The 144,179-nt window shown below is 40.7% G+C and overlaps 2 protein-coding genes across 4 annotated transcripts; one reads left to right on the plus strand and one right to left on the minus strand.

Moving 5' to 3' along the window:
- Nucleotides 1–41,764: 41,764 nt before the first annotated feature.
- On the plus strand, nucleotides 41,765–117,327 carry pbx1b (pre-B-cell leukemia homeobox 1b). Of its 3 annotated transcripts, XM_072390184.1 has the most exons (10): nucleotides 41,765–41,841; nucleotides 41,918–42,158; nucleotides 42,910–42,983; nucleotides 101,533–101,777; nucleotides 103,674–103,864; nucleotides 105,939–106,074; nucleotides 107,527–107,686; nucleotides 110,312–110,424; nucleotides 112,577–112,666; nucleotides 114,539–117,327. In XM_072390184.1, the coding sequence occupies exons 2-10, from the start codon at nucleotides 41,971–41,973 to the stop codon at nucleotides 114,629–114,631; spliced, it is 1,290 nt and encodes a 429-aa protein (XP_072246285.1). In that variant the 5' UTR covers nucleotides 41,765–41,841; nucleotides 41,918–41,970; the 3' UTR covers nucleotides 114,632–117,327. The 3 variants fall into 3 exon arrangements, with proteins under 3 accessions (XP_072246285.1, XP_072246286.1, XP_072246287.1); XM_072390185.1 differs by lacking the exon at nucleotides 41,765–41,841 and having other exon boundaries at nucleotides 41,879–42,158; nucleotides 107,527–107,575; XM_072390186.1 differs by lacking the exons at nucleotides 41,765–41,841; nucleotides 110,312–110,424 and having other exon boundaries at nucleotides 41,879–42,158; nucleotides 114,539–114,630.
- A 6,897-nt stretch (nucleotides 117,328–124,224) lies between these two features.
- med8 (mediator complex subunit 8) lies at nucleotides 124,225–127,867 on the minus strand. Its single transcript, XM_072390187.1, has 7 exons — nucleotides 127,808–127,867; nucleotides 127,438–127,559; nucleotides 127,057–127,201; nucleotides 126,844–126,984; nucleotides 126,673–126,760; nucleotides 126,370–126,594; nucleotides 124,225–124,564 (listed from the first exon to the last, which is right to left on the minus strand). The coding sequence occupies exons 1-7, from the start codon at nucleotides 127,811–127,813 to the stop codon at nucleotides 124,494–124,496; spliced, it is 798 nt and encodes a 265-aa protein (XP_072246288.1). The 5' UTR covers nucleotides 127,814–127,867; the 3' UTR covers nucleotides 124,225–124,493.
- Between the last annotated feature and the right edge of the window lie 16,312 nt (nucleotides 127,868–144,179).

The following is a 144,179-nucleotide window of genomic DNA, read 5'->3' on the forward strand; positions in this document are numbered from 1 at the left end:
TTCCACCTGATCCCCATGGCTCCTTATGTGCTCAAATAGTCTGCGTCTCCCTTGTCTTGTGCCAGTGTGTTGTACTCTGTCCTGAGCCCCACTCTAGCGTCCTTGAGCCACAGAAAGCCACAGAATCCTTGAGCCTGCAGTGCAGCAATCCTCCTGCAGAGCATATCGTTTGTTTTGATCATTTATTTTTATACCTCTAGCTTAAAATCACGGTAAGTTTCATGGTCTGTTTTGTTCCTGTTTTGGGAGTGATTTTGATTTGTAATCTTTTCATAGACCCCCTCCATTAGAGGAGCGTTGCGTTCAGTTTTGATTAATGTTTCATAGTGCCTCCACTAGTGGAGTAATTTTGTGTTTTGTTTTAGAGATCTTGTGATGCCTCCATTAAAGGAGAGCTTATAGTTCATTGTTAAAGTTTCATAGTGCCTCTGTTTTCGAGAGAGCTTCTTTTGTTTAAGCCCACCTCATTAAGAGAGTGAAATTTTATTTTATCTTTTCATAGCCTGTTCTGTTTTCCTCCTAGAGTGGAGCGAGTTTTTGTTTTGGATAACTTTCAGAGCTGTACCCTCCTCATCCATAGTTATTGAGGAGAGTGCTCAGGAATTTCACAGCCTCTTTATCTGCTCCGTGTGGAGATCCTCAACCTGTTGTTTATTTATAAAACACTTTTGCCTTGAAACCGACCCTGCACCTGTGTCCGAGGCCTTGACAGTATGCAATCATTGTAAATATTTATCTTTTTTGAGCTGCTTGACTAATTTGAATTTCCCCCACTGGGGGATGAATAAAGTATTTGTCTATTCTATTTGAGAATAACATTAGAGCATTTGTTGAAGGTAGTGGTGCACCAACACCAAAGAGTACAATGTGTACATCTACAATGTGTACAATCAGTAAGTCTCTAATAAGTCAATAATAGACTACCTGACATGAACGGGTTAAAATGTTCCAGATGAACATGTCTGTCATAGAAGCAGTCCTGGTCACTGGTAAGTACTCACAGAATAACACCCAGCTGCTTCTTTTCCAACCTCTAAAACCCTTTTAATGATACCCAAAACCATTAATTCCTGCATTTTTAGTCAAATGTGAAAATGTTTGAGTTTCATTCAGTCTCGTAATAGATTGAATGAAAGTCAATAGTTTAGTATATAGCTCAGGCTCTGACCAACTCCAGCGACTGCGACCTGCACAATTGTTTTTTGGGATGTTTCTGGCAATGCCTATAAATACACAGTCTCAGTGTAATTCATGTGTCACAACCACAGCTGTTACTCCAGGGCGCTTAGTGTTTGTTTTCTTTTCCTGGTTTTCCATCTATCAGCAGGAGGGGATGCCATGCACCCCTGACACACCAGTTTTCTATTGTCTCTTATCTTCCATGTATAAATACTCTATTGTCTTGGCCAGATAGTCCACATGCTGGTTATACTGTGTTTATACTGGTGTTTTAGGTTAAACCATTGTCTTGTGATTTTGGATTACGTCTTGAATTTCGCTTTACGTTTTGGATTTATTTTTACGTGTTAATTTGGATTACCTGTATCCTGTGCCTGAGCTCACCTGTGAATTTGTTGCCTACATGCTTCTGTCCACTTCACAGGTGATGTTTGTGTGTGCAAGTCCTCAATAAAGTGAACTTTTTTTGGAATATAAACTACTTCACCCGTTTCTGTCTCCACTCCGGGGTCCACACTTCAACAAATCGTGACACCACAGTTGATATGATTCAAAAAGTGAAGCCATGAAAGTTTCCCAGCTGTAATTTGAGAGCAGTAAGTTACAGTACGCAACTGCCACAATTAAGTAAAATCATAATAAATGAGCTGTATTTTTAAATGTCTGTGACATGGTGCGTACACTAAAACTACAGCGAAAGGTGCATTGTTGGTGATATAGAATTAAACTTTGTCATTGCACATGTCACAAGTACAAAGCAACGAAATGCAGTTTGCATCCATCCAGAAGTGCTTTAGCAAAAAATATAAATATTACAAATGTACAGTGAAGTTGTGAATATGCTTTAACTGTAAGTAAAAGTATATACAAGCTATGAATGTACAGACCATAAACAGGGTATAAATATTTCACCACTCTGCAGCGCCTTCCGGGTCGAGGCAGAGCAGTTCCCGTACCAGACTGTGATGCAGTTGGTCAGTATGAGGCAAATACAGTGGTGGCCGTGGGTTTGGCACCTGGGCCTTCAGTGGGGACTTACCCGACTTAATCCACCTCTTAATACCACCACTATGACGTCACAATTACAGAAATCAACAGTATTGATTCAATACTGTACAAAAAAAAAGTTGGTAAGTAAGTCCTTTTCTATAGCCATGGCGGCCAAGGCTGCGAGTTGACTTCCAGTGTTCAATCGTTGCCCCAAATGTTCTCAAAAGCACTGCAGCCCGTGTCCCATGGCAAGCCATTTTAACATTTAAAAGCCAGACTGGGTATGTGTTGCAGATATCTGTAATTCAATTTTGCCTAGTCAAAAATAACATTTAAGATATCCGCAACTACATTCTTGCTTTTGCCACACATGTGTATGGGGTTTGTCATTACAGATATCTACAATTCAGTTGCGGCTATTCGCTATGTGAATTACAGATATCTGTAACTGAATCACAACTACTAGTAATTCCAGTTTAGGATATCTACAATTTGATTCCGACTAGTCATAATTGGATTGGAAAACTAATTCAGGTGAACTTCCAGAAGCAGTTCAAGTCAATTAGGCACAGTAGGATGCAACTTTTCCACGAACATGGCATGTCTTTTTGACAACGATCCTGAGGATGAAGGTGCAGCATCACTGCGCAGAGAATTAAATATTCATTGGGAGATGATTATCAGATGTTTTAGAATTTCCAGATGTGATAACTGTGAAAATACTGTGTGGAAATATACATGTCCACTAGGGGGCAGTGAATCAGAGTTATGATGCTAAAGACTCATAGATGTAGAAGAAGAATAAGCTGGTTATAAGGAGACCTTACACTGCAGTGTTCCTGAGTAACAAATGAATACAAAGTTACAGCAAGAAGTCTCCTTAATTTACCACAGACAATTATCTTTTTGAGCAGCGCCATTGAATCTGTTGGGATAAAAGAAAAGACAAATATTTGTATGAATAGGCTTAAAGATATCCATTGGCCTTTTACATTTTATTAAGGCATCTGTGTCTGTGGGGAAAAAAAAAACCAAAACACATCAGCGGATGAGCTCCCCAAAGCCACTGGCCTTCCAGTATTCTGGCATAGGTCCAGTGGCGGTGCTGGGCCTCCATACGTTTTTCCTTTCTGTTGGCTGAGTAGAAGTCTGTGTTAGTTTAAATAGGCTTAATTATTTAATAGAGCATGATATAGATGAGAAGATTTTTCTGTGTGTGACAACAGCATTATGTTGGGGATAAAACTGCACAGTCAAATAGGCCACTTAATATTTACTTTACAGTGTAAGACATGATCTAAATGAGGTACCTCCATGCTGAGGTCTTACCTGTTTGAACAATGTTTTTATATTTAATCTTAAGCTGCTGCCAAGTGCGCTTCTCTCCCGCTGGAATGCATCTAAATGAAATAAATGAATAGGCTACCATTCAAGCAGTTTTCCCCTGTAATATTGTGATTGCAAAGAACTACATTTAAACTTACGCATTGACCCGAGCAGCAATGTTCTCCCACGCCGTCTCCCTCTTTTTGCAGCGGTGTTGCACTTCTTTCTAAAAACGTGGTGAAACTCGCCGTATAAGCGCATTCAGATTTCCAGTTCGAGGTTTGTGAAAAGCGTAACCCTCCTCTTCCTCGTTGCCATGGTGACTTTTTTATAGTAGTGGCGCACGTATTTAACTCCAGGTGAAACGGTAAATGGACTGTACTTGTATAGCACTTTTCTAGTCTAACTGTAGCAAGTACCTCTGACTGCAGGCCGCAGGCGGGGCTCAACGTTGAGCCACGCCCGCGTCGAGCCCCGATTGACTCATTTTTGGACGCCATCTGTAGGTGAAAACCATGCAGCACATTACCAAACAGCAATGTATGAAAGAATTAGAATTATATATTAGATAGATTTAGTTTTTTCTTCCCATCCATAATTTTATCCATTCTGCCTATATTTAAAACAAAGTTTTTATAGATTTTCCCCAGAACAGAAACAAAAACATGCACCTCTGTATAGAAACCTACTGTATATGATTGTACCAGAGATAGTCTGTACATCTCACGAACCATATATGTGTCAGGAATTGCAGAGAACTGGACCCAAATGCAGACGCTGGTAGAGACAGGTAGGTGAACAATAAACTTTATTTTTACTCGCAAACTCAACGTTGAGCTCCGCCCACATTGAGCCCCGCACCGATCTGCGGTCTGCAGTCAGGGCTTACTTAACTGTAGCGACACGAGGTGTGGGGGTCTGTCTTTTAAGGCGGTATTGAGAAATGTAAATCCTGCCGACAACTCCAGATTGTTGCGGCACAAGGTGTGGAGTCTGCCTTTTATGGCGGTATTGATAAATGTAATTGTTGCCAGACAACGCCACCCTGGGAATTTAACTCAGGGAATTTATTTTCTAAATGGACTAACCCAACTGGAAGAAGGTACTGAGGTCCGTTAGGCAAATAGGCAGAGACGGTAGTTGGATTAGTACAAAAATACTTTATACAAGTACCTAGTTAAAACGAATGTTAAAAATATTACTCACTGAGGGAGGAAATAAAGGGGACCAATCAGTGCTGAGACCAACTGTGAAAGACTGCATCCAATGAGCAGGGGGATCCCAGGGACACCACACGTGAGGGAAAATAAAGAGAAAATCAAATAAATTGCAAACACAATACAAAAGGGGACACCATGACACATGACAGGCTCAGCACCTGAATGGGGGAGACCAGAGAGCAACCAATTAGGAACGGTAATGACAAAGAAACAAAACTCTATAAACAAATAAGCTGCAACCCATAATAGCCACAAAACTAACAGAATTATATTAAAAAAAAATAATTAACAAAAGCAGAAAATTTACACAAAGGAACAAAATCAAATGGATATTTCCACACGATCCTCTCTCGCTTGCATACGTGCACAGAGATGTGGCTAAATAACTAAAAGAAAGACTGTGTTGCCGAGCCACCGCTTCACCCAACAGGGAAGAGCATGAATGCTATCGCCAGCCGAACAAACGGGTGAGGCGGTCGAAGGCGGAGGTGAGGCACTGAGTGCCCGACACAGGGCCGAAAAAAACGTGGTTCCAGACGAAGCTCAGTTTCAATGAGGCACAGCGCTCAGTCCAATTAATAATGTTTAAAATAGACCGAAAACGTCCAGACAAACAAAGACAAAGCAGCAGTGGTTGTACGGGCAGATTAGCCAGCGCTAAACTAATACAGTAAGTCACCCTACAACAAAAACAAACAAACAATGAGCAACCTACAAATAGCTGGAGGAGGAAGCTAAACCCACTGCACAACATACCAGTCAGACAGTCCCAGCCAACACGGCGTGGAGCGGAAGGATCAATGCTACACGGGAGCAACCAGCGACGGAGAGCTGGTGCATATGAAGCGGTAGGCAGCGCGCACACAGCAGCAACACCCAAGCGGGCCTTTATAAAACAATAACCAAAATTAATACTAGATGGATGACATACGGGAGAAATGCAACCACTGCCGGCAGCCTACCTGTCACCACACGGAAGCGGACACACACAGGTGTGACGCAACCCAGCTCCCAGCAAGCAAGAGGCCGACAGGTGCTTTAATCCCGCCTTTAAGTGGTCTCCCACCATGATTGTTTGAAGCAGCAGCCCAGCTGACCGTCACCATGACAACTAACTACATATAGCCACATAACCACTCAAAGTGCTTCTAACGCTACATGCCATATTCACCCATTCATACTGCACGTTAGGTCTATAACTACGCGCTTTCTAACATTCATACACCGATGGATACAACGTTGCTTCGACATTGTGCGACTGCTCTTCCTCCTGAGCTACAGCCGCCCTACTCAGAAACTACTCAGAGTTGACTAAACTAACTCAAATCGTTTCTGGAACCGGAAACTCAGAGTTTTCTATCTCAGACTATATAAACTCAGGGATCAGGATTAGACTCAGAGTTTGTTGAACCTGCTTTGTGAAATGGACCCCTGGTGTAAAGCCAGCATTTGTTCCGCCATGTGGTCCAACATCTGCGGTTGTTACTACTTGAGATGGGTAAACCGGACAAATGTACAAATGTTAATTCATCTGAAATTTTTAATTTCATATTCAATTTCTAGGGTGCATTATTTCATAGACCTACAATTAGCTAGAGCAAAAAAATCAGACATCGACGAACCTCAGTAGCATTTCTTCAAGGCTTCCAAGCCAGGCGCCTTTGCCAAAGAAATATGATTTAAATTTAAACATTAGTTTCCAGTTCCATCTGGGTTGTCATTTATGGCAGTTGCAAAATACAGTGAATTAATCTAATGAGCAGAGTGAAATATCTACCTACCACATTCAAGCAAGCTCAGGTTACACCGCTGCTCAAGAAACCTTCCCTCCCTCCAACTCATGTGGAGAATTATCGGCCGGTCTCTCTCCTCCCGTTTCTGTCTAAAATCATTGAAAGGGCGGTCTTTAAGCAGGTCACCGATTACCTCTCACATAACAACCTCCTTGACCCAAACCAATCTGGGTTTAAAAGTGGACACTCCACCGAAACTCCAGAGTGACAGCTAAGTCCTCTGTACTTATCCTGCTCGACTTATCAGCTGCATTTGACACTGTCAACCACAGTATCCTTTTGTCCATACTCTCTAGCATGGGTATCACAGGGAGAGCACACTCCTGGTTTGAATCATACCTCACTGGTCGGTCCTTCAAAGTATCCTGGCTTGGTCACACTTCTGCAGCGCACCACCTCACCGCAGGGGTCCCCCAAGGCTCAGTACTGGGACCTCTTCTCTTTGCCATATACACCAACTCACTGGGACAGATCATCCGATCACATGGCTTCTCATACCAATGTTATGCTTATGATACCCAGCTCTATCTGTCATTCCCACCTGATGACCACACTGTCTCAGCACGAATCTCAGACTGTCTCTCTGACATATCAACATGGATGAACCTCCAACTTAATCTCCCAAAAACTGAACTGCTTGTCTTCCCAGCCAAACCAACCATACAACACAGCATCCAAACCAAATCCCTATCTCTTGCTCCGTCAAAGGTTGCTAGAAACTTGGGTGTCATGATTGATGACCAACTAATCTTCAAAGATCACGTCACCTCGTTCATGCCGCTTTGCATTACTAAACATAAGAAAGATCAGACCATACCTAACCCAACATGCCACCCAACTCCTGGTGCAGGCCATGGTCATCTCCCGCCTTGACTACTGCAATGCTCTCCTAACTGGTCTCCCAGCCTGTAATGATGAAATGTAATGAAACCTCTGCAGGTGGTCCAGAACGTGGCGGCGCGTCTGGTCTTCGATCAGCCTAAAAGAGCACACGTCACCCCTCTGTTCATTGAACTCCACTGGCTACCCTTAGCCGCCCGCATCAAATTCAAGTCACTGATGTTAGCCTACAAAGTGCTTAATGGAACGGCTCCCATCTACTTGAATGCTCTTGTAAAGGCTTATGTCACAACTCGGTCCCTCCGATCGTCCCAGGATTGTCGTCTAGCAGTGCCTACACCACGCCTAAGACAATCCAAACTCTTTTCATGTGTCGTCCCATGATGGTGGAATGACTTACCGAGCGCTACCAGAACAGGGGCGTCCCTGTCTATCTTCAAGAAACTCATGAAAACCCAGCTCTTCAGAGAGCACCTCCTATCCTAGCACTTACCTTGTACTTACCTACCCCCCTACCCCCTCTATCTTTGCACTTTATCTTTCTGCACTTCCTTCTATGCCTGCACCCTATCCCTACTCTGTCACCTCTGACAGAGTCACACTAGTGGGTTCCTTCTATGTAGTTTAGTGTTAGCTTTTTATATAGCTTGTTATAACTTCATTTGTAAGTCGCTTTGGATAAAAGCATGTTCACACACAAGGTAAAATATTCATAATTATTAAAAGAAGTCATATTTCACAAGATGAACATCTTAACAATTGTATTTCACTCACACGCTCTGTCAGGTTGGCATTTGGAGATTTTTTGTCCTGACAACAGCGGTATTTGTTTATATTTATATTTATTCATTAGATGGACGCTAACAAGAGAGATGACAGGTAAATGGCCTTCGCACTCACACATACAGACTGTGCACTAAAACATACACAGCAGCTGGCAGATTGTGGCTACACTATAACCATGATAGCTTTGTAGAGTGTGGTGTGACACTTTTTCATTAAAATTTTTTGAGGTTAGCGGAGACATTAAGTCACTTGTTTTTGTGAACAAGCCAGTGTCCCCGAGGTTATCACTCACATACAAACAAATAAACACACATGAACAACAAATAAGCACACACATTCATGCACGCCTTCACACACATCACGGTGAGTCAGCCCCCTTCCCCCCAGTGATTTGCCCTGCCATTAGGCCCACAAGTTCCACAGGGATTCTAAGCCAATAGAGTACCCAAGACACACTCAGAGTCAGAAACACATCACTTAAACTTGATGCTCTCATGCGCCTGCACTCGGCATGAAAAGCCAAAAGCCTTTTCCAGTTAGACCCTGCCTGTCTTGCTGCTATTGATTTTGTGACAATGGAAAAGTCCGTGTCAAATCAAGTAGCCAATCACAAAGAAAAAGTTTCATTTAGTTTTTTTTTCCTTCTTTCCGCTCCTGAAATTAAAAGCTACAGTGGATTCGGCTCTGTCCTCCTCTGCTCTGTCCTGTCACTGGTAATGGGGCTGGTGGCCGAGAAAGAAGAAGAGGTATTAAGATCACAAGTCAAAGCTTTTTGAAGCTTGAGTGTTGAAAAATGCTCACAGCAGTCACTGTATACATCTGTAATGTGTATTGGCAGCAGCAGCTTGCACAATATTGCACTTAGAGAGCAGTTCTATATAATCTGTCACAAACCATGCAACCTAAAAAATAAAAGCAGAAAGAATTTGTGGCCTTCCTGATTTAAGCAAAGTTAAATTCAGATAACTGTGGCTTCGATTCCAAACCTATCTCGTGCGCACAGTTGCATTTGAATATTTGTTATCCTCATATGCAACAGCAAGTAATGAGGAGTGTGGGTTCAGCAATGATTGGATTAGTTGAGGTTCTACGTCTTTTGACTTCTACACACTTCTGCTGAAATTGAAAATAATTCTGAAGTGATCACTGTCTTATTTAATCAGTTCATGAACAGTGTACTCTAATCAATTCTGTAAATGTGCCTCTAGATGTTTGGAGTTTCTATAATTGAGTTATTTCAGTCAGACAAACAGAGATGTGTTTGGTCTAATTAGACTCCATTGTCAGAGAAATGGAGTCTAATCCCTGTTTGGGGCCTTTCTGTGTGGAGTTTGCATGTTCTCCCCGTGTATGCGTGGGTTCTCTCTGGGTTCTCCAGCTTCCTCCCACCGTCCAAAAACATGCCTAATTGGTGACTCCAAATTGTCCGTAGGAGTGAGTGTGAGAGTGCATGGTTGTTTGTCTCGTTTGTCTATATGTGGCCCTGTGATGGACTGGCGACCTGTCAAGGGTGTACCCCGCCTTTCGCCCGATGACTGCTGGGATAGGCCCACCCGCTACCCGCTTAACGGATTGACGGTATAGAAAAAATGGATGGATGTCAGAGAAATAAAAAATTCTTCAAGCTGCAGCTGAATGGTTTTATTATGCCCATTGAGTGATGTATGATTTCTAGAATTAATTTCTGATGCAATAAAGCTTATCTGATCTTTGGATGTTTCTGTTCATCAATAGCGGTTACTTATTTCTGTCATATTTTCCCAGAACAAACTGTTCAGAAAGTACATTGTTTGTCTCTGTTTGATCTTCCCACAGCAATTGGGCGGTCAGATATTTATAGCACTAAATCTCCGATGGAACTAATATTTGTGCATTTGGGCTTACTACTTCTGTCGACATATGTGGGGAAAGCTGTTAAAGCTTATCTTATGCATCATATGGTTTTCTTTCTATTTATACGTATATGCATATAGAGCTTTGAAGATGACTGTCTGTATTTAGACTGAGCTGATTTTCTTCCTGGCAGCACTTGGCCCGTGTAACTTCATTACCCCGGTCAGGTCCGCCAAGCACATTGGCTAATTACTCAGTGAGTCCAGCATTGGCAGGTACTTCCACACATATTGATCAAAGCGCTTAAGATTGTAAGCACAAGCAGAAATGAATCAAGCTTAATTTTTACTGGGGAAAAATAATTTATCTCAAACTGTTGCACATTTGATGTGATGTATGTAGCATTTTATTTTATGTAGCATTTAAACAGGGCTGTTGTATTGTGTTGCAAAATATGAAATAGCTAAACTGGTCCACACCACAAAGGCTAAAAAGTTGAATAATTACTATGTTATACTTACTGAGTTCCCTACACAGATGCAATTAGTCTACCTGTTACAAACATCTACATGGTTATGGCTTATGCAGTTTTATTTTCATGTGTCCCAATTTGTCCCAATGTCATTACTAAACATTTTGTAATACAACCATGAATTGTGACACTACTATACATAAGTGGACGAAGGTACACATTTTCTTTTTCTTTTGAGACTGGACTGATCTTATACTGGATGTAGCAAGGTGTACATACATTTATCATCAGAACTAGAGTGTAAACCTGGGATTGACTACACCAATACCTACTAACTGCTGACTTATGGCATTGAGAGTGAACAGTTAACAGTGTTCCCTCATAAGCCTGTCTTGTCTGACCATTTTTTAATAACTTTTGAATTTACATTACATTCCCCCCTCTTTTCCTTCTTTTCTGTCTCCTCAAACCCCAGCTGGTCGAGGCGGATGGCCACCCTTCCTGAGTCTGGTTCTGCCAGAGGTTTCTTCCTGTTAAAAGGAATTCTTTGGAATTCCACAGGCACGCTCAGGACGGGAGATTAGACTGAAGACAAGTTTCGGTGCAATCTGTTGGTTTCCTTAGCTAGGATATAAATTTTTTGAATTGCCTCTATATGAATTAATTGGATTACGATTACAATTAATTGAATTCCAATTGTCTTGAATTGGACTATATTACTTAAGTGTCTTGAGATGACAATTGTTGTAATCTGGCGCTATATAAATAAAATTGAATTGAATTGAATTGAATTAAAACAAGGCAGTCAAATCATTTTCTTTTTGCTTCTTCCATTAACGGTAGTAATGGAAATGGTAATGCTCTATAGTGATTCTCACATAACTAAAGTTGCAACCAGTAACTTTCACCACCTCCCAGGGATGTAAGCAACATGAAGGAATGGCATTGCCTTCTATCATGCAGTCCGTGTTAGGCCACAGTTGTTGATGTCAGAACCTATTTGTGAGCTGTTAGAGTGAGTAAACATGTTTCTGTAAAGAAAATTAAAGCTGTGCCCACTCTTGCAGCCCCAAGAGTACCTCCTTTAGTAGAAAATAGTTCACCCATGTGTTGTGCTCACATGATACTAAAATGGTCAGATCTAATACAGTTATTAACAACAACCACTGCAAAGTAATTTGACTTAGGACTGATGGCTGATTTATTACAGATAAAATCTCTTCATGTCAATGAAGAATGTCTGTGTAAAGGATTTTGGTTTTGATTTAAAAAGTTGTAGTGTAATGTACAACAAAATAATGTAATTTGATATAATTTAACTATATTCTAAACTAAATAAAATTGAACTTTGTGTAATTTTCCAAACCCGACAATTTGACATTTAAAACCACTTCAGCCATCTCTGAGTTTGGCTGTTCAGAATAACTGATCTTTTCTAGCAATGTCTTGGTATAGTTCTGCCTATCAGTGGAATTACTTGGACTATCAATGTATTTCAAAAGTTATAACTGATAACAATGGCAATGTTAGTCACTCAAAATTAAAATACAAAGATTAAGTGCTATAATGGATTTAAATACTTCAGACAGTTTTGGTAAAATGCAGTGATAACCTGACTTCAGCATGAATATATGTACGTACGGAGTGAAAATGTTAAACTGAAAAGAGTAGTCTGAGAAAAATATCATGACACGATGGTTAAGTATTATCATTTTTAAAATCCTCTGTATGTATCCGTTCCAGTAAGTTTTCATGTGCAAGTTTTGTTGTTGTCTGGAGTTCAGAAGAAACTATGTACTCTTAAGCCCTGTGGATTTATTTGAGGAAATTTCTGCAGCTTGGTGGGCTGCCAAGAGGTCCAAATTGAAACATACGTCAGCAGCGTGAGTAACGGATAATGACATACCCAGGTGTCAATATGTTCTGCGCTCAGATTTGTAGTGTGGGCATTATCACGGGCTCAGGCCCAGTATATCATCCAGAGGGAGTCAACAGAGAACAGTTGTGGAAGAGCACAGCAGAAGCCACAACTAGTTTGAGAAAGAAAAAAAAATAAGAGAAAAGATTCTAAGCTTCCAGAGTGTCAGGTCAAGCTTATTCCTCATTTTCTCTCACAGACAGTAAATACCTGTCTTTTTGTCGGTGCTCCTGACCTGAACCTGTGACCTGCATGGTTTCTGATGATACCATGGTTCCCTGCTCAAGGCTGCCTAGCAGGCTGTATAGTTGGGTCCAGCCATTGTAATTCACAGGCTTCTAGATCACCTGCCACAGTGTATTGATTTTTGTTTTCCCAATCTCCAGGACAGAAGCAAAAAAAAAAAGATTAAAAACACTGTCAGTTTGAAGTTGAATAAGAATCCTACACAGGGGAGATACCTTGGAGAGCAAAAGGGTCACAGTTGAGATATGTATATCTCTTTATAGGTTTAATTCTTTCTTGGCCTGTAATCCAACAGAGAAACGGCACAAAGCAATTTATGTTATTTTGATATCTACATGTATTAACATGGTAACAAATGTGATGACATGTTATGTAATATAACAACAGACTGAAATTCATATTTTTGTTTTTATATAATTGTAACTGCAATGTTGTGATGTAATTATATACTATTTTTACCAGTGGTTTCCCATGTGTGAATGTGGCCACAATGTGTTTAAAAGAATACAGTAGACTTTGTATTGAATGAGACTGATCAAATAGTATCCCCAAACTTCCATTACTTTTAGCAAGAGAGATGACCCAATTTCAATCCCTTCAATAAAAAAACTGAAAGGGATACAGTTACAGCTATGTCTTTTTATCTTTTGGTTCACTCCTACAGCTCTCATCCAATTTGTTTCCATTAAGCAGTAAGAAAGCTCAATATCAATGTAATATTGTGGGGTGGCTATAGCTCAGGAGGAAGAGCAGTCACCTGCCAATCAGAAGGTAAGTGGTTTGACTCCAGACTTATCCTGAACTAACACACAGTTTGAGGTGATATCAGCAGCAGTTGTCTCAGAGTGAAGGCAGCACGTTAGGCTTCATTTAGGGACAACACAGATTAATTACTATCAGACATTCACCAACGTTATTGCCAACAATCATTAATAATCTCACAGACCTTGCGGTAAAAACTGTTCAACTTAATATCGATATATTATATATATGCAATTTCAGGATTGTGAAGATGCCACTGTCATCATGCTATATGAAACGCACCAGACCCCCAAAACTGTAATGTTAATAACAAGTGATCTACAATCATTTTGAAATTAATCAAATGAAACAGTGGATGAGAATATTCCTGTCACGACCGAACTATGTACCCCAACCCAAATGCACGACTCCAAAGACCAAAGGATCAAAATAAATGTTTTATTGAACGAAATAAACAAACAGAAAATCACTCTTGTGAGGCTAGGCTAAGAAAAAGGAAACAAAGAGAAAATCACTCTTGCCAGGCCTGGCTAAGAAAAGGAAACAAACAGAAAATTACTCTTGCACGAACTGACGAACTGACACAGGAGAAAGGGAGGCATGGACAGGTGGAAACAATCAGGGCGGAGACAGGTAATTCCAAAGGCGGGAAAACAGAGGGGAAAGTAAAACTAACAAGTTGAACCAAAGGAAGTGGAACCAAAATAAAACGGGAAATCACCAGACAACATAGAACTGCTAAGTGTCTCTTAAGAAGACAGGACCACCGTCAACCATTCGGGGGGTTGGGGGTTTGCGGCTGCGGGAACCATGGGACTTCTCCTTAACAGGTTTGAGCCTGCCAACGTGAAAAGTAGGATGCACCCACAGGGACCTGGGAAGGTGCAGACGGACAGAGACAGGATTTTTTTTTTTCCCTTGTCTTGTCCATCATTATGGCAGCAGAATTGTAATCTGAATACCTTTTATGCCAAACAGATTTGCTTTGCCAAGGGAAGCTTTATAAATGTAAAGCTCCCCTTGATGCCCATCAACCGCCCATTTATTTATTTTTGTTTGCATTATATAACCGCGGTGTGTGTGTGTGTGTGTGAACATGCAATACCCATGGTAAAGGACCTACATGATAACCGTGTAAATAAAGTTATGGTTGTATAAGTATAGAGAGCCACAATCCACAGCCCCCCCACCCAGCAACCAGAAGCAGGCAGAGAGGGCCACCCAGGTCACCAGCGGCTCCACAGAATCCAGGAAGCCCACCGCAGGGACAACCACGCATCCACCCAGAAGACAGCAGAGGAAGCCCCCAGACAGAGCCCCCACAAGCATAGGGCAGAGGTCCCCCAGGAACCAGGGGCAACAGCCCACCGACCCCTCCAGGCCCCAGCCGCCCAGCCATGGGCCGTGCACCGTACCCGAGTCCCAGGAGCCCGAGCGCCCCCAAACCCCCCGACAGAGGCCCCACCCAATACCTGAGAGGGCCAAACGCCCCAGACAGCCACACAGTGGGCCAGCACCTGCCCCAGCACCCCTGGCCAAGTGCCCCAGGAGTCAAGACGTGCCCACAGGTGGGTGAAGTTGCGAGCAGCGGGGAGAGGCAATGCCCAGCACAAGCAGGCCAGATGACAGCAAGTCCCAGACCCAGGCCCAGTCATCACCACCCACACTTGCACGTCCCATACATCCACACGTCCTCCCTCCCTCAACTCCGCTGGGGTGTGGCGCAGACTTGAATGAAGTCTGGCCTTCTAACTTTTATACTTATGCTTTTTTTCAGTATAGGGGTTAAATTAAGATTATATTATCTTTGTCTTATACCATAGGAAATATATGCGTGAGAACTATTGATCAAGTCTGCCTGGGGGCCCACCAAGATGGTGTATACATAGGGCCCAGAATTTCATGCTACGCCCCTGCACACAGAACATGAAAACTTCTGGCTGTCAGGAAATGCAGGAGCAGGAAGGTAGGACCCAGATGCAGAACTTCAAAATCAACAGGTTTATTTAAAAAATCAAAATCACAGCAACACTGGAGAAAACTAGAAACTAGAAAAGGCACAAGAAAACTAACAAAACTAAACTATGCAAAAACGACTTGAGAAACAGACAAATGGTAAACTACGACTAAATCAGAATACAAAACTAAACCAGAAAAACAAAAACAGTCAAGGATCCTGACACTGGCATGTGAAGTAAATAATGTTGATAATCTTGCGAAAATGTAATGATAAACTGGGAAAGGGTGGATGTTTTTGTAACATTACTCATATAACCAGACCACAACGCCGTGTCAACTCCACAGAGTTGACTGGCTTCCCTGTCTTAACATCTGACATAAAGAAAACAAAAAGGCTTTTACTTGTTGTAAGTCGCTTTGGTTAAAAGCGTCTGCTAAATACATAAACATAAACATTTGAGAGGAGTCAGATGAGGTGGCTCGGGCATCTGGTTAGGATGCCCCCTGGGCGCCTCCCTGGGGAGGTGTTCCGGGCACGTCCCACTGGGAGGAGACCCCGGGGGAGACCCAGGACACGTTGGAGAGACTATGTCTCTCGGCTGGCCTGGGAACGCCTCGGGGTCCCCCCGGAAGAGCTGGAGGAAGTGGCCGGGGACAGAGATGTCTGGGTTTCTCTGCTCAAGCTGCTGCCCCCGCGACCCGACCCCTAGATAAGCGGCAGATGATGGATGGATGATGGATGGATAAACATTTCTTTAAATCAGTGTACACCTGAGTTAGTCAATATCTCTACTCAGTACTTTATATGCTTAATAATTATTGAAACTTCACTTTTGCTATCATCTGTTAGTCAAATTTAAGCAGTGAAATTGTTTGGGTTGAAGAAACATGATGAGTTGCCATAAAATAGACTTTCTCACAACGTCATCTACATATGACCTTGCAAACAGGTTGTGTATGTATGAGGTGAACTGCCTCTGAAAGGCAGGACCCTCACCGTTACTCTCTCTCATGCTCTTCCTAGTTCCTTGTTTCCATTTTTGTTAGTCTGTCCATTCAAGTTTTCTTAGCGTTTTTTGATTTTGTCGTCCATGTCTCAGTTTTATGTAATCCCGGCTATACCAGGCCTTTATTTAAAATAAATGGTTTCGTTACATTTTTGCCTCCCAGGTCTTGGTCAGTGTCTGCACCTGGGTCCTCCTCCTTCAGCTCCGCCATCGACACATGACACCTAACCAAATAATACTATCAGCTAAAGCCATACTTATGTAAGTCATATATCCCTTCTGCTACTTGTAGAGGTGGTACTTTGCAGGACTCCATTATGAGCCCTATGGTGGGGTATGAACAAATGATTATATGACCATTTCAGTTAAAGAACTGGTGGAAAACATGATGGGGGAACAGGCTTACATAGTGGAGCATATGGTTAGCATTTTACGCCAGCTAGCTCGCAAGAAATCCAAACAACAAAGTGTGTTTTTCCACACAGCCAAGCCAAAACAAAGTTTGGCACCACTGGCACACACCTGTCAAACTATGTAAAAGCCTTGCCATCTTTACATCCCACGTGTGACAGTTCAGTATGATGGACTATGAAGGTCAGTGACACAGAAGTAAAGGATAATGGATCTGACATCTGAGACCCATACATTCAATTCAATTCAATTCAATTTTATTTATATAGCGCCAGATTACAACAATTGTCATCTCAAGGCACTTAAGTAATATAGTCCAATTCAAGCCAATTGGAATTCAATTCATTGTAATCATGATCCAATTAATTCTTATAGAGCCAATTCAAAAAATTTATATCCTAGCTAAGGAAACCAACAGATTGCACCGAAACGTGTCTTCAGTCCAATCTCCCGTCCTGAGCGTGCCTGTGGCAACTGTGGAAAGGAACGACTCCCTTTTAACAGGAAGAAACCTCTGGCAGAACCAGACTCAGGAAGGGTGGCCATCCGCCTCGACCAGCTGGGGTTTGAGAAGACAGAAAAGAGGGAAAAGAGGGGGGAAAAACACCATAACGCCATTCAAAGGATATCTGTTGGAACAGGGAAACATAGGTTAATAATCACAATAATGTCACATGCACATGTACATAAAATCAATTGTGAAATTAATCAGGGGGAAAAAGAGAGCAAAGTGAGGAAAGGTGTGACAGATGAGGTCCCCCAGCAGTCTAAGCCTATAGCAGCTTAACTATGGGATGTTTCAGGATTACCTGAGCCATCCCTAACTATAAGCTTTATCGAAAAGAAAAGTTTTAAGCCTAATCTTAAAAGTGGAAAGGGTGTCTGCTTCCCGGACATTTACTGGCAGCTTATTCCACAAGAGAGGGGCCTGATAACTGAAGGCTCTACCTCCCATTCTACTTTTAGAAACTCTGGGAACAACAAGTAAACCTGCAGTTTGGGAGCGAAGTGCTCTGTTAGGAAAATATCTTACAATTAAATCTTTAAGATATGATGGAGCTCGGTCATTAAGAACTTTATAAGTGAGAAGAAGAATCTTAAATTCTATTCTGAATTTAACAGGGAGCCAATGAAGAGAAGCTAAAACTGGAGAAACATGATCTCTCCTGTTAGTTCTCATCAGAACTCTGGCTGCAGCATTTTGGATCAGCTGGAGGCTTTTCAGAGAATATGTGGGACAGCCCAATAATAAGGAATTACAGTAGTCCAATCTTGAAGTAACAAATGCATGGACTAGTTTCTCTGCATCACCCTGAGACAGGATGTTCCTGATTTTAGCAATAAAAAACATTGAGCTCCCTGACCAACTGTTTATCACAAATAAAACAATGGTTGAGTGATAACTGTCTTCAGTTAAACTCAAACAAAACTGAGACCCTCATCATTGCCCCAGATAGTGCTATTCCTTTTTGTTGTTGTTTTTTTTTTTTTTTTTTCCCTTGTCCTGTTCAGCATTATGGCAGCAGTAGTCTGAATACCTTTGATGCCAAACAGATTTGCTTTGCCAAGGGAAGTTTTATAAATGTAAAGCTCCCCTTGATGCCCATTTATTTATTTCTGTTTACAATATATGACATGTAATAGAACTGAACCGGACCGGGGGACAAGGAAAGAAGAAGAGGAAAGAAGAGGAAACAGAACAAAAATAGAAACAAAAACCAAACAACCAGCTGCTACACCTGTAAAAAACAAAACAGACAACAATCCATGGCCTCTGAGGGGAATCCAGCCTTAGCGCCACCAGGAGCACCTGAAAGCAGACAAGCAGAGAAAAAACAAACACACAAACAAACAAAAACAAGCACAAGAAGCGGCAATCGCATACAACACAGCTGTGGATATAGATGACCTGAGACGACATGATAATAAATCAACTGCTTAGCGACCATATTACTGGACTAATGAATGTGTGTGTGTGTGTGAGAACATACAACACACATGTCACAGGACCTACATGATAACTGTGCTTAGTTATGAGTGTATAAGCGTACAGGGCCACAATCCACAGCCCCCCCCCAAGCAATCAGAAGCAGGCAGAGATGGCCACAAGACCCAGGCCACCAGCAGCCCCCACAGAGCACAGAACCCAGGAAGCCCACCGCAGGGGCAACCACGCATCCACCCAGAAGACAGCAGAGGAAGCCCCCGGACAGAGCCCCCATAAGCATAGGGCAGAGGCCCTCCGGGAGCCAGGGGCAACAGCCCACCGACCCCGCCAGGCCCCAGCCACCCAGACATGGGCCGTGCACTGGACCCGGGCCCCAGGAGCCCGAGCGCCCCCAAATCCCCTGGCAGAGGCCCCACCCAATACCCAGCAGGGCCAAGCGCCCCAGACAGCCACACAGTGAGTCAGCGCCTGCCCCAGCGCCCCTGGCCAAGTGCCCCTGGCCAAGTGCCCTGGGAGTCAAGACGTGCCCACAGGTAGGTGAAGTCGCGTGCAGCGGGGAGAGGCAACGCCGACCCCCCATCGGGAGAAGCACAGGCAGGCCAGGCGACAGCAAGTCCCAGATCCAGGCCCAATCATTACCACACACACTTTCACGTCCCATACATCCACACATCCACACGTCCTCCCTTCCTCGACTCCGCTGGGGTGTAGTGCAGCGCGCACACCAGGGGGCCAGCAGCCCCCCAGCCACCACAGACCCCGAACCAGCAGAACAATTAATTAATCCTCCTGGCCCCTCCCGCCCCGAGCAGCAACCAGGAAGCAGGGGTGTGGGAAGAAGACCCCTCCCCTCACCCTTCTGGCTCTTCAATATTTTCTAATAGTGAGCAATTAAAATTGAGGGGCAGCCAAACTTGTAGAACTGGGAATGCGGCCCTCTGGGCAGCCTACATACCCAAAGAGCCCCACCCACCAGATGCCACTCAGTGTAACCACCCCCCAAGACCTAATGTGTGTGTGTGAGTGTGTTTGATAAGTAGTAATGTCTAAGGTGTAATTAAAACAGGGGCGGGGAACTGCAGAGTGCAACCAAAGGGGACCACCTACGTGGCCCCATCCACTACACCCCACCGAACACACATGCCCCCAAAACCCTTCATGTGTGAGTGTGTGCTGTGTAAAGGAGCCAGAAGGGAGAAGGGTATGGGGATATACACCGGGGGAGCTACTCTCCCCTGGAGAGGGCAGCCAGGGACTGGCTGCAATAGGCATCCCCGCTACCTGGGAGCCAACACAGGGCAGGAGGGCCTGATGTCCACCAGGCTCGGGGCCTGCAGCGACCATATTCCGGGAGCTACTGTACCCCCAGAAGGTACCCATCCCGCCCCACCCCACTCAACCCAACCCCACCCCGGAGGACCTCTACAAAAAACAAACAAACAAAACAAAAAACAAACAAACCACCCGGTCACACCAGTCGCAACAGCCCGGGCCTGAGACCCACCATCACCCAGGCCCCCCCAGGCCCCCCCACCGCACGCCCCAACACCCTGAAAAAAAAACAACCTTGGAGGTCCCAGAGCAACAAGCCCGGCACCAGGACCTGCACCAACCCACCGATACTGTGGCGCGTCCATAGATAGTGCTATTCCTGGCATCAAACAGCACTTAGGCAGCCTCAGCCGGACTTCCAAAATTAGCCTGAGAAATTGTGAGAAATCACACAAAACAGTTACTAAAGACCTGCTTTTTCCAGTTGCATAACATCTCCAAACTAAGAAGTATCATCTCTAAAAATAATCTTGAGATGTTGGTACATACATTTATTTCATCACATCCAGACTACTGTAAGAAGGATTTGATTTGTTTACAGCTTGTACAAAACTCTGCTGCAAGAATCCTGACGCGCATTGACAGAGGAGGCCACATTATCCCTGTCATAAAATCTCTTCACTGGCTCCTTGTATTTTACCGCATAAACTATAAAATTTTGGTTTTGACACTCAGAGCATTTCATGGACAGGCTCCTCCCTACATCTGTGATTTGATCCAGCCTTACTGGATCTGAGACTCGTAGCTTGAGATCCTCTGATCAGTATCTGTTGATGGTCCCTCGCACTCACTTTGGGACCCGAGGAGACAGATCTTTCCAAGCTGTTGGACCAAAAAGGTGGAATGAGTTGCCACTTATCTGCTTTATAAAAAAATCTGCAAAATAAAAAAAATCTTATTTTGCTTTTAAAAAACAAAATAAGATTAAACAAGCATTCTAGCCCACGGGCTTCTAGGACTGATATTGACTGTATGTTGCTGTAATGTATTTTTAAATGTCCATTTTGTACTCATTGATGCCCTTCCTGTGAAGCACTTTATGACTGCTGTCTGAGAAAGGTGCTATATAAATAAATTTTACTTACTTACTTAATTCAAAGAATTCAAAGTGAAGAGATGAGTTCAGGAACTATTGAACAGGATCCAACTGTGGCCAGCAGGAGTAACAATGACTTGGTGAGATGGATAATCCCTGCAGAGTATTTGGAAGTGAAAGATGAGAAACCAGATGGATGATTTAAAAACCTCCAGGGACTGGATTGTGATGCTGCAGCAGGGATTGGAGAGGAAGGAATCCAATGGTGAGCAGGCACAAAGGCTAGAGGGAGACGGAATTAGTACAAACGGTGATCAGGTTTCTGGGAGAATCTGTGGCTCCTGGCTTGCATGAATGAGAACAGGTTATGACAGGGGAGATATAGAGGAAGACAGAAGGCTCCAAATCATATTTCCTTCAGAAAGAGGGCAGAAAGTCAGGTGAGACAGATGCATAGATCAAAACAATAGTCGTCAGAGAACTCACAGTACTCCAGGAGTACTGTCAACACTCAATCAGGGGGGCAGGCTGACGGAACCAGAGTATGAGAACCTAGGACTTTGTTCTCAAGATCTACGCGAGTGACCTCAAGAAGGGCTGAGGGTGGTAGAATATACTGAGTTGTTCAGAGGTTTTGCGGATCTGAGATATTCCAAATTCTTGTGATTAGTCAGAAATAAAAAAGGTTGCTTTCCTCCCTCAAGTCAATGGTTCCACACCTCTAACGCCAATTTAAAAACAGAACAGGATCAGGTCCAGGATCCAAACAAGGTCAATCCACAGAACATCCAAGGATAAGCAAGTGACATTCCAAAAGGTGGATTCCAAAAACACTTTAAACATCCAGAGATCCAAGAAAGGTAATAGTTGAGGCGTTTTCATGAATTCACAGACAAGGGGAATCCAGGAGCAGGGATCAGGGTCAGGTCCAGAACAGGAATGATAAACTGAAGTCGGGAATCAGGTACAGGATGCTGGAGTTTTGGGACTTATGGAATTATGGGCATACTCGACACGACTTCTAATGCCATTCTGCCAACTGCCAAAAGCTCCCTGTCTCTGATGTTATGATTTCGTTCTGCACAGGTGGCGAGAGAAAAAGATACATGGATTGATCTTATTATCACTTTTGGCACGTAGAGAAAAAGCACCGCACCCACTCCAAGATCTGAAGCATCAACCTCCACAATGAATTGATGCTCTGTATTCGGTAAGGTGAGTATGAGGGCAGAGGTTAATTTGTTCTTGAATTGCTGGAAAGTTTTTTTGGCTTCAGGAGACTATTTCGCTTTGCTTGAGCTAAGATGATATAAGGGACTGGCTATAGAGCTATAGTGTCTGATGAATCGTCGATAGAAGTTATCAAAACCGAGGAAGCGTTGCAGGGCCTTACGGTTTTCAGGCTTCGGCCAATCTCTGACTGCCTCTACTTTAGGAATCCATGTAGATCTGATTAACGGACAGGATAAAGTCTAGGAAAGAGGTTGTGTAGACATGAAACTGGCTTTTCTCTGCTTTAACATACATGTTCCACATGTTCGGTGTCAGTCTTGGAGAAAATCAAGATGTCATCCAAGTCGACGAATACAAACTTGTTCAACATGTTTATGTTTTTTATCCAAAGCTACTTACACCAGTAGGTGTATAGGGTAGGAGGGTCTTGCCTGAGGACCCCTACTGGAGGTAGTACCTTTCATGCAGGGGATTTGAAATCCCCATGAAATCCACATGAAAGGTGCCAATCCTACCACTACACTATAAAGTCCATGTTTCCTACCACATCATTGATCAGGTTTTGAAAGACAGCAGGGGCATTTGTCAATCCAAAAGGCATGACCAGGTTCTCATAATGTCCTACAGGTGTATTCCACTCATCTCCTTTTTTTCATTCTGACCAAATGATAGGCATTACACAGATCAAGCTTTGTGAAGATGGTGGCCCCCTGGAGAAGCTCGAATAGAGATTAGATGAGAGGAAGTGGGTATCAGTTCTAGGTGGTAATGTGATTAAGACCTTGGAAATCAATACAAAGACGCAATCTTCTGTCCTTCTTTCCAACAAAAAAGAAACCTGCACCAGCAGGAGAAGAGGAAGGTCAGTTAAGTCCAGCAGCTAAAGCCTCATCCAGGTATTTTTGCATATTGGAATTCGTCCACCCTCTCGGTAAAACTCAGACCTGAAGAAGATGAAGCAGCCCTTAAACAGGAATTCAGACAAAAGGCTCCCCATCCAATGATTTTACCTGTGAGCCAGTAAATATGAGGATTATGCTTCTTAAGCCATGTAGCTCCAAGGGTAACTGTGGGGACTTGATGATGTAAAACTGGATCTCCTCATGATGATTATCTAAGGAAACATGAATAGGATTAGTTTGGGTAGAGCCAGACTGAATGACATTATTATCAAGGGCTTTGTAACTGGAGGGGGATCAAGGGGATTGTAACTGAAGATTTAAAGACTTAGCAAGATCTTCATCAATAAACTCTGAATCAGCCCCATAATCAATGAAGGCAGAGGCAGGCAGGATCTGATCTGGAAGATGGAGTTGGATGTTCGTCAAGATACAGGGGTAATCAGGGTGTGACAGGGAACGGCTCAGCAGTGCCACCCGACTGACTGATGAGTCCTTTCCTTTGCTGGACATGTAGAGACTCTGTGACCTGCTTTGCCACAGTATAGACAAAGGTTGTTCCTGAGCATTCGTTGTACTCATTCAAATGAGTACGACCAATCTGTATGGGTTCTGGGGTTACTCTGCCTCTGAACAGGGGGCCACCGTATAATTCTTGACCTGGACTGGAACGAGGTGGTAGAGGGGAGACATACTGATATGCAGAGACAGATCTGAGGGGTTGAGGTTGTACATGACTTCGTTCAAACATACATCTATCAATCCAAATGTCTAGGTCAATCAGACCATTAAATCTCTCCGGTAGCTCCCAAGCAGCCAACTCGTCCTTTACTCCGACAGCCCCTTTAGAAAGATTGTATGTTAAGCTGATTCATTCCAATCACACTCTGCTGCCAATGTGCAAAACTCTATGGCATATTGAGCTACTGTTCCCCTAAGATATATTAACAAGACGTGTAGCTGCTTCTTTCTCAGGTCTGGTTCAGTCAAATGTGTGGCACATTTCCTCTGAGAAGCTTTTGAAAGTTGCAAAGATAGCCGATTGACGTGATCATTCTGAGGTACCCCACTGACATGCTGGACCCGACAAAAGGGAGATAACATATGCCATCTTACCATCCTCAGATTTAATTGTAGCTCACACAGAGTCAAAGAAGGTTTACAACTAGTAGGATCCCCGAGTAGCTTTCGGGTGGCACCATCTGCAATCCTGTTAGGATCTGAATAACTGGAGGGTTTACTGGGGGATTGGATGGTGGTGATGATCTTTGCTCAGAAAGTGTTAACTCATGTAATGTGGTGGACACGTCTTTTAGTATTTCATCATAAGAAAAAAAAAGATTGCTCCAGTCCGCCTTGCTGGCCATAATAGTGGTCAAAACAAAAAAGATAGGCTGATGATTATAACACCACATGCTGAAAATTCTATCTTTAAATGAACAACTCTGGCTAAATCAGCTAGTCTTGATTCTTGATTTGAATCTTGATTTTATGCTTTTTATCACTGAAAATTCTTATTGACTTTCAGGTTTAAGTCTTGAATTTATGTAATGAAAAAAAAACTTTATCTACAAAAAATGGATTATAGATTACAAAAAAGCAAATACAATTTTACTTTGTACCTCAGCACTGACCTGTGTATATGTGTTTATTTGGTCAAATTATTGGCGGTTGAAATATGAGATTGCAATGATCAGTACATGCAGTGTGTTAACAGTACAGTGTTAACTGGCCAAGTCAAAAATTATACACCATGTTGGCATTCACTCTTGACTGTGCACTTTTCTACATTACAATAACGCAATGTAATGTTGCACCCTCTAAATCAATTTAAGATCATTAGTTTCATCATTTAACAACCTGGAAACTGTATATGTTTGTGTGTGCCTCTGAGTGCATGTGTAACTGGCATTTTGATCATAGCAGTTGGGCCCTGTTTATCTCCATTGTGTTGAAAAGTCTCTTTATTGGCCCTGACCTTACATGAAATATTGTGTTATCAGCTGTGCAGGAGTTGCCATAAGGCATTAGAGCTGGCACATTTCTTCTGCTCTCCTCCACATACATCAACCCCCATCCACTAGAAAGAGATCACAAATCCAGTGCTGTCACTCCATGTCCACTCTGTTTACTTGATTTCTATCTATCTATGGTCCAAGCAAGAATGTCATTTAAATAGCTGTATAGTTTTTAGTTTATTGAAATTTTTAAGAAAGAGATGTTTCCCTCCTAGTTTCTCGGACACTGATTTTATTATCATATGTAAGTGAGACTTTTGAAATACAGGCGATAATAAAAGATGTAAGCAGACATAAGAAAACAAATTGCAGAGCCACTATTTCCTCAGATGTTGTCACCCATGGTTCAAATGGCAGACACTGTGTTCAATATTTCAAGCCAGTACGTATTCATTCATTGGTGGTTTTACATTATATTGTTTCATTTTATGAAATTTGGAGTAAATGTTACACATACTGTCATGAGAATGGAACTAAATACAGCTGACGGGATACATTGCATCATAAAAATCATGCAATTTAGCCAGTACGTTATTGTGTTTTCTGTTATTCAGAGGAATTTACCTTTAGGCAGGTTCACAAGCTTGAAATTACACACAGTATGCAGGGCCTCCTCAAAGGGAATATTAGTGTTTGCTGTTGCATATTAATTTAGCATCCAGAGTGACTGACGGAAAACAACCCTCCATGCTTCTTTACGCCTTTTTCTCTCATCCAGGAGGGGTAATATTGCAGGATTATGAGTCCCTCTTTCTACTTCTTTTTTATTCCAGTTAATTATGTCTTTGAATCTGTCACTCATCTACTTATACCAACCAACTAGTTTTACTGGGAGACTCCTTTTCATTCACAGCTAAACACTTTTTGATCAGTTTGTGCAAAGTTAAGACAAAGATTTAAACTGCAGTCTGCATGTGGCGCACATGACACTTGAGTTGTCCAAAGTTAGTCGTTAAAATCTGCTCATATTTCAGCAACATTTCAACATTACTGAAAAACTGAAGAAACATGTCCTCTGTTGCGAGTAGCTACATTCAGAGTTAACGTAATGCTCAACAATCTCATTGAAAAGTTGTTTTTGCCATGTTGACGTGTCTCCATATGGCTGTACAGGTGTGAGGGGAGAATGTGAGGAATCTATCACTACTGTACCACAGAGGCACCAGTTAATTATGTGTGTCCCATCCTCTTTGTTAGAGCTCAGGTAGCGTATACAGCAGAAAGTGTGCACGCAGAGGATCAATGGAAGAAAAAATGCACAAGTCCATGTGCATCAAAAAGAAAAGAGCACTAACAGAAACACAGCCACACATTATAAACGCACACACATGCAAACATTGTTAATACACAGCATAAACCCAGGTGGATTTGGTACAAGCTGTTTTTGCTGGCAGCACCCCCTCCCCACATACACACACACACCCTGTTCAGCAAAGCTGTCACAGCAGCAGCACTCATAATGAAGGGTAAAATATTTTATTCAGATTTATTAATTCGAAAATAAAGCATGCCTGTCGACAGAGGGACAGTTCTTCTCAATCTGTCAACGCAGAGCCACTCTGCACTGACACCAGGATTCATTTGTCTTGTCTGTTCTGACAGTCGGATTCTCCCAGTGCTCTGCAGAAAGGGATTGCCCAGGGATTTTTTTGAGCTGGATAAAACACATTCCGACATGGAACAGCCTCTTTATTAATGCAAATTAGGCCAGAAAATTCCAGCAACAGCTACTTGGCTCCAGAGTCCTGGCTCCATTTTCTGTGTTTCTTTTTTTTTTCTTTTTGGAGGTGGTGCTGGTAGTTGGTTGTGGGGGTGTTAATAAAAGCAGCCTCAATGTGTTTGGGAGAACTGGGCCTGCAGGAGGACCTGTCAGACCGCAGCTGTGACACTCTCCACACACGGGACTTGGACCAAATTTTGGAGCCCTTTCTACATTTTTAAATGCTCTTTCCAGGTATAACTGCTGAAAGCATAACAACGCATTCTTCTTTCTGAGGGAATATAACGACAGTAACATGCTCTCAGCCTATACTTGGTGTTAACCAATTGAACTGATTTTGTATTATGAGCCCATATAAGTTGAATCTTTCGCTGTCGATTTTTATTTCTTCTTTGCATTAGGACATATGGATTTTTCTTGTCCGTCTGACTAGAGGCTAGGGGACTCATGAACTGTAGCTGACTTGTGCTCGCCTAGTTGAGTGCAGGCGAGTTGTTGTTTTCTTTCGTCGAGAGTCCTTTGACATTTAGCTCTCTTCACCTGCTCCATAATGGTGATTCAAAGTGACAGGGTCTCCTCTCTCTCTTCTTTCTGCCCCCCCCCCCCCCCCCCCCCCCCCCCCATCTTCCTCCTCCTCAGTGTTTTCGTTTTCTCTACTCATACTCCATAACCCCATCCCCCTCTACAATTGTCTACATCTCTTCAGCTTCTGCAGCTCTGCAGTTTCATATACATGCATCCTAAACCTGGCTGTTATTGGCACTGCACAAACTAAATTGAAGCTGATGTGCTAGGGAGGAAACACATGTCAGTCAGAGACATTTGAAGGGAGACGGCTCAAGATGGAACGGCAAATAAGTGTGTGATGGGATTTCATCCTTTTAACGTTTGAAATGGGACAGCCTTGCCGATCCTTCAATTACTTAAATGGGCAAGATAGGGTTGAAGCGCATGCTGCCACTATAGCTCTACTGTAAAGCTCAGATTAGTTAATTAGTTACCCTCTGAAACAAGGTAGAGGCTGTATTTCACTCAAGCAGACAGGAGGCATCACTTATTCAAAGTCCTCTCACTGTCAATGCATTGTAATATAGAAGGGTTCCTCTCTGACCTCCTGCAGAGTGGGTTTAGTCTTTGTGGAAGACGAATATAGACTATATACAACCACATCATACTGTAGCTATTTATGACAAGCTACGTTACGTCCTGCTGCAAAAACTGGACAAAAAATGTCTGTGAGAGAGGTAGATTATTAAATATATCTTCATCCTGTGCATTAGCGAGATCTTTTGGGAAAGGACATTTTAATAGCAAGGGATTCAGTACTTGACCTCATTATCAGTTCATTAATCCAGCAATAAAAGAGGCTCCCATTGTGCAACAACTGCACCCAGTTTGCCTATTTGAAGAACATCTCACTTCTCCAAGCCTGTTTACCCCCAAGTAAATGGCTCTGCAAGTCCCCCTCCCACTGTATCAATTGCCTTCATAATTTTAAAAGCCTTTTTTATGTTGTTGTTTTTCTCTCATATAGTAAATGGAGCCATAATTTAATATTTTAATGCATGTTAATGCGTTGTTTAACCTTCTAGCAACAATCAGGCGTCTCTAAAAGGTTAACCTTGAACGTGAGCCAGCGCAGACAGCAGCACAATAATGCGTCAGTCTTTGAAAAACATCTCTAATGGATTAGTGGCTGATTGCACAGTTCCATCTCGAGGTAAATGCTGTATATATTGGATAGGCATTAAAACGAGCATTTCTCAGTTTTCCCATTGCCGGCCCTCAGGGTCAATGGATCACTAGGACAACAAAACGCTGAGTCAACGTTTGCCTCTTAATTTACTCTGGCTTTGATTAGAGCTTCATTTACGTCGCCGGCAGCACACCAGCACAAAAGTTAAACAGGTTAGATTAAATGAAAGGAGGGACTGATCAAAATTCACTCAGGAGATCGCCGGTGAGACGATGAAAGAAACATGGCAGATCTGGACTCATGTGAGGTAAACAATCCTACATTGTAAGAAACATGACAGGTAGCAAAATAAAAAGTTTTCTTGAAATAAATTAGACAAAGGGCATGCAGCAACTAGTGTGTGAAGGGTATCAAGACTGTCAATTCTCTTTATGTATGGTAAGGGTTGGTCAGATGGAAAAGCAGCAAACAGTCACAGCTCCTGAGACGTGATTTTGATATTTGTGAGACACTGCAATGTATTTTCTAACTATAGAAGACACCTTTTTGGGAGAGTTTAGTACTTTAGAGGTCTGTCTGACTTCTTTGTGCAGGTGTGCAAAGTAAAGTAAGCACAGTACTCGTACATCTACATGCAGTGCACTCTCCCAATTTGTGTGATTAATTGTGCTGAACTTACAAAGGGGCACCTCGACCGTGGAGGAAATGGAATGCTAACCATCAAGAGATTTGCAAAATTCTTGAAAATCTCATATACCCAAAACCAGTTTTCTGGAAAAAGAAAATCATACTTTTTACATGTGCCAATAAAAGGTAGCATTAAAATTTGTACAATTCAGAAAACTGAATCTAATATATGTTTAGGCAGATTAAATACATGGTTAAAAACATTCTTACTTTATGACAAGCTCTCTCCCTCCCACAGTGTATCTGCACTAATTATTGATATTGGACATAATCTTGAGGAGGAAAACATCCATTATAGAAACCATTCACACTGTAACAGGGCTGGGTGCACCAGGTTACTTTCTATTATGACAGACTTTATAATCATCTCTGTGATGTGATGATTGTATGAAGTATCATAGAAGCAAGTATACTTGGAGTCTACTGAGACATTATATCTTCACAAGCTGCAATAAACAGAATTCAAGGTAGTCTTGGGTTTATTTCATAAATATTGTATTTTTGGCACACCAGTATTGAGCAAGTTATGTGAAAATCCAATCATTAACCGAGTTGCTCCTCACAGTTTTATGACAGAGCAGCACAATCTCATGACAGATTATAAAATACATACATCGGTTTACTGAAATACAAGTAGCAGTTTAACAATAACGATTCAAATATTGTACAATAGCTCAATTTCTAGGTATCCTCTAAACTAGTGCCCCTAGTGGCAACAGCAAGGGAAATAGGTCTCACATCAGTGTTTCCACATTGGAGCAGATACCAATCTCAAGTGTTTACTTTCTCACCAGAAATTGTGGAATAGGAGTATTTTTGTCCAGATACCCAAAATGTGTCTGTGTCACAATCCATGCCTAAAAGCAGGCAGTTGATTTGAGAATGGAAGATATCATTTCTCCATGTGAAGAGAACCATGACCAACTCGTATTAAACCGTGTAGTCCACTACAATGTATGTTTAATTGTCAACATTATTACATTACAAAGTGTCAACATCATCATCTTTTAACAGAAGTGTAAGAGTCAGCAGTAGCATGATTGTGGCTGCATTGCAGTAGAGTAGTGGCTGTAGCTCAGGAGGAAGAGCAGTCGCCCATCAATCGGAAGGTCAGTGATTCGACTCCGGCTCCCCGGGCTACATGTCGAAGCGTCCTTGGGCAAGACACTGAACCCCACGTTGCCTACTGATGTATCCATCGGTGTATGAATTGTTAGAAAGCACATAGTTATGTACTTAAGAAGTGCTGCATTTTTCCATGGACAAACTTACGTATTTAATGACCTGTCATGAGATTGTGTTTAAATCGGCTACATTCTTTGTACTATGCCACCGTCACCATTTTACAGTCACCGCTAGTTGGACAATTCACAGTTTCACAGTTCAACAGTGACAGGTTGCATATTCTTATAAGTGGTAATTATATAAGTCGTTTTTGCCTGTATGAAGAATCGAGCCATGGAGTTGAATTGTCTTGGGAGGAATGTAATCTTGTTTTTTCTTTCTTTCTTTTTTCTTGTTTATTTGTGAAGAAAGAATTCTAGACCAGATATAACATATGACAGCAAAAGTGATGAAGCAGAGAGAGAATTAGATTCAAATTAACAGGATAGCACACCCATGAGAGACTTCTTTAATTCAGACATTACAATAGTTCAGGATAATTTGGTTGGGTATGTTCATGTTTTTTGTTGTTTGATTTGTTGTTATTGTTAAATGTCACCAAAAAAAAGTGACCAAATTTCTTAGAATGTTTAAATTCTAAGACACTCATGATTCTTGATGGTAAATTTCATTGTAATAAACTATTATAAACACTGTTGTACACCAAAAATACAGCATTAGCTAAGTTAGTCGTGTATCTGTCTCAGCAGTAGTTTATGTCTATCTGTTGGTTGTGTCCCAAGTTCCCTCAGTTTATCCTCCCATTCTCACGTCTGTCTTTGTCCTTGTTCTGTAACCAGGAGCTCCAGCTCTAAAAAGGTGCATGTGAGATGTGTGTGATACACTACAGTGACAGAAGTTGAGCAATGGTCCTGTCTTGTTCTGGGGCCCCTGCTGCGGCACAGTCCCCTTTTGTTCTGTGATGTATTGATCCATTCAGACCTCCTCCCGAATGTACTCCGCTGGTGCTCACTCCGCTCAAACTAGCTTGTGCCATGGATCTTTCTCTAATGTTCACTCTCATTCGGCAGCTAGACACGGAGCCTCCACAAAACATACAGACTTTATACTCTTCTCTGGTGTCCTTTTGACTGAGATTGACTGTGTGGGCAATTAAATACTTTCATATTTTTTTTAATAAAGCCCTGCCTCCTTGAAATACATGGACAGGTAGATAAATTGATTGTCTCCTGCAAGGCTCCACAGGAATGCACTACATACTTTAAGACCTTAAGAGAGGGCTCGTCTCAAAGCCCTTACGTTACACTTTATATTCCGATATAAGGAAAAAGCATCTGGAGCAGCTTGGGTTACCTATTGCCAGAACACTCAGAGTACAATTAACATGCCTTCTTGCTTGCCATTATGGTGACTGATAAGTCGTGCTACAAAGACGCAAAGGAATATTTGATTTTTAAAAAAAAAAACAGATAATATTGCAGCTTAAAAGTCTCTGTCTGGACTTCTGATAATGTCAACAGTCACTGAAGTACATATATGCAATTTTTTTATGTGTGAATGAGCTCTCATGCAGTGGTTTCTAAGTCCATATGTATTAGAATCAAATAGAGTTATTCTTATGAATCTGTTCCATTAGTCTCTCTTCCACACAGGCTAAAAGCCATGCAGGATGAAAGGGAGTATTTATCTGCAAACTCATCGCATGATTTGACCCAGAGCCTGTAGCAGAAAGGTCTCTCTTTCAGGTGCCATGGAAACCAGCCCACATTTGGCTGCTCGTCCTTTCATCCTCCAGTTGTCCTTTGTACTTTTCTAGAGGAGGCTTCTCAAGTCTGTTGAATGTCTGACTTGTTTTATTGCAAGCTGTGAAATCTGTAGAATTTAAACTCATACTTTTATCAATGCATCACACAACTGAATTCTAATGTTCAATTTATGGTCTCTTCAGAAAGGGTTCTTGAAAAGAGAAAAAACTATTTTCTCTAACACTATTTGCTTTATTACCCTTAATGACATACTGGAAACATGTTGATATACATTTCTGCCAAATTAATCTGTCATTTAAAAATATATAAATATATCAGAATTGTGTCTCTAATACACCAAACTAATGTGGAGGACAAGCAAAGAAGAGATGGGTCTGTTGTGAGTTTTATTTTTTGAGAAATTAATAGACAAATAAGAAGAAAATGTGTGATATGCATTCTCACACTATTATTGAACAACCATTCAGACAGAGCTCCTTGATAGACTCAAAGTCAGTTCCTCAAGTTTAGTTGACTCAAAAAAAATATCAGTGGAGTCCGACAATGGTGATGGTTGCGTAGGCTGAAAATACAAATGAGACAGTCATTCAGCTACACACCACATGCTCCTGACAGTATTTTGTGGTGTGGTGTATAAGACCCCTTAAAGCTGTTCCACTGTAAATTGTATTTAGGTCCATCCTATTTGCTTTTATTATCCCTTAAGTATATCAAGCATGTGGGAGGGGGCAAATTGATAGCTCAGTTATGCACAGCACCCTCAAGCATGGGCCTTTGTGTGACATGAGACTGAGACCAACATATGACAACTATGACACAACTTTTCTAAAACATTTAGTTTAGGAAATAATATTACTTACTATGACAACAATAACATTACTCTAAACTATTTGGTTTGGTGAAGGAAATTATCATGGTTTGGACCAACAATTCCCACGCAGTTGCTCCCTTGACCAGTAGAGATCATATTCTTGAAATGTAATTATAGGTAATTTCTGCCTTCATGAGTGGATGACCACGTTTAGGGAGGGAGGACAGTCTCCACCAAATATATACGTATAATGAGTATATACTTCAATTAAATATGCGTTCCTATTCTGATTGTTAAGGACTGGTGCCAGGTAAGCACTGACCCTCTGTTCTCACCCCTCCTATTCGTAGAGATGGGTATCTACACTTTACTTGGCTATCTAGTGAGAAGGGCATTGTACAGGGCCAAGAAACCAATGGTCATTCTAAAAGAGATTAAACTTTTTTTAAAAATATTTCTTTGTTTTGAAAGATAAGAGGGACCTCCTGGAAAATGACCAATTCACCAGCTCAACACTATGTCTGTTCAACACCAGATACTGCACGTCACCGAGGTAGTGCCATCCCAACTATGATGTTGATGACAATGACAATGATGACAATGTTTCCCAGCAGAAATAACAGGAAGTCTTGTCAGCACAGTATCATGAAACCACCTAAATTATACAAATTATGTAACCCTATGGAGCCCTCAAAATATGGAAAAACTGATATAAATACTAGATTAAGGATCTGAATTCTAAACTGGCTCACTTGTCATTTTAGGTTTTTGGTAGTCAATGAATTTGGTGTTAACTAAAGTGTGCAGAAAGTCCAAAATTCTGAATATTCCCTGAGGACAGTGTAGGGCCAAGATAAACAAATTTCTCCACCTTGTAATGTTTCTTCTGGGCTCGTGATTTTCTGTTAGATCATTTCAGTAAGTGATTAATGATCATATAACTATCACCGATAAAGCAAGCTTATTCTGTGATGTAGTAGGCTCAAACATGCATAAGGGTGATGTAATTTTGAGGAACCTAAAATGGCAAAGACAACACAAGAAGCATTGAGATTCTGAGTGTCTGTGTTTATCTGTGGCAGGTGGGTTGTGTTATATTTGTGTGTGTTTCTGTATCCCACTTAGGCTTCACCAGTCCATACAAATTAGACAAGTCGGATCTCCAAAAATATCAAATATAAATGCAATGAGTTGTAACAATCATTACCTCTGTGGTGGTTTGTTGCACTTAAAAGGTGGAAATATATTAATCCTCTTGAAAGTAAACATAATTGTTACTTTTTGCAAATATAACTACAGCAGTCTGTGGAGATAGCCACAATGCCTCCCTGTGAAAATGGCATCTGAAGTGACACTGGAAATTACACAGAAAATAGCCATCATCCTTTCTGTCACATGTACAGTGGAGTTATGCTTCTTTGAAGATAGACTTAAACTAAGGTGACCAGATTTCTGAAATGAAAATCGGGGACATTTTCAATGCGCCGGTGAAAAATCATTAAATATTATCATTATTAAATAAAAAACAGGGATAAGTACTTTTTCATGTATTTTAATCAGCTTTTATTACACAAAAGGTTGTAACAAATGGGTGACATCACAAACCGTCCAGCCACTGAGGAAGACAAAAATATCAATAAAAAAAAGTTAAGATCGATTTTTTGGTCAGAAGTTTGAACTGATATTTATGACACAAAAGGTGGCAAAAAACTGATGACATTACAGTTATCTCCTCATTCATCCACGTCCACTTCAGGAGCCTGGGTAGAAAAAGAGTGGAGGAGAACATGAGAAAAACGTGTCATCACCTGGTAATCTCTTGCTAATGTTAAAGTTACAGCTTCACTAATGACAGAAATCAAAACAGTGTCATAATGTTAACGTTCACTGACTTTTATAACGTTACGTTAGGTCTTCAGAAAAACGATCATACTTACTTTAACGTTACATCACTTCACACACACTCACAGCCAAGTCTACTGCCATTTCACACAAAATAAATAAGTTAACAGTTCAAGAAAGCCAAGACTAATGCATTGAGATTTATGATGTGGCCAACAAGTGGTGTATTTAAAGACACTTAGAATCTCAGTTGCCTGAAAAACTGGCAATATGTCTACAAAATGTGTGACCTCTTACATGTGAAAATGCATGCTGTGTCACGATTTACGTTCTGTTTAATGTCTTGTCTCGTCATTTCCTGTTTTATTTTGAAAAATCTTTCCCTTCTCGCTTCCAGCCGGGCCCCACGTCTCTGCCGGCCCTCCAGCCGGGCTCCACGCCTGAGCCGGTCTCCTCCGAGGCCATCCTGCGGCTGCACCCTGCCGCTGCCGCCAAGGTCCTGCCCCAGCCGCCTGCTGCCGCCAAGGTCCTGTACCAGCTCTCTGCTGACGAGGTCCTGCCCCAGCCGCCTGATACCGCCGAGGTCCTGTACCAGCTCTCTGCTGACGAGGTCCTGTACCAGCAGCCCGCTGACTCCGCCACGACTCCGACTGTGGTTCCAGCCATAACCCCGACTGTGGTTTGTGATGGTAAATTTGACATACCCTCCAATCCACATTAACCATTTGTATCACCCAGACACGCTAATTGTTTAAAATAATTTACTTCTTAATTAACACTCAGACAAGATAATTGTTTTAACCTCCTGTTTCTTAATCATCAAGACTGCTTCCTACCTCCCCTGGAGGTGTGGTTACACACCTAAAGAACAAAGCCCCCCTCCTCAGGTATAAATGCTCTGTGTTCCTTTTGTCTGTATCTCTTCATACCATTGCCGCTGAATGGTGTGGACTGATCTTTTTCCTTGCAACGAAGAATAAAAACTTAGCCGGCCGGCAGAAAAAGTAAGTTTCTCTATTTCATTGCTCATCAGAGGTATTAGGAAGGAAGCGATTGAAAACTTCCATAACAGGTTCCAGCCAAGACCCCGACTGTGGTTCCAGCCAAGACCATAGTTCCTGCGACCAAGACCATAGTTCCCGCTGCCACGACCAAGCCTGTTGCCACAACCAAGCCTGCTCTGGCGGTCAGAGTCCCGCCCGCCCATACCAATTTGGGAGCGGCTGGAAGCCGTTCCTGGAGGAGGGGGCTGTGTGCGTTTCCGGGGGTGGGCCAGGTGGGCACAGCTTTGTCCTCGCCGTCGCCGTCGGGAGAACATGCAAACTCCACACAGAAAAGCCCGCGCCGGGATTTGAACTGACAGTGCTAACACACCACTGTGCAACCAGGATAAGTTATGTAAGAAACAAATGTGTAAATAAAAAAAAAAATACATGAATTTAAAAGATAGATGAATACAATAATAAAACCTAAGTAAGGAATGCACCTGTTAGTCTACGAATCACACCAGGACATATACCTCACTTTCTTTCAGCAGCAACGTTTTTCCTAGGGTACGTTTAATATGCTTTGACACAGATCAGCCAATAATACCTTCTTACAAATAGTAAATGGACTGTACTTATATAGCGGTTTTCTAAACTAGTTGACGACTCAAAGTGCCTTTACACTACAAGCTGCATTCACCCATTCACACACACACTGCACATTTTGTCAATACAAATTTATAGGCTAAACAGTGCTTTTTTTCTCTATGAAACACCAATAGGCATCAGGAGGCAATGTGGAATTCTGTGTCTCACACAAAGGACACTGCGACATATGATCTGGAGAAGCCAGAATCAAGCTCCTTTTTCAGCTCTGTCTTTACATCTCTGTTCATTGCAGCCAGTTTGAAGTAGATGAACTGAGCTGCTTCATGTAAAAATATTTTGGTCACAAATTGCACTTAGTATTAAAGAGCGTACAGTACCTACCCAATGTATACACCAAACTGAGAGAGAAGCGTGTTATCCTTTACACTAAAAACTTTTGACTGTTTTGAAGTACACTGACATTCATTATGCACATTCTGTGGCCTGAAACTTCCCTGGAGCACTGTTCTGCCTGGAAAAACTGCAGTTCACAACTCCTGTTTCCTCCATAATGACTATCTATGAAAATATAGATATGAAAATTCTATTTTTCTCTACACGATAACAACATACTTTCACCACAAGCTTGTATCATCAAATGAAAATATTGGAAAAATAAAACCCTTTTGCCATAATGGACATACATCGTGGCTGAAGGAGCAAAAAGACTAAAGACAATTTTGTGTGAGGAAAATTTTTTTTACAAACACAGTAAAACATGAACCTCATGTTCACCTCATATAGTATGTATATTGTATGAAAAGGCAATGTGTTCAATGGGGCTGATGTGTTGTCTAGACTGACATGGTTACTGTATGTGCTCAGTTAGTGTTGTGTAAACTGACTTGAATGGGTTACATTTCTAATGAAGTTATAATAAATGAAAATCAGTAGCTATGAAAAACCTAGTTTCATTTGAAATTTTGTTTAAATTTTTCCACACAAATCTTGATAATTTCTTTTTTTTTTTACATTTCTTAAAAAAGAAACAAAAAACAAGTAGCACTATAATTCATAAATGTGAACTAACAAAGGTAAAGGGCAAACATTAAGCTTATATGCTGTTTATATTGCTTGTAATTTGGGATGAAGTCAAAATGTTTTGAGTATTTTAACATAGAATAGTTTGATTATGTTGAATTAAAAACTCAAAAATGCAGCAGATCCACCAGACCTACAAATACTGACTGAATAACAAATATATAAACACCACACAAGGGTTAATCGTCCATCAGCCATTTTTTACTATTCATTTCCAGTCAGGTTTTGTCCTCTGTTGGTGCCCTTGGGGTTTTACAAACTAGAGGTGTGAGAGCCAATGCTGCTGTTGTGTCCTACACCTAGGCGTTATATTTGTCACCATTGTTAGAATCTGCCTTTGTTACTTTTAATAGCTCTGACGCTCTCACAGAATCCCAATCGGGCAGATGGCACTCTGCTCTGGGAAATTTCTGTATCCAGCTCTGCTCTCTATATCATATCTCCTACGTCTCTGCAACAAATTAAGCATTTTATGGGACATTTAGAAGCATTTCCTGTTTCATAACTAATGAGTGGCTGATCATACATCACCCTCATAATGAATGGATGAAGATCACAGCCAGCCCTGTGATTTGTTTGCTTTACAGTGTAGCCTGGAAGTATCAGCACATATTTAGATTTCTAAATGCCCTGCTAACATAACTTAGCAGATGTTGGAGACTCATATGGATGTAGGTGTGATAAAGACCCCCTCAGGTATTCTCATTATCCCACTACTGAGCAGATGGTTGGGAAACTTACCGCACTTACCATTATCCATCATACATATTCTGCTCCCAATTTACATAGCTGGTGCTCCACTGGAGCTCCTGCAGGGAGAGATGCTAGTTACAAGATAGCAATGCAGCTCCACCTGAGGCTCCTGAAAACAGTCTGAGATGTCACTGCTGCTACATCCTAAACTCAAATATGCTAATGGTTGTACAGAAGAATTCCAATGGGTTTATTCTAGCTGTATATTTCAGCAGCTTGATGATTTTTGAAATAGTCAATATCATCTAAGAATTTTTTCAAATATGAAATAGCCTTTGGAATGATACAATAGAATAGATTATTTTATTGCATTTGGGCATGCTTGCACAGTCACTATGTCACATGTTCTCAAGTTTGCATTCTTAGGTATTTACATGTGCTGCCATTAGAAAAATAAACCAACACTAAAACTCCTTGAACTTATTCTGATGGTGAGCTTTTAAACAAACGCCAAATTGTCTGCCAAGGATGAAACCGTATTGGTTACTTAGAATTAGCATTGTGGTATTTGTGCCCTTGCTGTTTTGAAGGTGATAAGCCTTGGTGAAAATGTGGTGATGCAGTATGTACCAATCAGCAGTTAGCAACATTATAATCAAACTGTATAAACAGTGGTGACTATCTGACATTAAATAAAACCTGAAGATATTTTTACCACTGCTAAAGTTTTCATCATGAATACAGGGCCCATAGAGTGTGTGATCTGTAGCAGCAATTGAAATACTTTTATTAGTGGATTCATATTTGTTTATTTTCACATACATACACAAGCACATAATACACAAGCACTCCACTTGGCAGGGGTTTTACAGTTTTCCATGGATCTAAAGGTGGTGCCACAGTAATGCATCAATGTATGGAGTATATAAGAAGTATGCTATCAAGTAAAAATGAGCCACTTTCGGATAAGGGAAACTTTTCCATAGCTCATGTTACGAATACCCTAATTTCTGTGTCTGCATGTAATGAGGACGTTCACCGTTCTTAGAGTCTGGCTGAGGCTTATGGAGCTTTTTGAGCTTCTAGAAGGAGTACATACCTTCATGGTATTTTTCTCAGGGTGCATATTGACAGTGCAGAAGGAATGCTAAAGCAACGTAGCAGCCAGTTGTTATACGAATCACTGCAGACTGATATTTTATGGACTGATCACTAATAAAGTTATGTCACAGAAGAATCCTTTCATGCAAAGAGAATACCTGTTTTAATGTAGGTGCTTAAAAAATAACCTACAATTAGACTTCTATAAGCCATGATGACCCCAATTCCTGTGTTGCAGACACAAAAAGAAGGGGAACTTCCTTCAATGCTCTAACAATAAAAGAGTTACCACGGTCCATAAACATCTTTTCTTAGCTCCGGCCTCAAGAAGAACCATCAGAAATGTAAGTTTACAGTGACTGGTCCAGATGGAATTAGCATATTCTGACTGTAAGTGTGACAGGTTGAAATTATTCAAATATTTAAAGTGTTTCATACACAGATTACATTACATGTGTAAAAGGTTGATAGTATAATCTATATACAGTTATAGAGAGTTACAAATTATTCATATTTCATAATTATTATTTTTGTTATTGTTGATTAGTATAAATACTATGTACACTAATTACAATTTATGAAGAGTTCGATGGTTTGCACATCAATTGCTTGACCAGCAGAGAACTGTGTTTTGCAGAAAAGCGCGTGTTCTTTAGAATAAAGCAAAATGGAGTGAAGAATTCGGCTGCGTCTCTGTCCTTCATTTAGCTCAAAAGTTATCACGTCAAAGACTTGCTTGGTCCTAAAGCCCCAATTGATGTACACAATGCATTTTTCAAGTAGTTCAAAGATTGTTTTTTATTTATATTGTGATGAAAATATAGATAATTTGCCAACATACTAAAGCGGAAAGAGGTGATGATGGAAAGCTCAAGTCTATGGCAACACAAAACCAATTTTAGACCCATCCACCACTGTCCTTTCACTTTTCTACTTCCATAACAATTGTGATTCCTGACTCTTCTTACCTCTTACTTGTGAATGTTTAGAGCTATGACTTAAAATACAAGGTTTTTGAAGATTTAGATGTTATGAAAAACATAGGTAAGCTTTGAAAAATATAAATGGTGGAAGCTTACACATTTTACCACACATGGGTTTCAGTTCCAGTTGAATCAACTGAATGCTGCCTTACAAGAAACAATATCCTAATAAAACTTTGGCGTCTGCCAAACGGACCACGGATTGTGTGATATGGAAAAATGTACCTGTTACATGTTTTGTATTTAGACTTTGTTGTCTAATCTTGCCTTGTGAATTATGTTGATCATTTCAGTAATTATTTATCGAAACAATACGTTGTTTGAAATGAGTGTTGTTTTAAAAGGTTTGCTGTAAGCGTGATGACAAACTGAATTCAAAGTCAGGCCAATTATGAAGTCTCCGCATTCAGGGCCCCCCCCCCCCCCCCCAACACACACACACACACACACACACACACACCGTCCTTGTCTCTTCTCACTCTGAATGGCTCTCAGTGCTGGAGGGGAGCAGCGGCAGTGAGGCAGCACTGGGCCTGAAGGGCACTTTTCAACCTGCCCAGACAGACTCAGGCCTTGCTGCTTCGCTGCGCAACATGGGTCATCGCCTTACATTAGCAGGACCCTGCCAAAATCAGCCAAGCAGAGCCCTGCAACATACCTGAAAATGAATGAACAGAGTCGAAAGGCCTACTGCAACAAAGCAAGCATGTCTGACCGTGAGATGCCGCTTTTAATATTAGTAAGTATCAAAAATATCAGAAAGGTGTTTTTATGGTGTCTCATTGGTAGATGTATTTGCCAATCTTCATGCCATAATCCACTTTTTTTTTTATCTCTTTACAACAAATGAGTGGGGTGGCCTCTAGTTTTGATTGGTGCACCTTGTCTTGGCACAGTATGGAAATGGCCTCCAGAGGGGACAGTGGTAGCTCCTGCTGAGGTCAGAGGGACAGACCAAAGCAGACCTTCAGTCTCAGTCGCTATTATTTATATACAGTTCGTGCTTTATGCCTCACCGTCTTGCCAAAGCGTTACATCAGAGCTCCTCTTCTGCATCCCACTCTTCCATTACAGTGATCGACGTTTGCAGCTCAAGGTGGGGCTAAATGGTCTTCCAGTGGATTCCCAATCATGTCGCGTAGGCGGAGTCCGACTCTTGTGCTATGTCGCTGCTTGCCCAGCTTCTACTGTTCATTACAAAAACGGGAGGATGGAGTGAGTGAAATAAATTCACACTTCTTATTTCTCGCAGCCACTTTTTGGTTGTTTGGTAGACAGACGGGGGTTCGGATCACTGCGCGACATTAGCCTACAAGAAAGCGTGCGCGTTGTAGTAGAGACCAGCTGTCTGTCTCATTTTACGCACAGCCCACTCTAGAGACGGCAGCAGCAGTTCAGATCAGATTTCACACTGAGCTCCGACCAGCTGAGAGGGACAGCCAGAAAGGGCTTGTTTCTCCGCTTTCCAATCCGAAACCACTTTTTTTCTGTTCAGTGGGCGCAACTAAACGCTCCTGCGAGCAAAAAACACAGGGTGCGCGGCGCAAATATCGGGAATTTCCCACCCTGCGTCTTTCCCTCTTTTTACATTTTTCTATGTATTTCTGCAGGATTTCAGCAGCAAGGGCGCCACAGAGAATTAGATAAGAGGGTGCGCGAAGAAATGGACGAGCAGCCGAGGTTGATGCACTCTCACACGGCGGTAGGCATGGCAGGGCACCCCGGCCTGCAGCAGCATATGCAGGAAGGCACCGGAGGAACGGACGGCGACGGAAGAAAACAGGACATTGGAGACATTTTACAGCAAATAATGACCATCACGGATCAAAGTCTGGACGAAGCCCAAGCCAGGTAAAGATTCCCAGGCATGGTTCACAGTCGGGAGGAAGCGACGACAAACTAGATTACATTTAAAAGAGGGAAAATAAAAAGGGAGACAAACATTAATATAGTTAATTTATTATTTTTTTATTTACAATATGTATATTCTGATGCAGGTATTGATGTGCCCTGAGCAAAAGCCAACAAAAACGTTTTTTCTCAAATTAAAACAAGCCGCGCTCAAACAGAAAATTGAAGTGTGTGAATATGGCGTTTATTGCCGACGTGTCGCTCGCTTAAAGTAATTTCAAAACACTTTTACACCTACACACAGTAAAAATAGATGGACAGCAGCCCATATCAAGCAGATTAACTAACTGTAATAAATATAAAAAGGACGGGCTGAGAAACAGTCCAGAAACAGAAACAGAGCAACTTTCTTAGTTATGATACATAATTCAAGATTTCCTCCATTTTGTTTAGTCCACTTACATTAAACACATTCTTCTTTTTATAGATATAAATACTACAGACATTGTAGTACTTTGTAATCCTAGAATAAGCCTAAATGGACATCATCAGTACAGCTGTTGCACCTGTATACATACATGCATACATACATAGAGGTGTTAATAACTTACTTTGATTGTTACACACACACACACACACACACACACATATATATATATATATATATATATATATATATATATATGGGTCTGGATGGGATCTGTCTTTTCTTTTTTTTTCTTTGCTAATGGCGGCAACTTTTCTGTTTCAGGAAACACGGTCTGAACTGTCACAGAATGAAGCCAGCTCTTTTTAATGTCTTGTGTGAAATCAAAGAAAAAACAGGTACGTTCTTTCAAATTCTGCAGCACCCCTGCTCTGTTGTTTCCTCACCTGGGCCAGATGAATAGGCTACAACAGTGCACACAGTCTTAAGGAGCTTTAAAAAAAAATCTAAAAAGACTCAGTATCTGCTCTCTGTGAAGTGCGCTCAAGAACCTGATGTTGGATATTCTGTGTTTTAGCGGTTATATAAAAGGACCTGTGGATAATTACCTTGAACAGTCCTTATCAGTTATTGTGTCAAAATATGAATTAAGTTTTTCGTGTACAGTAATAGGGAGTACTGAGCTAAATTGTCACAAGCACATTGATGTCTCCCCTTGTGAGCTAACTGTCAAGCCTGATGAATACGTCTGTTTCTATTATGTACTGTGTCTCTCTATTAAAGCATTTGTGAGAGAGCATGGCAGCTGAGTAATTGTAGGACAGAAATACCATAACATAGGAGGCTTATGTTATGATTAATCATTATTATGATTATTTTCCCGCGTGACATTTTTTGAATTGGCGCAGATAGAATTCAGTGTACTTCCAGCTGATGGCACCTTGTCTTTTTTCCTTGTATATTTCCCGATGTGTTGTAAGTCTCTTCAAAACTTACACTGAGCTATTGAGTTGCCAGAGCATGCCAGTTTTGTTGCTAGTGCTTTCTGTAGTTTTCACACTTAGTGCATGAAATCAAACAGAATGGGTGGAGGATGAGGAAGATATTGTTTTCATTGTCTGCAAAGTTGCACTTGCTCATACTTGACCTTTTGTGGTGGCGGTGGCTGGAGCTGTTTTTTTTTTTTTTTCTTTTGTGTGTGTGTGTGAGACAGAGATCCCAGCCTCACCTAGTGCTTTCATGGATGTTTTCATTGAAGCTCGCCTCTCTGCTTACCTCCCCCACCTACCCTTCACCACAAACCAGGCAGTTTATCTTAAGTTGGCCACTGCCTCAGGAGAGAACAGGAGGGTGGGCTCTTGAAACCTACTGGGATGTTTGTCTTTTTGCTGTCTTGGTGTTTTTTTGTTTTGTATAGTGTTTTACTCCCGCTTTACTGGCGTTTCCCGGAGTTCATCCAAAGTTCGGCTCTGCTGAGAGTACGAAGTAACTTGGACCTCTTCCTGCGTGCACACCCTTTATTTTCTCTTTCTGCTAGTAACATATTAATACAAGGTGTGCCTCATGGAGCTTTACACAGAAGATATGGAGCTTGTTGTAGACTTTAATTTTTATCCAGTTAGCGTTCTTCTAGTTAATTGTTATCTTAAAAAGCTTGTTATCTTTTTTTATTTAACGGTTCAAATTTGTCTTCTTAACAAAGCGGAATTTTTGTTAATTTGTATTTAAAGATTTGTGTTATGTGAACAGTGGATTGTTCCGCTATTCTTAGATTCTTGCAATGGTATGAAAATTATGAAAATCATTGCGACCACTTCCTTGCAGAATAATCTGTAAAATCACTTCTCTCAGTCTTAACATCTCAGCAGTTTGGCTGTTTGCAAATAGATTATGGTGTGTTAAAACAAGCTACTTCCTTTGCATATAACTAGTCTGCAAAGAAACTTAATTTTAGCTACACACAACAAAAATAAGCTATCTTTTACCTTTAGACCAAATTACCTAAGAAATGAGGAAGTACTATCTTGGGCAAAACATGTAGATTTTGACATAATAGACAGATTTCGTCAGTAATAATTAGTACTTTGAAAAACTTTAGATAAACTTTTCTAGATTTAAAAAAAAACACAAAAAAACCAACTGACAGCTAGTTGCTTATTGCTCTTTAAAAAACAATTAAAATTGTGAGTGACTGATGAGTTTTTTTTTTTAATTTATTCTTTTTTAAAATTTTAATATTAAGTTTAGACTAATTGATTTATGAAAACAACATTTTAATTACACTAGATGTGGGAAGTCAGAATCCGTGGCTTCAATTGCTCTTCTTAGAAAGACTTTTTTTCTATATTTTTTACATGATTAGCTTTGGCTAAACCTCATTAATTATCTTTGACATTGGTAGAACTTTGTGAAATTCTCTCTACTGAAATTGACAATAAAATTGATGTCCCCTTCAAACTGACCTGAACCAGATTTAAATACTTTCAAATGTATGCCGCAGCATAGTGAAGCAGCTGGAGCGTCTCGTCACAGCTGCAGCCGAGCTGCTGTAACTTTATCCCCAGCACCATTAGAGATGGTGTGTGCCCACAGAGCTGCTTTTTGCTTGTGCACATTTTCTATCCCCGGCTGTCCCTGGAGTAGCTGACAGCACCTGCAGGACACGCTGCCAGCGCTGATCTCGGGCCTGAACTTGTGACCTGCTCTGTGTATTTTTACTGAGATGAAGTGAGGAATGGGCCAACAGAACTGTTGGATAGTATAAAAAAGCACAATTGCAGAGCAACACTGGAAAGGAAAGGAGAAGGAAGGAACACTTTATTTAAAGCATTGCTTCTCCTGTTTGTGTGTTCTTTTTGTTTGTTTTTTGACAGACAACAACCATGTCTTTACCCACTTTCATTACGGGATTATTGTGGCAGTCTATTTTACTTCAAAGGAAAGAAGCAGTTTTTCACAAATGTCTGTGAGTGTGTGTGGCATGATGGCATGAAGCACTGATTATACTTCTCTGTGCCTAAAATGTGGAGCAAAAGTAAGAATTGCAGCGCTTGTGTTAGTATTCATGCTAGCAACGCCGGTGAGCTCTGTTCTCACAGAGACTTTCCAAAAATAATATTCCACTGCTATTTGGCCATGAAGCCTTAACCTTTCACTAACTGAAGTCTTTAAGTTAACAGGCTGGTAAATATAGAGATTTTAAATAATCTTCTCATCTGAGTTACACATTTGAAATGCCGACTGTTATGTCTGGTTCTTCATCATCACTTTTTCATGATTGATGAAAAGATCTCTTTAGATAAGCAAATGCTTGACAAACTGATTTGGAAAATGAGCTGCTTTGACCTCTGTAAACACTTCATCAACATCATAAATCTCTGGCAGTGTCAAACAAAACCACTCCTTGACTGAGCTGCTCAGTAAATGTGCTGCTTTGAGTTGCTGTTTAGTTTCTTTCCTCTCAACCTCAACAAAAAGCCAGCTTTCTTGTGGCACATGTTTGTATAGTGTACAGTTTCAAGCCTTGGGGATCCTCCATTTATAAAGATGTGATGTAATGTTATTTTTTGAAGGGTGAAAATAGGGTGTTTCACAGAGGGCAGTCAAGCAGTGTTTGACAGGACGAAATGAGCCAGAGGTCTGATTATGGAAGGTTCTTGGAAGTCTACGCCACACTCACATGACAGCCCATTGACATGCTCAGCATCTACCTCTTTGTGTTACAAAGGCTGAACTCAGCTCAGTAAAAACATTGTGAAGTAGCGTTTGAGGTGATCAGGTATGATGTAACCTTTGTGAGACAATGGGGTGCAGTGCTAAAGTTGTTTCTCACTTTATTGTTAAAATGAGTATTTCTGAAGTAAATAAGCTATTATTTTGTGTGAGAAGTCACACTTTTCTGTTTTGTATCATTGTAAAAACTCTGTCCTTTATGCTTCTTGACAAGTTTAGGGCTGTTACTAAAGTAGCTTTTGCCATTGATTATTCTACCACTTACCTTCTCAGTTAATCAGGGAAAAGATCTGTGATGAATTATTCTAGAATCTGGTGTGGTTTTATTGGATGTCTTCATTAAGATTAATCATTTTCAGTCCAGCAACTAATCAATTAATTTACTAATTTCTGCAGCTAAACAAAACCAAATATTTAACAGCATCACCCTCAAGAGTGAATAATCCAGTGATTGAAATCATCAACAGATTAATCAACAAGAATTGTTTGTTTTAGTAAAATGCTACATGTTTTCTTAATTGATCTGGAGATTGTAATGTTTTTAGAAAATTAAGCATGGGTTAAAGAAGTTGGTGATAATGTTTTGAGATCTGCCCTCTTAGTGTGTTTATGCATTTTCCATCTCCAGTCAGAGATCCAACATCAGAGCAGCTGTAAAAACATCTGCGCAGCTTGTTGGGATTCTTTGCAAGTGTAAACCATCAGGTACGCGTTACTTTCTGCGTTCTGTATCACAGGGCGACACAGATGTCACTGGGCCGTTCCTCTGCTGTTGTGATTCGTCTCGGTGGACACCAACAGCTTTTGCCTTCATCCTGTCTTTCCCCCTCTGTGCTGATACAGCAACGAACATGGAGAGAAATGCCACGCTCACCACCACAGCTGCTTCCTCAATCTCTCTGCTTAATCATCCACTGAGTGAGAGGAAGAGCTTGTAGTTTAATTCTGTTGTAGACAACAAGGGGAAAATGTGAACCAGCATAAGGCACTTATTTTGTACTGTGCTTGATGCAGAGTCATGATCACAGAATCATCAGTGAGTGACAGCAATATAAATGGTGAGTCATTACCATTACAGTATGGGACAATTGGTTACATTCTACATTATGCAAATTGTCAGTTGCTTAATTGATATATGTTAATCATATTAAGGAACTTAATTACAGGAAACTTACTGTGCTCAATGTGGTAATTATCACTGACATTAAATGTACATGGAATGTGATCTAGTTTTGCTGTAAGTGAGGTTTTTCTACTGTGATAGTCTCCTCTCATCCATGTGAAAAGGAAGAACCAGTACTTTTGATATTTTTAACTTTAGAATTTCCTGCAATGATGAGTGATTTTGATTTAATTTTTGTGGTCTCTGCTGAAGGCCACTGGAATGCAGTTTGTAGGAAAATTACACTTAGCTCTGAGCGGCAGTACCAGTGTTGAAATTACAGAATGACGGTAAGATCCAAGTAGACTTGAAAAAAGAGCTCAGCTGTCAATCTATTACCTAAATGGCGACTCACGCTCCCAGCACTCAGAAACGATGGCTGCAATATCACCGTTTACCTCGATCAAGGCTCTGCAATCTCAGTCCATGCAGGTTTGCTCAACCTTTTTTCTTTATTATTATACCAACCTGCTTAATATGTTACGAATTTAATCAAGTCTGCACATTTGTTATGCACGTTAAATTGAACATGCAATGGCACATTTGAATGTGGTTGCCATACCAACCCCCCAGGAGTTCATTTTCCATAATGTAGTGTTTGGAATCTCATTTCCTCTGCTCTCCCCTGCTGCTACTTGCAGACGCCACCTCCAGGCTTGCACTGTATGTTCACCATGAAGGAAACTCGGCTGCCACAGCCTTCAAACACTTGGAGGGAGGGAGAAAAAAAGAGAGGCCTCTCTCCACGTAGTGGAAATGACACAAATTAATATACACTACTTAAACCAGACCAAGATTAATGGTTCCCTTTCGCCAAAGCTTAGTCCCACTGTCAGTTGCCAGGTGCTTGTTGGAAAAAAAATCAACACTAATCAACATTTATTCCACTTTTGCCCTGGGCCCACACAAGTCTGGCAACACCCACCACCACCCCACCCCACCCTTCACACACGCATCTCCTCCCTTCCCTCCCAGCACTCCACCCCTCCCTACGTCCATCTCATCACGCTTTTCACCTCTCATCCAGCTCCTCCATACATCACCCTCCGAACACCGCTCGGCTCCTCAGAGGAGAGTGTGCCCCTTCCTATCAGGCCACATTAGAGTCATGATAGATTTTCTCTTTTCATTTGCATCTGATATTTAACACAGCCAAGCAGTTGCCCTGTCACTTTACAGTACCAGTGTGAGCGTGTGCACACAGGCTTCTGTGTGCAAGCCACTTTTTGAAGCAGTCAGTAATCATATCATTGCTCAGTTGCCACTGTATTAGGAGAAACAGGATATCCATTTACTATTCAACCAGGCAGGAGTATGTTTGGGTATGCATGTCCGTTAGTGTATTTATTCTTTTTATAGAAGATAATATTTCAGATTTCCCACTATTGGGAAACTAAACTCATCAAACGAGTGTTTTCTCAGTCACCATACAGCTTATCCTAACCTACACAGGAATCATGATTTCAGTGACTGCAGACCCCTCTGTCAGCATCACCAGCTACTTGCATCACAGTGCCACAATAAGTTTCCCATGAAAGCTCATGACTGGTTTCAGCTTCACTGTTGCTCATCTCTTTGTCATCCCAACAGCTCTGATACATAATTAGGAAATATGTCCTAAATTAATGAATGTCCTGTCTGTGAATAGACAGTTTTGGCAGTTAAAATCATTGTTAAAGAAAGGGCTTTTATATTGGGTCTCATCCTCTGTGATTATTTTGGGTGAAATATTAATGTTTTCATTCATATGGTATCTGGCTCTTTGATATATATTAATTCATGAAGGGTAATTATCAACCGATTTCACAACAGAACACATAAAAGCTACATTGGCTAATAAAGACTAAAATACTCAAGAACTGTACAACAGCATTTTACTCATTCATATACGTAAAGAGACATTTCACAATTTGATAGCATTGACATTCTGTGTTTTGATACGTTCATCACAATGACAGTAGATCGTCTACACTGTCAATGTGGACAAATTTCTGGTGAGACTTGGCTCTGAGTGTTCAGATACAGTGAACGACATATTGAGGTTTATGAAAAGAAGAGGATGAGCAGGATGCAAGAGGAGAACATTTTTGGGGGAATAAAATGGAGCTTTACAACCACGACCCTAAGTACTATAACATCTTTTGTGCCCAAAACTCTTGTCATTTGTGTTTTTTGACAAATACCCTGTGAAATGGAAATGTAAGATTGCATTTTATGTAGCAGCACAATCGGTCATGAGAAATTGAACAAGAGATTTGGTTTGTAGTTATTTAAATTCATTTCAGTTTTTATTTCTTGAGATTAACAGCACTTCTTTTTATTAATCTGATTTGGCATCCACTTTTCAAAATTCAAACAACTGACTTTTATGTTGTGCTGTCGTTTAACTCCGCTTTTGTGGTCTTTGCTGTAGCGAAGTGAAGAAAACTAGAGGACCTAAATAGGTCATGTGGACACCAAAAGCTGGTAATGTAATAATACATATTCAGAATTGACACCATAGAACTACCTACTATTAATGGTCTTGCTCAAGATAGTTGACAGAATTCTGCATTGAGAAAAATACAAGCCAATTATTTTAATTTTCATTCATCCAGCTGTTGTTTTACCCACTTGCTTCCATGTAGGGAGATGGGTATACCGGATCTGTTTGCAGCAAGCTTTGAATGAAAGCCAAGGAAACACCCATTACAGTCCCTCTCTGCAGTTCACATTCTATTAACATCCAGTAATCTGAGGAGGAAATCCCCACACGGACCATCTCAGTTGCTTTATTCCCTACTGAAAATTAAATTGTGTAAACAGCTGAAGCCTCTTTTTCAACATTACCAAGATATTTAGCACAGCAGTGGCATTGTCATGGCCTCGTTGAAGTGACACTGTCAGCTTTGTCAGCTTTGTGTCTCAGGAGCCACTGTTCACTTTCTAAAATAACTATCATGCAGTCTGGGAGGACAGACACATGTAGAAGGAGCATGTTGGGGCACTGTGCCCCCTGAAAGGAAACAAATGTTTCATAGCAGAAATGTATTGTGGCTTTGGATGCCTTCCCTGTGCCGACACCAACAATGTGGTGGGGAACTTACAGCACAGAGCGTGATTGTCTGCAGCACCAGCAGGGGTCACAGCAGGTGGGACTGCTGTTGCAAGATGTGGAGTTTCTTTGCAGTGATGTAGCCTTTTATGTAGTTTAGATCTAATTCTATTGTACAGTGGATATCCTAGATTTTGACTTCTCTTTGTTATTTGCTCTTCCAGAAATAGCTTATGCATACTGTTGTTAGCTCCTCTTCCTGTGTTATGAATGGTTTGTAATTTTCTCTTAGGGGTGAGAGAAAACAGAGGATGTGCTCTTGTTGAAACTGCCTTCAGGTTGATGTCAGAGGTTAGAAATGGTGAGCATGTGGAAAGAGACACCTCACCAGCCTTTACTGTTAACCAGTGGCAGTGTCAGCCCTGTGCTTATGCTTCCTGTTACATCTCACTATGGCCTGAGTGTTCTATAGCTGCCGTGACATTTTATGACTAGTGAACTGAAGTAAAAGTGGGAGTCACAAATGCTTGAAATGGATGTTCAGCCTTCTCATCAATAATGAGGAACCAGTGCCTAATCATGCAGAAAAAGGGAAGGATTCAGTAGGTTGACAGCGAGAGGTATAATAAAGTTTGACTGAATATGGACTATGGGGTTAGATAGCTTGTGATCTGAGTGTGCTGGAGCCTCGATTGTCTAGGAGATAATGGAATAGGCCCATCACTGTTTTTAAGAGCATTGCTCCATTTAAGCAAGAAAATAGTATTGTTATAAACAGTGCAAAAACAGAAAAAAAAAAGTTCTGAAATTGCAGTTAAAATGTATGAAGGTACAGTATTTTGATTCACCAAGCTGCACTGACAGATATTTAAATCATTATTTTGCTTGAAGTCAAGTACAAAGATCATATATTCTCTTAAGAATCAGACCCAGGTGAATTATTGAGGATATCACTATTCAGTTACCATTACTGTTGACAGTAAAACCTAAAGGTACGAAAAAAGGGTCATTTGAAAATATTCAGACCCCATTAATTTTTATTGTCTTTAAGAGGATGAAATGAAATTACTATTGTGTCTGTCAATCTATTTCAATTAAGCCAAAATATCAAAGTGAAAACGTACCTCTGATTCTTAAAAAAAATATTCTCTTGTTTAGTTTTGTTATCACCTAAGTTTATTGTATAGACAGTGCTCAGTTGATCTGTAGCTTTGCTAGCTCATGTTCATTATTACTATAAGTGTAATAAGGAGAACAAAACACTGGATTACAAGATGACACCTGTCATCAATTGAGATGAGTTGCTCAATTATGCTAGAAAAGTTTCTTGCTCCGTGGAGTATGTAAGCCTGCAGAAATCATGTGTGATCAGTAAGTCTGTTGTAACACTTTTAATACCACTGTGCTGCACATGTTGTAGGAACACAATTTGCATGCCGAGGAGTGAATAAAACCCTGATGTAGATGTTTTAGTAGCCAAGTAGAGCTACAGTTTAATGACTTGATTTATAACACACTTATTATTAGTATGATTAACAGTTACAATGACGCTAAAATATATAGAAAAAGTTGTTATTTGTTATTTTGATTACATTTTTTTATTATGATTTAGTGTGTGGTGCAGGTGTGACGGCTATCAATGTGTGTCTGTTGTTAGCCATCTTTTTCTTGATATTGTACATAAGCAAAACACGTTATGATAATTGTGATCTGACAGTATATCGTGACAACAATATAATGTTGCAACCTTAACTCCAATTTTTTAATTTTGTTGTTTAACATAAAATAGTACCGAAAGCTTCCCAGTTCGCATGTATGTTAGCATAATTCAGCAAAGATTGGGTAAAATTCTGAAGAATTTTATGTAGTGTTTGGATAATCAGGAAATCAGTGTCAACATAAAATTATTTCTCATTGTTTCGATTTTCTGTTTATGTGGTTGTTGGTTGAGCCAAGAAAATAAAGATATCACAGTTGGCCGAAAAATATTTTGATGGGCACTTTGAACAATTATTTTACATTTTATGACTACATGATTATTCAATTTGTTAGGAAAAACTGGAGATTAATTTATAATCAACATAAGCATTAGATGCAGTTCTAATAGCCAGCTGGCCACCCTGTCACTTCTGTTCTAGCTGATAAATTCATAGCGTTGTTGCCACTGCTGTACAGAGATTGTGTTGATAAGTTAATATTCTGACAAAGATGAGATAAAGAGGTTTTAAGAGTTTGGAGGATAGTGTAACCTTGATAAAACATTCATCTCAGTGACACTGATTTTCACCATCCATCTTCATCTGATATGAGGTATGCAAATGGTGGCATCGGGTGGGAGTAGAGTACAGGGCTGTTAAATGGGCCATTTCAAATGTTCTTTGTTGCACGCTGGCTTCCAAAAAACTGTCAGCATGGCACATCTTGGAGTCTTTTTGGCGACACTTTTCCACTTTTATCTCAGATCTTATTTTATTTCCCCATACTTCTTTACACCTCCTCCTCTTTTGTCCTTTTTTCTTCCCTTCTCCAGCTTTCCCCTTCGCCTCTCCTTGCGTGCCATGCAAATTAGGCAGACACTTACAGTGTCAGAGCGGCTAGTCATGAAATATTAAGAGCTTGAAGAGAATTTTGCGTAGCTACATTTCTCCTCATTTTTAACTATGTCAGCGCAAACTGTGGAACATTTATTTGTGAGTTTAGGAAGGCTATTATCCTAACAGTACACATTGTAGATTATGTCTATCAGCCCTCTTTACACATGTATGTTGTCTGACCTCAAATGTGAATATGAGTCCACTGTATTTGTTTGTACCTACCAACCACATTCTGGCTACATGATCTGTGGGTACAAGATATTCATTTGTAATGCTGTGTTTATCACAACATTACATCTTCTTTCTTCGTCGTTCTTAAGCCGAGCCATAGATACATCAGTGAACAACAGTGCCATCTACTGGAAGGTGCTTTGTGAATCACGAGCTATTTGCTTGAGGATCTTGCTTGCTGATTGAGGAATTTGCTTAAAGAATGTCTCAAAAATATGAACGTGTGATTGGTGATCCACAAATGCTGAGTCACGATTCACAAATAGAATTTTCAGTTTCACAAATGTTTTGGGTTTTTTTTCGCAAACAGAATTTTCAGTTTTACAAATGGCTTTTTGTTTTACAAATAGAAAATTATATATTTACAAATACACATATATTTGTAAAAGCCAACACTCAAGTTACAAATATAAATTTGAAATTTGTATTTGTGGATAGCAAAACACGTGTGCAACTCAAGGCATATTTGTAGATCACCCTCTGTGCATTTGCAGTTATTTTTGATACAAATTTAAGCCCATAGTCTCTCGCATGCACTTTTCATAAATAATATTAAGAAGAAATTAAATGTTTTGTATATACATAAAAACTGTACGGTCAGTTGTAAAAATCAACAGTTCCAGTATTTTTCAATTGTTCACTAAGGTGACTGCTGTGGGAAAGAAGTTGCTTCAGTGCCTGTTTGTCCTGGTCTGGAGGACTCTGAAGCGCCTGCCAGACAGAAGCAGTTCAAAAAGACTGTGTGCAGGGTGAGAGGAGTCGTCCATGATGTTCCCTGCCCTCTTCCGAGTTCTGGAGCAGTACAGATCCTGAATAGAGGGCAGAGGGGCTCCAATAATGTGTTCTGAAGTCCTTACAGTACGCTGCAGTCTCGATCTGTCCTTGTTGGTTGCAGCTTCGAACCAAACAGTGATGGAGGTGCACAGGACGGACTCAATGACTGCATTGTGGAACTGCAGCAGCAGCTCCTGGTGCAGACCATGTTTTCTCAAGTGCCGAAGAAAGTACATCTGCTGCTGGGCCTTTTTGAGGATGGAGCGGATGTTCTGTTCCCACTTCAGGTCTTGAGAGATGATTGTGCCCAGGAATCTGAAGTTCTCCTTGGTGGCCACAGGGCTGCTGAGGACTGTGAGGGGGGGCAGAGTGGGGGGGATGTCTCTTAAAATCCACTAACATCTCCACCGTCTTGAGCATGTTCAGCTCCAGATTGTTCTGACTGCACCAGAGCACCAGCTGATCCACTTGCTGTCGATATCCTGACTCGTCCCAGTCACAGATAAGACTGATGACATAGGTGTCATCAGCAAACTTCAGCAGCTTCACAAAGGGGTCCGTGGAGGTGCAGTCATTGGTGTAGAGGGAAAAGTGCAGTGGAGAGAGGAGGTCTGCAGGTCACTTCAGGTGGGCTTACACCAGGCGTTCAAAGGACTTCAGGAAGAGAAGCTTCAGAGAAGAGAGGGACAGGTGTGAAATGGTGCCTCTGAAACCTGCAGTAAAAAGTGTTGAGGTCGCCAGCCAGGGCTTTGTTGGTTTCAGTAGTGGGGGCAGGGCGTTGTCTGTAGTTGATGATATCCTGCAGGCCTCTCCACACCGATGATAGGTTGTTGGCAGAGTACACTCTCTTGGCCACTCTGATCTCCCTCGTCAGCATGTTCCTGGCTTGTTTGTACAGGGCCCTGTCCCCATACCTGTAGGTGTCCTCCTTGGCTCGATGAAGGTGTCTGAGTTTGGGGGTGAACCAGGGTTTGTTGTTGCTGTATGTGTGAAATGTTTTGGTTGGTACACAACATCCTCACAAAAGCTGATGTACGATGTCACAGTGTCTGTTAGTTTGTTGAGGTTGGTGGCCGCAGCTTCAAAACCACTCCAGTCAGTGGAGTCAAAACAGTCTTGTAGTTCCTGTTTAGCCTCCCTCATCCACTTCTTCACTACAGGCTTAGCGGATATTAGTTTCTGTCTGTAGATTGGAATAAGGTGAACAAGACAGTGATCAGTGTCCCAAAGCTGCACAGGGAACAGAGCGATAAGCATGTTTTAGAATGGTGTAACAGTCAGTGCGGTTACATGTGGGCCATCGGATCGGATTAATGGCTAAATTACAATAAGATTGAGTTCATTTCATGTAGACACCTTATCTGACAAGAAATCGAATCGGATTACTTGCGATCGAATTAAGAACCCGGGATAACTCAATTCAAATGCCCACTGAACGTGCATGTAGACGACAGTGGATCGGATCGAGCGTTCTGCGCATGCTCGAGATTTTTTCCCGCGATTGTCACCCGGAAGTCGAAGGAGACGATATTACTGTTGTCGCCGCCGCCAGAAAGAAACAAACAACACGATGGACGATGCGCCGTTGTGCATCGCGTTTGTGCCATAACCATGCTCATCACAAATGTAGAGGGACGTAGCTTCATCTTGCTCTTCGTTCACCATCTTTCTCGAATGCCTTAGTTTTGTTGTTGTTGGTGGTGAAGATGTCAACCGGAAGTGGCTCTATTAGCAATAGTTGAAATGGGTACAGCGCTACCTATTGTACTGCGGTATTGCATGCTTTGTGCCAGTGATTCGATTCATTCACCGGCATATATACAAGGATAATTACCCTTGCTCAGATAAGGAGCATAACCCAACTATAGCTATAATTGAGTTAATCTCATCATGTAGACCCACTGACTGATCCAGCGTGTTATAGTCTCTGGTGGTGTCAGGATTCGTGGTGTAGGGAGGACCCAGATGCAGACTTAGCAAAAACTTAGTTTTATTACAAAAAGCAAGGCAAGAACAGAAAACGCGGCTGAGTCGGATATCAAAAATACTAAAACTGTGATAAACAAAGCAAGACACGACTATGAAACAAGACTATGAATTAACAAGACTATGAATAAACGAGACTGTGACTATGAGGCAAAACCTGACGAAACGTGACTTGATACATGGAAGGTTAAGTGAGGATTTTTGCAATGAGTGATTGAAACCTGGAAACTAAATACTGTGGGGAGGTGATTAGTGACGACGTGCAGCTGTGGAACAGAAACAGGTGACTTGAGTGAAACTTAACGTGACAGGAGAAAAAAACATGACAGAAATTAACCAAGGACCTGAAAACATCACAAAACAAAACTCAAAAAGTGACAGGTGGGACACTTTACATGTTGTCTGTATTTAGGCAGCTCATGACTGAGTTTTGTTCTGTTAAAGTCCCCAAGAATAATAAGCAGAGAGAATGTGTGTGTTCCTGTTCTACAAGTGCAATCTGATCAGCCAGCTGCTGTTCAGCCTCCTTCACATTGGCCTGAGGAGGGATGTAAACACCAACAAAAATTAATGAGGAAAACTCCCACTGTGAGTAAAAAGGCTTGCAGTTCAGAACCGGGAACTCTAGGTTCGTGTCGCAATGTCTATGGAGTTCTGTGACATCTGTAAACCAACCTTTGTTAATGTAGAAGTATATTCTGCCGCCCTTGGATTTCCCAGATAGCTCTGTGACGCGGTCCGCACGCAGCAGCTGAAAGCCCAGAAGGTCCAGTCCGCTGTCCGGGATGGAGTCGCAGAGCCAGCTTTCCGTGAAGCAAAGGGCCGCAGAATGCACAAAGTCTCTGTTGGTCCTGTTTAGGAGAAGCAGCTCATCCATCTTGTTAGGCAGGGAGCGGACATTGGCGACCTGTATGGATGGGAGTGCCATTCGGAGGTCCAGTTGTCTGAGCTTCACAAGTGCACTCGCTTCCCTCATCTGCGTCTCCTCCATATCCCATACAGAGCTGCTGCACTGCCAGCCAAAAGTTCTGAAAAATTTCCTGGGTCTGATTGAAAAGTAGGAAAAAAATTCCAAGAGAGCTAATGTTTAGAAGCTCATTCCTGCGAAAGATAACCCTATTTGAGTGTGCAACCACCCAAATAGTATACAAAAACACACATAGTGCTGGAAAGCGCAGTACCGAGGCAGCCGTTCGCGGCGCCATCTTGAACCATATATCAATTAACTGTTTGGCGTTGTGGCATATAACGTAACGTTATATAATTTAAATGATGATGATGCGACGCCACATAACTGGGAAACTTTGTCTTGTAGCCCCTCAGAGACAGAAGCAAGATACAACACCAAGCACCAGCCATAAGCTCACAAGTCCAGAGTGGGCAGGTAGGATTACTCATTGAGTGTATATTATTAGAATTAATATAATGAAAAGTACGGTGTAGACCTGCTCTATATGAAAAGTGCCCTGAGATGCTAGATGATTCAGTGAAAAGGTATGCTGAGAATTATGACCATTTTTAAAATGTGATTTAGTGTCAAAAGTAGAGCAGAAGCCAGTAGCGATGAGGTTTCTGAATGTAGCGACTGCTTCTGTCAGTCAGTGGATCTACATGATGAGATTAATTTGATTATAGCTATCGTTGGACTATGCTCCTTATTTGGGCAAGGGCAATTATCCAAGTATATATGGCGGTGAATAAATCGAATCATTGGCACAAAGCGTGTCATATCCCGCTACGATAGGTGGCGCTGTACCCATTTCAACTAGTGGTAATAGAGCCACTTCCGGTTGACCTCTTCACCACCACCAACAACAAACTCATTCATTCAAGAAAGATGGTAAATGAAGAGCAAGATGAAGCTACGTCCCTCTACATTTCGTTTGTGATGAGCATGGTTATTGCACAAACATGATTCACAATGGCGCTCTTGGTTACCGCCGACAACAACAGTAATATCGTCTCCTTTGACTTCTGGGTCACGACCCCGGGAAGAAATCTCAAGCATGCGCAGAATGCAAAGTCCAATTCCCAATCAAATTCACCATATACAAGCACGTTTTGTGCGACTATCAACCCAGTTATCTTGGGGTCTTAATCCGACTGTGAGGAACCCGATCCGGTCCAATTTTTAGTCAGTTTAGATGAGATTAATTGGATTATACCTATAGTTGGGTTATGCTCCTTATCTGAGCAAGGGTAATTATCATTGGATATATGGCGGTGCTCATCGACTCATTGGCACAAAGCATGTCATACCCCGCTATAATAGGTGGCGCTGTACCCATTTCAACTAGCGCTAATAGAGCCACTTCCGGTTGACCTCTTCACCATCAACAACAAAAAAAATCTCAGGTATTCGAGAAAGATGGTGAACGAAGAGCAAGATCAAGCTACTACCCTCTACATTTCATTTGTGGTGAGCATGGTTTTTGCACAAACGCGATGTACAACGGCGGATTCTCCATCGCGTTGTTTCTAGATTTTCCTTAAAGCAGAGAGACAGAGATGGAAAAAATCTCAAGCATGCGCAGAACGCTAAATCCAATTCACCACGTGCTTGTGACTATCAATCGAGTTATCTCGGGGGTCTTAATCAGACCGCAAGTAATCCGATCCAGTCCAATGTTTTGTTATACTAAGGTGTATACATGAACTTAATAACTCAGTCTTATTGAAATTCAGCCATTCATCCGATTTTTACAGTGCCATGTAACCCCACTGAGAGACAGCAGCTAGGTTAACTACACATTCACCATCAGCAAGCTTTTGTACCTCCCCCAACAAGTGCTGCCCCAAAGCAACCTGCTCAGCTACCCAGTGACTTCAATTGCAATGCACCATCTTAGCCAATACTAGGTAGCTAAAAAAACAAGCCGAAAAAAATAAAGAAAACAGTTATAAGATATTCTGGTCTATATCTGTTGTGTTTTACAAATAAGTTTTTTTATTTTATTTATAAGACTACCTTTCAGTTTTGTAAATACTGACTATAGTGTGTGTAGTAGGTAGGTTCAAATTTATTTGAAAATTAGGCCATCCAGTTTAGATAGAGGTTATGTTGGTTGTTAAAATCTGGATGAAGGATATTTTATTTATTTATTTATTTGTTTATTTTTCCCCTGAGGGATTGCCACCTTATTGTGGTCAGGGTGTTTGCGTGCCTCAGTGACCTTCAGAGCTATACCAGCAGGAGTTTAGTCTTCAGGTGGGACACCCAAGTTGGACAGGTATGAAGGTAGAGTCCTGACAAAGTGCAATCCACTTCTCCAGGTTGGGGTTGGACACATAGCTAACAACCTAATTCCATGAAGATAACACTGTTACTATAAGCATAGAAAAAAAAGTGTTGGAGCCTGATGTGTACGCACAATGCCCCCATCACATTTCTGATGACAACATGGGGACAGCATCCAGTTGTCAATCACATGCAGGTTTGCTGAATCCTGAGAGGCAACATCAGTTCTCAGGGAAGGACAGTAACAATAACTTTAGTTGTCTCACATACACACTTCTCTGGAGCACTCTATGGGCAGTATGTTGCCCTTTAATTAAAATCATCCTTTCAGTCTGGATGGAGGCAAACAGACGGCGTCCAGATAATTTAACTGGTTGAATATTGTGATGAAAAGATCCTTGTTGAGATCCTTTGCCATGAATATTCAAGGGATTTCAGTTTATTACAGCTTTGTCAATGCTGTCTTCTTAAGAATACATTGTTAAGCTTACATCCATAGTCTCATGTGTGAATAGGTATTGTGAAAAGTAAGCACTTTAGTTGAGTTCATAATTGCACATTTTACCATGGGAAAAAAAACACATTGGCAGTAAAATTTCTCACAGATACAGTATGGGGTACAGAGATTACTCAATATGCTAAATTTTCTACACTTTCTTATATGCATTCACACATTTTCATACATCGATGGATGCATTGGTAGGCAACATAAGGTTCAGTGTCTGGCCCAAGGACACTTTGACATGTGGCTTGGGGAAGCCTGAAGTCGAACCATCGATCTTCTGATTGGTAGGCAACCTTCATCCTGAGCTACACCCGCTATACACGTGGGAGCTTTCATTCAGAGACCTCAGAAATTAACTAAGAAATACTGGCATAATCTATATGAAATACTAACTAAACTCAATTGTTAAGGTTTGACAACTTACATGGCATGCTACGAAACCATTTATTTTAAATTTTATTTCACAAATGTGGTTTTTAAATACAAATCTTATATTGTAAACTACAGGACATATAATGCCGTACAAATTCAGTATTGCCACAAAGCAGTCCGACTCATTCTTTGAAGCATTGTTCCCTGGGCCTTAATAAACTGGTTCACAAGAGAAATCTGTTGGCTAATGCCACTGGTAGAGACCGCTGATGAATGGTTCATAGCCATATCATTGACTGCAGGATAAAGTTGTATCTGTTTGTATAAAGCAATACAGTCCAACCATCTCCTAAGACAATTAAGTCAATTAATTTACTTACGGTTAAGATTCAGGTGTAAATATAATTTCATCATTACTGTAAAAAAAAAAAATTTGTTGAGGAAATTGGTTAATGAGGTGTATCCTCCTCTTTTATTAAATGTGGCTTTGGCTTCCTCTTCTCTTGACTGATAATAATGTGTGGCACAGGTAGCTGTCAGCAAGGCATGATTAATTAAAAGGAAAACTATGCCAATTTGTCATATTGTTCTATCTGTGGTCAGAGAGCAAGGCGAGTTGAGCTGTTGATGCTTCCACACTCCCCTAAACGTCCGGAATGTGTTGGGTTCTCTTGCTCTTTGTGAGAAGTGTCAACAGCCTTTGGGGAGTTTTTGTGAGCCTCTTTCTACTTAACAAAGACCGAGTAACAATTATACCTGCAAGCAGCAATGATCGGCCCTCGCACAATGGTGGCACTTCAGCCTACATTATGACATTGTGAGGGCCCTGGCAGCCACCGCATTCATTCCACACCTCACTGGAGACCCCACTCGAAGGAATATATATGGCTTCCTCCAAGCAGTCATCAGGTGGCGCTGTGATCATGACTGCATACTCATGTGCAATCATGTTCAGTCTGGGACCATTACAAATCACGTAAAATATGAGTGTTGTTGGGCAATACACTACAGAGTTAAAGCAACTTCCTGTCTCACGGCAAATTCCTGTGACGGGGGGGCGGAGCTATGGCGATGACAGTATTTAGTTGATATATTCTCAAGATAACAGGATTTTTGGTGAAGAATAAATGTTGTATGTGCCAGTTAAAATGACTTCCTGTTCAATGGCAAAGCATCAGAATTCACTTTCGATGTGTATGATGAGCAAACCTAAATGAAGTAAAGTTGTATCTTGAAAGCCAAGCACATTTTTTCTTACATACTTTCAAGTGAATGAGGTAGAAGAAGTAAGTCAAAGAACAAAATAGAACACGTCCTGTTCACAGTCGGCGGGACTATGGCGTTGAAAGCTTTTAATCATATAAAGTAGATTGTGTTTTCAACAGTGATGAAATCCTATAAATTTCATGGCATTTAACTGTCATATCATGTCATGTCAACTGTTTCATAATCACTTTTGTGGCGTGATGTCAAGTTTGTCACGGACAAGCCCTCCATTGAAAACTGAAAGTTTTCTTGATGAAGTATCATTAATGTGTTATACGTTGTCTGACCACATTTGAAGATGGAGTAGCTGAAAAGTTAATTGTAACAGGTAAAAGATCACATGAAGAACTTCCTATGAAATGGTGACATATCACAATTCAAGCAGCTGCTGTGACCATGGCCTTTGAGGAAAAATAAAGCTTTTAATAAGAAGGGATGTATGCTCATACTGACCAAGTTGTAAGTCCACAAGCGAAACATGTCTTGCTGTTGCCAGTGGGCGACGCTGTGACAATGCAAAAATTAAAAAAATCTGTTCAGTACCTAAGTATGATGATATGTGTGTCGTTTGGTGCAGATTGAATTTAAAATGTGGAAGATATTTCAACTTCCTGTTTAATGGCTAAACATCAAATTTTGAGTAGCCGCCACACGTCAATGAGCACATTGACAAAAATGCTTTTGACAACTTTTAATCACACCTTTCCATCAATTTTTTCTCCTGATGTGCTCTACAAGATTGCCAAGTTTCATGAAATTCCAGGAGTTGCAGTTATGGGGCTACCAAATTGGTGGCACTGTGGAGTAATTTTTCCTAAAAATGAGCAAGACCCCAAAAATATATAATTTTACATATGTCCCTGGGAGCCTGCGCAAAATTTCCCGAGTTTTTGAGAATGTTCAAAAAACAATTAATGAAAGAATAGAAGAAGAAGTAGAAGAAGAAGAAGAAAAAACCCACTCTAGATACAATCAGACTGCCGTTTGTGCTCAGGCCTAATTACGAGGCACCTGCTTTAGAACAGGGCTCAGTACGAGCGTACCAAGTGAGGCTTTAGAACAGTTCCAGCACACAAGAGAGGACTACTTTGTCTACTGAGTTTGAATTCTAAGACAAGCATTGAGCCACTAACAAAGTTCAAGCTGAATTAGATTTTTGTTGTTGTGTTTTGAGGTCCATCTGTGCAGCAGTGATTAGTATTGTTGTGAAGCCAGATTTGGTTTCAGTATATTCTGGCTGAGGATTCTCAACTGCCAGCTGTAGGTCTTGCTTCAGGAAAAGGGTAGAGTGCAGAAGTGTTGTTTGTGTTGGCTTGCAGTGTTGCTCCCAAACGTGCTGTTTGGCCCTTGTCAGCGGTGCTGTCATATCGGTCTCAGGCCTGTCCCGACAGCCTGCTACTACCACATCACAAAGGCTTGCTCGTCCTAGGAGAGACAGGTGTCAGCAGCAGGTGCCCCCTCCCCTTCCCACACATGCTTGGCATTGCAACAGAGCTTCATATTTGAAGTTGAGCGACTTGGAAAGAAGGATCATGTCTTGCAACCATTCGCAGTTGCCATATAGCAAGAGCTCCATCAGCGCATCGACCAGAGGAGACTGTCTCAGTCCGATGGCATTACAGACTGGATTGTTCTACTCCGACTTTCTTTTCCTCTACTCCCTTCCAACTTTTCTTCACGGTTTCCGGAGTTTGATTCGCGGAGGCAGGGTATGGTGTAGGCTTACACTACACTTTCAGCCAATGGTATGCCTGAAACTGTTGTGACGTCTGCCTGGGCGTGTTTTGTAAGGCGACCCATTCTGGCTTACGAGTCTGTAACGAGGGTGCCACAAGGCAACTCGACTCCTGCATTCCTCCAGCTCATAAACATTTGTTCAGAGGATTCTAAAAACACGATAACTTGTTAAGCTATAAAGATAAAAGATATAGCATAAACCTATGATATAAAGACAACAAAAAACAACATAACATAACATAACATAATGATTATGAGTCTCAGATGGATATCTGTAAAGTTATGACGTATGAATAACGAACCTGTGTTAAACATGGAATACAATAAGAAACAGCTGGAAGCATTGGTTAACAGTTGCATTATTTCAGATAAATGTCACGTTATATGCAAGTTGTTGACTTCATTTTGGGTTTAACTATTCAGTACTACGGACCACTAGGGGGCAATGTGGCTCCATAAACTGATCAGTAATTTTCCAAAATAATAATTTCTTATCCTTCCACGTACGATCATGAAAAAGGTATTAAAATGCAGCTTGTGACATCACTGAGAACATGAACGAACTCGTACAAAGATATAAAGCACATTTAATACAGTTTCAAGATTCAGCTAAAAAGTGATTTTGGGTGAGATCCTTTTCAGAGGTTCATGCGCTGACTGTCTCTGGCTTGGGTCAGAGTCAGGGCAAACTGTCCCCATTGTTTACTTTGACCCAGATAGGGTCAGAAGTGTCCTCTTCTGGTTTTCTCCAATACTCTCCTGAGAGGATCCGTTGTTTGTTCAGCTTAATTAGCACTAAGTAATTAATGCATTCACCTAAATTTATGGCACAGGTCTGTGGAAAGAGGGGCTGAGAAACTCCCCCAAAATGCTTTCATGGGCAAAGGTTGTTGTAAATCTGAGGCTATTTGGTCCTTACACACGAACATCTCAACACCGGAGTATGGGTGAATTTCAAAGTCTTAAGTTTGAATTAGATTTTACACTTGAGTTCACTACAGTGCCAAAAATATTGTAAAGTTGCTTTGTTTTAGTACCATATTTGTCCATTTGTTAATGATCTGCCTGCCAGGGCAAATTTATTTAAAGGAATGACAAGAAACCCTGAAAGCCAAAATGTTTTCCATGTGTAAAATGTGGTCCCTGCTTTCCCTCCTTGTGTTATTTTTGTAGTCAACTAAACTGATCCAGGGTGAAGCCAAACAGAGATAGCAGTATATTTAATGTCTTTGTATGTAGTGCAGTTTGTATGGTGGACGGGAGTGAAAAGGTGGGTGGGTGCTGTGACATTAATAATTTATTTGCAGCTGTGTATCTGAATGCTGCAGGAGCTCCAAGTGATGGAAATTTTTAATGATATGAAGAGTGAAGCCCAGAGAGATCAATGCAGGCACAGTCACACACATACAAACACACACTCACTCACACACACATACAATCACTCAACCATATAACACATAGTGTTTTTCAATGTGAATCTAAGTGGCTGGTGAGGAGTGGCTGCTCCTGCTCTAATATTGGTTTGGTCCATAAGCCATCTGGTTTGATCTTGCAGGCTGAAAGTCTCCAGCCCAAATGACTCTGTCCCTTTTGCTGCTGTTGTCAGAACTGACTGTCCTCATGTTTATTTAATTTTGTGTCTGGGTTGTCTCGTTTCCCTATCCTACAATATCATTAACGCTCTGAGCCAGGACCCTGCAGTGACGCGCCTAATGAATTCCTCTGCAGCCCCTCAATCTCCACCTAGTTACCCCAGCTCAAGGTGTCAAATGAAAACCATTCTTTATGTATATGTGTAGATGTGTTTAAGTGGTTACCTTTGTGAAAGCGTTCATTTCCTGACCATTGACAGCTAATGAAATTTTAATCTCTCAATTAAATGAGCCAACAACAGACAGAAATGTTTTTATTTGTGTAGAAATGAATTTGATGCTACATTTCAAGAGCAGGACAGAGGACGGACATGATTATGACTTCCTGCTGCAACTATTTCCCCTTACTGCTTTGGTTGATGCTGCAGTACCCTAATGGACTGATCCACTCTATACCTGTCATACATAAAACATTCCTGTGGAGCGCCCTCAGTACATTTTGTTGACCTATGGAGGTGCTTGAGGACCCTCTATCTTAGCAGCTGTGCGTGCTCCTCGGTCACTGTTTTGTTTCGGACCTTTGTGGCATTTAAAGTCCACGGCTTATTAGACTAAAAGAATGTGTAAAGATGTGTAAATAGGCTTGACTGGGTCTCACTCACATTAGGAGAGATATGAGGAATCTATGGTGTGATAGATTTTAATTAAGGAATAATTAAAAATGATTGACGATTTTATTTAGCCTGGCAGACAGGCTTTGGACATGAGCTCATAAGTGCAATCCTGAGCACCTCACCTGCTTCTTGAGAGCACAGGGAAATTCTCAAGGTCTTTTGAAAACACAAGTTCTGCCCTCTTCAATGTTTGGAAGAAAAAAAAAGATGAAAGGTAAACAGATAATTACTGTGTGAGGGAGTGGCCAATGTGCTGGCTTAATTCAAAATTTTCCCCCCTTCCATCCTCGCCCTCACCCTTTCTATCCTCTCTGTTTTGGCTGGGAGAGCAGCAGAGTGGCTCTGAGACACGGAACACTAGTTGTGCTGGCAATTATGTTAATGGGATGCAATTAGGCCATGATTCCGTATGAGCGATCGGGGAAAAGAAGAGCCCCGGCGGCGGAAAATGATAACGAAGCGTGTGCCTCGTTGATACAGTTCCAGCAGGATGATTTGCATAACGAACACTCCCCACTAACGAGGGGTGTGGCCTCGACACTGAGCTACTTGGAAAGCTCAGGAGTTGCAGCGTGAGGTGAGTCGACGCTGAAAGCACAACATGACAAAAAGATTCATGGACTTCACCAGAGGCTGCGAAAAGCTATTTTGGAATTAATGTATGCTAATTCTTCTGCTCGTCCCTTTGCTGGCACCACTCACAAACATGACAATGCAATTTCTTTATAATGCACTCTCATCCTGAAAAATGAATGCAGAGTCACATAAAGGGGGGGGGGGGGGGGGGTCGTTTTTTTGTTTTGCACATAAAGCATATTGTTATTTCTGGCAGCTCCTCTATTAATTGTCTTAAGTTTCTATAAATGGTTTCAAATCAAATATTCATAATGCCTCCAGTGTCAATTTTATGTCCTTTTTTTACTTCCAACCTTTCACTTGAGGCATTTTTTCAACATTTTTTATTCTATGTACAGCACACGTGCACACACACACGTGGAATTTTTTGTTGTATGAAAAGCAAAAACTACCTTTGGGACACCAAAGCCCTGTGGATTCCCTTGGCAGCCAAAATAATACCGACGGAGCAGGCAGCGCCACTTCATTGACACTGCTTTTGCTAGCTCTTTTTTCCCTAATCCATACAGCTGAGGTTATACACTGATGTGATTGATCCAAATCAACAATTTATCATTAATTTGGCTGCACAGTGCAGCAATTTTATTTATGCATTGCCCCCCTCTCTTGAAGTCTTGATGTATTATTTGTATGTCCACACAGCCTGTCATCTTTAGACACAGCCTCAGGATTTGATCAGAGTGATCTGGAGGCCCAGGGGAGGACATTAGACACCCAGAATGCCCCACCCCCCAGGCAGCTTTCCCCCTCTGCTCATTCTCAACCTTTCATTCTTCCTTAATGAGAACTTCTCCTAATTATTTCAGTGGCTGGAGCGTGGGGACACAGCCGGAGTTAGGTCTCCTGCGCTTGGACGTGACTGTTACGCTGATGCAGCGGATCAATAATTTAGGCCCTCGCCTTAATGGTGGGGATGAGGAGAAAGCGATACATCTGAGTCAGAGATTAAATTTCAAAGGCGTAGCTCGAGCTCCTGGCGGAGTTAACTAGAAACCCCTGAATGTGTTTGCTGCAAACAGCTGACACATTTATGTCTACTAGAATCCTTATTGCTCTTCCTCTAAAGCAAAGCCAGTGTCTAAGTGCTTGTTTACCTCGCTTTGTATATCCTGCATGCAATTATTGTACTGTACAGAGTCACTTGGACAATGTCTCGCCTGCCAAATGATTTACATTTGACAGACATGGGTATCTAACTGATTTAGAGGCATGAATATTGATAGTATCTTATCAGCTGGGTGCCCATCCCTCAAACCACTCTGTAGAGAATGATGGTCCTCTGAGCATTTTTCTGGTCATCGTGTTTTAGTGAATGCACACATAATCTTTAAGTGTAGAGAGCATCGGCTCCGTGAAGCCTTTCCATCTCCCTCTGGGGAGGTATCCATGCATCTTTTAAGGACTCTTCACATCAAGAAGGCCTGAGCAGAGTACCCTGCAGTCTCTCCCTCAATTATTAAAACTGGGATTTTGATGCTCCTTTTTAACTTAGCCCTGAAGCAGAAGAAGGGAGCCACATGCAGAGGACAGTAACCCTCCCCAGCCTCAAAGTCCTGCCTCGAAGGAAGAGAAAGATGGTAACCATTTTCAATAGGAGTTTATTATTAGAAGACTTTGTTTCTCTCTTAATGGAAACCCGATGGAGGTTTTAAAACATTCATACGGATTTCATATTGCAGACATTCCTTCTTCAAAAAGAATGAGTCACCACAGTTCTCCAGAGCTACATACACTGTGAGACAAAGTTGGGCTGCATCCAATTATAACAGGACACAAAGTGTTTCCTTTGATGTATGTGTGCGGCCTGTGATCACAGCTCTAAGAAAGTTCAAATGGTTCAGATTGAAATGTTACTTATTGCCTGACAAACAATAACATCAAGAACAGGTATCAGTGTCCTCTGTGTTGGTTGGCGTAGGACTGATAAGAATGAGGGATGAACCAATTAAAACAAGTAAGATCAAATTATCCTCTACATCACTTGAAACGTGTTATTGCGTACAATATCTGGATACAGAATTCCTCTTGACCCTGATTGGCTCATTGTTTATTTTTTCATGTAAGTGCTAAGGAAGTCATGCATACTCCATGAATTGCTTGGCTGATGGCAATGGCACTTTATATAAACTCCATCTGTTGTCTCTGTGAATTGCAACTACCTTTAACTCTGATTAAATATTGATATCCATGTAAACACGTGCCATATTGAGTACTAGATTCAGTGTGACAGTCTCCCTCTTCAGTGCAGAAAAGCCTACCTTTATAGATTTATGGTGACAAAATAAGGTGTTCTGACAGCGAGCTGAAATTAAGGCCAGGCTGATTTCCAGCTTAGGTGTCATAGAATTTGAATAAATGCATCTGCGAGCGCAAGCTAAAACATGTCTTTAGTTTACAGTGCATGTGTAATTCAAAATTGTCTTCCAAGAGCATAAATATTATCTTTGTGAGGAAAGACAGATGATTAATTGTGGCTTAATTGATAAGTGATTTATTCAACAACCACAATCAATCAAGGCAATGCTTTAGAAGTGGTTTGTTACTTGAAATACAGTCGTGTGTTTGATTTGTGTGGGCCAAGGTGTATTTTGTCGGCCTGTGACAGGAAAAACATCCCATCTGTACGTACATTTGTGTTCCCCTTTTTACCTACACTTGGTGAATACGTTTCCTGTTGGTGAGTATTTGTTTTCATCAAGTAGCCAACTGATCTTTGTTGAAACTGGCATATATTTAATACAAACTTTGCTCTTACTCTTACTCTTTTTACAAGTATATTTATACATTTTTCCAATATGTTCACAGTACTATGCATTCCATAATACGAATTCCATCAGTGCAACATCATCATTAAATCCTTACTAGAGCTGGGTGGAATATTGACTTACTTTTAATTTATATTGATATATTTTAAATTAGATATAACATTAGACAATGCTATTTTATCTAAATAGTCTGCTGTGCAGATAATCTGTTTTCCTGGTAAAGCTGTCTCCAGGCTCACGGTGCAGCCATGTGTTTGTGAGCTGCATGGTCAGATGCAGAGTCAATGACAATTTCTCTTCCTTTTTAGAGTTATCAAACACATTTAATTTATTTGAAAACTTCATATCTCTTTATTCGGCTTTAACACTGGTGTCTGTTATAACGCTGTGACTGATGTCTCTTTATGTCTTTGATATAAGGAGAACTAAGACTGGTGAGATAGATGGTTAGCTGCTTGCATTATAAAGTTTGTCCTTAATGGATAATTGTGTTGTTGTCGCAGGAGTCCAGGTACTTTAAGCTTTTTTTGTGAGTTTTGTTCTTTTTTGTGCTTGCTCATAGACCATTTTGAGAGCAAAATTCAAAAGATTGAATGATCAGGTCGAGTTGCCTTGTTGTGCTGCTACAGATCTTGCATGGTATTTTTAGTTTATTCAAAACTAGATTCCTCGAAACCAAAGTGGTATATTTAAGATTTATCTTGTAAATTCTGAAGTTGACATGGCTTTGTAAGTCAAATACACCTGTCATTTCTTCCTTTTCTTTCGCTAACACAGACATCACATCTTAAAACACACAGTGGGTTTAAATGATGAGATTAATTCAATTATAGCTATAGTTGGGTTATGCTCCTTATCTGAGCAAGGGTAGTTATCCTTGTATATATGGCAGTGAATGAATCACTGGCACAAAGCATGCAATACCGCAGTACGATAGGTAGTGCTGTACCCATTTCAACTATCGCTAATAGAGACTTCCAGTAGACGCCTTCACCACCACCAACAACAAAACTAAGGCATTCAAATATTTCCTTGTATGCTTTAAAAAAAAAAAAAAGCAAGTTTTAGGATTTGGCAGTTGGTGAAGTAGTTGAAGGTGATAAGTGTTTAAAAATAGTTTCCCAGCTTAAAGCAGGCATTCATGTCAGTACTACCGCTACTAGACTGTTTTTTTCTTCTTTTGGTTAAGATCCTGTCAAGATAACTGTTCTCTCAGGTGCTTCACATTAAAGCTATTAGAAAGTAGTGAATTAGTGCTGATGATATTAGTGCTGTGAAAGGATACAATATTCAGTATTTTTTACATGAACCAGTGTAGTGTGAGCTATGACAGGGTTCTCCTTAATCACCTAAACGTCAATGTTTTTAACTCGTCCTGAATTAGCTTCTGCAGTGAATTTCTTCATGCTATAATTTGAGAGTTGGTAATTATTTGAATCATTAAACTGTTTGTTTTTTTTGAGAATTTACCCCACTTTACTATCAGAGAAAATGAAAGAGGATCTAGGGACACCATAATCCTGGATTGTATCCACAGATTAGCTTGAGGCACAGCGGAGCTCACTACCCCCTATGTAATATCTGCAGTTGCCACATACAGGGATGATGCTTTTTGATCTCTTTCTCTTTTGCTCCCTTTGTCTCTGAATAACTAATCTCCTGCTATGAGAACCCCCCCACCCCCCATCCCACCACCGTGTCCTGATATCTCAGGGTCATATCAATGGCTATGTGAAATAGAATCATTATAGACTCCTACTTTGAGATGTTACGTGTGTGTGTGTGTGTGTGCGTGTGTGTGTGGTGTGCTTTGGTACAGTATACCAATATGTGTGTCTGAAATGCTTTTCTCATGGGAGTGGGAAGCTATCCCCATATAAGAAATGAATGAGGTAATGTGTTGGAAGGTAATGGGTTTATGCAACATACTGGAACAGAGAAGCTCATTAGGAGACTTCAGCCCAAACCCCAGTGCTGCTTGCCTTTGTCATAGCAGACTGGTGGAAGCCAAGGCGCATTCAATACTGGGGACAGGGGCTGGAATTTAATCCTGGGAGCCACTGCACAGATGCACAGGTGAGTTACTTAATGTATGAAATGGCAAGTCTCCAAGCAGCAAACCACCAATGTTACTTCTACTGGCAACAAAACATAATCAATAACAAAACACTCAGTATTAATGCTACATAAGTGAACATATGTCATGTTAAATATGTAGAAGCATTGATGGTAGTAGTCTAAAGCACTTGGTACGGAAACTGAATACTTTTCTGATTACTGAAATTTGACAGAAACACAAAAATTTGGCATCAAATTTCAGTCACTGTTTTTCCAATTTTATGGTGTTTGAATAACTGACAGTGATGTCCTGATTAGTGATATCCAATCATAGTAGAGCAGGTCTATAAGCATTACAAACTTCTTCCAACCAACAATCATAAAGGAGTAGTGAGTAGTAAAGAATGTTTCATTTGAATTTTTCAAATTGGTTGATTTGGTAGTAATTCAGAAAACAAAACAGATTTAATTTCTAACTACATGACAGTTTCTTACAGCAGAATAACTGAAATGTAATCAGCAATCGGCACTTTTGGTGTCAAAAACTGTTTATGCTAATACGGAAAAACTGATTATATGTCTAATAATGAAGTATTTAGCTATTGACATATTTCTTAACCCATATATTTTTATTTTTGTGGATTTTGCTGAGATTTTATTTTTTATTAATTTATTTTTTGGAGAGAATCAGTTCTCAAAGCAAACTCCTCATGACTTAAAAAATTATCTTAGAGCTTCCTTTTCCTATTCACTTTGTTTCTATGGCCAGTTTCTTTCTCAAGAGGTTCATGATTGAAATTGTGTATTAAAGGATAAAGTTATACACATATAAACAATAATCCATCAATACCCAACCCTCTCCGTTGTTGATGGGAACTTTGTTGTCGAGTGAGTCCAATATTTTGTTGTTAGCTAGACAGAACATGGACAGATAATTCAAGGCTGGGCTTTGTTCCATCCACAGTATTTCTATCACACATCACTGGGCACCACGTCAGCTGAGTGAAATGTACTGCAGTATATGCAGACTTTGTTCACTGATGGTGTCAGCATTAAAACTCAGAGAATGATATACTTAAGTCATGCCTGCTTTGTGTGATTTAGACAAAATTTAATTTTTTCTCTCTCTCTCTTGTTGTAGTGGTAGGATTTGTTTGGCAGTAGGCTAAAGCAGGCTTGATGGGTTTCTGACCTATGCGGAGGCAGAGTTTTCGGTCTATTTCCAGCACATTGTGTTCATTCTCGGTGACTGGGGGGACTGTGTGTCATTGAAGGCCCATCCTCTTCCTCTGTCCGAGTGTGAAATGTTGCGCAGCTCAGATGCTGGTCTGCTTTTGTTTGTCTGACCAGTTTGTTGCAACTTGGAAATCCTGTTCATAAAAGCCACCTGTAGTGGTCAAGTACATGCTGTGCTGTATTTTTTTTCATATATACATAAACTGACTCATCTTACCCTTCCTTTTATTTTATTTCAACAGTAATTCTTGCGTATTTTCACTTGATTTATTAAGGATATATCTGACAAGAAATATGTATTAATTAGAAAAAGTCAGATTGTGCAGAGTTATTGAAAGACCTCTCACAGTTCTCTCATTTTCTGTCAGAACAGAGCAATGACTCTGTTGGGACACATCACCACGACAATAAAGTCGGTCAGTTACCCCCTTGTTGACTGTTTCAAAACCATTTTGTAGTTTATTCAAAGAAATAAAACTTTATTGATTAGAAAGATACAGAATGGAGCACTGTTAATTTTCCTTGGCTTTGCTTTATACTATCTATATTATAGGCTCTTCATGACATTTAAAACTTTATTGGACAGGACTTAGAAATCTGAGGGCAGTATATAAAATGAGGAATTTATTAGACTTGGTGCCCTTTTGCAGGTTATGTTTGAAATATTGTTCGTAGAGAGGGAAGAGCCCAGTCTGTGTGGTTTTAATGCTGCGCCCAGTCAGTAATGATTTGCAATATAGAGCAGGTAACAGATGCTGACATAAAAGGAGCATGATCTATCAAAATTTTGCATAACAGATGTGATGTTGAATTTTATAATACCAATAACCACTCACTGACCCTACAAGTCTGTAATATCTGAGTGATTAGTACATTTAACAAAGCACACATAGGCTCTCATTTTATCAAGCAAAAAGAATTTTATTTGTGATCTTCCACTGTCGCACTGAGCTGAGATGTATGTTCCCGACACAGAGAATTACCTGTTCTAGATGTGGTTCAGGATGACTATAAAAGAACCATGTTAAACTAGAGACTTTTTTTCTCCCCTAGGCAGGTGTGCATGCTCAGCCATGAGAGCAGAATTTAAAAGGAGCTGAGAGGGTAGGCTATGTGGGGAAGCCAAAGTATGAAGTCAGTAAGGCCTGAATCTTCTATGAAGACAGAGTTATTCAGATCACAGCTTGGCTGACAGAAAGAGCAAGCTGCTGCTTATATGAGGAGACAGAGTAGTAGAGTCTAAATCTCTCCCAGATATACCTCTGTCCTCATTAACACTGGAGCTGCTGCTTGTTACAGCTCACTCCTTGTGGTATGTTTGTTTTCTTTTTGTGTGATGCAAAAACTGAGCCAAGCTGTGGAAATGTTATATCATCACATAGCAATGCACTACGTTTTTTTTGGCTTTTTTTGTATATTTAGACATTTGCATCATTTTGATGTTACATTCAGATTTTATGAAAGAAATTATTCATTTATTCATTTTATCCTTATCAGGATCATGAGGAGCTAGAGCCAACCCCAGTTATAACTAGACGGCGGCAGTTTACACCTGGATAGGTTGGCAGTCTATCCCAGAGCTGAAGCTAATAACAATGTTCTTTTATTATTATGTACTTTAATTGCAACTGATTTTCATTTTGACCACAATTTCTGTCATACGTTATACTCATAAAGTGGCTGCTGATGTTGATGATATTGGTATGGCAAGCATAAATGTAACAATTTAGTTCATGCTGTATGTTTAACCACATCTTGAACTTTATAGCTGTTCACAAGACCCATAGTTAATTATGGGGCAAAAGACCGTGTATAATGCATATATGTGTATAATTGTATAGGACTCGGTTAACACTCCATCATTTTTTAGGCTTTTTAAACAAAAATTGCACATGACAGATTTTTCCACAGCAGAGGATAGGTGTGCAATAAGATGATGTAATTTACATAGAGTTAACTCTCACTGTCTGTCAGTCAGTCAGTTCTATTAAATTGTGGAAGACATATTGAAAAATTCAGCCGTTTTTAAACTAGTCAATGAAGACGATTACAATGGCCATACAACCATGATCATGATTCTCCCTAATAATTGCAGTTACACAGTTTAATTTTGAATTGTGACAGGCATATCTCTGTGTTTAAATTTCAAAGAAGTGCTGCAAAAATAACAAGTCGGAACCTCTTGAAATGTATTATTCGACCACGTCAGAGAAACTTTCCAAATGGCCACTCTGGAAGTGGCTGGAAATGACCCAGCCATTGTAAATGGATTGACATGATATTGTTAAGAACAGAGGAATTGCTTTAGTGTTTATTTTGGGTTTCACATGTAAGGTGACACAGAACAGCTGGTTCGGTGTGCCTGAATGGTGATGAATTTCATAATGTTATATATGTTGGGAGAGGCAGACACAATGCAGGACTGTTAGTCTAAAAAGTAGTACCCTCTAAGAAATTATTGAAATCAGTTATAATCAGTTAATATGGCAAGGAACACCCACCTTCAATTCAGTTCATAGTACATAGTGGCAGTTCACAACATATATCATCTCCAGACACTTTAAACAGAGAGTAAATATGGCCAATCTCTCAGCTCTCTTGTTGTAGTGGTAGCCCGTGGTCTAGTCCAAGTGGAATCCAGTTAATTAGATTCCAGTTCATGCTAATGAACTGGCCCAGTCACAATTTTATTAATAGCATATCACATTAATGGGTTAAAGGCCACTTACTTTGATGAGTCAACTTAGAATTCTCTAAATTTTCAGAGCCTCTTTATATGTGTTAGACACAACTTGATCCACCAAAAATTATTTTCTGGAAGTTTACAGATGCTGACGTCAAAGTCCAGTAACACAAGCTGAACTAGAGGATGAGGTATTCCTTCAACAGAGTTGTGAGGATGAATATAACGGTTGATATTAACGACAGCCTTTTCAGCACAAACACTACACAGGCCGAAGGACTCAGTTCACACTCCATCATCTTTGTTTGCTGTCCTCACTTCACTCAGACTTTTACTGGATGCATTTGAGTGTGTGTTCCTGCTAACAGATTGTGTCTGAGTGGGTCTTGTTTACTTAGGCTGCATCTAGGGAAGTTTAAGTCTGTTAATGATTACGAACCAGAGTGTGTCTGAGAACTGATGTCTTGTAAAGCCATGGCTGAAGAAACGCTCGAATCGTCTGGAGAACTGAAAATAGCCCATCAGCACCTAATCAAGTTGACACATATTTGCCACTGCCAAGATCTAATTTAGCCAGAGAAATGCACAAAGACACCAAATGACATAGGATGAAAAGGGAAAATATTCATTTGAGAGGGGAACAAATAGGCAGCAGGGCTTTAATAGATTCCTGGAAACGTAACATTGCCACTGCCCTGATCATTTATATCGCCTCAGCACACAGGAAGGAGCAGGTGCAGCATTGCAGAAGGGTCGAGGTTGGGCTTTGTGAATGTTGGCCAGCTACACAGGGACCTGGGAGATGTCCACAGTAACAGACTTTTCTTTATGTCCTTTTTTTTTCCTCTTCCAGCAATGCTCTGTTGGCTCTCACTGCAATTAAAACCAAGTGTCCATCAGAGGCTATCTCTGCTCTGTGTGACCCATATGTTTGGGTGCTGATAGAGCGTGGATTACTCTGTTTGGGACACAGATAACAGGCTGTTTATAACCTTGGCAGAGTCTGGGGCCTAATCTGGCAGGAGCATATTTCCCCTTGCTCCCTGATAAAGGCCTGTTAGCAGCTTTATCATACAGGCAGATAGAAGTTGAGCCAGAGCGAGATGAGCACAGTACCGAGCCCAATCTGGCACCACACACGGTTCTGCTGCTTTATTTTTAGAGTGCCTCTCACCCCCCTCCCAAACACACATGCACTCACACAGCCCCACTCCCTGTCAGAAAGAGCAATTCATTTCTACATATGCATTTTCAGGCAACACAAGGACCAACAAACAAATTAAAAGGACAATGTCCCCATTCATCATTATAGCATGTGGAGCTGCATTATGAAAAGAAACCAGAGCAGCAAGATGTGGAGACCATTCACTCTTATACAAGTCATCATGTTTGCTGTAGCCTGTTATATATAATGTAGTACTTCAAAGCAGCTTGTAAAACTGGAAAACAGGATGTACCCAGACTTACAGTGTTTATGGAGCTGCTCTTTCATTTCTAAGCTACAGTTTGAATAGATATATGTGCTTATTTTTAGAAAAATATCCCTGACTAAATTTAAAGAAGGACTTGATGCATTTTTGCTGCTTATACCTCAAATATGTGCGACCTTGCTCTACTATTTTTTGGTATCCACATTTTTATGACTCTCTGTAGGCACAATTAGAGAGAGCTCTCTTTTCACATACAGAGAAAATTGTGGTCTGCTGTAAATTGCTTTTGCAGCAGCTTAAAGAAGATCTCTTGTTACCCTCTCATTCAGTCATTCTCACAGCCCACGTTTCCCTTCTTTCAGGAAAATTGCTTTCTCGCAATCAACACATTGCTTGCTGCACTTAGGAGTAAATACAGGTAGACTAGGGGCATTAACATAACATTATTCAGACAAGTGTCAACCTTTAGGCAGTTAGTGCTGCATCTAAGCTCAGTGTGAGTTGAAATGAAGTGCTGCAGTGTGAGATGAGCTGCCACTGAGATTATCTGAGAGGAGCTGGAATTGGCTAAAAGTACAAGTGAAAGAAAAGATAATGTGCTTCAGTGTTTCTGCACTTGAACTATAAAGGAAAAAAGTTATCTTACAGGAGTTCAAGCATGGAAATGTGCTAGGGGATCTTGCTTTAGCATGACTTAAGGGAGACAGTTTACTCCCTGTCAGAGTGCTGGAGGAGTCAGATCTGCATGTAGGTCAGAGCAGCCTCATCAGCCCAACAGCAAAGCATGCAGGCATCGTGGCTTTATTGGTGCGGTGGTGAAACATGGTCCTCAGACAGGAGACTGTTAGCCCGATTTTTTCATTGGAAGCCCAAGAACAAGCTGGAGAAATCGTTTATTAAAAAAGTATTTATTAGTGGTCACGAGTAGAGTATATTGCAGCGCTGGACTCGGAGTGCCAGAGCTCCCGCAGGAAATCCGTCAGGCCGAGCCCCGTTATCCGGAACCATGTCATATTTATATTCAGCTTTATCTCACAGAAGTTGTATTCACACTTGTCGGAGTATAATTGGCCAGTTTTGAGTGGCGTGATCAGGCCAGCTGCTGTCCTTGTTGTGTTCTTTGGATGTGATAAACAATGTGTGTGTATGTGTGAGTGCTGTTTTAGGCGTGGATCTAATGTACCAGACCTATCTGCCCTAATAGAGATGTTTTGTCTGACCCAGTTGTTTATGTCCTTCTAAGGTCTTGGACCATTTAAGGTCATCTGTTGTGCAGTATGAGCAAAGTGGAAAAGTACAAGCTAGGAACATAGCTTATTTAGGAAAATACAGAATATGAATTTATAATGTCTAAGATCAAAGCCAATTATAACAACTCCCCCTTTTGACATGATTTAATCATGTCAACTAAATGAGGTAGGACTGTTATATTCTGTATTGTGTCACACCTGTTAGCGGCAGCCAACTTAGCAAGTCCCCAAACTGCAAGTGGCCAACTACCTTGAGGTGCAGCACAACCAGACAGGAGATTCTTGTTATCCCCCTTTTGATAAAATTTCATTATGTGAGCTGTTATGTGTAAGCTGTTCTTCTTTGCAATTATCAGCAGCAAGCAAGTTTTCATTGCATATGCATGTGTAAAATAATTGTAATGCGTTAGCTAAACCTTTCTGTATCAGGAGTGTTTATCATGATGCTGGGAACAGAACCTCTTTCCCAGTCCAATCCTGTCACTCCTTGGTGTTTGGTTGTCCTTCTGGCTGAACCTCAGTTCAGCAGTCTGAGCTAACTAGGAAGGAGAGGTTACCAGCACTTCACTTCCACAAAGGCGTCTTTACCACCCGTTTTCCCTAACTAATCTTTTTCTTTGGGACAATTCAGGAGATAATTCAGATTATTTTGTTGACAGTGGTTGAAGGTTGTGTGGTTGTTCAACCATTATCTTGGCATGATGATCGTGCCTCCCAGAATTTCAGACTGACGTCTTGTCAGTCACTTGGCTGTGAGTCCTGTAGAGGTTCTGCTGCCGATGCAGTTAATTTAAGCTGTGGATGAATGTTAGCAGGAGAGAGAACCGAGCAGCACAACATGTCATTTTCACAATGTTTTATATTCAGGAATTGCCTTTTAACAGGTTCAATCCCAGTATTCATTGGTCGACAAATTAAGTTTTCATATGAACAAATAAATAACCTGAAAAAAATTAAATAAAAATAAATTAAATGAAAAACAAAACAACTGGCCAGTTGATAGAAACCATGTTTTAGGACAGTACCTTTAGACTCACCAACCTGCTGTACAGCATTAATGTGAAATCCAGTACCATCAACTTTTTCTGTGGAAAAAACTTCAAACCATTTAGAGAACACAGCAAGACAAAGACAAAACACAAGACAACATAGAACAAAAGACAAAAGGAAGACAAAGACTCACAGAATTTTGGGAAAAACTTGAGAAGTGTTAGTAAACTATGATTAATTGTTGTATTAATAATATTGTCTGTCCTCTTAATTCAGCTCAGAGTGCTTTTGATAAAATTTCAGCATGATCTGCTTAATTCTCACTTGTTACTTTATACTAAATTCTATTTAATTCTTACCAGTGGCTGTGTTTCTTGATGCTGAGCCATCCACAGACAGTTCAGGATCAGCATTAAGTTTTTTCTGCTCCATTTGAATTAGAAACACTTCATGTGGTACCAACAGTGTGGCATCAGAGTTTCTTATAACATCACATGATACAATAACATATTTCCATACAAATTAGAATCAAAGACAAAGGTTTATTCTATTTTTCTATTTGTCTTAATTCCTCATTTATTTATTTTTTAGATGAGCCTTGTGGCCTTGTGCTGCTAACTTTTTCCTTAGCAGTGCCACAGCATCGTGCTTGTGTTGTCAGACATCAGATCTTTGGTTGGTTATTGATCACTGTTACCTTGCATGCATGCTTTGACCTAAGGGCCCAGATTCTTGATATTATTTTGTATTATTTGTATTTGTATTTGTATTTTGTATTTTTCTTTGCTCGTAGCAGTTTTGGAATGTTAGCTAAATTGTTCAGGATCCTTCTTGTTTTTCCTTGACATGAATTAGACCTTTAATCCTGTAGTTCAAAGCTCTGTGCTTTACCTTACTTAGAGCAGCTCTGCCTCAGTTTATTATGTTTTACTTAATCTTTACTTCTTCCTTCCAGTATGTGTGGATGTATGTGGGTGTATGTGTACGTATAGATGTGCGTGTGTGTATGTGTGTCTGTATGTGGCCTTGGGTTTCACTGCTTTGTTTTATTTTCTTCTATCATCTTCTTGTATGAAAAGTGTTATGAAAATAAAGTTTGATTGATTGATTGCACCAGATTAAATAATTTGGGTCATCTCCCGTGTAATTTCTCGAATGAACCAGAACACATGATTAAAACGTTCTCACAGAACATTTTATTCATCCCATTCATATCTTTTTCTTTCGACAAACATGTCATGACTGAGCACAGATCGGATTGTAGCATACCATTTCGTTTCTCAATAAATTGCAATTGAAGTGGGTTGTTACCATTTTCCAGAGATCTTTTAGTCACCTGGTGTGGAGTGGTGGGAAGAGAGGGTGTGTCCAGATTATTGTTGTAGTTCTTTGTCACTTGAGCTTTTAATGTCTGACTTGCACACCGGAGAGGTGTGAAAATTAGTTATTGTAACCATTATTGTTTCTTCTACTGCGGTTCTACAGTCTAGTCTCCACAGTAGTGTTTTCCTTTGGTTTCATAGTCAGTGGTCCGTTCAGTCTCTGATAGAGTTTTAGTCCCCGTGGTCTAGTCTTTGTCAGTAGGTGAGGTTCCTAAGTCAGTCCGGACCTCAGTTAATGTTCTTTCAGCAGGATCTTGAGCCTGAGTACAGTGATCCTTGTGGATCCAGTTACTCAGTCTATTCTCGGTCAACCATACCTTTACACAATGTGTTGTAGCTTCTGCGTCCTGTCCATATAGGAGAGGACCAGTTAAGTTTGTTCACTTTCCTGGTCCTGTTCCTTGGTGAGTATTTATGTAACCTGTTGAGATATCCTCATCACCGTGTTATTCAGTTGTTTCACATTCACACAAGTTTCCATACTGTAGTACAACAAGTGGTGAGCCTGTTGGTGCAGTTGTAAATGGACAGGGTGTTTCCTCCCTGTCATGACCTCATGTGGGACAACATGACAACATTCATGGTGGCATTTAGAGTAAATCTTAGGCTAACACAATACGTAGAGCTTCATCCCAGGTTAACTGTGTGTCTGCACAGACTTCTGTTCGGCCTTTTTGATGGTTCTATTTGCTCTTTTCACTAGTCCTTGTAAAGCTAGGTGAGAGACTGCACCGAGCTTATGTGTAATTCCAAACAATTTTTCCACTTCTCCTAGTTCTTCATTGGAGAAGTGAGTACCATTATCTGATCTTATTACTTCTGGTACCCCAAATCTTGGAATAATTTCTCTTGTAAGCCATTTAATGACTTCTTTCAAACTTCCATTATCATTGTGAATTTTTCGACTAAATAACTATATGTAACTCCGGTACTCTTTAAGTACAGGCCAATGATTTATCAGAATCTGTCCTCACTCTCAGGGCTGAATGAGGGAAGAAGGAAGCAGGGTTGGGATGATATAATCTTAGGGTGAGAGCATTTATGACAAAGCTAAGGATATCCAACCTTGTCTTTTCCAATTACACATGTCCACATGTACAGCCTAAGCTGTTTATGCTGAATCTGTATAAATGGTCAGTTTTTTCTTTTGCTAAATGGCACGCTTCTGTCATTGAGCGTGATGTTAGGAAGATGTGTCTTATCTTCTAGTGTAGTAGGATGTGTCCCTGGAAAAGATGACGTTGTGTCTGGCACATGCTGTGTTAGTTGTGCAGAGGACTGCGTCTGAATAGAGAATTTAACTTCTCCTAAAAAAAAATGCTGACAGTCTGCAAGGAATGTTCTTTTTTTTTTCTCGTCTTTATCTGCCCTTGCTTTCTGGAATAAACCTGCCTCCTTTAGCTTTGCTGTTGCTTGATTCCTACTGCCTGTTGCTTGTTTTGAAAACATAAAGAAATCACTCAGTTGCGGTGGAGCACTTTCACACCCTCCAAACATTCCTTTCCCTTGCATTTCTCTCGTCCAGTTTACAAATCTATCTGTCCCTCTTTTTTCGTCTTCTCTTGGAACTATTTTTTTTTTCTGCCATCTCGTCAACGTGTCAAATAATACCGACCCCAATGAGCCGGGTTTACATGTTTTCCACTTATCAACAAAGGTTTGTGACATATTCAGGTATTTCACATGTTAATCAGAATGGGTGAATGGCGCAATGCCTGAGTGTTGGACCCGACCAAGAAGCTTCTACACAGAATCTTTTACTCTGTGCGCTTGATCGCTGGGGGTTCTCCCAGTCTCTTCACTCGTTTTAATTCACCAATCTCTGTAACACCCTAACTAAATTCCCCTTTATTTTCTAGTCCAATGCCCCCCTTTTACAGAACCACTTGAGATCTGTGTCAGTGCAGGAATTCTCGATCAGTCTCGACTGCTCGATACACTTCCACCAACACAGTAAAATATCAACCAAGTAGCAAACCACCCCACATTTTCATGAAACATAACAAAACTTAGCCCTGTGTCCTTATGCAGAGATAAACCCTTAGTGTATCGTCTGTTCACAACAACTACAGAACCACCGCCGATTGCGGAGAGAAAACAAATCAAAAAACAGACACACCGCCGATCGCGGATTTTACAGTCCAACCACCAAACGTGAAGTAATACAGACCCACCGCCGATTGCAGATAAAGGTCCAAGCGCCCTCGTGCACAGAAATTACTCACTTAGTCTATTGTGACATAATACAGACCCACCGCCGATTGCAGATAAAGGTCCAAGCTCCCTTGTGCACAGAAATTACTCACATCGCCGGTCGTGCAGTAATACCGAGATTACTCACACCGCGATAGCGGACTAATAGACCCCCGCCCATTGGCATCTAATTCCTATTCAGTTTAGAAGACAGGATGAATTTATGGTATATTAATTTATGTCTTTTATTTGGCCAAATTGTACTAAATTAGGACACATATGACTCTCCCTATGTGAGACTATGTGTTTATACTTTACATGTGACCACCTAGTAAACCTGTAGACACAAATTTTGTGCTTCTCATTTAGTGATCGGAGGGCATCCTCATTCAGACAATTTAGTTTAGAATGACCAATGTGCAGAAATTTCACATATCCTGATACAAGAGGTTTTCTGCTCACCTTGTTTTTTAGGCGCCTTGAATTGTCTGAAGAAGAGTCCCCTCCAACCAGCTCCGGAAGTTCTCGATCGGACACGGTCTCAGAGTCAGCCAATCCGGGTCATGGCACCAATTGTTAGCCCGATTTTTTCATTGGAAGCCCAAGAACAAGCTGGAGAAATCGTTTATTAAAAAAGTATTTATTAGTGGTCACGAGTAGAGTATATTGCAGCACTGGACTCGGAGTGCCAGAGCTCCCGCAGGAAATCCGTCAGGCCGAGCCCCGTTATCCAGAACCATGTCATATTTATATTCAGCTTTATCTCACAGAAGTTGTATTCACACTTGTCAGAGTATAATTGGCCAGTTTTGAGTGGCGTGATCAGGCCAGCTGCTGTCCTTGTTGTGTTCTTTGGATGTGATAAACAATGTGTGTGTATGTGTGAGTGCTGTTTTAGGCGTGGATCTAATGTACCAGACCTATCTGCCCTAATAGAGATGTTTTGTCTGACCCAGTTGTTTATGTCCTTCTAAGGTCTTGGACCATTTAAGGTCATCTGTTGTGCAGTATGAGCAAAGTGGAAAAGTACCAGCTAGGAACATAGCTTATTTAGGAAAATACAGAATCCATCCATCCATCCATCATCTGCCGCTTATCCGGGGGTCGGGTCGCGGGGGCAGCAGCTTGAGCAGAGAAACCCAGACGTCCCTGTCCCCGGCCACTTCCTCCAGCTCTTCCGGGGGGACCCCGAGGCGTTCCCAGGCCAGCCGAGAGACATAGTCTCTCCAACGTGTCCTGGGTCTCCCCCGGGGTCTCCTCCCAGTGGGACGTGCCCGGAACACCTCCCCAGGGAGGCGCCCAGGGGGCATCCTAACCAGATGCCCGAGCCACCTCATCTGACTCCTCTCAATGCGGAGGAGCAGCGGTTCTACTCCGAGCCCCTCCCGGATGACTGAGCTTCTCACCGTATCTGTAAGGGAGAGCCCAGACACCCTGCGGAGGAAACCCATTTCGGCTGCTTGTATTCGCGATCTTGTTCTTTCGGTCACTACCCACAACTCGTGACCATAGGTGAGGATGGGAACGTAGATTGACCAGTAAATAGAGAGCTTCGCCTTCTGGCTCAGCTCCTTCTTCACAACGACGGGTCGGTGCAGAGCCCGCAACACTGCAGACGCCGCACCGATCCGCCCGTCAATCTCCCGCTCCATTCGTCCCTCACTCGTGAACAAGACCCCGAGATACTTGAACTCCTCCACTTGGGGAAGGATCTCATTCCCGACCCGGAGAGAGCATTCCACCTTTTTCCGGCTGAGAACCTGAGAGCTGAAGGTCACGGCCTGCCGACGCTAACAGAACCACATCATCTGCAAAAAGCAGAGACCTGATTCTGAGGTCGCCAAATCGGACACCCTCAACGCCCTGGCTCCGCCTAGAAATTCTGTCCATAAAAGTTAGGAACAGAATCGGTGACAAAGGGCAGCCCTGACGGAGTCCAACTCTCACCGGAAACGTATCCGACTTACTGCCGGCAATGCGGACCAAAATCTGGCACCGGTCATACAGAGACCGAATCAAGGGGTCCGGCACTCCATATTCCCGGAGCACCCCCCACAGGACTCCACGAGGGACACGGTCGAATGCTTTCTCCAAGTCCACAAAACACATGTAGACTGGTTGGGCGAACTCCCATGCACCCTCCAGGATCCTGCCGAGGGTATAGAGCTGGTCCACTGTTCCACGGCCAGGACGAAAGCCACACTGCATCTCCTGAATCCGAGGCTCGATTATCCGACGGATCCTCCTCTCCAATACCCCCGAATAGACCTTACCAGGGAGGCTGAGGAGTGTGATACCCCTATAGTTGGAACACACCCTCCGGTCCCCCTTTTTAAAGAGGGGGACCACCACCCCAATCTGCCAGTCCAGAGGCACTGTCCCCGATGTCCACGCGATGCTGCAGAGGCGTGTCAGCCAAGACAGCCCTACAACATCCAGAGCCTTGAGAAACTCAGGACGGACCTCATCCACCCCCGGGGCCTTGCCACCGAGGAGCTTTTTGACCACCTCGGCAACCTCAGCCCCAGAAATGGGAGGCCTCGTCTCCGAGCTCTCCGACTCTGCCTCTTCCGAGCACGTGTTGGTAGGATTGAGGAGTTCCTCGAAGTACTCCCCCCACCGACTCACAACATCCCTAGTTGAGGTCAGCTATGTGGCACTGTGATTAGTGTTGACTGTGAGCCGCTTCCCCCCCTGAGACGCCGGATGGTGGACCAGAATCTCTTCGAGGCCGTCCGGAAATCGTTCTCCATGGTCTCACCGAACTCCTCCCAGGCCCGAGTTTTTGCCTCACCAACCGCCGAAGCCACGGCCCGTCGGGCCCGTCGGTACCTATCAGCTGCTTCCAGGGTCCCACTGGCCAAAAAGGCCCGATAGGACTACTTCTTCAGCTTGACGGCTTCCCTCACCACTGGTGTCCACCAGCAGGTTCGAGGGTTGCCGCCACGACAGGCACCGACCACCTTACGGCCACAACTCCGATCAGCTGCCTCGGCAATGGAGTCACGGAACATGGCCCATTCGGACTCAATGTCCCCCACCTCCCCCGGGATATGGTTGAAGCTCTGCCGGAGGTGGGAGTTAAAGCTCCTTCTGACGGGGGATTCTGACAAACGCTCCCAGCAGACCCTCACAATACGTTTGGGCCTGCCAGGTCTGATCGGCATCCTCCCCCACCAGCGGAGCCAACTCACCACCAGGTGGTGATCAGTTGACAGCTCCGCCCCTCTCTTCACCCGAGTGTCCAGGACATACGGCCGCAAGTCCGATGATACAACCACAAAGTCGATCATCGAACTGCGGCCAAGGGTGTCCTGGTGCCAAGTGCACATATGGACACCCTTATGCCTGAACATACAGAATATGAATTTATAATGTCTAAGATCAAAGCCAATTATAACAAGACTAGAAACAGAGATGGATGTTGGATCAGCTCTACTACAGAAACATCGTAATGCTTTTTCATGCACATCAGATAGCTTAAGTTAACCTCACAAGCAAAAGTCTAATTAACTGCTCTCATCTGAGGACGATTGGATCCCCACTGTCCTTTTGAAGAGCAGCAGGCGTGCTCTTTCAGCGATGGAAACACCCTCTCTATCCTCCTCCATTACTCCATTCTTTTCACTGCTTTTTCTTGATTGACAAGGGGGCTTTTTTCTGAACCACATTTGCATCTGCTTTCTGACCCGAATAAGACCCACGTAATGAGCCACTCGGTCATCAGCACTGAATTTGTTTGGTGTTCATCCTGGCTACAGAGGGGGTGTTTAGCTGTGCTGCGGTAGAAGCAGTGCGGTTACATGTGGGCCATCAGATCGGATTAATTGCTAAATTACAATAAGATTGAGTTATTCAGCTCATGTAACAAGCTTAATCTGACAAGAAATCGAATCGGGTTACTTGCGATCGAATTAAGACCCCGGGATAGCTCGATCCGACTGCCCACTTAATGTGCCTGGAGACGACAGTGGATAGGATCGAGTGTTCTGCGCATGTTCGAGATTTTTTCCCTTGATCGTCACCCGGAAGTCGAAGTCGAATGTTGTTGTCGCCGCCATCAGAAAGAAAGAAACAACACGATGGAGAATGCGCCGTTGTGCATCGCGTTTGTGCCATAACCATGCTCATCACAAATGTAGAGTGTCAGGCTGCGGTGGCGGAAGGTAGGACCCAGGTGCAGACTTCTTAAATCAAAAAGGTTTATTCCAAAAGGCAAAACCAGAAAGCGCAGCTGAGCCAGATTATCAAAAATACTTGACCATAAAAATAAAACAAGTGATTAAATAACAAGACTATGACTAAGGTTAACAAAAATGCAAGACTATGAGGCATAACCAGACTTAATGTTCGTGGCGTGAGTGTGAAAGGGGAAGTGAGAATTCTGCGATGACTGGGACTGAACCTGGAAACTAAATGCTGTGGGGAAGTGATTGGTGATTATGTGCAGCTGTGAAACAGAAAACAGGTGACATGAGTGAACCTAACGTGACAGGGGAAAAAACATGACCTAAAACATAACAATAATCAAAACATAAACTGTGACATAGAGGGACGTAGCTTCATCTTGCTCTTCGTTCGCCATCTTTCTCTAATGCCTTAGTTTTGTTGTTGGTGGTGAAGACGTCAACCGGAAATGGGTTGAAATGGGTACAGCGCCACTTATCTACTGTGGTATTGCATGCTTTGAGCCAGTGATTCGATTAATTTACCGCCATGTAACAAAGGATAATTACCCTTGCTCAGATAAGGAGCATAACCCAACTATAGCTATAATCGAGTTAATCTCATCATGTAAACCCACTGACTGATCCATCCAGACGCCTGCCTGCACTGCCACTTCGGGCCATTCTGTGTCATCTGTGACTCTCCACAGTACTTACTAATCAGGGACTTCTGCCAGTATGCTGCATCACGAGGCGCAGAGGCAAATTCAACAACAAGAATTTATTTGTCAGTGTTATTTACCATTGTGTTACCAGTTTTCTTGACATGTCTTCTCAGTTATACCAATCAAATAAAAATCCATTCATTGTCCTAGCCACGCAGGGCGTTGGGTCGTTATATAATCTGACTGTACTGAGCCTGTTATTGTTTCCTCCCGAGCATTAGGAACAGTCTTGTACAGCAGCTTGTACACAAACATAGAGAGATCCCCTGGGATCCCACTGTGGATTCCACGAGAGAGTGTGAAACCCATTTAGTGAAAGCTCTCAAAAAATGCAGCTCCTGTTAAGTGCAGCAGCCATAGCACAGCAAACCTTGTCGAATAAATACGCATCACACTGTAAATATATGCACCCTCTTGATAAAGAAAAATTGTTCACATTTAAGTTTTGATGTAGGACAGATCATATGTGAGCTTTTGCAGTGCTCCACAATGTCGGATATATTCTCAGTGTTGTAACATCTTATTGAACATTCGGAGGGCCCGTCCACACGAGTACGCAGCCTCACCCAATACACTGTCATTTTGAAAAAAAAGTCTCCGTAAACACGGCGTGTGAAACCGTGTGGACGCAGATATTTCTGGAAACGACGTGTGCCAGGCCTGTATGTGGCACTGTGACCACACCACACCAATACACTAAAACCGGAAGAGAAGCCATGGAGCATGCATATAAAGGTATAGACATATAAAGAATCTTTATAAGGTAGTACAAGCCTGTAGTCCACCATTGTTGTTGTTGTTGTTATGACCATAGACTTTATAAAGTTTTTGAAAAATACAAGTACAATGGACTTGTTAATGTTTTATTCTTTATGTCTATGGTTATGGTTATGGTGATATCTAGCGATGGCGGCTGAGGTTAATGGTTTGAGAGGCGGGGCTTCTACGTCATTGTTTCTGAAAAAAATCCGCCGTCCACAGTGTTGCCAGGTGTACGATAATTATCATATTTGTACGATAATTTTGCCCTATGTACGATTCTGTGAATGTGTGGTTGTAATCAGTTGTGATCAGCCTGTCGCAACTGTCTGTTGGATTTTTTTTGTGAACCCTGAAGGCATTTCCATTTCCATGTGACAAGTTTCAAGCCAATCGCGCTTTTCTATGTGAGCTACAAGTGACGTGCATGCGTTTGCCTCAGAAGATCCTAACAGTAGGTGGCCTCCAGGCCCATTAGGCGCATTCCCACTGTAGGAACCTTTTGCAGTTCCTATAACCTTTTCAGGAACTAGGCTGTTTTTTCGCGCATTCAGACATACAGGAACTCGGGACCACGGCCCTCAGTTTCTATAATTATTTTAGCTCCTTCTCCGAGGCAGGGTCTTTTCTGGGTTCCATAGGAACACATATGACGTAGGTGTTTGGTAGTTGGTAGCTACGCCCCTTGTCTGAAATATTTACTCATACGACATGGACACAACCAGCGCATGTTTAATAAGTTAAACTTACACGTCGTCTCGTTTGTCTGCGGCGCTCTGCTCTCCGTCTTTCCTTCATGAACAAAGAAGTATAGCCTGCTGCTCGATTCTTCGTCTCCTGACTCTCGCTGTGTGCTCTTCCAGCCTCGATCTTAGACGCCTGATGTGATCGTCCATGATTAATACTGCCGTCATGCAGACCATAAACATGGTGGCCTCCTCGCTCTCCATGTTAGCTTCTTGGTGGTGGTGTTTTGTTTTCTTCTCTCCTTACTTTTCACGGGTTTTGTTGTTGAGTCTGGCGCTACAGTAACACATCACTGTCGCAGATGGTTGCGTCTCATAAGTCCCGACCAAGGTCCCCGACTTATGTGGAAATGCAAAATGAAACAGTTCCCCTGGGGAAGGGCAGTTCTTATAACTAAATTCGAGGTTATTGATTTGCCTCATTAGTTCCCACTCATCATTGTTTGATGGGGACATTTAGCCTAACGCAACTGTGGGGTTGCTGATGCAAAGCCGTAACTGCCTGTTAGACGCTTTTCAACACTAGAGTGACTATAGTGACCTGTTATTTTGGTTATGACGGGTGTACAATAATTTCCCTCAAAATACGATAATTTTATGTCTCTGTTACATTTCCCACCTGGCAATACTGGCCGTCCACACGACTCCAGCCTTTCCGGCATTTTAGGATTTTCTCACTCTGGGACCCATTTTCAAAAAATACCGGTTTCACACCTCGAAAAAGCCGGATCCGTCTGGACGCAAGGCCGAAACGATAAAGTATTCATGCAGATTCGACAAAGACGTTCTCGTGTGGACGGGCCTTCAGACATCACACATAAGTCTATATGCACATCATGCTTAGAAATAGGGAGAAGATTGAATTTTGCTCGGCCAGAAATATAAATTTAGACTTGCAGGAACATCTCTGGAATTTGTTTCCTGGTTTAATTTCCTGTTCCTTCACTGTGGGATTTTCTCTTATCAGCAAGTGTAATATTATATTAATAATCTAATTTTCCTGCAGCTATTGGAAGCTGTCATAATGACAATTTCCAACATTCCTAATTTTGATGAACACACTCTTAGCTGCAAGTATCACAGATAAAAAAACAAAAAAACAACATCTCTTTTGGAGAAGAGGGAAATGAGACATTCACCTAGAAATATGCCTCTCTTTTCATTCATTTCACTCCAGCTTTAGTCCACCTCATTTCAGATATTATTGCTCCCACCTGTGCTGAACAATTCGAAAAGAAACCCTTTTCAGTAGTTGCATTAGATGGCCTTTAATTTTCCTTGTGCCTGCAGTCATAATGACATAATGTTGTGCACAAGTCTCTGCAGGCTCTTCTCTCTTTATCACTGAGGGTCCATATTCAAGCAGTTCCACTCTTCCTAATATGTACAATACCAAATCCTTTTATTACTCTGGCTAAATAACACTGGTCCCAAATGTGTTGAGTGATGCTTTAACAAGACTCAGACTCCCAATACTCAACGCTGTCTTCTCTTCTATATTTCCTTAAACTGCCAAGTAAGAGCCCCATGAATAATTCAGCTCATTAAAGTGTGCAATTAATTTGAAGCTTTGTTACAGGAAAACATTGGGGCGCATGGAGAAAAGTCTCCTGGTGTGCACAAGGGAAACATTGGGCTAAGAGAGACAGTGCACCTGCTGTGATGGAACTTTATTTGGCCAGAAAAAGCTGCAGAGAGGTTTCACCAATGCTTCTCCGAGACATCTTCAGCCAGCTCAGCCAAGTAATAATTCACTGCAGGTAGATATAGGACACTGGGTCATTTCTATTTGCGTCCTTCTCAGGTAGGGAATCTGCTCTGATGTCTATTTTGGGTTTTAGAAGGCCAGTCTCTGGGTTGCTTTGTGGTAGTTACCAAATATACCTAAAAATATTTGGTTATATAACTTCCCTTAGGGATAAATGGAGTATTTTTTAATATTATATATTATTGTTATTATACTGAGTCTGAACAACATGTCATGATCTGCTTAAATGTCAGTTGACAATAAAACTAAACATATATTCCCCTTTAGCTTCAGCTTCTAACTTTTTACATAAAACAGCTAGTGCAGCCAAAACGCTAACTAGCCAAACAGTGCTAGCTTGTAACTAATTTCATCTAGGTTTTTTTTATTATTTTATTTTGTGAAATCACAAATGTAAATGTCTTAGAATGCCTGATTTTAGTCAGTTAAGTTGAGGTGTTTCTTCCTTTAGTTCAAAGTGCTCAGTGACATTTGCGTGGGTCCACACCTTACTGGCATTGTGTCATAGAACAGCCGTTTCCAGGTTGAAAAATCGTGTGTTTTGCTTTCAAGTGTTTCAGGTAGACCTCAGTAAACAGTGGCATTCACAGTCAGCATGCCTGCTGCCACTCATGAGCCCTCCGTTGCTCCAGATGTGGCTTAATTTACTGCAACTTGGCTAATCATAGTGATTAAGGATTAATTACTGTTAATCAGTTTCACATAAACTGGTTGGCAGCAAGAGAGCTGTACTGTGAGAAAAATGCCACACAAGTGTGTGTAGTCAGATAGATGGAATGGAGGCTTGTGATTTTATTCTGTATCTTTACTTGTTTTCTTTGCTCCTGAGTTTACAGTCAGTGGCATTTAAATTGTAATGATTCCCTGAATTGGCTAATATAGGTTAAATAATACCAGACTGTTTGTGATTAAGTGAATATTGGTTGAGCTCCAGCATTCTTAAATGTGACTCATCTTGAGCTTATTTCATACTGACCAGGGAGACATTGTCAATATTCAGCACAGCAGTTGTCTGGTCAGCTGAGGCAAAACAGACATTGCTGGGTTGCGTGACTCTCCTGCTACAGCAGATAAGAATGTGAAGGAGCATAACCACTGTGACTTCTATTAACACAGACTGACAAGGGAATCACAGGGACATCAGGGGGTCTTGGGATGAAGCTGACAACAAAGTCGCAGTGCTGTGCTCATATCGCCCCTCCTCTCCCACCCCCCCTGCTCAAGCTGAGGGTGGCAGCGTGGTCACCTTCCCTCTTCGGCCTGGTTTCACACTGTGATACGCTCATGTGCTCTCCTGAAAGAATGGCTTTAATAAGGTAGAGCAGATCAAGTCAACTGTTAATGACATGGCAGGCCCAGTCAACACAATGCCTGAGGCCATGGTGGCCCCATTCTGGTGCATCCTGCTGGAATGAGCTCATGTTGGACACATAAGACACTTGCCTGGATGCTCTTTAACAGCTTCCTATCTTGGGTGTGGGCTAAAAAGTTGTACAGTGAAATGAATAAAACCAGCAGCTTTTATTCATGCCTTTTGTCTCGGATATTCAACACCACTGAGGTGACAATATATTTTTTGGCTGCATGGAATAAAAGAGTTTGAAGTGACCCACAGGTATGAGGGTTCTTGGACTTGTAAAGAATATTTTTCTTCAGTTTATTTTGAGCTTATTTCTGCTGTCGTTGGACAGCAATGATTATGCTGGAATTCGATATGTGCACCGTATCCAATTCCCATTTAATTATCCCATACAAATCCCTGCTGATTTTAAAGCTGCAGTGTGCACATTGTGATGAGAGATGTGCATTTTTTTTCTCTCTGCCCTTTCTACCCTTGTTTTACTTGTGACCTGCTTTTGTTTATGTCATCCCAGGCTCTATAAGATGCCCAACTTCTATTTGAATCTGGATTTTTTTTCTACAGTAAGGTGATGAAGAGTTTCCCTGTAACCCCTCGTAGAGTACATAGTATGTTGTATGTACACAATGTTGTGCTCCAGTGAGGCTCATCCCTATACAGAGCAGCTAGTCTGTCATGTAGCAAAACATTCAGTGCGGTACATGCGGGCCATCGGATTGGATTAATGGCTAAATTACAATAAGGTTGAGTTATTCAGTTCATGTAGACAGCTTAATCTGACAAGAAATCGAATCGGATCGGGTTACTTGCGATCAAATTAAGACCCTGAGATAACTCGATCCAATAGCCCACTGAACGTGCCTGGAAACAACAGTGGATCAGATCGAGGTGTTCTGCGCATGCTCGAGATTTTTTCCCGCGATCGTCTACCGGAAGTCGAAGGAGACGATATTATTGTTGTTGTTGCTGCCGTCAGAAAAAAAAAAAACAACGCGGTGGAGAATGCGCCGTTGTGCCATAACCATGCTCATCACAAATGTAGAGGGATGTAGCTTCATCTTGCTCTTCGTTCACCATCTTTCTCGAATGCCTTAGTTTTGTTGTTGTTGGTGATGAAGACATCAACCGGAAGTGGCTCTATTAGCGATAGTTGAAATGGGTACAGCGCTACTTATCGTACTGCGGTATTGCATGCTTTGTGCTAGTGATTCGATTCATTCACTGCCATATATGCAAGGATAACTACCCTTGCTCAGATAAGGAGCATAACCCAACTATAGCTATAATCGAGTTAATCTCATCATGTAAACCTATTGAGTGTATCAGAAAAGTAACACATTTACTGTTGGTATTGTACTATCATGCATATCTTACAATTAAAAACAAGGATTTGGAGCAGGAGCTAAGAACTAAATAAAGCAATACATCATGAAGAAGAGTCCATGTTGTTTCAAGGTTTGTGGTGTCCGTTAGAGCTCTAGAGGTTTATAAGGAACATATCATGTATCTGGGAGCTTGTGGAGAAAAAAAACAAGAAGTATAAGTGGACCTTTGACTACTTGGTTCAAGCTCTTACTGCTCAGCATGTGACAGCGGAGAGTAAGAAGGCAATTCCTCAATTTCAGTTTGTGCTATCAGAAAAATTTATAATTGTTTTTGAAAAAAATAGTTTGCCCTCTCTCTGGCTCTGCAAATATTAACCAAATCAGATACCTGCCTGAGGCTGCTGGTGCATCCTGTATACATTGAGATTAAGTCAAGCACACTGTTCTACTTCAAAACAAAGGAAAGACTAATTTTGTGTGTTAAACATAAGTAATAGTAAATAGTAACTGCCTAAAACCATTTGTTAAAGTATTTGAATACAAGGTGCAGTGGCATGTTCACTATACTCAAGGCTACTTTGTCGTTAGTGCCACAAAGGCTTTGTTAGAACTAATTTTAATTGCCTCTATTAGTGGTATCAGGACTGTGTGTGTGTGTGTGTGCACGCACGTGTTTGAGGGATCAGGGTCTTCTAACAAAGAAGATGAAGCCTTGTTCTCTTCTGAACTTGTGGTGACAAAGTGGAGGGGCCACACAGAGGATGAGAGCACAGCAGAGCCCTTTATTGTGAAGGTCGTCATTGTTTTTTTTACCTTGAGTGCAAATCCTTATCGATTTAATTGAATCTATCTTTTTGTTAATTTCTCCTTTTGTGGAGTAGCTACCATTTCACCTTCTGATGTCATTCTATGGTGGCCTTTGTATGAACTACAGAAAGTGGTTGTATAAAGTAGTATATTTCATGAAATGGCTCATTTTATTTATTTATTTTTTTCCCTTGTCCTGTCCAGCATTGTGGCAGCAGAATTGTAATCTGAATACCTTTTATGCCAAACAGATTTGCTTTGCCAAGGGAAGCTTAATAAATGTAAAGCTCCCCTTGATGCCCATCAACTGCCCATTTATTTATTGTTGTTACAATATTTCACATGTAATAGTGCCAAACCGGACCGGGGGACAGGGAAAGAGGAAGAGCAAAGAAGAAGAAACAGAACAAAAATCTAAATAAAAACCAGACAACCAGCTTCTACACCTGTAAAAACAAAAAAGACGACAATCCACGGCCTCTGTGGGGAATCCAGCCTTAGCGCCACTAGGAGCACCTGAAAGCAGAGAAGCAGAGAAAAAACTAACAAAAACAAGCACAAGTAGCAGCAATCGCATACAACACAACTGTGGATATAAATTACCTGAAACCACAGGATAATACATCAACTGCTTAGCGAGCATGCTACTGGGCTAGTGTGTGTGTGTGTGTGTGTGTGTGTGTGTGTGTGTGTGTGTGTGTGTGTGTGTGTTGGTGTGTGTGTGTGTGTGTGTGTGTGAAAATGCAATACCCATGGCACAGGACCTACATGATAACTGTGCTTAGTAATGAGTGTATAAGTGTACAGAGCCACAATCCACAGCTCCCCCCAGCAATGAGAAGCAGGCAGAGAGGGCCACAAGACCCAGGCCACCAGCAGCCCCAACGGAGCACAGAACTTGGGAAGCCCACTGCAGGCCCCAGCAACCCAGACATGGGCCGTGCACAGGACCTGGGCCCCAGGATCCCGAGTGTTCCCGAGTGCCCCCCAAACCCTCCGGCAGAGGCCCCACCCAATACCCGAGAACCCCTAAAATTTAAAAATGCATGTGCATATCTGATAAGTGAACTGAAATATGTGATATATTAACAGTAAATTGCTAGCAGCAGTCTAAAAATTTGAGTGTTTAGAAAGGCGAACAAAGGGGACTTAAGGAGAGCAGGATTTAACAGTTTGATGTCTGTTGTCTTCCTCTTGGTGTATGTTGGTTCTCTTTCCATTCCAGTACACTTGCAACTGTATAATGAATTATGCCATTGTTGAATTAGCATGTAGCTGTCACTTCGAATTTAATGCCTGCCTTGTGACAGGACCCCCGTAGCACAGGCTTGTGTAGAGAGAGGGGGCTTCTACTGCGATTTGTTAACTGCTGTAGCCACAATAAAGTGGGCCCACTAAAGAACCAATGCAAACAAATAGGCTGACCACTGCCTGACCAGAAAGGGTTAATTATGCAAAAGCATTTGGCTTTCACCAGACACACAGGCGTGTTTCTAAGAATGGAACCTTTGAGTTTCAGTGCTATTTATCATCGTAAATAAAGAATATCATCCTTATAAAAGAGTATTGATTTCCTTTTATAACTAAAAAATCTATCAGTAATATCTAAGAACAATTATCTGTAATTCTGTCTATAACAATTATAAATAATATAACCTATCTAACTTATTTTTTGTTTTCTAAGATGGTTATAAAAATTTAAATCAGCAAAAATGACATAAACCGACTAAAGCTGACTCCTAAAGCCACATGTGTAAACTAAGGGTTAGTAAACCCTAACTATTTGCAGTATTTAAATAAGCTCAGTTATCCTTATCACGGCTGGTGATGATGAAGCTCATTCTGCTGGGAAATTTTTAATTGAAATAAGGTGATTGCAGAGTACCTGCACTAATGGCATTATAACTGAATGGCATTTAGTCATGTTTTAGAAATGGTTATATGCCAGATGCTATTTCAATTTTGCAAAAATGTTTTGATATTATGAACATGAAATATTTTTAGCAACCACTGCAAATGCCAAATGAATGCTAATGCTATTGCTTGATTTTAGCATTAACTTCTAGATTAGCTATACATTTTCTTTCTGCAGTTCCACATCAAAAGTGCACCTTTTTTTACAAAATATATTCAACATAACTTGTTAGTTTTTACCACTTCACATTCAACAAAGATAAAGGGACAGCCTCACCTATAAACTGCACAGTTAAAGTTTTAATCTAATAACCTTGATTTCTTGTTTCGTGCAGTTTTTGTTGGTGTTTAGGTAACAACACTGGGAGCATCACTTTCATTAAGTCATGAAACATTTATTATTAAATCATCCTTCGTTTAAGTCTTTCTAGCCCATGAATGTTTAGAAATGTCCTACAGGGTGGTTGTTGAGCTACTGAGAGTGCTAACTAAAGCTACCTGACCAGCATGAAGTCTCACTTTTGGCAGACTCTCTGACGTAACACAGTGGATCACATTTCAGCGTATGGGTACAGAACGGAGGGGCATCCAAAGGTCTCCACCAATTTGAACCAAGGCACCCAATTTCTGTCAGAGGCCTTTAAGTAGTATGGTCTATCTTGTTAAATGTGACAAAACTGAATAACATTGTTAATTAAACAGGCTTTCCTGTGCTAACAGTCCCTGTCGACATGCTTTCGAAATCTAGAAGGGGATTACATACGGTAATGGTTTTTTGACAGCCTGCCATTTGCCTATGTTAATCTGATAGCATAAGATATCTGGACAGCACATTATGGTGGGCTGTAACTCTTTGATTCTGATATTGTTATGCCTTATAAAAATCTGAATTATTTTGAAGATGTAAGCAGTGTCCTGGAAGAAATTTAATCCTCCTGACAAGCTTTTGATACTATCCCAAATATTGTCACTGACTCAGAAGTGTATTTTTATGCCTGGATCTTGCTTGTATTTGCTGTCAATTTGAATATTTCTCATATTTATGAACTTCTATTGGTTATGGTTACACAATGTGATGGCGCTGTGTCCTTCACCAATAATAACATTTCTCTAAGAATTCCAGCTCTGGTGCCCCAGGCTGCCAACCTACTTTTGTTTTGCCATGGTTCATTCCCTCTCAGAGAGAAAAGAAAGAGTTTATTCTCTTTGTTCAATTAAGGCACGCCTTAAACGCTGGGCTTCTTTGAAATGATGCATCTCTGTTGCAAGTTGTCCAATTACTATTTTAATACCCCCACCCATCTTCATATGAGGCCACGAGCCAATCTTCTGGAATGACTAATATATGAGGAACGGAGAATTTTACAGATGTGCTTGCTGAAAACAAGCAGCAAGGGGGGAGAGGATGGGGTTTTAGGCAAGCCTCTGTCCCCCAAATAGGGATGTAAATCATCCACAAACATGAGAAAAAGCTTTTTTCTCCCATCTCTGTGGAAATTAAATGAATATTCTCAGATAAACGAGCACGGGCAAAACGGTTAAACATCCACTTCTCGAAAAGCCAAATGCCCAGAGCTTTTATTTAATATCGATTTGATGTGTTAAAGGCCAGATGTTTTGAGGTTAAGTAAATGTCATGTTCTCTCACTCCAGTTTAGTTTTCCTGCTTTCTCTGTCAGTGACATTTTGTCTCTGTGTGTACACAGAGCAGTAAAATCACTGAACATCCTGTCCAGTCCACCACTGCAGAGATGGTCTAGAATGCTTCTACACAGCAAATATGCATCTCTCTCCCACACTCCACTATAGTCCTGCATTTTGCAGGTTATTGGTCAATTCCGTAACGACCACAACCTATGCAAAACTCCTTTGTTTTTATTTGTATCAATGTACAAAATAAAAAAAAAAGCTCTGCGCATGCCTCCTTGTGAGAATTGTCTGTCAGAGGGGAGGAATAAGGCATCGTCTGACAACAAGCCATCTTTGAAACATCTCCAAGAGGGAAATGGCATCCATTAGAGACAAACAGAAACCTTGTGTTCACCGACAAGGAGTCAGTCTAAAATCATCCCCCACTCCCCTACCCACACACACAAACATTAAGATAATAGTTTATCCCTGGGAGGACCTTCAATGTAGCAAAGCAAGTTCACCAGCAGAATTAGACAGGGAGTGCCCAGCAGACCAAAGGCATAAAAACATTAGGATGAATCAATTAGGCTGCTATTTGTCAATGAAGTGGCTCTCACTGAGTCGTGTAATTATGACCCACAGCAAAGCCAGTATTATGCTGTGTTATCCCTTTCTTTCCTTGATTAATTTTATTTGTTTGAGATAATCCCTCTATCGTTTTAATTATGGGCTTTAGGTTCAGGCTGGAATAAATAAATCATCATTTGCTTCCATCATTTCTAAACAACATCTTTTTTCAATTTAGTGTAAAATACTCACTGCAAAAAAGAAGATTGTCTTCTTCATGTCTGTCATTTTTTCACATAGGGACCGCTTTTATTAGTTGGTTAAATTAGAAATGAATGCCTTTGCATCCTTCTAGTTGGAATCCACATGAGCAAGTTCCCATTAGATTGTCTGATAAGACGTGGTGGGAAGAGCTGATATTATAGTCAGGCAGCTACTTAGCGTGTTCCCAGCTCAGAAGACTCTGTGTAAGTGTGACAATGTGCTCTCAATGAGGGATGACAGTACACAGCCAACATGGCGTAATGCATTGTTCCTTCCTGGGTCCCTTCTGACAGATGCTCTCCAAGACAGCTGGATTAGCAGCGGGAATGTTGCTAGGATCTGGGCTGCGCACAAGGAGATGATGTGACATGCAGATGATTAGTCAAGGTATACATGTGTCAACAAGCAAGGCCTGGGGATCACTTCAGAGTTCGTGTTCATTGTCAATTTAAGACAGGTTTACATACTTACTTTGAGCATAATGCATCTCTTTGAATGAGCAGTGTTTTTGGATGTAGTCATTCGTTTTCTGTTATTCCATGACCTCTCTTATTTAACGAGAAAAAAAGTCAGCCAGCTATTTTTTTTTTTGTCTGCCTCCCTTCCAAGATATCTCCTAAGAAATGACTGTTTCTACAACAGGTGCTCATATAAGACTGATGTTGGAGGAGCTTCCAGCCAAGTAAAATAAACAGTCTAATGTTAAGCTGGAACTTGGCAGACCAGAAGAGAATTGTTTTTGTGGACACTGGGAATTTTTATGTTCCATTTTCATTTGACAGTCCAGAGGTTTTATGAGTTTGTGAAGAAAGCTGGCCTTTAATTTTTGAAAGGGACATTTAACATCTTTTTCCTGTACATCTGCATGCTGATGTTCCATGTACTTACTTTTTATTCTGTGACCCTAAGCAATATTATTATTATAAAGCCAATACCTTCAAGAATACTGAAACTTAGATGTTTATGTTTATGCATTTAGCAGATGCTTTTATCCAAAGCGACTTACAGATAGGGTAAGGGGGTCTTGCCTAAGGACCCCTACTGGAGACGGTACCTTTCATGGAGGGGATTCGAATCCAGATCTCCCACATGAAAGGTGGCAATCATACCACTACCACAGTAATTTATGGAAAAGTCACATACAGTATTTTTCATATGGCTTCAAACACGCCTGGAAAGAATCCTAAACTGTAAATCTTGTAACCAATTTTCAGTACAACATAACTTCAGCATGACTGTAATGTAAGTTGTCAGTCTTCTTTCTTCTTCAAATATGTTCTGCTATGAGCTGTTAGCCCACTGAAAATTACTTCCAGAAAATGCTCCTTATTTTCCTTGGTGGGATATTGTGGTGCACTCTCATTTTAACACCCACTTTAGTCTGGTATTTATGAGGTGGTAACTGTAGAAGTGTCTCTCTGTACTGGTGAGCATTTAGGAGCAGGGGGAGCTGTGGTTCTGCTGCAGATGTATGTTAACTAAAGCAGACAGACGGGTTTAGAGTTTCTAATGAAACAGATTTTGTTGGGTCAAAGCTGCAGTTGCAGCATTGTTGTGGAAAGGCTGGCATGAAGCCGTCCGAGGTTTTTCCCCCCAAGCCAGTCCATACATTAACAAAGTAGTGATGAAGTCTGGATAATTAGACAGGATGTTTGTACAGTTCTGCCATCCCAAGAGACTCACCCCCTCCCTCTTCGTAATCCTCCTTCACTTCCCTCCCATAATTAATCTACCACCCGCTGAGCTCGTGGTCTGAACCCCTGACCTCTTCCACTCACCAACAGTTGCCATATTTGCATTTCCAGTTTACTTGAAGGCAGAAAAGGGAGAGAATGGGAGATGACCCCCCCCCCTGTTAGTACAGCAAGCCTTATTCTCATCCCAGTGACCACTGCTCAGGCCTACTAACCCAGATAGCAGTCTGGGGTTAATGCACCAAGCACTCCTATTGCCTCTGAATTAATGAAGTGCGCCCCGCCTGTCCATTCTCATTCAATGACAACGAGATAAATTACAAGTGGTACCGTTTTAAATGGTTATCGACACTTGCAAGGTGCAAAGTCACAGAGTCCGAGCACGAGTTAGAGCTGTGATCGAGGCCCATAGCACCGGGTGCCACTGATATGCTTTTGATGTCTACTCTGGGATCAATTTGGAGCCAAGCAGCTCCATGATCCACACAAGAGGGCCTTTGATATTGAAATGGCTGGCTCTCAGATGGAGGAAGAAGAGTCTGTGTTTTCACCTCAGAAAATGGAAGGTGGGACTTGAATGTGCTAAAGAATGGCAAGGGAGACCTCTAGTGAAAGGCAGGGTTTTCCTTCCAATAGTTTGCATGGGAGAACACATGCTGCTTCATCACATCACATCGTCACGTTGCTTAATATAGAATAGACTGTTATTCTAGTAGGTATGAAAACAGCTCAAGCTTTTGCCACATGTCATCCCCTTTCCACCTTTTCCTTGTACTGTTACAGCCAATCTATTCTACCTTAAACACTCTTAGTCTGGAACAAAAAATACATGAGAATCACCATAACCAGAGACTGACAATCAACTTAAAATCCAACAGCTGAAAGAATACCACAGAAAAGAAATCCATAATAGCCGTAATGGTGAGAAATTTCCTCAATAAGTCATTACTCCGTTATGTTACAATAGTTTTGTTTCTACTTTATTTGCAACTTATCTTCTCAATTCATCTCTTATTGAAAGAAAACCTATTAAAAAGAAGAATGTTCATCATGTTTTCTAAAAGCCCAGTCATAGTCCAAAGATTTAACATCTTAGCAATCACATAAACTCATAAAAGGCAACAAGCGTTTGCAGTTATTGTTCAACTGTCAAAATAGAGCTGGTCAATGAAGAATATCCTTTTAGTTCATGTGGCATGGTTTGATGGCTTAGTTCCATGTTTATAGGAATCAGTTACCTGGCTTATCGATTGAAGAATGCAAGAACATCCATATGGAGATTCCAGTTTTGGAACACGTTTAATTCAATTCAATCCAATTCAGTTTTATTTATATAGTGCCAGATCATTACTACTCTGCTATCAGAGGCTAAGAGGAAATCATTGATAACTTTCACCAGTGTTTCTGTGCTATTTAACAAACTAGGGACAAACTACTCTCTTTTAGTTTCTGTAGTGTTGCTTAAGAACTCATCCATCTTCTTCACTGAGGCAAATTATTTGTCTGCACCCTTCACCCTCCCTCCACCTCTGTGTCTGTCTTTGCCTCTCTGCACTCTCAGCTGGAGTATGTGTGTCTTTGTGTACACAATAGTGTCAGCCATGCAGTAGGGCTGCTTTGCTGACAGCTTATTACGGTGCATCACCCAGCTGTAGGTGCAACCTTTATAACTGACCTCTGATCTTCTCCTGTAATGGCAGTGCTGAGCATCCGCGGCGCCCAGGAGGAGGAGCCTCCGGACCCCCAACTCATGCGGCTGGACAACATGCTGCTGGCAGAGGGCGTGTCCGGTCCAGAGAAAGGTGGAGGTTCTGCAGCCGCAGCCGCTGCAGCGGCTGCCTCAGGAGGAGCAGGTGCTGACAACTCAGCTGAGCACTCGGACTACAGGGCGAAGCTGTCCCAGATCAGACAGATCTACCACACCGAGCTGGAGAAGTACGAGCAGGTAAGCACAGCAGAGCTAACCTGACACCTGGTTAAAGACAGAATTCATAACTGACTCAGATCTTATATTTGTTATAATCAGAATATTTCTTTGTCTTGTATTTTCCTTCAGAATGCCACACATAACATTTTGAGATATACAGAGGTTAAATTTCTAAATTCAGCTTGTAAAAAGTAGCTCAGATACATTAGAGTAAGCATTTATCCTGTTTACTGATATTTTACTTTAACACAAAAAAATATATCATACCATTGCTCTGGTACAAAGTGGTGGCAGATCAAGGAGTTTTCCAAGTCAGGGGACATTAGGGGCCACATTTAAAAAAAACAGAGGGGACAAGTACATGTTCAATGTTTATGCACAAGTTTTCCAGTAAGACGTCAGCAGCCATTCATTGTTTGCTATTGCTTACAGTTTAAGATTTGTGCAAATAACACAATTTAAATAGAATTTGAACACAATGAGGACCTCAATTCTGACTTACTTGTTCAAATTGATCCCAACATCATGCTGCCTTTCATTCTTAATTGCTTTGCAGCAATACCAATTTCACATTTATGAATACTCTGTTATCAACACCTAAGTTGGATTTTTTTTTTCTTATTTCCCACCAGATATAAACATAGCATGACTAGAGTGTTTAAAGTGGCACATTTAGTTACTTTTACTTACCTGTAAAGAATCAAGCCACCAGTGTCCAAATAGGGACACTTCAGAAGCTAATTAGGTTTCATCTGGGGTCTGTGCCTCTCGTGCCCTACTCCTGGATCTTCCGATAGCACAAGGTGTTGTATTTGGATATTTAGCTTTGTCTGTCCAAGAATTCAAAGCTCCAAGATATTCCGTATCCAATCATCTGAAACTGGATTCTCACATTTGAGAAAAATATTTATCAGTCTGGCCTCAAAAAAATAGTTTTTATAATTCTTTTAGAATTGTTCGTTAGTACATTTCTGTCACTCAACTAATTCAATGATTGACTAACTGAAGGCTTATTTTAGCAGCTCATCTGAATTTATACCAACTTTATGGTCAGCTTTATGTAACGTTGTCAATGCAGACTAAATTTGTAGCTCTATGGCCTGTCTTTGTGTTAGAGAGTTCTCATTTAGGTAGGTTTCTAGTCAAGTTTTTCCACCAACACCAGTGTGAGGATTTGCTTATTCTAAAGTTCTAAGCCTTTAAGATTTACATTGGGTCTCTGTAATGGCAAATGGCATCCGTTACAGACTCAAACTCTTCGTACACAGTACATCGCTGTCAGAAAGAATTCCTTTCAGATTGTTTTTATCCCATCATACTCAGCATGTTGTGTTGCTGTGTGTATTCTAAGTATAGCCTTTAAATTCTCTTGGACTTTCTCTCACTGTCTTGATAACCAATGCATTCATGACAATACGATCTCTTCCACATGAATGTGAGGGAGACAGATGAGCAGGCAGATAGACAGACAAAGGCTGATATGGCTAAATCCAAAGAGAGCTCGACAAGAGGAACAGAAATAAAGAAGAAGAGACAGTAAGAGTTAGTGTAATATCGTGGTAGATTCATGCCTGGTGTTGGAAAGGGGGATGAATGAAAAGTTGCGGCATCTTCATCTCCCAGGGTTGGCTATGCTGTGAATGTGTGTCTGAATGGGGAGCAGCTGTCATTGGTTTCTCTCAACATACTTCCATAACAATTTCTGTTAAATATGAAACATATCAGTACTCGTGCTTTTGTAAGAAAGCTTGCCTCAGAAAGAGGTGGATTTTATTTCCATTTGGTGTGGACTTAAAATACTCTTCTTTGTGTGGTAAATTTGACATGGCCATATTAACATAACATCTCATCTCAGTTATGTTTGACCTGAGGGAAGGTGTGTTCTTTGACAGAATCATGTTTCTTCTTCTACAGGCTTGTAACGAGTTCACTACCCATGTGATGAATCTGTTGCGGGAGCAGTCGCGCACACGGCCCATTTCACCCAAAGAGATAGAGCGCATGGTGAACATCATCCACCGCAAGTTCAGTTCCATCCAGATGCAGCTCAAGCAAAGCACCTGTGAAGCAGTCATGATCCTGCGCTCCCGCTTCCTTGATGCCAGGTGTGTGTTCTTGTCTACTCATGTGCCTGTGTTTGTTCAGAGTCTACACAACACGCTCCAAATAACCTCCCAGTTGAATAGCATTACCAACACCTCTTCATGTGTTTCCTTCTTAAGCCTCATATCCATATGAATGCTGATGTAGGAGGCCTATCATGCCATAAACATACTGCAACACATGCTGTTTTTGCTGTGTACTGCGCATGCCAGCCTGGTTTGCATGTATGGATGCATTTTGGACTAGAACACCCTGCAATGTTAGCCAATATGAGCTCCCTGTGTGCTCCATAATGCTAACTGTTTCTCGTTTTTAATGTAATCGCTTGTTCTCTTTGAGGCGTGCTTGGATTTGCATATATTTCTTCAAGGATAAATCTCACTCAAAGTCTGGGTTGGAGGCATAACATTTAAATGAAGCATGCGCTCCCTTACAAAGCTTGCTATCTATTCTCTTGCAAATGAATGTGGTGGTTCAAGCAAGGAGGGGAAGGGAGAGTAAGAGGAAAGCTTTTATTGATTGAGAGGCACTGGCATCCTCGGTGCCGCCGATTAATCTACTGGCTGCTAGAGCCCATGCTGTGCTCATTTACATATTTTCATGTGAGATTTGGGAGCACGGAACAGAGATTTTAGCAAAAAAATCTCCTCAACAGGAGACATGCAAGAGATTTTACAGAGTTCCCTTTGACATTATGTCTTTAGATGTGGCACATACAGTCATGACTTGGTAGGTGCAGGAGATGGGTCAGTCATCACATTGGCATCAACCTGTCTGCTTTAAGGTGTTATGTTGTCTTTTTTCTTGGCTGCCATGCATGCAGAGAGTGTGATGATTTTTCTTACGTTTAATATTTTGCATGCTGAAGAAAAACTTGAAAATACGACATAATAATTAAATTAGTTTGAGGTAGAAATTTAAGTACAAAAGTGAAAAATGCAATGAAGGAGCTGCAAGTGTAAAGAACAAGACCAGGACATGAATACAGTGTTAGTTTAAGAAGCCTTCTTTCACACTAAGGGAAGAAATACTTTTTTAAGAACTGAAGAGATGTTTGATGCCTAAGGAAGGAAAACATTTTGATAAATGAGTTTTAATTTTTTTTCAAAGAATGAAAGAATATAAATGAAATATTTTTGTTCTTAATAACAATGCTTCTGTCACACTTATTCTCTATTTTTTCTATTCTACCACTCTAAACAACTGTTTACAATTTTCACAACATAAGCTGATTGACTGCTGATACAGTGCTGCCACCAAGTGCCCTAAAAATGACCTAATTCAAATTTAAAGAACACAAACCGCCAAAAAAAGGAAAGAAAAACTTGAAAAACTAAACTAAAATAAATTGTAAAAAAGTAAAAAATGTGAACAATTTAATCATAGAATCGGAACACTTGTACTTCTGTCCAAAAGAAGCTTTGAGGTTTGATACCCATCTCTACACAAGCTGTTTTTAGCTGCTGTACATCTGAATACAACTTTCTAAACTTTTGATTTTTATGTTTATTTGTGCAAATGTAATCATACATATTGACTTCATTATTGAAACGCAGTTGGTGCTTTTATGGCTTCTGCTAATGTTGTTTTCAGTGACTCATAAACTGAACTGAAGTAAAGCAGTCGTGGGCCAAATAATTATGTGTTGACAAAGTGTCTCAAAGAGGAACTGCATCTGAATTGAAAGTTTCCAGTCTAGCAATAGTTCACAAAAAAGTAATTTACAGCACATTCAAAGCAAAGTGCAATACACCTAAACACACCATGTTGCTATCAAACTCACAGTGATTATAGACTTTTCATCATAATAAACCATGGCACTTATAGACATGGCCCTATTTACACATGAACCAAACTTTGTTAATGAATTAGAGTTTGCTGTTGTAATGTAGGAGCAGCAGTGAAATGAATGGCATAGATGCATTTAAAAAAAAAAAGTACTTACTTTTTTCTGAGTTTGGTAACATCTCATAGTTGTTGGACAGCATTTCACACTGTTACATTACATACACTATGCTTTAGTGACTGCCATAGCCTGCATTTTATCCTTGTTTTAATTGGATGCTCTCCTTGCAGACGGAAAAGACGAAACTTCAACAAGCAGGCAACAGAGATCCTGAATGAGTACTTCTACTCACACCTCAGTAACCCATACCCCAGCGAGGAGGCTAAAGAAGAGCTGGCAAAGAAATGTGCCATCACAGTGGCCCAGGTACACCGTAGATCTCTGCCACATCACACCACCTGTGGGAACAATACCATACAGAGAACAGTGAGACGAGGACGATTTTTGATCTGATGCTGCTTTCAACGTCTCGGCGAGTAACCTAATAATAGGTTTTCTGACTGTCATGAGTACAGACAGCTCTTCTAATCTTTTATCTGTAACTTTTATTGAGACAACAAAAGGCCGAAAGTGTAATTATATCTCATCATAAGTTTGTAATCTCTTAAATCAAATCAGACCAGTTAGTTTGGACCAGAGACATATTGTTACTGTTGAAGAAATTCAAGCAAAACACACACCACATTGCTTTTATTTATGTATTGCACACTTTTTTACAACTCGTCGTATAAATAAATATGATCTGCTAAAAAAATCCTTACACTGCCCTAATCATTTTACTACACACAGACAGTTTGTAAAAGCATTAGAATGACGCAACACATTTTGAAGATTTATTTTATTTTGTGAACAATCCCAGCTTTTAAAGACATCCCAGCTGAGGCATATTCAGTTGAATCAGGTATATATTATATTTGTCGAATCATCAAACTAAGTGAGGGGGAAAAAAGCACTGAAACCTAAAACTCTGGAAACTTGTGAAATTATTGACAAAGAAACTGATCGATTAATCAATAGCTACTTTCAGCTCTATAGGAGAGTAATTAGCAAATCTATTGGCTGAGCATTGCAGTCAGTTGAGGCATGTGTTGGATATACTATAAATCTTACAGAAACTTATCAAAAAATTAAAGATAAGTTTCTTGTTGGCTTGCATTAAATAAGTAAAGAAGCAAATAAAATATTTAGGAACTTTGTTTTTTCATTATAGCACTCAGGTTGTTTCAGTCCTGAGAGAATTGATTAGAAGGAAAACAATGACAATGTCATGGTAAACAGCTGTTTGTGTTGTGAATCAATCATTTGGGAATGGATTGTTTTTTCAATTGGATTCATTCATTTATACCAAGTAATTTGAGGAGGCAGCTGGGCCTTATTGTGGAAGCTCCTCAGAAGCTGAATGATTTGTAGAGTTTCTGGGCTATAATACAAGATAATGTTTACCTGTTCTGTGTATTGAAAACTTTGCAGGATTGATTTAGTTTTCATTTTAATGTTGTTTATCATTAGTGCTGGGATTACCCCCTGGCTTCATCTGGGAGTCCATTAGCCATAATGGGTGTTAGCGCATGTTGACTGATTGGTGCTTGCGTGAGTTCTGATGATAGCTGCAGTCATGGTGACATAATGGGACCGTTATTGGCAATCATTTCATTCTGGCACTAATGCAGATTCACAGCACCAACCTGCTTCTTCTGACGGAGGCTCTCTGCAGTGTTGCACATGCCATGAGAGCTAAACACTGCCATGATAATTCAGAGAGGCTCTGTGTGATTATGTCATGAGAAGTAAACTATACTTTTTTATTTCTCTGCTCAGGTTTCCAACTGGTTTGGGAATAAAAGAATCAGATACAAGAAAAACATTGGTAAGTTCCAAGAAGAAGCCAACATGTACGCTGCGAGAACTGCCGTGAATGCGGCTAATGCATCCTCACATGGAAGCCAAGCAAATTCACCCTCCACTCCAAACTCTGCAGGTGAGACAGGAAGTCCCTGGCTCTGCTCAGCTATTAGACATTTACTTCCTCTTTGCAGTACTGCAAGCCATCTGAGGCTTTCTCAGTGCTGATGCTGGTCATTTGTAATGAGATTAAAATATAAAGGCAGTTCCTGCAAATGCCCATCACCATTATTGTAATAATTAGGTTAAACATTTCCCCTTAACAAAAATAACCACCTCCAAAGCGAAGCTGTGTCAGAGTTTAGCCAACCTGAGCCCCGTGCCAAGTCTCCATATCCTAATTCTGCTTTTGTCTTGGTCTTGATTAATCATATTCTTCATGTTTGCCTGTGTATGCCTACTTAACTCTGTATTAACTATGATCCGTAATGGCTTAAAGGATAAGTCTGGTGATTTTCTATGTTTTCTGTCAAAATAACATGAAAATGTATTAATTTACCTTGCCATGGTCATACCGAAGTTCCTTATATAACATGACAAAAACACATATTTAAAATACACTAATTTGAGCACTTGTTTTTTTGCCTTCTATGAAAAACGACAGCACTCATGTTTAAGAACATGTTTTATTTTGTGCATTTTTAGTTTTCACAGAAAAAAAATCTCACAAAACAGAATTAGTGCATTTTACATATGGACGAAACCAATTGATACAGCAACGTTGTGAGTAGCTGTGCCTTCAGTTTAGTTTTCTACTAGCGAGATGTTTTCTCACTTTGTTAAAACATCTATAGGTTTTAGGTGTTTAAGATGTTCATTTACACCAAGATTTGCAGAAATGGAAGAGAAGCTATTCATATTCTGTGGTTATATATAGAGAGACTGGCTAACATAGTGTACTGTACAATGTGTGTAATATCGAATAATGCCAGACTTATCCTTTTAAAATATAAGTTCTTTGAGAAATGTCTCTGTTTGCTGTCTTACTTAGTGTCAGATGAAACAGCATGTTTGGAATAGCCTAGCATAAGCAGGGGGAAAAGAGAGTGTTTTGTAGCACTGTTAAAAGTAAAGGAAGACTTTTTCCTTCTATCAGTCTAACACTATTTACATGTTTTTAAAAAAGAAAAAATATTCACTTGAGATAGTTTGTTGTGATAGAAGGCTGAGTAAGCAGTTTCCCTGTTATTTTAGTGATTAGCAAGCCTAACAACCTAGCTAATCTTTGTCAATACCTGGGTGTAGCTGATATTCAGATAAGACAGCAACTGTGTGCATTTCTCGTGATATTGGACTGCTCTTTCAATTATTGTTTTCTGTAATACACAAATTACTTACCTATTTGCGTGTTTGGTTTTTAAAAAAAAAAGAAAAAACATAAATGAAACACACAGCTGGGTGGCAACACCCATTCCGACATCCGGCTATTCCGACATCCCACCATTCTGACATCCCACCATTCCGACATGCAAACGTCCCACCATTCCGACATCCCGCTATTCCGACATTCAAACGTCCCACCATTCCGACAAGGCTTTCAGTATAAGGAAATGTGCGTTACTCAACAGTCCCTTCTTTCTGTTCATGCAATTTATATGTTTAACACATGTTTACAGATAAGCGTTATTAAAGACACAAAGTCTCGGCAACTGGAGGAGGAGAAGCAGACCGCGGTGGTTTTCAATCACACACTCCAATGCCACTTGTTTCAACTTCCGAAAATTTAATCCAGGAAAAAAAGGCTTACAAATATGGACCGAAACGGCTCCATAACACGCACAAGAATCCAAAAGAAACGAAAGTTAACTAAAAGAAAGCAAATAAACAGCATGAAGTGGTTAAAATTGGTTTTACGCATGCCTATGTGCGTCTGGCACATGCGTCTTCGGGCTCTCCCACGTTGGTTTGTGGATGAAAGCTATATGTTCAGCTGTAATGTCATGTAAAAACAATCTCTACATGACATTTACTCCCAGGTGTGACCAGTTAGGTCCTTAAGATATCAACAGGCTGTACAAAGCCTTGCGCAACGGCTGTGTGTTTGTGCCAAATGCGCAAAGCCCATCCGCGCTTCCCAAAATTGGAGCGAGTACTCATAAATCGCGTGAATTACATGAATAAACGTTTTTACTGCATTTTGTTGTGTTTTATACGTTCTATGCTGTCATTTCTCTCCTCTCCTATTGGCAAGGCAAGGCAGAGTGCTCGCAACTGTGTCCTGTGCAGTAGCCATGATCTGTAATTGCAATTATTACTTTTGTATATGATGACAGCGGGCAAAAGACGCATGGGCTCTGTGGAGAGCTCCGCTCTAGCTGGCTGCTGTGACAGCTCACTGACACTGTATTTCTGCTTAATCAGTTTCAGTCTCGCCAGAGTTACATTAATATCTGTATTTTTATATTTGACATTTCAGGGGATTTTGATAATAGATTATTAAAGTTTGTGCCATTCCGACCATAGGAGGAAAAAAGTGTCGGAATGGCGGGACGTTTAATAAAAAATTAAGCGTCGGAATGGCAGCATGTAACCCACACAGCTTATCTGTTCTCATGACGTTTCCTCCTGGCTCTGATCAAATAGAATCTGTGTTGCTGCGAGCTAACATCTGCATGCTGCTCCTCCAGACCTCTGCCTTGAGTTGCTTTCCCTACTGGCTCTCTGTCTCTCTGTGATTCCACTGCCTCATCTCTCCTTTCAGGTTCTGCTGGTTCTTTTAACATGTCAAACTCCGGGGACTTATTCATGAGTGTGCAGTCTCTCAATGGGGACTCGTACCAAGGGGCTCAGGTGGGAGCCAACGTGCAGTCGCAGGTAGGGCCCCAAGCAGAACAGACAATATTGCAGGGCAGGCCCATTCCTTCAACAGGTGCATTTTTTTAAATCTATATCACAGCTGTAACTAATAACTGTAACTCTTATTTTCTGTTGCTTCATTAGCTTTGACAAAAAGAGCTATGACAGATAACTGCAAGAAGCAATGTTTAAATTAAATTGTTGTTATATCACCTAATTTGAATTTCCCTCACTGGGGGATGAATAAAGTAATTTTCTATTCTAATCATAAAGGATTCATACACTGTGTCTTATTTAGTTAGTTTACATTAATCTAGTTAATTCTGGCTATTTACTGAGTTGTTGTTGTATGTTGCTGGGAATAATGGGGCATTCCTCAGTTCAGGTTTTCTTGACTCCATCTTCAACTATGGTTGATTTTTAAATGAACTGTCCTTAATGTTATCATGAATCAGCTCTCAGAGAGCTATCTGCTTCAACGTGTTTGCATGTTTTTTCAATTCAATTCAATTCAGTTTTATTTATATAGTGCCAAATTACAACAAATGTCATCTCAAGGCACTTAGAGATGACAATAACATAGTCAAATTCAAGCCAATTGGAATTCAGTTCATTGTAATCATAATCCAATGAAATCCAATTAATTCATTTCAAATCAATCCAATTCATTCATATAGAGCCAATTCAAAAACAATATCCTAGCTAAGGAAACCAACAGATTGTACCGAAACATATCTTTAGTCCAATCTCCCGTTCTGAGCGTGCCTGTGGCGACTGTGCAAAGGAACGACTCTGGCAGAACCACACTCAGGAAGGGTGGCCATCTGCCTCGACCAGCTGGGGTTTGAGAAGACAGAAAAGAGGGGGAAAAAACACCATTCAAAGGATACCTGTTGGAACAGGGAAACACTAGTTAATTACCACAATAATGTCACATGTACATAATATCATTTGAGAAAATAAACAGGCGGAAAAGAGAACAAAGTGAGGAAAGGTGTGACAGATGAGGTCTTCCAGCAGTCTAAGCCTATAGCAGCTTAACTGGGATGTTTCAAGATCACCTGAGCCATCCCTAACTATAAGCTTTATCAAAAAGGAAACTTTTAAGCCTAATCTTAAAAATGGAAAGGGTGTCTGTTTCCTGGAAGCTTATTCCACAAGAGAGGGGCCTGATAACTGAAAGCTCTGCCTCCCATTCTACTTTTAGAAACTCTGTCAACAACAAGTAAACCTGCAGTTTGGGAGCGAAGTGCTCTGTTAGGAAAATATCTTACAATGAGATCCTTAAAGATCAAGAAGCTAAAACTGGAGAAACATGATCTCTATATCATGTTTCTCCAGTTCCTGTTAGTTCTCATCAGAACTCTGACTGCAGCGTTTTGGATCAGCTGGAGGCTTTTCAGAGAATATGTGGGACAGCCCAATAATAAAGAAGTCCAGTCTTGAAGTAACAAATGCATGGACTAGTTTCTCTGCATTTTCCATACAAACAGAATCTAAATTTGATAGCTCCCCTCCCAATAAGCCCTGTTCTGATTGGTTTCAGTCACCGCTCTACATCAGCTATCAACTTCAAAAATTCCCAAAAAACATTTTATTGGACACAAAATCTGTGTAGACCCCCAAGTGCAGGATGAGTCATCAATATTTTCTCTATTCTAAAATACAACTTGATGATGATAAAATTTGATTTCATGAGGACTATTTTGATACTAAAAAAAATCTAGGTCTACATTAATCTACATAATGTCAGCATGACAACACAAGTGTTGTCATTAATTTACTTTTTTAAAAGTAATCAATCATGAACACCCCCACAAAACTATTATTGTTAACTAAAACCACTGATTTACTTGGACCTTTATGGAAAATAAGCATCATTAATGTTATTTGTTACACCATTACTTTTTTTTGTTGAGGCAAGATATCTTTTGTTAAAGGGGAGTACACAGATTATTCATGGTCTTAATAGCAGAACATTTGAAGGTTTTTTTTGTCTGTCAGCCTGAATTCTAAACTTTGATTCGACTTTGTTGTCTCCAAGGACATAGTTGCAGCAGTGTACTCTCGTTGCCTCTCTTGTTTTCTTGTCATCCTTCTCTCTGTTCCTTTGTGCTTTTTCTTGTGTTATCTCTGACCTTGCTTTGTCTGCTATTTCTGAATGTTTCAGGTGGATACCCTTCGCCATGTTATCAGTCAGACAGGCGGATACAGTGAAGGACTCGCAGCCAACCAGATGTACAGTCCGCAGGGCATCAATGTAAGCATTCTTTTATTTTTCCTTTCTCTCTCTAGCAATTATTTTAAAGCCATAGGGCTCAGAATGCCACTTAGTAGGACTTGTCTCAGCTCCATGGTCACCTAGTTGATTACTTCTGTATCGCTCATGCCATGGGCAGCATGCAGCAGGCGTTGTGCCGGCCACACACATGCAGAGCTGCTGTCTGAGCCTGTCATGTTTAATCAGGTCTGGCAAAGCACCTGCAGCCACGTATGGTCAGCCATTGAGAGAACCACACAAACAGGTGACACCTCCTGCACTTCTTGACTTCAAATCCCTCTGACGATCTGACCCATGATTAGTTGCCACAAATCCAGAAGCATCCATAATGCTTCCCTCAGCAATGCCTCAGTCTTGCTCAAAATAAAACCTTGTACTGTTAGCAAGGACTGTTCGTGTGCCGTAGGGGTGTGTTCTCATCATGTTTGTTTTATTTCGTGTCAGAGTTTAGGTGTAGACGTTTTGGGGGGGGGGCAGGCAGATAGCTGGCAGCAGCAAACAGTAGGGAAATTCACAGCGACAAGCCGTGTCGTAAAGGGGAAAATCGATAAGACAGACACAAGGAGAGCAGAGTGTAGACTTGGGACAGCAATCCAAGCGCATTGCTCAGATCATGTTCCTGCCACATTAATGGCCCTGACAGCAAGCCGCGGTGAAAGGACGAGGACGTTCCACTATTGTTGTCGTGCCTCACTGGCCATATGATAATCAGATTAAATGTTGCCCGTATAAAAACATGTATGTGTATTCAAAGAGACTTCCTGGCTGCTCCGAGTGCATCCCTCAGCCAGCTGCACTAACCCTGAGAGGCCGCTTAACATATTCAGGCTCTGCTCTTTCTCAGTCCTTTGACCTCACAGATGCAGTTCTCCTTGAACGCCTGCTTGCTCTACCACATCTTACACTGCCACAATATATTGTGTTATTCAGTTTTATACCCTGTAAAGAAGCCCTGCAATGCATAATGTAAGAGTAGGATATCTGTCTGTCAGGCTTTTTGCCTGTGATTTATGTGGCTAAAGCAAGTAAGTTGGAAATATTTGCTCTTTACTTGCCTTTCCTTGGTGCGACGTGTTCACTGCAGTTTTGTTTTATTTGATATTTTGCAAGTGGTATTTTTCCCAAAGCTATTAATCCTGTATAATGTGTACTATTTTATATTATGTTTCTCCATTTTTCTGACAAATTAAAAGCAGAGGAACTTCTTTTCATCTTTTTTTTTTCTACCTAAAACATGTCAAAGCCTCACCATGCAAGCACGGAAATTGTTAATGAGTGCTAATACGGACAATTAAACCGGAGACCACTGAGGACCATTCCCAGTTTTTATGTTGGGTTTAAATCTATATTTTAAACACGCATCAACAGGCCTGTCTCTGATTGTGCAAAGGCCTTGAGAACACTTGCTATGTGTTGATTCTTGCCCTCGGCACCTGACATGATGTTTATTGTATTTTTTTTTTGTTTCAGAGGCCTATTCTTAAAATGTACTTTTTGTAAAATTGTACTATTTAAAGTAACAGCGACAGGAATTGATTTCAAATCTCGCAAAACTTGACTTTCCCTCTGTTTATTGTTATCATTACATGTATTTGAGTATGCAGTATGGTGGGGGTAAAAACTGTAATTCACTCCATTTCTGCTTGGTTGAAGATATGATTCTTTTTTTCCATTTTAAGTCAATATTATACATAGATATTAGCTATTGTTTGAGCTATATTCGCTTTCCCTCCAATCCAGGGGGCAGTTTTGCTCAAGGCTGCTGTGGTTCTCAGCATTCATATATACTACATTCCCCTCAGGACCTCCATTTATTGTACCTCAATATATCTGAATTTCTCTCTCTACTAGGCAAACGGTGGCTGGCAGGATGCCCCAACACCCTCATCAGTGACTTCGCCCACAGAAGGACCTGGAAGCGTTCACTCTGACACCTCCAACTGATCCTCCACCCCTTCATTCCTCAGTCCTCTGAGTCTCACCTCCACCTCCCCCCACCTTTTGAGTGGCATCTCCCAAAACTGAAATCCCCACCTTCTTATGAAAATTGGACGTGATGTGACACAGTCAGGGTCTGGGGATGATGCTTCCACTGTCACGGGCAAAGATCTCTTTTCCTATCTGGACCACCGCTGCACCAATAAAAACCTGTGTAGGGGGCTCATATCCACATTTCACAGTTTGTACAGTTTTGAGTTGATGTTCTTGTTGCCTCTGTGTTTCTTTTAACATTATAAATTCACTTGGTAGGCTCACAGTTTGCGCATTTCGCCCCACTTCTTGTAATAATAAATACTTTCATACTACCTCTATTCGAAATATCAACAAACATTTAAAAGTCTTCGGTTTTTACAGTTTTTTATAATGACATGAGCTTTACTGTACATCAAATCCCCATCATTACATATTTGTTTTTAATACTGTAATCAGATTGTTTTTATTTATCTATAGTGCCAAACTTCAACCATGGAGGTGAATTTTGATAACGTTTTATCTTGTGTCTTTAATTTCTTCAGCCTCACTATTTATCATTTGTAATCAGAACTTCAACAACAGTCTTACCATAATAGTTGTCTGATTACGCCAATAACAGTCTTTTCAGTTGCAGTTGCAGTAACTTTTACTCTTACAAACTGACAGAAAAAAAAGGATGAGAGTTGAAGTTCTGTCATGAATGCTGGGTGCATCAATAATTAGAAATTGATGAAATTGATGACGACGTTAGCAGCAGTTATGTGAATTATACGTCAATGTGAATTAAAGCACAATGGCAACTACCGAACTACTTCAGGTTAAAGAAGATCATTCGTAAATGTCAGAGAGGAAACCATTCAGTTGTGGACATAATACTGTTCACTACATTGCCAGATATTGTATGTATGTGTATCAGTGAGATCACTATAGCCAAATACTGCTGGTAACCAAATCCAAAGAAAAATATGTAATTTTTATTTTGAAGTGTTGGGGTTTTAACACATTGCATGTCTTACTTTAAAACTCATGGTCACCGTTCACGTACAGAAGGATACTCATGTCAAAACTTAAAACACGATGGATCATTTTGAGTGCAGAAAATAATTTTTCTAAAATTTAATTATTCTTTACAAGAAACATATCTGCTAAATCTATGGTTTTTGTTTTGTAAGCAAAACACAATTTCTGTGCTCAGTTTTCCACTTGTGAGCTCAGGATTTAGTCGTAAATATAACTCCAGAAGTATTCAGAGATGGCCAACGTTGCTCATCCTGTAAACTTTTTTTGTTTTGTACTAAAATGACCTTTCTCATATGTTCAGTACAGTATGTGGTCTAAGATATACATGATTCCAATGGTCATCACAAGGCTTTGATACCAAAAAAGAAATGGAAGAATTTCTACCCTCTAGATTGGGATCAGCTTTATCAAGGTTATCCTTTATCCTCTTTTGGAAGGATTTTATTTGCAATATTAGTCGATATGTCCTAATACTCTAATACTATATACTCAAAGCCAAAAAAAGATGCAGTTAGAATTCACAAGTGTTTATATGTATCAGAAATGGAAACAAATCCAGAATATGTTTGGATATATTTTTATGTCTGCGTTTTATGAATACATCATATCTGTTTATTTTCCTTTAGTTTCATTTTGCCTATACTTCTCTTTATGCTACCATTGTATGTGAGTTGGCCCAAGAATGCTCTATAAACATTTAGATATGCACCTTCTTCTTTTTGTTCTTTGAATCTGGACAGTAGCTCTTTTTTTTTTTATTATTATTATTATTTTGTACTCAAACCACCAACACAAACCAGCATCCATGATGGCGACTTGTCCAGTATAGGTGACGTGAAAAGCTAATAGTGAAGTTGCTGTTTTTCTTTATTTTTCTCTGAATTTAACTCTTACAGAAAACAAATTTTAGTCAAAATGTCACAAAACGGCCAGAAAATCACAACTTTTCTTTTTTTAAACAGTTGTTGTGTGTTTATATTTATTACATTTGTATGAAATCATGGATTTCTACAGTGTGGACGTCAACCACGGTGTGACTACACCATAGTCATTTGAATGACTCTGAGCGGCTCCCCCCTTCAACTTACTTGCTCAGTGTTACAGCGGAGGGGCAGAGTAGCATTGAAGTGATGCATAGAACCTGCCTCAGTCATTTCTTTGAAAGTCATCGGACTGGACAGACAGCAAGGATTGTTTTTGCACCCCTGAAAAAAGGCTTAACTCTACTTTTCACGTTGCCTGTCAAATATCATGGAAGCTTCATGTAATGACGCTTTTTAGTTTTTGAATATAAAAGAAAAAGAGAAATGAAAAGAAAAATGAACAATTTGTAAAACATTTCATGTTTTATTTGTTGCATGTCTTTTTGTTCTTCTGTTTAATAACGTACTACAGTGTTTTTAACGTTATATTCTTTTTTATGAGGATTTCAGAGTGAAATCGTGGAGCCTTTTTCTTGACAGGCTTTAACTTTTAAGATCTGTGCGTATGTAAAAAGGTATCAAATGGAAAACTATTGTCTTTTTAATTACAATACAATCCCTGTTTTCTGTGAAGAAAAATAGCTGAAAGTTGTAGGTTTTATGGTCTCTTAATTTGTACCGGCAATGCGTACCCCAAATAAATAGTTTCTTTTGTTGAATAAATTGCGATTTCTGTCATTTTCATGAAAAGTTTTACATGCCATTTTGGACATTAATGAGTGCAAACTTGTTTGTGGATTCTCTTTCAGATTTTAGTAATAGGGTCAGGGTCAGGAGTCACTGTAGGATACAAGTTAACACATTGTAGACTTGTCAGTCCAACACCTCTGGATAACATTGCATATCTCACTTCCAACTATGAAGTGGCATGGAGGCATTTTATCACCACTAACACAGCGCTGGAGATCTGCCGTGCTGCCGAGGGTGTGAAGGGGACATTTTCACAGTTTTGGAAGTGAGTGAAAGCTGTGTCCTCCAAGCACACATACAGATCCTCTCCCCTCCACCACACTTCCCCACACCCATCGCTCCCTCCGAGGCACAGTTAATGTGCATTCCCTGACAGAGGCGTAATCCACACTTATCTCTCTCCTCCAGATAAACCAGACAGCATGTCTGATTCTGTGCCTTCAATTCAAAGCTCATTTGAAAAAAAAAAAAGGAGCAAGAGGTTTTAACATTAATTTGTGGATTAGAACGAGATTCCCAGGAGCATCCAAAATTAGAGAGCATAACAGAAACCGTGAGGAGTTACCTACATAAACATGATCAAATGTAATTACATGGAGAAACCTCCTTGTTTTTATCCAAGGACCTCTTTTGGCCACAGTTTGAGGAATGAAAGGCAAGAAGTGCTGGATAGATTTAATTTATTGTCCACTCTCCAAACAGAAAAGGCTTGTGTGGCTGAATCAGTCATTATATGGTGAAAAGGTGTACATCTCACTTATCAGTGAACCTTCTTTTGAATTTCTTATCCTTTAACAAACAGACTGGATAACATGCTACACCATAACAAATGCTACAAAGGTCTTTAAAAAGACCTAATTTAATCATTAACACAATGAGAATATGCAAATCCATTTGATGAATGTCAATCTATATTGAAGACTGAAAGGTTGAAAATTAAAATAATTGGTCCCAGGACCAAGCCTTGAGGGACATCCAGGGTTTCCACTTAAAAAGCAAGAAGTAACAGTGTTCCTGTACACAATGAGATCTGCCTGAGAGATTTATTTTCAAACCATCCCACAATATGTTCTGACAGTTCAACACTGATTAGTCTTTTGATTTGGAATTGAATAATCCCCTGTGTCAAAAGCTTTAGAGAGGTCAACTAAAAGGGCTGTACAGTGTTACTTGTTTCAAAGATTCAGTTAAGTCAGCATATACTGTTACTATTTATTCAGTTAATTAGTGATTTTTACAATGTTTTACAGGTGCCACATTGAAAAAAATTTTGAGACAGTAAAACCACACCAGTTTGATGCAGTGTCTATAATATTCTGAATCATCCCAAATTATCATTGAATGCAGACTAAACTGGCAACACTACAAGGAGTTAGGATGGATCCCAAGTTTGTAGCCTTTAATGTCTGTTGCTTATTGTCTGCTTATTTCATTAGTAAATATAAAGTAGTTACAACATTTCACAAAGGTAAATTGTTCATAGAATTGAAATGTAGAGATTGAGAGGCTTTAAATATGATAATTTTGCGGCATATCTTAATTTCAATGCATGTTTTCCACCACTTATCCAGAGTTGGTCTTGTGACAATAGGTCACATATCCATATTTGTTGGAATATGGATCAACTGTTGAAAATAATTAGATCTTATTCGTGGCTGAAGAGTTTTGACAACAAATATGAGACTGGGGGACTGTGATAGTGTGGTGGTAAGATTGCTGCCTTTCATGTAGGTGACCTGGGTTCAATTCCCCTGCATGAAAGGTATTACTTCCAGTAGGGGTCCTTAGGCAAGACCCTCTTACCCTACCTGCCTACCCATAAGTTGCTTTGGATAAAAGCGTCTGCTAAAAACATAAAACAGGCTTTTAGTAATTTCAAACATAATCTATAAGGTTATATAAAAATGTTATCTAAACTGAACACTTTGATTTGATTGCCTCCCTGGGAGAAGAAACATTTGTTCATTAACAGGGCGGCCCCAAAACTACTTTTTGAAGTTTTAACCCCACTGTAACTCAGACACAGATACAGACTGCTCTCAGCTCGAGATTTCCAAAAAACATTTTTGATAAAATGAATAAATTTTATAAAATCCACCTGTGTTGGTTATGTCTTATCCACAACTCTTACATTCCAAGAGGGAACAACCACAGGACAGTAGGGGTTGTTACTCAAGACAAATGTATTATTACAAAATGTATTTTTTTTACATCGGTAGTGAGAAACATCTGAAATTTCTAATCACTTTCATGTCAGTTATCTTTCAAAACAGTACATGTGGCACATGCAGCAGGGCTCACGGTATTTTGATGACAATAAAAAAGACTCAAGAGGCAGGACTTATTCAGAATGCATATTGTGCATAACTTTCAATGCCAATGTGTGTGTGTGTCATGCTTGCTAGCATGACACGTGTACACACACAGAACAAGGCTGTACACATGTGCCTGAGCGAAGGGCCACTGAAGCAGACAATCTGAGGTCTGAACACAACACAGTGGAGAGGCTTTGTCTAAAATGGAAGCTCTCTGTATTGATGAGATGAAATAAGTGTTCCTCTCTGCTGAGACAGTTCACTCGAATAACACAATAACTTTAAAGGAAAAGGTTCAGCAGGAACAGGGTCAAGTAATAAGTGGCTGTGTTCTAGTCAGTGTTGCAGATTTCATATTTGGAAACACTTCAGTCTGGCACTGTCTCAGTTATCCTATTTTAAGATTTTACAGATCACTATGTGTCATCACAGCCTTTTAAGTCACCTAAACCGTGGAAGATTTAAATTATAGAATTTCCACTATTTCTGAGTCTCTCTTGGGTGTGGCAGTTTAAGGCTGTAAACTGTTTCTTATTATTAGCCTAAAGTCTCCCTATTAAGCAAGATGTGGACCATATAATATTTTTCAATTGCATTGCTCGGGGTTGCTTGCAGTGAGGAAATTTGAAAGTTATCTCTCTAAAACATGAAGAGAAAATCAAACTGAATATGCTTTTTTTCCACGCAAATGATCAAGGACATTCTGCTGATAGAATAATTGTCACAGTCAACAACAGGATAATTTTCTTTCGTCGTTGTAAGCTAATTTGTTTTATCTAATTTGTCCAATTTATCTAATTAGGGGTCTAGCAGCGTAGCTGCAGACACCTATTGTTTTAGCTGGTTTTCCTATTATTATTTATCTACTTTCCGCTGCAATTGAAGTCTATGGCAGCTCCATTAACGCAATGGTAAAAAGTTGTGAAATTTGGCCCATGTTTTTAGGACCATCCCATTAGCAAACTCAACAATTTTGGTGCCCAAATTCTAAACTCTCTAGCGCCACCAACATGTCAAAGTTTGAAGCACATTCAGCTAAATAACTTTTGACTCGTGTGTCCGAATTTCAAAAACAAGGTATTGTTGGAATCCTTGGATCATGACGAGTCCATCATTTTCCGTCTGACTAGATTTTCCGCCATCTTGGATTTTGTTGAAAACCTTCAAAAGGATTCTTCGGTCACACATTTTGACCGATTCTCATGAAAATTGGCACAGAGTATCTTTGTACGAATCCGCACAAAAGTTAGGGAGCGGATTTTTCAATTTCGACTTTGTTCACCCATTATAACCAATCAAAGTTGGCGGCGACAACGCCAAAATAGACGTGAGGCCATATCTCAGCAACCAGTTGGTCTTTTGACATCAAACGTGTAACACAGACTCAAGACTCGTTATCTAAGAGGCCCAAGAATTTTGGTGATGTTTAATCTATAGGGGGCGCTATATTTGGCAAAAATGCATTTTTTCTCATATCTTTTGACCCGTTTGTCCAAATTTCACAAATGAGGTACCGTTGGAATCGCTGGATATGTACGAGGTCAACACACCCTATGACGTTCCATTCGCGCCATCTTGGATTTTCCGCCATTTTGAATTATATCAAAAACCTTCAAAACGCATTACAGATCACCCAGATTGTCTGATTTCCACGGGACTTGACATATAGAATCTTCAGACCAAGCCTCACAAGAGCTATCATGTGGAATTTTTTTATTTGCTTCCGTTTGCCCGAAGCAGCCAATCAAACTCAGCGCTGACGTGCCAAACAGGACGTGAGGCCATATCTCAAAAACCATTTGATCTTTTGACATCAAACTTCTAACACAGACTCGTGACCAAGTCTTTAAGAGGCCCAAGAAGTCTGGTGAACTTCCACCCAGAGGGGGCGCTATAAGTAGCAAAACTGCATTTTGCTCATAACTTTGGAGCCATTGGTTCAAATTGGACAAATGAGGTACCGTTGGAATCCCTGGATGAAGACGAATTCATCTCAAACACCAAACTTGGTGTATGGACTCATGATGCCTTCCTGAGCAACCGCAGGCTTACCTGCTATTCTGCTAGACCCCGCCATCGCTGCTTGCAGCTATATTTTGTTTTGTATTTTTATCTTCTCAAATGTTTCACTGGCATTTCTGAGCATAGAGCGATTTGACACATTAGGTCACTACTCACTGGTGGGATACTCAGTTTTCTTAAGATAGCAACGTTGATTATATTGTCGGGATAGATTCATGTCCGGTTCCAGCAACTTCTGCTTGATGTACCCAACATTATACTATTTATTGTAATTTAAGAGGCAGCTGTCATATTGAGTTGTTTCATTATCCACAATGTTCAGCGAGGCACAGAGCTGCTTGAATGGACTGGAAGTGATTACAAAATCTCTCCTCACACATGCACAATATTGATTTACGAATTCAAAATTTTTAAATAACAGTTCAAAATGTATCTTAAGAAATCAGTTTTCACAGTGTGGGCCTGTGACATATCTTCAAACCACAGACACTCTAACAGTGACACAGACTTGTAGTGTCACTATTGTGAGACCTTTGTTTCACCACTTTTCTTTGTCATGGATAATTGATAATATAAATAGACAATGCAGCTTGATAATATATCATTTGATGCTACATCAAGTCATATGTAGTTAATCCAAGCCTTTGAGAGAATTGTTAGGCCCTACCACTATTATGCTAAATATGACCATTTACTGCTTAAAATAAAGCTTTGTTGCATTTAAATTTTTTATTTTTTTTTACATGATAAACTAATATGTTGTAGCATCAAACTTATCTTCCATGTACAAGCAAAACTAAAGAAAGTGGCTTTAAAAAGTAGCATCACAAGTCAGAGATTTGGTTTTTACCTTTTTTTTCTAAAAGATGCAGAAAACACTCTTTATAACTTGAAATTAAGACATGATTTAATAAATACTAATTAGATTGAGCATTTTTAAATGGGATGGAAATGTTTGAATTCCTGCAACTCCATTATCACTGAGGATTGGAATATTTTTGAAAAGACAAGCAAGACATATTACTTAGAAGTTAAGTCAAATTTTTACCAAGTCAATGTGCAACTGCATTTTCAGACATAAGAGCACACAAGATGTTACTTTAAAGCCATGGACTAAATGTATATTCAAATTGATGAACGAGCATGAGATTCGGGTGAAGTTGTGACAGTAGAGTTGACAGACTGATAGTGCACCATTTTATGTGGCCTTCAGTGTGAGCCTCATTAATATACATTAAATCATAAACAGCCATTAAAGTGTAAGATGCAAATTTGTTAAGAACATTTTGCTTAAATACAGCTTATCCCATCACAATAAGAACTCATATGTATATAGTCCTCAGCAGGGAGAACCTATTCCATACATTTACAGTTTGACCTTTTCACAGAAGACATCTGGTCTATTGCAGTATCAGCTATCACTTAAACAATTTTTCCAATTGTTATAAATATTTTCCTAAATAGATTTGTCAAAATTTATCACGAGGACCAAGTACTGACATTTCGAACCATGACTTCAGAGCTCTGAACAATTAACATGATAACTGATACAATGTAATTCTACTTGTGCTTTTTAAGAGCAACATTCATCCAAATAGTTTTTTTTCTGATTTGTTTGGTATGAATATCTTTTTATCCAAGATGCCAAAAAAACATGTAAATTCATTGTAAGTGGATCCGTTTAAAGAAGGTACACTTTTATGGAAATCAAAGTAGAAAAGTAATAATAATGATAAAAATAATATCGACAATAACCAGTTTCTCGTGCTTTAGTGTATTTCTTAGAGCACATAAAAATATACAGACTCAAGATTGTAAACCTGCTTGAAAACTACAGTTCATAACCACAGCAATAAAAAGATTGATCACTCAGGAAGGTGTCATCTTAACCTTATTGTAAAGTAGAAAAAACATATATATAAGAACTTATGTACAAAGAAAAGTAGTCAGTCCTAATTAAAACTATAAAGCATTCTGGATTGCAATAAGGCAAATTGCATCGATCTCAAACCTCCGCTGACCCTTCTATTTTGCAGGATGTTACCTATTAGCTCTTTGTTTATAATTTAGCACTCATCGGTGAACACAAGTGTGACCTTGTGCAGCTTTGAGCTGTCTCAGCAGAGCGTCTGACTACGCCGGCTGACACAGCGAGACGTCTGCCTGGGTGGGAACAGAGGGTGTATGTAGGTCAGCCATGACCGTGCAGTGACAGCAGCACGGTCAGTGTGCTGTGCAGCAGGACAGGGATTGGAGTGGACAGACCCCCACACACATCAGCAGCAATACTTCCTCATTTCTCCCATTAAACACTTTGACATTATCAGGCCACACTGAGCGACGTCCATCCTTATTATTCTCACCTTTGGAAGTGCAGCAAAATGGACAATGCACCAGAAGAATAAAGTGATAGAACTACAGAGCAGACAGAATGTCCCTTTTTGTTTTTATACACATAAACAGGCCTTTAATTGTTCTAGTACTAAAGAGGAATTAATGTGAATTTTGTTTTCAATACCACACAACCAAACAATTCTTTCTGAAAATGTTTATTAGAGAAGTGTCATGTGTACAGCTCAGATATAAACCCTCTGCTGTCCCTTAATTGATGACATACTGCCATCTAGTGACACAAACAGTGAGGCTCAGACATTAAACAAAAATGAAAATGGCTCTGTGACAACCAGAAATAGCATAAGTCCACATTTGAGACAGTCTACAGATCATGTGGCCAAAAGAATAAAACATAAAAACAGCACATTGTGTTTGTGTCAATAAAATGTTAAATTAGGAAAAGAAAGCTCATCGGTTGTAGGGATGCATTGAGCCCGATGCAGACTTAATGTTTGTCTTGATGCTGCTTGGCATTTTCCCTGAGAAGAAAATAAAAAAAAGACAAACTTAATTTGCAATGTATGTTTTTTTTATTTTTTTTATATCTCAAACCAGAAATAAATCAGATATAGACTGTGATAGCTGCGAACCCCGTCATCTGCTCTCACGTCTTTTACATAATTCTACAAGGACAATCAAACTCATTTTCAAACTCTATTCATGACCAAACTGGCCTTTTTAAATCAGATAAAGTATGTGTAAATATGAGTTTGAAGAAGATTTGTTTAAGCTGCAAAACATGTATATTGTCTGAGGAGGGGGACATTGAGATAATTTAAATGAGTAGCTCCAACTTTAATTAAAAAATAGCTGATTTACTTCATCTCACAAAAATTAATTAGATGGCTTTATATTTTCAAGTTAAAAGGCACAAAATTAAGACTACTGAGCATTTGAAAAAGGCTACTACAGTACTTGTAGCTGGAAGTTATACCCATGCCAAAGCCACATACTGATGTGGCTTATAATGAGCTGATGCTGGTACCCCAAAGGCCGGCCTGGCAAATGAGAAGGCTACTACTTGGTTTACTGGGTGGTAGCGCATGCATTTCATGCAGCTATACGTTTGATCAGTGTTCCTAAACTTCTGTCCTCAAGGTGACACTGCCCAGCATTACTTTAAATGTTTCCCTGCTTCAACACACATGTTTGAAATAAAAGGCTCATTAACAGGCTCCCATAGAAGCTGTTGATCAATCAACTTGTTTCAATCAAGTGTGATGGTGGGTAGCATCTAAAACATGCTGGACAGTGGCCCCATAGAATGGGACTTGATGGACGCAGCATGAGATCATCTATTGCCTCAGCTTGGCATCAGCATGGCAATAATAGCAATCCATTGTGTTAGAACACTTCCTCTGGTGGCCATTATCATGCCATGGCTTTCAATCTACTAAGTAGTCTATGGCTTTGGTTACTAGAATATTGACGTTAGCTGGAATAGCTGCTGATTGTGCTAGTTTTAATCTTTACTATTTAGCAGAAGACTATGTGATACACAATTAGCAGAAGATTGTGTGGTATACTACAGCAGACTTGGCTATTACTGCAGTATATGGCTACGACCAGACTCTTGAAATCAATTGCTTGTGAAAGACATATTCGCTAAATAAAACTTCCTAAATAAATGAATAAACAAGCTGTATCAGGCTGATGGAACTGAAAAATAGTTGAACTAAGAATCAGTCTAATTTAAATACAAGAGATTAAAAAGGAATTGTCAAACATGTTCTGAAAGTGTCGAGCGTTGCTGAAGTCCTAAAGTAAAGAGACAGGCTTGTTCCAACGGTAAGGTGCTAATCTGAAAGGCGATTCTAAAGGGAGGAGTGAAAGTCAGGACTGTGAATGAATCCCAAACACTGGTGATGACAATAACCTTGTACCTAAAACAAATGACTGGTGGTGATATTCATGCATGTATCTATTTCCTATGAATTTCTTTTTGAATGATTATCTTGATTCTTCAAAGAAACAACATCTTAAGTACCATCATCTGAAATGTTTTTCCCATTTAATTTCTTTCTAATTTGAAATGCATGCAGGTCAGTCAATCAGGTTTATCTATCTTATAGCTACTTCTAGTTTTCTATTCTTTCTTGCCACTACTTGGGCTGTGAAAAGTTGGTAAATCAACTACTGCAGCCTAACATTATTACTGTTTTCGTTAAAGATTTTCTCTCATAGCCTCCTAAAGTTATGTTGGATGTTGTTTTGTTGCGTTGGCTGTAGCCGCTCTGTGTGTAATGCTGTGTTTGAAGTAGAAATACTAAACTGGGTCTCCTACCTGGCTGTCCTTGCTGCTGTTGAGCCACAGGTCCTCCCATACCAGCCTGCTGGCCTGCACCACTTCCAATAGTGACCTGTTGTAAAGTTGGACCACTCAGGACAGAGTGTCCAGGAGCCACTGGACCAGGAGGCCTACATTTGGAAAGTCCTTTTCCGAATGCAACAGCTGTAACTAACAAACTAGTGTCAGCAGAGTTGAAAGATGGTTTGTTCTGTCGCGCTCCTAGGAAAGAGAACATGAAAATCCAGTTTTATTGTGATATCAATTTAATATAGAACCTACATAAAAAGCGTAACATACCGGCACTGTCTGGATCTCTGTCTTCACGAGGGTTGTTTAGCTTCTCCAGCAGACTTGAGCACAGCTTATTCAATACCTGAATCTGCTTCTGTTGATGAGATTTGACAAAATAGGGAAAAACAATGGCAAAGACTACAAATGACTGATCATTCCACACAGTAACTAACTGACCTGAGCCACCTCTGGACCAATTCGTGCTGCCTCTGCACTCAGCTGTTTTTCCTGCTCCTCCACATCTGGATCAGGTTTGGTCCTCAAGTAGTCTGGTACAATTTCATGGCTGAACACCGGGACACGCTGCTCTGTGAGTTTCTAAGAAACAATAAAATGACAGGTGAGATGGATCACTTATAAACAAGAAAACAAAGTTTCAGAGATACTCACTGCCAGGTCCTCATCTCTGTCTGGAGACAGAAGCAGGGGTATTATAACCTGACTGCGAAATGATGGTGTCTTCTCATTTTTGAGGAGTTTATTTATGTTATTGAGCTGCCCAGACAGAAGCGCAAAGTTGTCCAAAACAGAGGGCCTAAGTGACAAAAACATAATTTAAGTTATAGTTTAATACAGTCCAGATGCAATAAAAATGTGGTAAGCATCAGTTACATATTCAGTGTCAATAACCCACAGGTTACATTTTGGCACAGCAATATTTTCCCTATTTGCAAATTATGTCACTGTCCAAAATTACTGGGTAAAGGAATTTTACTGGGTCAAAGGGCACTAATCAAACCGTTGCCCCTTAACAAGAAATGTTTTACTCACCATGTCAAACGCTCGTATTCGTTTTCCAACTTGTTAATGAAACTTTGGAGGGCGTTTTTCACGAGAGACACCCGGGAGACGAGCGAGTCCACTGCAGCTTCTAACTGCTTCTCTTCTCGTTGCTGAAAAAAAAGTTAGTTTTTTTTAGGGGGGGGGGGGGTTCTAATACAGCAAACATGAGAATATCAAAATGACTGAGCTAATGTGCTAAACGCTACATAACAAGCTAACGCTAGCTAATGCCTGTCCAACAAATGATAATAAAAAAAGAGAGCATAAACGAGTAGCATAAAAAGTCAGTGTATATCAATGACCATTTTTATTGGACTAGTATTGATCAGTCGTTAGCAAAACACTTTACAAAGATTACCTGCATTGTTGAGCGACAAAACTAGCTGCTAGTGAAACATATAACCACTTCCGGCTCAGGATTGTCAAAGTAAAAGCGTATTTTCTTCTTCAACAGTCAGTCTCGACTCGGTGATCCCTGTCTGTACAGCGTTGAGTGGTCCTCCAGGGCCTAAGCACAGTCGCATTTATAAAGCATCACTAAATTTCATTCATAGTTGTTTAAGAAGTTGGACTTTTTTGTAAAACTCATGGCCTAAAATCAGACATAATTAACGAGGGAGCGTTTACAAAGGACTTAGGAAGAGTGGAATAGTTCCCCCACCCCCCAGCGACCCTGAGTTGGTTTTAGCAGGTGTAGAAAATGGATGGATGGACACTCTAAACTAGACACTTGATTAATTTAGATAAACCTTCCAATTTGCAAACTTTATTTTATGAGTTGTGATGAAATATTAATGATGGTAATTACATCAACTTAATTTTGCATGTAATTTAAACTTCATTGTTAATGGGTGTAAAACAAAATTCTACATACATTCTACATCTAGTTCTCATAACTTGACAAAGTTGGCATGCTAACTTTATTTTCCTCCACATTGACCTCCAGATTTCAAATTACCTCTCCCACACATGACGCGCCTGGACATGTTCCGATGTGCTCAGCAAGAGAGAGCTGCCGGGAAAAGCATTATTCAAATTTAGCTTGTTTCACCATGTGACTAAGCCATAATGTTACCTAAATTATGTCGAAGCCACAATTTTTAAATATATTTTGTTCATTCACATAGAAGGCTTTGACTCACAGCCTCAGTCACTTATTAGATTTTAGTTAGGTTTGTACTTTTGCTAGTTTTAGCCACTACTAAAATACTGATCGTCAGTTTACTTATTACTTATTTACTGATTAAAAGGATTGAGTTTTTTGTCCAAACTGTTGCCAATATCATTCTAGCAGTATCACACAATACATGTGTGATGCTTGTGTACTTGACTTGTGTACTTGACTCTTGCATCTATAGTTATTACATAGAGACTGACAAAAAAAAACAGATTCATGTTTTTGTTTTAAGTTTGCCAATATTGTTTTAAAGAGTGCAAACTGTTTAAATTTGAATCCTCTACACAGACAGTATTGCTAAAACATTACAGGTTACACCATGGTCATGGTAGGGAACTTCTGCCACGTATTCACCAAGACTGTTTTTGTTCCTTTAAAACATGAGGTAGCCTAAGATCACATCTGTCAAGAAAGCACTCTCATGAAACTCAGGAAAAAGTCAGATCTGCGGAAAGTTTCTCCTTCACTTGCCAGTGTTGCACTAGTGCAATGTCCACAGAGAGAGAGCTTTTTGAACACCTTGGTCAACATTTGAAAAAACACGGGACTGTGATATGTGTTTTTAAGAACTGCAATTTCAGCACTAATATTTATGGTACATTTTCCTCCCACAGAAGCCGGAAGCATACACCACACACACTGCAAGGCTTTAAAGAAGACCTGCTAAAGAGGTATGCAGATGTAGATGACTGCAGCGATATGGGTGTTTCCTTTTCCTACAACACGACCACTTGTCACCTGTTCTCAGATGACTCCGCAATCGAGTACAGGGAACTCACGCAGGACTTTGTGGACTGGTGCCAGCGGAACTGCCTCCAGATCAATGAGGGGAAAACTAAAGAAATGGTGGTGGATTTCAACAGGTGATCATTCAGCCCCCCCGACACATCCAGGGAATGGACATCGAGATGGTGACATCTTATAAGTATCTGGGTGTGCATCTGAACAATAAACTGGACTCACAACACAACTGCTCTATATAAGAAAGGCCAGAGCAGATAGAGTCTAGACTCTATCTGCTCTGGAGACTGAAGTCTTTTGGAGTGCAGAGGGCACTCCTGAAGACCTTCTATGACACTCTGGTGGCATCAGCCATCTTTTATGGAGTGGTCTGCTGGGGGAGCAGCATCTCGATGACCGACAGGAAGAGACTTGATGAAATTATCAAGAAGGCCAGCTCTGTCCTGGAGTGCCCCCTCAACTCAGTGGAGGTAGTCGGAGGAAGGAGGACGATGGCTAAGCTGTCATCCGTGAGAATGACCCCCATTCCATGCAGGAGACTGTAAAAGCTCTGGAGAGCTCCTTCAGCGACAGACTGCTTCATCCGAAGTGTGTGAAGGAGCCCTATCGCAGGTCCTTCCTTCCTGTAGCTGTCAGACTTCACAGCAGTGTTAGTTGTGGAGTCTCACAAGACACACACTCTCAAGATTGAAACGTTTAATGTGCAATATTATATCAACAGATATATTCCCATCTGTGCAATGTGTGGGCGCTTCAGGGAGAAATAGTTATTTTTGACCAGAATTTATCATTTGATGCACATATAAAACAGGTTTCTAGGACTGCCTTCTTTCACCTTCGTAATAATGTTAAAATCAGGAACATCCTGATGCAGAAAAACTAGTCCATGCTTTTGTTACTTCATGATCGTACTACTGTAATTCTTTATTATTGGCTGTCCCACATATTTTCCGAAAAGCCTCCAGCTGATCCAAAATTCTGCAGCTAGATGAGAACTAACAGGAGAGATCATATTTCTCCAGTTTTAGCTTCTCTTCAATGGCTCCCTGTTAAATTCAGAATAGAATTTAAGATTCTTCTCCTCTCTTAATGACCGAGCTCCATCATATCTTAAAGATCTAATTGTAAGATATTTTGGTAACATTTTACCTGAAGGTATCGTCATAACAGTGACATAACACTGTCATAACGTTACATGACACTGTCATGAACATGTCATAAACACTATGTCAATGTCATAAACATTTATGACTGCTGTCATTAAGTGTCATTCAGTTTTTGTAATGACAAGTTGACATTGTTTGGGTTGTCTTGATTATGACAACTTGTCAATGTCAAGTTGTCATGATTAGGACATCCCAAACAAATCTAATGTCAAGTTGTCATGACAAAGACAACTTCTGGTCATGTCACTTTGATTAATGTTAAGTTAAGGAACGGCTGGTATAATTGGGCTAACAGGGCTCAGCCCTCCCTACATTATTCAATAAAAATGAGAATATAATATAAAAATATATCTGCAAGCAGCGATGGCGGGGTCTAGCAGAATAGCAGGTAAGCCTGCGGCTGCTCAGGAAGGCATCATGAGTCAATACACCAAATTTGGTGTTTGAGATGAACTTGTCTTCATCCAGGGATTCCAACGGTACCTCATTTGTCCAATTTGAACCAACGGCTCCAAAGTTATGAGCAAAATGCAGTTCTGCTACTTATAGATGGCGGAAAATCTAGTCAGACGGAAAATGACGTCATAGGGTGCGTTGGACTCGTCATGATCCAAGGATTCCAACGATACCTTGTTTTTGAAATTCGAACACACGAGTCAAAAGTTATTTAGCTGAATGTGCTTCAAACTTTGACATGTTGGTGGCGCTAGAGAGTTTAGAATGTGGGCACCAAAATTGTTGAGTTTGCTAATGGGATGGTCCTAAAAATATGGGCCAAATTTCACAACTTTTTACCATTGCGTTAATAGGGCTGCCATAGACTTCAATTGCAGCGGAAAGTAGATCAATACTAATAGGAAAACCAGCTAAAACAATAGGTGTCTGCAGCTACGCTGCTAGACCCCCAATAATTCAATAAAAACTTTAAACAAATTGTTTTTTAATATTTGATCAGAGGCGGAGCAAAATCTGAAATGAAACCCATGAAATCGGTGAAAACGGGCTAATTAACTTTGACACAAAACATCAAATGGCAACAATTAAGTTTAGTTGTGAACACTGTCCCTTGGGTCTGCTACATCAATCCGTTGCTTTGCATCCTCCGACGGATTGTCTGGTGGCCTATGGTCCGCTATTTCCTTTATTCCACAGCATCCAGCCGTTCCAGGACTGAACAGAGGTTTACTATGGCAACCTCATTAATGTGTAAATCTGTGACAGCAGAGTATGCAGTCAAGCTCTATGACTTGTTCTACTCGGCCACGGGCATCAGACCCAGATATATTCGATTCTACCTGCTCAGCTAATTCTAACAGTGTTTGCACAATTTGAGGGAGCGCCATGATCTGCGTCCTCTAAACTTTATTCTGATCTGTGCGGGTCAGATTCTGGTTAGTGAAGCACTCTGTGGTGAAGTGGTGGGGGGAGAACGAAGAAAAAGATTTTTTTTTTTTTTAAAACAGGCGCGTTGTTGTTTTAGCCTCATCTGCAGCAGCTTTGCTAGCTGGAAAAATGGAGCGATGGCTTTAAAAAAAGTGTTGCAGACAGTCAGCAGCAGCAGGCGTCCCAAGATCAGCCACCAGAACCACCACCAGAGAAAAGAAGGGCACTGACCGGGTCGACACCGGCGGCTGATAAAGGTTCGAGGCTCCGTAAATATCAGCCCGACTTTTTGAAATATGGCTTTTCCTGCACAACAAAAAAAACAGCGTTGACTACCCACAATGTGTCATTTCCTCTGAGGTGCTGGCACACGAGAGCTTGAAGCCGGTAAAACTTAAGAGACATTTAGAGTAAAAACACAGCAGCTTAATTCATAAACCAATTGATTTTTTTCAGCGCAGAGAGCAAGAACTAAAAATGCAAAAAACAGTGGTGAGTGAATGTACTACTGTCCCTGCAAAAGCCCTGGCTGCTTCATATGAGCTGGCATATCTAGTGGCATCCGTCTCGCAGCTGTAGCAATCACGACTCCTCAGAGTTGAGAGTGATCTTCGCGTGTCTAACATAAAGCCATGTTTAAGCTCTCAGAAACATAGGTGTTTAAAATTAAGCCTGGGCTGTTTTTCTACTATGTTTTGTTAAAGTTTAGCACGCGCGGTTATCGTTTTATTTCATGAAAAAGAAAATAAAGTTTTCGTTATTTGTTTAGGTACATTTTAACCACAACATGATGGGATGTTGCGACCACTGTCGGTCCGTTACTCGGAAAGTTAGCCTCTTGATGCTACTTCATGTTTTTCCAAAAATCACGGACAGCAATGCATGTTAAATTGGGGGTCGCGACTCAAAAAGGTTGAGATCCACTGCTCTAAAGACCAGGCAATTCAATCAATTTCCTGGCACATTTGCAATGTAATGCAATGCGGCTGTGCACACCGCTCCCTACCGAACAAGATGGGTAGCTCAGTCAGCAAGGACCGGAAGAAGAGCTGATGTCACTCTGCTTCGCCACTTAGATTGCTTTTTCGTTTTCGAATCATGGGCAGTACTTTGCAGGCAGACCATGAAAACAAAAAAGCAATAATGTGCAGTCTTGAAGAAGAAAATGCAAATGCAAATGGAACTAGAAAAAGCTGTTCCTGCGAAACAGCAGTGAGAATGCTTTTTAAGTTGAATGGGATTAGTTGAACATGCTCAAAAAGCTGAATCTAGTGAAAATTTAGCAGAAATCAAGTGAGTAATAGTTAAAATGGCTTCAGCGTAATATACAGCAGGGAGTGGAAGAGTGATGTCATTAGTGATAGCAATGTTTGTCAACAGCTGCAGCTTAACGAGCTCTCTCCCTGTATAACCTGCAGAAATTGCTTTTTTGGATACTATGACCTGTGAGAAAACTGGAAGAGCGAGGAAAATAATTTGAAGACCGTAAGAAGCAGAAGGCTTGGAGGAACGCGGCAATGTAGTTTTTATTTCAATGGAGTGAAAGAAATTTAAACGGCAGCGGGTTGAACACAGTTGAACCTGTCTCTGGCGTCAGACCAAATTTCCATTGGAGTTAGTGAGAGAAATTGAAAGGTTTCTCTCGCTTCAAGGCTCATAGCTGGAATTCTGTAAATGTGATGTAACTACTCTTCAGTAGTTACATCAGCTGAAAGAGGACCAGTGTACCTACATTTTAAGGTATAATTTGTTTGTCTGAGTTAAACAGTATGAAAGTTTTTGTTTGAATATCAGAAAAAGTTAAAATGATCAGTGTGCCACTCTAATCTTCTCATTCATAAAAATCAAGAAGGAGCAAAAATGTTCATGGTTTTGAAACTGTCATATTTCAGAATTGGCTTAATATTTTAAAAAGCTGAATTATTTGGTAATAGCTGAATGTCTTGTGAACATTGTAAAGTTTGAATGGTGTCTCTAGCTGAAAATATGCTGAACTAGTTAGGTTGGAAAGAGGAGGAAGTTTTTGAGGAGTTGAAAGAAATTTCCATTCATTTGAATGACGGGAAAAATTTGAATAAAAGTTAAATAGTTTAAAAAGTATAAAAGATATCAACACCAAAAGTCATAGCCGGAATGTGCTGAACAAGCTGAACGTTTGCAGGAGTAGTTAAGTGCCAAAAAAGAGAAACAGGAAAACAATAGCGAGAATGCCTTAAAGCATTCTCACAATGATTGATTACTACTTTAATTTATTAGTCCAATAATGCAGCCATGTTCTTAAAATGAAAAAGCATTTCTGCAAATGCGTTTTAATTTTCAAATTTTACATTTCAAATTGAATTTTGGTATCTATTTGCTGAGGCATATTTTGAAACTTAAATCTCAAATGTCTATTTCTTTTTAATTTTAATTAAGTGAAAGATTGAGCACTCTTGGAGAAGAAAATTAAAATGCAAATAGGATGATTGATTACTAATTTAATTTATGAGTCAAATAATGCAGCCACATTCTTAGAATGAAAAAGCATTTCTGCAAATGCATTTTAATTTGAATTATGGTTACGATTCGCTTCCATACATAATTTTAGTTACTGTTTGTGTAAATACAATTACCTTTTCTTATATTTTATGTCTGCATTTTCCTCTTTCCAGCAGCTTTGGTCCCTCATATCGTCTAGGTTTAGTTTTGATTGCCAGTAATATTATTTCAATAAACTTATTTTTTTATTTAAACCTACTGTCTCTACCTCCTCGGTCCAGAACTGTGTCCTTGTCCACCCACTTCTTGTCACAGTAATTTAATGTTTGGTTATGTCATAGTTCCCTCTGAATAGGAAAATTTTATGTAGCACAAAGTAGCAGCTAAAAGACAAACTACACTGCACTAACTAGCTTAGCAGCCCTGAGAGATATTAAAAGCACCCTTTGTTCAAACTATTTTGACAGGTGACCTTTGACCTATTCCGGGTTGCTCACATCTGGACAGGTGGCCTTTGACATCTAAGGGAGTGGGGTTATAGGTAGGGTTAAGGAGGGTTTTCAGCTGAAGTCAGGAGGTTGTGAGAAATATATTTGTTGACTGTTTAAATAATTGAAATGTTGCATTTGGTGTTATGACAACAAATCTGCTTTGTTACTGTTTCAGTAAGAGACCTGGCAGTCCATAGGTTTATATGTGGCAGCATCTGACAGAGCAACACACTTCCATTTAACAATTCTGAGGCTATGTCAGGATTAGTCAGCAATAACTAAACAGTCTTAATAATGAACATATATGTATATATACTAATATTCCATCATGACAGATTTCTAACTGTTATTCTTCTGAACCCATTGCACAGGAATTGGAGGTTTTGTATTACCACAATTGGACTACGGTTTCTTCAAATTTCAATAACCTTTGACAAAAGAAATGATTCAATAAAGGAACAGCAATTACAGCAACGTACAGATTTGATTAGTGATGTGAAGGTAAGCTGCCAGTTATGGTCACAGTGTTCTGTTTTTATACTTCAACTTTCCTTTCTTTACATCGTGTGTATTGTGCGAAGTGAGCCTCGACATCACAGAGCAGGGTATGCATGACTGTGTTGGTTGCATGCACACCTCCAGCTGCTCCGTTGTGAAACACTGCAGGCATCCCATGGTCTAAGTGACACGACAAACACAAGAGGGAAATGGTCTCGTGCAAATATACCAAACAATATTGAAACATTCAGTTGAATAAAACACAGAGTACGCCTACTTTTCTTTTTCTTTTTCATTTTTTTAACATCCAGCTAATTATGAGATAAGGAACATAGTAAAAAAAAAAGACACTGATCTGATAGAACAATGTGATCATTTCACCCTGTTTGTTACAGAAATCATAGTAATTATGCAAAAATGTCAAGAAAGATTATTCAAGAAAACCCCTGAATCAGGTTCATATGCACAGGGAGCTGTTAATGTAATCTCAGAATAGCTGTATATTTGCATCTGCACCGGACAAGATTAACTCAATAAGCCAACTTTTGTTGCTCCTCATACTTTATGTTACTTTGCTGGTAAAAAATGTATCTACCTTCAGTTGACCAGTGTAAAGAACATTTCAGGAACCTTGTTACTCATCCTTAAAACTTACTCAACATTTAATTAGCTATATTCAATGTGATCTTCATTGCAATTTATTATTAATCAAGGTGATCACACACAGCCAAAGACAAGCAGCAAAGTATTCAGGACTGCACAACTAAGTTTTCAGGACTGTACTGTACAGAAAATGTAAAAAAAAAAAAAAAAATCATAACAACATGCAAAGGAATTAAACTACGGTCAAAATTGAGTTATCAAACAGTGAAACATGTTCCTAAAGCAAACCAATCTTACCGTCGCATTATCCACCGCGCATGTGTTGAACTCTGCATGACTGGTAAATCAAAAATGTGAAAACTAATTGTTAGATTCAGAATATTTAATATTGCGTGGCTAATTTAGAGCTTTTGCCCCCCCCCTTTAGTTAAATGATAGAAAGTTTCTTTTTTTAATATCACCTTTACTGCAGCTGCATGAGACACCTTAGCTACGTATATATGTGTAGTTTTCATTGTCTGCCGACTATTGATTCTACAGAGTGGCATGTGTTGCCTGTTGTCATTCTCCTCACCAAGATTTTTTCTGCCAAATTAATTTATTTTTCTCCGTATTATCCATCCATTTTCTAAACCCGCTTAATCCGCTGGTCGGGTCACAGGGGGGCTGGAGCCTATCCCAGCGGTCATCGGGCGAGAGGCAGGGTACACCCTGGACAGGTCGCCAGTCCATCACAGGGCCACACAGAGACGAATGAAACAAACAATCACACACGCTCACACTCACTCCTAAGGACAATTTTTAGAGTCACCAATTAACCTAACATGCATATTTTTGGACGGTGGGAGGAAGCCGGAGTACCCGGGGAGAACCCACACATACACGGGCAGAACATGCAAACTCCACACAGAAAGGCCAAAGGTGGGTGCTGGTATTCTGTTTAAAATAAATATATAGTTGTCTTTAATAATCCAAGGAGGGAGATGAGGTTAAAGAATCTGGCCAGCACCTTCAGTTTAAGTTGATTTAAGAACTACAAATCACTGGCACATAAGATCAGGAAGGTTTTCATGTTCAACATCTTTTACAAATCAAGCTTAAGAATAATGTCAGCAGTGGTCTTAAGGTTAAGTTCAGGTAAAATCTAAGAGCATAAAGGAGTTTGGTGGGCATAAAGTGTACAGTTTACAAGGTCTTTATGCAGAACAAAAGCATGGAGCTTTAACTTCAGCTTAATCAAATCTTTTGTGTCAAAAAACAACATAAAACACGGCTGAGGCAGTAAACGAGATGCCATCAACAGTTCAAGAAAGATTAGACTTTGATCATTTTTATTATATTTAATCACGAGTCCCCAGGAGATCAGTGTGTTTTCTTTGCATGTTCACCTTTTCGTTCCACACTGTCTACTCATAAAATCGAACAATTGTTCATGTCTGAATCTTACCACAAAGTCACCTCAGTTGAGGTTATTGTCTTTTGATTTCAAATGAAGGATGGATTGAGCAGAGTCTGAAGTCTTTAAGGCTGAATAAACTTCTTTAGGAAACCCACTTCTTAAACTCAGGCCTCGTGTGCTGGTTAACAGCTTAACTACAATCAGGCATTAAGTCGGATTCAGGTCCAATATTTTGGAATGTTGCAATATTAACATTATTTTATCAGGAATATGTGTGAACTGGCTTATTGAAGCTTTGAAGAGCAGAGTCTAATGTTATCCACTTTCACCTTTGACTTATCACTCTAAACATGTTTGTACAAGTGCAGCATTACACTTGTGAAATACTTTACACTGACGCCACTTCAGAGTAATTCATCAGAAAGTTGTCTTATTTTCTACATTTCCTGGTTGGACAATTGCATTCCACCCCTAAAAGGCTTTGTGGAAAGATAACTCTTGACTACATTTCAATTAAATTCAATTAAGTTTTATTTATATAGCACCGAATTACAACAAATGTCATCTCAAGACACTTAAATAATATAGTCCAATTCAAGCCAATTGGAATTCAATTCATTGTAATCATAATCCAATGCAATCCAATTAATTAATTTAAAAATAATCCAATTCATTCATATAGAGCCAATTCAAAAACGATATCCTATCTAAGGAAACCAACAGATTGCACCGAAACTTGTCTTCAGTCCAATCTCCCATCCTGAGCATGCCTGAGGCGACTGTGGAAAGGAATGACTCAGTTTTAACAGGAAGAAACCTATGGCAGAACCAAACTCAGGAAGGGTGGCCATCCGCCTCGACCAGCTGGGGTTTGAGAAGAAAAGAGGGGGAAAAAACATAATTCAAAGGATACTTGTTGGAACAGGGAAACACAAGTTAATAACCACAATAATGTCACATGTACATAATATCATTTGAGAAATTAAACAGGGGGAAAAGAGAGCAAAGTGAGGAAAGGTGCGACAGATGAGGCCCCCCTGCAGTCTAAACCTTAGCTTAGTTTAAGTATGGGATGTTTCAGGATCACCTGAGCCATCCCTAACTATAAACTTTATCAAAAAGGAAAGTTTTAAGCCTAATCTTAAAAGTGGAAAAGGTGTCTGTATCCCAGACATTTACTGGGAAGTTCTATGTACAGTTCTCATCAGAACTCTACCTGCAGCATTTTGGAACAGCTGGAGGTTTTTCAGAGAATATGTGGAACAGCCCAATAATAAAGAATTACAGTAGTCCAATCTTGAAGTAACAAATGTATGGACTAGTTTCTCTGCATCACCCTGAAACAGGATGTTCCTGATTTAGGCAATATTAAAAGGTGAAAGAAAGCAGTCCAAGAAACCAGTTTTATATGGGCGTCAAATGATAAATTCTGGTAAAAAATAACTCCAAGGTTCCTCACTGTAGAACTAGAAGCCAAGGAAATACCATCTAGACTATATCTGTACTATACAACTACACAATTTCTCCCTGAAGTGGTCAGGTCCAAAGAGAACAACTTCAGTTTTGTCTGAATTTAGAAGCAGACAGTTCTGAGTCATCCAGGTCTTTACGTCTTTAAGACATGCTTGTAGTCTGACCAACCTATTGGTTTCATCTGGTTTCATAGATAAGTACAGCTGACTATCATCAGCATAGCAATGGAAATTTATGCCATGCTATCTAATAATGTTACCTAATGGAAGCATGTATAAAGTAAAAAGAATCGGTCCAAGCAGAACAAACTGAAATCTATCAGATAAATATGACTTAAACCAGCCTAATGCAGTTCCTCTAAACCCAATAACATGTTCAAGTCTCTGTAACAGAATACTGTGATCGATCGTATCAAATGCAGCACTGAGATCCAACAGGACAAGCACAGACACAGGTCCGCTATTAGAGGCTAAGAGGAGATCATTGCTAACTTTCACCAGTGATGTTTCTGTACTATGATGAATCCTCGGAATCCTGACTGAAATTCTTCAAACAGATTATTTCTATGTAAATGATTACAAAGTTGAGCTGCAACTATTTTTTCAAGAACTTTAGACTAAAAAGGGAGATTGGATATAGGTCAATAATTAGCCGACACTTCTGAATCAAGAGTATGTTTTTTTAAGTAAAGTTTTAATTACAGACACCTTAAAAGTCTGAGGTACATATCCTGTCAACAAAGATAGATTGATCAAATCCAATAACAGGAATGCAAGATGGCGCCCCTGAGGTTGGCCGGCCGTCTCCCTCTGCTGAGTATTTTGTTGTTCGTTTTGTTTCTCCTGTCTGTCTTTCGGAGTACATCACCGCTTCAGGTGTATGATCGCCTGACGCTTCTAACCATACAGAAATCGCTGGGAAATACTCCCAATCTGCGGCCCTGGCGAACATTCGAAGACGCCGCCACCATTTCTGGTGTCCATTCCGCCGCATCTATGGCGGATACCCTGCTGGCTCCCCCGCAATAGTCGCCGCCGAAGACATGGAAAACGAGGTGGAACTCTCGCTAAACTTAAATCGTACCTGGCTTCTCTCCGTAATAATCCTCGCCGCCTGCTTCGCGGATCCTCCTCGGACTACAGAGGCCACGATCTTCGGAGTTCCATGGAGCACCGATACCGCTGGCTTCAGCCTGTTCTTCGCGGTAGCGGGGCGCCGCTCCCGTGTTGTCGGTTCGTGCGGACCTCCCGGCGGGGCTGTGTGCCGGGGAATCTCCGCTCGCTCAGCCGCCTCTCTCACCAGACGGACTGAAGCGCAGCCCGCACGGCGCTGATCAACACCAGATCTCTTACAAATAAGATTAATTTTGAACACTGTTTTACATTTGACAATCTGGATTTTCTTCTGCTGACAGAGACCTGGCTAAAACCAGGTGACTGCAGCGCCTTCTCAGAGCTCCTCCCACCCAGCTGTTCCTTCCTCCGCACGCCGCGAGCTGTCAGAAGAGGCGGCGGCCTGGCTGCTGTATTTATGGAGAGCCTCCATGTCGAATGATTACCCTAAATAATTATTCCAGCTTTGAACTGCAGACGTTTGTGGTTGATCTCACTTACCCTGCACTGTGTGCCATAGTCTATCGTCCGCCTAAGACCAATAAGAACTTTTTTCCAGAATTCTCTGAACTTTTATTATCAGACCTTATTATTAAGGCAGATAAACTACTGATTTGTGGTGACTTTAATATTCATGTCTGTTGTGAAACAAACCCACTGGCTACTGAGTTTAAAAGCCTTTTGGACTCCTTTGGCCTCACTCAATCCGTCACTTCACCAACACATGATCACAGGCACACACTTGATCTCATCATTTCACATGGGCTCTCAATCTCCCTGAGGGAAATTGTTGACATAGGCATATCGGATCACTTCCCCATTCTTTTTTATTTTTCTGACCCCCCCACCCGTCAGCAAGTCTGTCTTCCTTGCTCGCAGACGTTCTCCACAACAACAGCCGGAGAGTTCACTGCTGCCTTTTGGTACTCCCAGCTGTGCGCTGATGCAGGGCTTCCTCCTCCTCTCCTCTGTCCAGATCAACTTCTTTCCGCCCTCAGTTCCACTTGCTCTGCGATTCTGGACTCCATCGCCCCATTTAGATCAAAAAGTTACAAGATTAAGGTCAATCCCTGGTTGAATGACCACACTCGTCGGCTCAGACAACAATGCAGGCAGGCTGAAAGGCAATGGAAGAAGGACAGACTACATGTATCTCTGGGCTGGTTAAGGGACAGTTTGGCTGCCTACCAGAGAGGTTCGAAGGAGGCCAAATCCAAATATCTCTCCTCCATTATAAATATCAGCTCTCACCATCCAAGACTGCTTCTTAACACCATTGACTCTGTCATTAACCAACGCCCCTCCATCCATCTCGCCCCTTCCACAGCAACCTGCGAAGAATTTGTCTTCTTTTTCGCGTATAAAGTGTCATATGTTAGACAGAGCATCACTAATATAGACAGGTCCCCTGAAGATGTGTGTGCTCCTCCTGTACTTCTAACCATTCTTGAGCAGTTTGAGACAATTTCTCTGCCGTCCTTCACTAAACTGGTTAGTGGCATGAAACCTACTAACTGTCCGCTGGATTTTATTAAAGCTAAGTTTTTAAAAAAGGTTTTTGATTGCGTTCGACCAAGTTTACTTGTTTTTTATCAACACTTGTCTTATGTCAGGGTCTGTCCCAGCTGCTTTCAAACATGCTGTAGTCAGACCCCTTCTTAAAAAAAATCGCATCTTGACCCCTCTGTTTTATCTAATTTTAGACCGGTTTCTCATTTACCCTTTCTGTCAAAGGTACTGGGAAAAGTTGTTATTAACCAGTTACAGTCTTTCTTAGAGAAAAATGATATTCTCAAAAAGTTCCAGTTCGGTTTTAGATCCCGACACAGCACTGAGTCAGCACTTTTGAAGGTGCACAATGACATTGCCCTGTCTGTGGATACAGGCAGTCCCACTGTGTTGGTGCTCCTGGACCTCACAGCTGCCTTCGACACAGTTGACCATGCAGTACTTATTACCCACTTGGAGCAGTACGTTGGTGTCCGAGGCACCGTCCTCCAGTGGTTCAGGTCATACCTGACAAATCGGACCTTTTCTGTGATGTTTGGTGACCACTCCTCTTCTCAAATTCCCCTTACATGTGGGGTCCCTCAAGGATCGATTCTTGGCCCTATCCTGTTCTCCCTGCATTTGCTGCCCTTGAGTACGATAATAAATAAAAAACATGACCTGTCCTTTCACTTTTACGCTGATGATGTGCAATTATATCTGCCATTGAGACACATCAAAAGCTCTGCACTCAACAAGTTATTGGACTGTCTAAATTACGTGGCTAGGTAAGAATTTCCTGCACCTTAACAACAGCAAAAAGGAATGTATTCTGTTCTGTACATCTCCACTTTTTCTGAAAACTCGGGCATCCTGGCCCCTTCTTTTAAAACACACATAAAAAAATCTTGGTGTGATGTTGACAAACAGATTAGTTCTGTGGTAAGAACTAGCTTCTTCCAACTCCATCTCTTGGCTAAAGTGAAGCCTCTTCTTAATAGGCAGGACCTTGAGAAAGCAATCCATGCTTTTATCATCTCTAGACTGGACTATTGCAATGCCCTGTATGTTGACCTCTCTCAGTCTTCTATTGGACGTCTCAACTGGTACAAAACGCTGCTGCCCGATTTTTAACCAGCACGTCCAGACGCGAGCATATCTCCCCTGTCCTTTCGTCGCTCCACTGGCTTCCAGTCCGTTTTAGAATTGATTTTAAACTTTTGATGTTTGTTTTTAAGGCTATTAACGGCCTGGCGCCCACCTATCTGTCCGAGATCCTAACCATTCGGGACCCTGGCAGGGCCCTACGCTCCTCAGGCCAGCTTTTACTGGATGTCCTCAGATCTAAATGTAAACAGTGGGGTGACCGCTCTTTCGCCGTTGCAGCCCCCAGATTGTGGAATAAACTGCCCCCTGACATTCGCACTGCTACAGACCTCAACCTTGAGTCTTCAGTCAAAGCTGAAGACCCACTTTTTTAGAAAGAAAAGGAAAGGATGATGAAATTAACTCTTTAAAACTGTCGGGCTGATTTCAGGGGGAGTGGAGTAGTCTAGCCGCTACCCCAGAAAATCTCCTTCTTTTTCATAGCCCAGTATTGGCAGGTGTGAGTTAAGCATTTAACTATTTTTATGTCTTTGTTTTAATATTTATTTTATGTCGGTTACTGTTTTATGACTTGCATGTAAAGCACTTTGGGTACCTTCTGGGCATAAGCTGTCTAAATACAAATCAGGTTCTAAAGATACTTCTAAAGCTGCTGCACTTGATGATACATCAGTGATGATAGTGGGAAGGATTCCATTAATATTCTCTCTGATAGAAACAATTTTATTGATAAAGAATCTCATGAAATCATCACTGCTCAGAGTTAAAGGAATACATGGCTCAACAGAGCTCGTACTCTTTGTCAGCCTGGCTACAGTGCTTTAAAGAAACCTGGGATTGTTCTTATTCTCTTCTATCAATGATGAATAATAAGCAATTCTAGCTTTACAAACGGCTTTCTTATAAGTTATTAAACTATCTTTCCAGACTAATTGAGACTCTTCTAAATTAGAGAAACGCCACTGTCTCTCCAGCTTTCTTGGAGTCTGCTTTAAAGCACACAGCTGTGAATTATACCAAGGAGCCAACCTTTTCTGACTAATTACCTTCCTTGTCAGAGGGGCAACCAGTGTTGTACGCATTGAAACTATAGTGCTGTCAACAAGAGAGTCAAGTATTGCTGGAGTAAAATTTAGGTAGCCGTCCTCTGTCATGGCACATGGCAGTGAAGAAAAGGATGATGAAATTAACTCTTTAAAACTGTCGGGCTGATTTCAGGGGGAGTGGAGTAGTCTAGCCGCTACCCCAGAAAATCTCCTTCTTTTTCATAGCCCAGTATTGGCAGGTGTGAGTTAAGCATTTAACATTAGCAGGGTTTTTTTTATTGTTATTTTGATACAGCCATGAAATATGAAACGTTTCTGGACTGAGGGTGTTTTTGCAGATATGTGTGTTCAATATAGCTATTGTTATATTTTTGACCAACCAGTGTGTGAAATATAGTATGACACTCTAGATGTAAGTAGCTATTACACAAGAACAAGCTGTGGTTTATTTCTCTGTGCTCTGTGATTTAAGGGCTGTTTAAAGACTTTTTTGTCTCTTGGAGATAAAGGACTTTTTGATTGTAGCTGTTCATTTTCACAGTTCACATATTTTTAGATGATTAAATAG

The sequence above is a fragment of the Leuresthes tenuis genome, unplaced genomic scaffold (genome assembly GCF_036924035.1).
Source record: "Leuresthes tenuis unplaced genomic scaffold, fLeuTen1.0.hap1 SCAF_7, whole genome shotgun sequence".
Classification (NCBI taxonomy): Eukaryota; Metazoa; Chordata; class Actinopteri; order Atheriniformes; family Atherinopsidae; genus Leuresthes; species Leuresthes tenuis.

Coding starts and splice junctions, on each gene's coding strand:
- med8 (XM_072390187.1), bottom strand. Junction 126,761..126,843: donor TTGGTCCAGAGGTGGCTCAG/GTCAGTTAGTTA, acceptor TCTCATCAACAG/AAGCAGATTCAGGTATTGAA. Junction 124,565..126,369: donor ACAGCAGCAAGGACAGCCAG/GTAGGAGACCCA, acceptor TTTTCTTCTCAG/GGAAAATGCCAAGCAGCATC.
- pbx1b (XM_072390184.1), top strand. CDS start 41,971: ATGGACGAGCAGCCGAGGTTGATGCACTCTCACACGGCGGTAGGCATG. Junction 42,984..101,532: donor TGAAATCAAAGAAAAAACAG/GTACGTTCTTTC, acceptor CTGTAATGGCAG/TGCTGAGCATCCGCGGCGCC. Junction 106,075..107,526: donor GTGCCATCACAGTGGCCCAG/GTACACCGTAGA, acceptor TTCTCTGCTCAG/GTTTCCAACTGGTTTGGGAA.